This window comes from Crocodylus siamensis, chromosome 15 (genome assembly GCF_052110815.1).
Source record: "Crocodylus siamensis isolate JL-2025a chromosome 15, ASM5211081v1, whole genome shotgun sequence".
NCBI lineage: Eukaryota > Metazoa > Chordata > Crocodylia > Crocodylidae > Crocodylus > Crocodylus siamensis.
The window spans coordinates 39,456,806-39,600,179 of NC_143409.1; the positions used below are offsets into that span (position 1 = coordinate 39,456,806).

Below are 143,374 nucleotides of genomic sequence, written 5' to 3' on the forward strand. Positions count from 1 at the left end.
ATCAATGTGCTGCTACTGGATGGGTTGTTAAATACACTTGGGAGAGCCAAAAAGAGGGCCATGCCCCCCCACCACTGAGAAAACAAAACCCCCCAGAACAGCCCACGCAATTCTGACCCTGGGTAAATTCCACCCTGATCCCAAATGCAGTGATGAGTCTGCCCCTGAGCAGCACTGCAACATGCTTGAACTAGGCACCTCTAGGTTTTCATTCCAACAGGAGCATCAGCAAACCCCAGTCAAAATCCCTAGCCTTGGCTGCAGCCAACACCCAGTGCTTCTAAAGAGGGTGGGAAAAAAAACAACCTTAACACCTGCAGCAACAAGCACAGAAAAAATTCCTTCCTGGCCCCATGTGGCAACCAGCAAAGCTCAGAAACCTGAGGAAATACAAACTTTCTGTACTCGGTTCTATAGCAGAACTGATGAGAAGAAGCTGGCTGTATTTACTAAGGGTGGGATGCCAAGGTTTTATTAATCCACTGCATAACTTAACACACCTGTTGAAGCAGATGAGAAAGAATTCACTGACTCGAAAGCCAAGGCTTTTCACTATTACAAACAATCAACCCACAAAATCAACTGTTCCTGAAACTGTGGCTGGATGAAGGAACTCATGAAGCATGACCAGCCTGGAAAGCATTGGGGAATTAAGAAAGTGACAAGTGCGTAGCATGTCAAATAGAGCAATCTTGCTAATTTTGCCCAAAAACACCCACTAGAAGCTGCTGTGTCATTGGAGAGAGCTAGGAAAGCTAGTGGGGAACTGCAGCAGGCTCAGGGAATCTGTGCAAGAAATAAACTGAGGTTCATACACATTGTGGCCAAGAGCCCTCCACCTGTCTGAATTGAGGAGTAGAACCAGGGAGCCATCCTACCTTTTAGCCCCAGAGCCTAGTCATTGGGGCATGGGAGGAGGAGAACCCAGGGAGGAAGAGAGCTAGGTTCTCACCACCCCTCAACCCAGAGCGGTATGAGTATGCACCCCTCATTCCCCAAATGTTTTAAGCAACAAGCTATGAGCCACACATTATCCAGAGTATCAGCTCTCTTCTTGAAGCCAGCCACTGGACAGCCAAGAAGGAATCTTTGCAATTCAGCCTTGAGCTGCTGTGGCCTTCTCTGTTCGGCAGCAAGTTGCGAGTTATCAGTGCTTTTGTGAAGCAACATCTGTCAGAGCCGCCTGGCATTTGTTCTTATTCAGTCACAGTTTCCTTTCACAATGTGTCCAAATGCTCCTAGGCCTCTTCATAATCTCATCTGCTATTTCTTCACACCAGTATTTTATCTAAATAACATTCAATGTCTTCTAGGCCTTCAGACAATTGTCATACCACTCTCTGATATGCTTCAGGAGCTGAACAGATGCCCAAAGGATCCTGAGCAGACTTGTACCAGCCAATTGTGTTTTCACTATATAAAGTCTTGACCTTTTGTCATCCAATGGTACAACCCACTATTGGCATCTAAGACAGTGCAAACTGTAGCTCTTGTTAATGTTCTAGTGATGTCTTCAACTGAAGGCAATGGAAACATGTTCCTTTCAATGTTGCATTGTTCAAATCTCTAAGATTTGAGCATATTCTTATACCATTTCGCTCTGGTTTGTTTACAGTCACTACAGAATTGATCTACTCTCAGGTTCTTACACTTTAGTTATAGCTTGCAATGGTTCCATGTGATGCAATTCTTTTTAACCATATCCCTTAGTGCTATGGGGATTTTACAAGGCACATATATTACAGGTTATACTTGCGAGCTTATCTTTGTTGTGTATTCATCAGGCAAGCACCCTAAGCCATCAGATACATTCTGTATTCTATGTATCTGTTCCCTATCATCTCTGGCTTATCTCTTTATCAAATTGTCTCTGAACACTGAATGCAAACCACCTGGTGAGCCCAGTATGACTTGTGAGTCCAATTCCACCACTAAAAGTCTGGTATTTCTTTAGCTGTTACATTCTCAAGCTGAACAGTATAAATTCCCGCTACTGCTTCTTCATATGACTCAGGAAGAAATAAAGCTGTTTGCATCTCAGCAGTATAACAACCAGTTTCTGTGCCCTGGCTGACAGCAGTGGCCAGGCCACTGAGGGTGGTGGCTTGGCCAGTAGTGGCATGACTACTGTTCTAGCACCCACTCTCAGTGGGTGCCCAGGGCTGTTGTCTCTAGGTTTCTGATGCATTTCCTTCAAACACTAATTTCCCTTAAGGAAATGCTGGTCCATTTCCTCAGTCCTCTGTTAGCATTTTCAGTTCCTACCTGACACGCCTACACTGACAAAATACCAGACACTTTAATGGACATTACATACTGCAACAGGTACTGTAAACTACTTACATATGCATGTAACCAGTCTGGGCTCCAGGGCTGTCAGCCAAACTTGGCTCTAATTTATTTCAGAGCCTTCTCCTGTTCCCCCCCACTCCCACCATACAACACACTTGGGAAACCTGGTTTCCTACTACCCAAATTGCTACCTTCACTGCACAAATAACCAAGAATTAATTGCACAGGACTGTCAAGGCCGTCTACATTGACACTGCTGTTCTAAGCAGGGCTCCTGTGGCTTCAGAACTGCAGGACCAACTGAGAGCCATATGGAGGCTCACATCCTACCTAAAGGGGTACACACAATTCCTCTATCCTATAAGCCAAGGGTATCAAACTCATGCAGGCCCTTGGGACAGATCTATTTTGCAGGGCTCCTTCTGGGCTTGATCCAGACCCAAGATCTGGACCCAACATCAGTAAGGCAAGCAAAGGTGGCAACAAAGAGGTTAATGCAACCATTGTTTGCTCCCAGCTGTCCTCTGCTGCCCACAGTGTTCCCAGCTGATGGGAATCTGGCAGTGGGCCCTGACCCTGCTCACACCACCCCCAAATTCTGGGTCCCTCTAGGAGCTCCAAGGGGTGGGTGAAACAGCTCCACACACCTGATCCAACCCACAGTTTGGACACCCCCTATTATAATCTGCATTGTTATTTGGCACATGTCAGTATTTTGCTCGGTGTAGTACAAAGCACAGGAAACTCCTAATGTAAGAGACAAATATTATGTTAAGAACAAGCTGGGGGACCCAGGGACTGATGGGCCTCATTTCCTGCCATCATTATAGGAATGCCTTTGTCTCTCCAGATTTAAGCCTGAGCTAAGCTCCCAAGTAAAGAGGGAAAGTTTAAAAAGTGCTAAAATCTACACACATGGCTGTCTTGGATATGACTCATCTCATGAACCACCCTACTGCACCTTTGTTCTTATTCCTGAGACAAAATAAATGCATGGAAAGTTGCAGAACTAGCCTTCCACTTCAGTGGTCTCATTTGAAAACCACTGAAGTCAACAGAAAAATCCCATAAGGCTTCAGTGGGATTGGGACAGCCCCAGAAAAATGATCAGAAGACCCATTTGTGCAGGGAGTCAGTACAGGCACTCCTCGACTTACAATGTTTCAAGTTGCAACATTTTGCACTTACAAGGTTTATAAATTGACACCCTGTTTCAACTTTCTGGCATCAGTTTCAACTTTACAATGCTTGCTGCGACAGGACACCATGCCAGTGAACATGTTCACTGCATCACCCATCTCGCTGGAGAATATCCGTCCAAACTTCCTTGGACGCTTTCTTTAAGAAAGCAGACAAGACTCCAGAAAAACCTGCAGCCAAGACTCCTGAGAAGACTCCAGCCAAGAACCCTTCAAAAAGTCCAACCAAGAGCCCATAAAAAGTCCAGCAAACTCACCTCAAAGAAGTCCTTCCAAATCAATATGATTGCTATTTACAATATAATACATTAATGTAGCTATATTGCTCATCTATAATTGATTGAGTACAAAATTCTGGGTTATTTTTGGTAAAAATAGGGTATTGGGCCTTGGTTCAGGAACGAATTGCCCATTTATAACATTGTTTGCTATGGGAAAATCAGTTCTGAGTTACAACATTTTGACTTAAGACAGTTTTCAGGAACCAATTGTGTTGTGAGTCCAAGGACTGCTTGTAACAGGGAACTTAACAAGTTCCTCAGCATAACTGATGGAAGGCGCTTCCCAGAGGAAGGACTCTGCCCACTGTGACTGCTTTTGAAGGACCTGAACACAGCATGAACTACACTGTGCCATCTGACGATTGGCCTGGCCATGGCAGCATCGGGGAGACACAACCTGCAGGAAGCAATGGATCTTGGTTTGAAAAAAACTTAAGACAAAACTCTAAACCTTGCACAGGTTTGAGGAACTCAAAGACAGGCAATAAAAAATGAGAGCTTTCCCACTGCTGTTACCTAGACTTCATTCCTAACAGGCACCCCCCAGTTGTGCTCTCAATAAAGGGCACGTCCCACCTGGAGTGCCCAACAATCACTGCCTTCTACAACCTCTCTTCCTGCCAAGGCTTGGAACCACAAACCCTGCGCAAAGGTTTTATAAGATTACCAGGTGACATGGTCCCCAGTATCAGTTATTTACAAGAATCTCATGTTGGCATCTGAGTTAATCTGAACGAGCGCAGAGATCAAAGTGACAACCACCCATGAGGCACCAATGCCTGAGCATTTCTGATAAAACCACTGCAATGAGCATAGGAAGTTTAAGCAGCATCCTTCAGTATTGTGCAGAAATAACATAATGCAGCCTGGCTGTTTGGCCTGGTCAAAGCAAATAGTTCAGAGGAGATGGTGACACCAGAATATTGGCCTTCAAGAGGTACAGTTATTACTTTAGGGCAGAAATCACACCAGGAAACTATACTGAGACTGACTGGGAATTAATCAAATCATGGGAAACTGTACCCTGACAGCACCACTGTGGGAGCACTGAAAGTGAACGCTTAGGTACTTTTCAGAAAAAACACACCCCAAAATCCCACAAATCCAGAGCTAAGCTTAACATCCTGAGCAGAGATCTGGGAAAACGTGGGATAATCTACTCTGTCTGCACTGCAATTTTGTGTGAATCTAAAACAGGTGAGAGGCATGGAGGAGGAGATGGGGGTGACAAGTAGCTATGGAGCCAATGAACTGAAGCAGGTGGAGGTCACAGTTACTGCCACTGTCACTGGTTGTGGCTCCACAGATGCTGCCCTCCAGCTCCCAGATGACTGTCCATGGTGAGGGTGTATCTGAGCCCATGTCTTCTGTCCATACAGAGGGCAGCTATGACTGCCAATTTGGTCTTATCGTGACTCTTGTCAAATCTCTTTTTTGGCTTCCCATCAGCCACTGCATCAGATTTACAAGTTAGAGCTGCACATCATTATGCCCTGAGGATCTTCGTATCCCCACGCTGCTCACCCATGTTCCCATGCACAGCAGGTTGCCTGTGACCATCATAATGACAGGAACACACATCTTTGTGTGTGTTGGTGCTGCAGTGCCAAGGTGACCTGGGTCCAGTGGGATGACAAACACCTCCCTCCTCATGCTGGAGTTTTGCAGCTAATTTGCCCCATGTCTCCAGACATCTGTGGGCATGGTCAATGATCCAGAAGTGGCATAAGTACAGCACTTAGCCTTCACAATGGGCTTGGTGAGCTACTTGCCTGTCTTTCCAACTTTGCTAGCTCATCAGGCTCCAGTAGAAACCTTTCCTTCAAACCTTCATGCCAGCCTTCATAAGAGGGTTAGGACAAGAGACCAGGGGAGACCCATGGGAACCATGCAAGGGAATTATGGGAGTTGCACAGGGAACTATAGGAGTTTGACCTCTTCTCCCTCAATTCTCCTAGTGTCCCAGAATGCAATTTGAAATTTCCCAGGAACAACTTTTCTTGAATTAGCCCATTACCTTAGCTGAGCAACTTGCCAGGAACTCATTCCTCCTTTGCTCACCTCACCAGTTCATCCAAATTGTCCTGCTTTCTATGTGTCTGGGGTAGGAGACTGACAACCCACATGCAGAATCCCAGTGCCATGGATGTATGAGGGACCCCTTCCTTCCTCCTCTGTGATGTGACACCTCAGCGCTGTCACTGATGGAGACAGACCTCTGGCAGGGGTTGCCAATACCTCAGAGGGATTTTTATTCTCTAGTTGCCACAGGCTAGTGTGTCCCCACTGTTTCCAGGAACAGAGGGGACAGAGAGTCAGGGGACTTTCCCATGGGTGGCAGAGGGGATGAAGCTGCAGCCTTTGTCCTATAAATGCTTGGGACCAAATGAAAGCTCTTCCATCACCAAGGCCTCATGGAAGTGGAGAGGCAACCCACTTTTGTGGCATTCACACTGCCCACCCAGGGATTCCCATTCAGAAACTGAAGCCAGTGTTTCTGCTGCCTCCACATGAATGCCCACTGAGTCCTTCCACTTTCCCTTCCCCTTCCAAAGGAGGTACCTCCTCCAGCCCACCTTGGTGGGGTTTCCTGGGGGACCCACCATGTGACCGTCTGAGGGTGGGGGGACCCTGCTCTGGCCCCCAACTTCCCCCTTGCTGCCTGCCATGTTCTCTCATTCTGATCTCTCTCCCTCCCATGGCTTCTTCAGTGCTCACCTGGTCAGCAAGATCGTGCTTTCCTTGGTTCTCATCTAATAATCTCTCTTGCAAGAGGATTTTCAGGAGTTCCCTGGTAAGCAGCTCCTTCATGTCCTCCAGGATGGCTCGGAGGGATGGGCTGAAGGCCATTGGGACAGAGTTTATGGCAGCATCCTCTGGAGACTCCAGGTGTGAAGGGCCTGAGATACTCTTCTTTCCCATGAAGTGACCTGCAATCACATAATGCACCTCTTTACATGATGGAGGGGGCAGACATTCAGGAGACCCTTGCTCTGCCAGCAGGATCCAAGGTAGGAGTCAATAGCACCATGCCATGAATGAGACTGTAATGTCACTCTCTCCTCACTGCCGTGGGATTCCTTGGAAACCAGATCTGGTAGCACCATCCCACCATTGGCTGAGGAGAGATAGTGAAAAGGAAGCTAATGGTGGCCGGAGGTGTTTCCCTAGATGCCAAAAATCTGCAGGATTAAAGCTGCACCCAGGCATTTTGGAAGGAGTGAATTTCCTATTTCAGAACAAGTGAGTCTGAAATATCTGGCCCTTCAGAGGCTGATGCAGGTGATGGAGTCCCCTGTCAGAGCACCAGCACAGAGAGAGACAGAGACTTGCTCTGTGGTTGTTGCTGCTTGGTTTCCAGATTATTTATTTTTCCTCCTGCTAACCACTTCACCATGGGTGAGCTCCCAGTAACACAGGACATGGGTCTCACCCCTGAGCTGATACAAGCATCACTCGTACAATACAGAGTCCCACTGGAAAGCAATCAGCCTGCTCCCCAAAGAACAAGTGATGGTGGTGTTACTTGAAGGGAGCTCAGGTTCCTGGAAGAGCCTATTGTCCTCCACCTGAGCCTGCCTGGACTCCCTTCTCAACTAGAGGAAAATTCAAGTCTTCAGCCCCCTCGAGCCCGCTCATGCTTCTGATCTGTAAGAAAATTCACAGTTGCTTTCCTGACATCCACCTTCCCCTCATACTCTCCCTCCCTTGCTTGCTCAGCTTCAGATAGCACTATTAATAAAATAAGTTTCACAGTCTTCTCAAAGGTGCCAGAACAACACATTTTAAAGGCACACACGGCTCAGGATATTTCGGCCTTGGCAGGTAGTCCTGCTGTTCCTCTGCTTTCCCCTGGAGCTGTGGGGGTGGAAAGGACCTCCAGTCACCGCATCCAGTCCAGCTGCAGGATGCACTTGTATCTAAACCATCCTAGACAGCCATCTATCCACCCTCTTCTTGTGAACCTCCCATGAAGGAGATTTCACATCTTCCCAGAGCAGCTTGCTCCATCATCTCACAGTTCTTGCAGCTGGGAAGCTTCTCCATGAGATCTGATCTCAGTCTGCTTTGCTGCATTTAACCCATTGCCATGTGCCCTACCTCTGTGAGCAGTTGTCCTCCCTCTTCTTCCTGGCAGCCTTTCAAATATTTGAAAACCGCTATCATGATCTGTCACCACACCTCCAGTTTTTTCCCCAGACTGAAGCCTGCTCCCCTCAGTCATTAGCCTTGGGGCTCTCTGGAGTCAGTGCTGGCACTGGTAGCTGCACCTTTTCTTAGCTAAGATTACTTGCTTCATAAGCCAGTATGTCCCAGTTCTAGGCAGCTTTACATGCTGCGTGTTGGCACACTGTACTGGGAGGGTGTTGGCTGAGAAGTCAGCAATATTGGCCCTTTCCTTTTAGCTGAGTGACTGCCAGAAAGCAGCTGGCCATTCTTCCCATGGCCAGCTGCTTTCCAGCTCTACCCTGCAAGATCCAAGGAACTTTGGGCCAGATCTATAAACTTCTTTAGGCATCTAAGTCCTATCAAAATCAATGAGCTTTTAGGCATTTAAATACCTCCTTGGGTCTGGCCCTTCCCTTCCCTCAGGCCTCCTCCCACCTCCTGCTTGCTGCCTCAGCCCCCCTCTGCCTCACATTCTCCTTTTCTCCTGCTTGAATTAATTGTATTGGCAAGACAAAACACCTGAGCACCCTGCAGGCAGCAAATTGCATGGCCGGGTTGCTCCACAGCCTGGGGACCCTCCCAGGTGGGGGATGCCAGGACCAGTTTGTTCTCTGAGTGCCCCAGATCAGAGACCCCTCAAACCAGAAGAGCATTTGCTGGAAATGAAATATGGTCCACTCAGACTCAGGCTCCTGGACTCAGTGAAATCCCAGCAAACAGCATGGCAGCCTCTGGCTGAAGGCATGGGTAAAGCACAGGCATGTTGGTTCATGGAAGGGACTCACTTCTGTGTCTGTCTCCCTGCATCTCAGCTGGTCTCTAGCCTCCCAGCACTGAGACAGTGAGCACAGACATCTCCCTCTCCCCTCTGGGTGCTGCCAGTTGGCCTCTAGAGCAGTGGCTCTTAACCTTTTTTTTACCAGGACCCATTTGTAAACATCGATGGCCAGTCCTGACCCAGTGCCCCTCACTCCTGACCCACTTCCCCCCACCCCTAAGCCCCAACCCCCCGATGTGTGGGTGTGGAGGGGGGGAGCTCCAAGCAGCCCCTCACAGGCTGGAGCTCTGCCAGCCTGCAAGGGAAAAGCCACCGTTTCCCACATTTTTCTCCTTTAAAGGAGAATCCATTTTTAAAATTTGTTAATCCATTTTTAAAGTTTGTTCACGACCCTTTCATATATTCTTGTGACCCACTTCTGGGCCACAACCCATGGGCTGAGAAACACTGCCCTAGAGAGCCTCGACTGTATGAAGCAGCCCCTGGCAGGCAAGGTTCTTCGGGTAGATGTGATATCTTTTATTAGACCAACTAAATAGCTATTGCATCTACCCAAAGAACCTCACCTGCCTATGTCCCTAGACCAACGCGGCTAAAACCAAAAATCAAGCAGCACCTTCCTTTCCTGTGCTATGTGGATATTCAAGCTGACTCTCAACTCCACGCATTGCCCAGGTGCACTTGTTAGAGGCAAGGATCAATCCCTGCCCCACAGAAACCACAACCCCACAGATTGCTCATCTCAGCCAGGTTCCCAACTCATCCTGGAGCATCACAAAACCTCCCTTCAGCCCCCTTCCTCTCCCACTGCATCCTTTTGCTCCCCACACAGCTGTGGCCAGAACAAACATTTGCACAACAAAGACGCTGCCCTTGGTTTCTCACCCAGATGCTCCTCCCTCATCCCCTCCCAATTCCACTCTTAATTGCAAAGAGATTACATTTTCCACAGGTCCCTGTTCTCGGTTTCAATCCCCAGCTCTCCAAAGCCAGGCTACAGCAGCTCTGAGATGGTCTAAGATCAGGTGCAGCATCGGAGCAGAGCACCTCTGGGTGGGTATGGACTGACACAAACTCCCTCTCTGCCTCCGTCCAGCCCCTCTTGGCACACGTCTTTGCCCCCTCATACAGCTACCAGCCACCTTCCCTGCCCCTTGCATCAGGACAGTTACATGATGCCGTAGCTTTGTATTAACCTAAGACTTCAGTGAAAGCCCCTGGCTTTTGAAGCAGACTGGGATGTTTTCTCAATGAATTAAAAGTTCCCTTAAAAGTCCAAATGTGGCCAGGGAGCAGACAGGAGAGGAGGGAGGATAGGAGAGCTGTGCTCTTCTCATAGTTTCATAGTTTGTAGGGTCGGAAGGGACCTGAGCAGATCATCTAGTCCGACCCCCTGCCATGGCATTTACCAGATAAAACTGCGGAGACAGACGAGCGCCAGCTATCCTGAGGGAAACTTCGGTGGGAAGCAGCTACTAGATGGTTCGATTAGTCTTTCGCCCCTATACCCAGGTCGGACGACCGATTTGCACGTCAGGACCGCTACGGACCTCCACCAGAGTTTCCTCTGGCTTCGCCCTGCCCAGGCATAGTTCACCATCTTTCGGGTCCGAGCACGTACGCTCATGCTCCACCTCCCTGACGGGGCGGGCGAGACGGGGCGGTGGTGCGCCCTCCGCAAACGGTGGCCTCGGGATCTCACCTCATCAGGGTTCTCCAAGAACCCTTCACTCATTCTTTTTTTTTTTTTTGGAAAATGTTTCGTCTTCCGGGTCAAATTAGCCAAATCAGTTCTGAATCCTCTCAATTGAGCAACACTCAATTGTTCAAACCCCATATGTGGCGCTACAAGCAGCAAGTATGCTCCACCCCAGATTTTTCAGTCTGGGGCTTCAGATACTCCCAGATCCATTGGCAAACATCCTAGGTGCAGGCTCAAGCCCAGAGGCTTGGTCACTCACTCCCCCTCACTTCAGATGCAATTCAACCCCTGTGGTGGGATAGGGAGTGAGGGCTGATCCCCCCTGAAGAGTCCTTCAGAGATCTGGTAAGCTGCATCCAGGGCAGAAAAATGGGACGGGGGGGGGCACAGAAGGGAAGAGGCTGAAACACCTGCCGGGGGAAGCTGCAGCAATGAATTGCACCCACTCAGCTCCCTCCCCATGACAGGAGTGCAGCAGTACCCCCCAGAGAAAGCAGCAAGTACCTGTTGCCCAGAGGTTGCCTCTGGGATTGACTTTGATCTTGGCAGCTTTATTCCAGTGCTCGGTGAAGTCCACGCGGACGGAGGAGGTGAAGGAGATGAAGGAGAAGAGGAGCAAGTAGCCCAGCACCCCCATCTGCAGGAGCCTGCTCGCTGGCACTGCTGACATGGCTCCCACACCAGGGAGCTGCCTGATGCTACTATGCCCACAGCGCAGGGGGAAAGCTGGTGAGTGCCCCTGCTTCCCAAGTGCTCCAGTTACTCCTGCCCCTTTGTGTTCGTCTCTGGCTCCCTCTTCCCTGCCTGCCTTCCTCTGCTTAAATAATCCAACTTTGGGGTGGAGACTGGCAGATGAATAATACAAGCCACAGTCCTTACGCACAGCAGGCTCTCCGTGTCATGTCTTTCAGCTTTAACCCTTTCCCTGCCAAGGGGCTTCCATAGACCACATTGAGATGGGTGCATCAGGCAGGGCAGCATCACAAGCCAGGTTGATCTAGGTGTACATCTTGGAAAATGTTGTTCTCTATGCGTGCCTCTCCCAGCTGTGCAGGGCCCCTCCCTGTCTGGGACATGCCATGCTTTTCAGTCCCATTAATTTTGTTGGTGTGAGGAGGAAAACACACCAGAGATGTGATCCCCACAGTGCCCACAAACATGGTACACCCATTCCTTGCCCCTTTAGCTATGCCCAGGTGTAAAGCTAACTGCTCACACTGCTCAGGACATGGCAGCAAGTGCAAGACAAGAACTGTTACATGGCAGGACTTGTTCCTGGTACCAGCTGCCAGGACATAAAAGCACAGGATCTATTTTTGCCAGGCTGGATCTCCAATAGGATAATAAAGTGATGTGAAAGGCTCGGTCTTAACCCACTCTAGTCAATAGAGAAACTGCCATTCAGTATCACAGGCCTTGGATCCACTTGACGTGGAATACCAGATTCTTGCCCTCTCCCAATCCCCTGGAGAAAGGCAGTAACATCTGCTAAGCAAACTTCCCACCATCCCTGCATGTAACCTCTACACTGGCCACTGCAGCTCTGTAGGAATTGGAGAAACAGTAAGCAAAGCTTCTGGACACTGAGAGAACTATCAGCTTGCCCCAAATGTCTACATAGAGGAACTCAGTCAGAGCTCTCCTTAGTCCTGCGACAGCCTGAAAGCACATTTAAGGTGCTTATGAATGGCTCTTCATTTCTGCCCCAGTCCCTCTCCCCTCCTCCATTCCTGCACACACACACCCCTGCATGGATGGGTGTACTCATGCCCCCATGTACATACACACTGAATAAGTGTGGCTGGACTGCAAATCTAGGATTTTGCCTAGATCTACTGATCCCCCTAGCTCTTGCAGTAGGACCCCCACCCCTCCACCCCCAACCTGAGCACGAGTCTTGAGTATGCAGCAATGACAGGGTGTTAGGGCGAGGGGACAGTTAGTGGTACCAAGACTGGGGGGGTTCCCAAAATCCAGCCCCCCAAAGTGCCTCCATTTTGAGATGGACCAGTTGGTGCAATGGTTTGTTTTGACTGCTGCTAGGAAAGAACTATAGCCTGGGCCCATGTTCAGCCAGTCACCAGCATCCAAAGCTGGCTGCATAGTGCTAGCAGATAACCACTGCTGGGTAGTGACTCCGTGCTTCTGCAGCTGGCCTCTCTCTTTAGCAAGAGAAGTATGTGCAAGGACAGCCAAGCACTCCAGCCAGGTGCCTCCAGTTTGGCTTGCTGGTGCCCACCCCCCAAAGGGTTTCCTGCTACAACCTACACTCCTCCCTCCAGGTCCCCTGCCTGGTGCTATCTCTTTCAACAGCTGTTGGTCCTGTATTCAAGTGCTTGATGACTTGCTGGAGCCAGGGGCCTGACATTTATATCACCAGCGCACTGCAGCCTCAAGGTCCTGCATGTGAGCTGGCAGAGGCCTATGTAGCCACTACTGTTTCCTGGGCAGAGGGTACGCACTGAAAGTCTGCTGCTGCTGAGGTAGATGTCATATCCCCTCCTTTCTTTGATGCTGGCATGTCTCAAGAGGCCTAAAAACCACTGGTATTTGGCAGCAAAAAGGAGCTGACATCTCCCCCAGCAATGGTGAACCACCACCCACATGCTGCTGCTTCTGCTCTGCCCTCCCTAGTGTCAGACCCACTTCAGGGAAAGTGTAGGGTATGGGGGTACCCTCCAGCAGCAGACTGTTCCTTGGGGGAAACAGACTGTTAGCTCCCTGGCCCAGTCGTCCCTGTATTGGGTTACTGTCTGGTGCATTGTGAGGGTCCAACTTTGCCAGGTCAGGAGCCCTTTGGCGCCAGCCTCTCAGTTGTCTTAACTCATGGCTTCAACTTGCCAGTTACATTGGTGTGGGGTTAATGCCTGCTGGGCCTGTGGGGGGGCTTTGCTTACATCTTATGGAGCGCTTTGGAGCTGTTGTGTCAGGGGATCCCAAGATACAGACCCCACATCATGACCTGCTTTTTCTTTTCAAAGCGCTATAAAATGCAGGCAGGTTTTCCTGAAAATTGCTGGGTTATATCAAAGTCTGCAGCAGCCGATAAATATCAACCTAAAATGATTAATCCTCCTTAACCCCAAGTTACCTGCTTTTATTCTGGGAAACTGAGAGTCTGCCACTTAAACCAGTTGCTTAAACTGTTGTGGGTGATGGAAACACATTGCCTCAGTGGGTGAGGCCAGGTGAGTGAACTATAACACTCCCCACCCTCCCAGCTCTCCCTGGGGCTGGAGCAAAACATTTCAGCTCCTGCATCTCTGGCTCTGGAATTTGCTCCTCTTTGGTTGATGATGTTTCTCTTGAGATTCGTGCTGGTGCTTTCTAGCCCAGGGGTGCGGTGTTTCAGCTCCTTGTGTGTTCCTTGGCTTCCCCATAAGCAGGGACGCTTCCATTATTCCTTTGTGCATTGCTACTGTCACAAAAATAAGAGTCAAGAATCCCCAAGCAACTAGCGATTTTGGGAGCTCAACCAGAGACACACAGGGGTTCAAATTTCACTGGCAATTCAGGCCCCTCCCAGTGTCTACAGTTTGGTCTCCCCAAACCCATTCTCATGGTGGGAAAAGTGATTACAATGGGGAAGAGGATAGAAAACAGAATGGGGGACAAGGGAGTCTGAAGGGGGAGAGAGGCAAGACCAATGCAGAGGCAGCAGAGCTGAGGGAGATAAAAGAGACGATAAGCAGATGACAGACGGAAGAAAGCAGGAATGAAAGACTAAGACTGAGAAATCAGGGGAGCAGTGGGGGTGGGACCCAGTTGTACTAATGGAATGAATGTGTAATGAAAGTGGCAATTACTAATCAATATCATTGGATGACAATTAGTAGCTGAGGAGCAGGAAAAAGAGATCATTCCTGCAGTGATAACCCATTAGCATCACAATCACCCAGCAAAGTCCGTCACTAATTAAGACAGCAATAAAGCCGTGTCATGGTTGTGGAGCAAACAGGGTACAAAGTGTAGTTTCTGCTGGAGGAATGGTGTCTAGGCCTGGCTGCAGGGGAGAAGCAGACTCTGCGGGGAATGGCCCTGTAGCGAATCCATGGATATCTGGTGCTGGCATAAGGTGTAGGCTTGTGCTCAGAGCAGGACAAGAGCAGGGAAACCATCACTGTCGAGTGCTATTGGCCTGGTACCCAATGCTGGTAAGTCCACAGTGGGTTAAAGACTTCAGTCACTACACAGAAGAATAGGCAGGGATGCTGGCATGGAAGCAGGGCCTTGGGGTATGGTATGGAGTGGCGTACCACAGAAAGGAGCCAGCTCAGGTGTTATGGCAGAGGAGGGACCAGCATTGTCGTAGTGATTCTGAATCAGTGGCTTGCTGCCCAGCCCTATGGGATTTTATCTCCCTCTTAGTCTGGAGTCCCATGTGCCAGTGGCACAGGGCTGAACATGTCAGCAGGTTGCCAGCCCCTGGAGCAGAGATGCTTTACACAGCAGGCTGGCACCTGCCCAGGGAACTGATCTGTCAGTGAGAAGTCACCTTACAACAAGCGGGGGCCGAGCAGGAGGTCTGGTGACAGAGAGCACCAGGTTACAACAGGGCAAGAGCTGCTCTCCACAGGGAACCTTATCAGTCACCAACTCAAGGTGAGGAAAACTGAAGATGGAGGGGAAGTGCCCACCTACCAGGATATAGAAGATCCCCACCCAGGAAAGAGAGAGCCAGAGGCAGGAGTGCTGCACATGTTGGTCTATGATCAGTAAAAAGCAAGCAATGGTGCACTGCAAGCCCCTGGGCAAAGCTAGTCTGCCTGCTCATACTATCACATGCCCTGAAAAATTAAACTGTAGCCCAGAATGCCCCGTGAGGGGAGCTCTAGAAAAGGGTGCACCTAATTGACTGGGGAAGTCTCAGGGGTCTGAACTGGTCCCAGAGGCTGAGGAACGTAGTGGCGGGGAGAGGAGGGGTTGCTGTGAGGACAGAGTGGGTGGACCTGATCATAAGGGTGGAGGGAACAGGCAAGAGCCCTCCCCAAAAACAGCTCTCCTGCATTTGTTGCCCCACTAGACCATGCCAGTGAGAAATGAAACCCAGGTGTCCCAATTCCCAAACCCTACCCTGCAGCCATGAAGCTCCACTCCTCTCTGAGCTGGAAAGGGAACTCAAAAGCCTGGCTCCTGGTCACTACCCAACCATCCCATCCCTTCCCCTTTCACACTCATGAAAAGCTGGAGCTTCAGACTCCAGAAATGAAGTTTCCAGAGGTGGGGGAAATGCCTGACCCTGTACAGAACCACCACAGGGAACTCATTGCCAGCGCCCTTCTCCCATTACAGAACCAAAACAACGATGTCCTGCAGAGATTTCTCCCCCCAGGTCTCCTCTCCTGGCTGGGAGCGCAGGGATGAGTAGAACAAAAGCCTTGGGGCCACAGCTCTGGGGAGTTTCTAGATGTACTCAGCACTGCCCCCTGGTCAGTCACCTCAAGCCAACTTGCCATGGTCTCTGCCTTGTACAACACCATGGTGGCAGTCTGCTGGCCCCTCACCGTACCAGGATGTGTGTGGTACCCTCCACCTGGGAGCCTTTTCTGTGTGTTGGCAGAGGCTGAGGCCAAGTGATGAGCTGTGACATCCTTAGAGCAGGCTCAGAGGAGCAGAGCTAAGGTCATGGGTTGCAGCAGGCGGACACCTTGCCTAGACTGCATTTCTAGGTTTACAAGAATGGGCATTTTGCCTCAAATGCTCCTGCAGCACAGGGGCCCCTTGCCCAGGGCAGGCCTGAGCTTTGCCTCCTGCTGTTCCACAACCCAGTCCTCTGTGCAGGACCAGAAATAAGCAGCCAGTTGTGAGGGAGGGGGCCTCTGTGGGCAAAGGGTCTCTGTGGGATTAAAGCAAATATATGCAAGCTCTGGCTTCAACCTGGGATTAAGTGCTACCAATTACAGGCAGGTCAGGGAAAGCCAGAGTTCATCATTCACTGGGCAATTACTGCATGCACCAAAGTGTGACGTGGGTTTAAGTGCTGCCCCTTGAGGGAAGCAGAATGCCTCAGAGAGATTACTGGGAGGAGAGCAAGATCCTCGCAGAACAACGAAGGCACATTACCAGTTGCAGCAAGTCTCTGCCCCCCTGGAATTTTAAGCAGGGAGCATGGGTTCATTTTCATTCCCTCAAACCAGATGGAGGACAATACAATCAGAGCATGCCTCCACCCTCCCAGAGCATGTGGCTTATGCCGGTTCCTCTCTGAGATGAAGCTGCCACAGCCCCACATTTCTTGCCATGATCTTGGCTTGCCAGGGAAGCTCCAGAACGCCGGCAGGAGGTGTGTACGGTGCATTGTTCAGCATTAGCCCTGAGCAGAGGAATAGAAAAGCTGCTGGGGAGGGGTGGGGAGGGATCAGCAGCTACAGAATTAGAGACTGGGGAAATTAAGTCATGGCAGGTAGCATGGCTTTATGGAAAACAGCTCTTGTCATACAAACCTGGTCCCATGCCGCAATGAGATCACCACTTTGGCTGATAACAGTAACCACAGAGATGCAATCAGCACTGACTGACGGCAGACGTTGACTGGGGACTACACAACACAAGTGCTCTGTCTGTAAAGTGGTCGTTCAGTTGGCGAGGGGCTAATTGATCTAAACAAGCCATCAGCAATCATCACTAGATGGGGGGACTTCAGCGGGTTGCTGCACTGAGTGGCAAATGCTATTGGCCATTTTCTATCGGTGATCTGGAGCCAAAGGTGAAATCAGCAGTTAACATTTACAGGGGACAAGCCCAGGCAGCGCAGTGAAGGGTGACGAGAATGAGGCACTCATGCAGCGCAGCCTGGGTCACTTGGGACGCTGGGCATCTCCAGACAATGAAGTGCCACCTTATGCACCTGGGGTAGAGGCAGCCATAGCAACTGCATCCACATCAAATGATGCTGGCCTAACCGTTATGTCCGCCTAGTCCTGTAACCCTCCAAGTGCAGCCAGACCAATGCAGCTTTAACCCCATCTCATTCAAGGTTAAAGTTCCAGTGATTTAGCCCATTTATATTACTATCGGAACAGGCGGATATAACAGTTACATGAAAAAGGGTGAAATACACCCATCAGCAACAACTCCTCTTCCCCTTTTCAAGCAGTTCAAAGGCACCTTTGTCCCTAATCTAAGAAGGCATGAAGGTTGTGCCTGTGACTTAGGCCTGCATCTGGGAAAGCAAGGTCTCTGCAAAGGGTGGAGGGTCTTCATGGACAAGCATTGCCACAGGGCTGGCTGGAGAAAGAGGAAGCAGTGAGCAGGGGAAGGGGAAGGGGGTGGCCCCACGCAGCATTGGCGAGACCGGTCCTAAGCACTGCCTGAGCCGAGAGGTGGTTCTAGGTAGGTAGACCGCGGCAGCTCGCTGCTCCGTCCGCCTGTTACTGGGGAGGAGGAGTGCGAACCAACTCCAAGGGTAAACATTTCCAGTGGTTCCACACTCCCGGGACAAAGATCCCCAGGAAGATGTAGACACTACCATGCTCAGCTCAGTGGTGCAAGCCCTCACTTCCCTGTGCCCTACTGCACTATGGAGCGAACAGTCCAGAGATAGGTATCCTGGGCATGGAGAGGGTCCCAGGTGGCAGCACAGAGCAGGTGGTAGCTTTCACCCAGGACGGGAGTATGACAGGTGCTCTACCCCCTCTGTCTGAGGTGTGGGATCCTCACCTTCCCAATGGAGTGCTCTAACTGGAAGGTGTCAGGCCCCTTACATCCTGTGCGTGTGCATCTTGGAGGAAAAAGGGGAGCATGCAACCCCCTTCAGATCCACTTGGTGGGAGGGGATGCTAGGTCCAGGTGGTTGTAAAGCCCACCTCACTTTTCCCTGTACCCTGGGAAGTGCAGGACTCTGCCTTGTATTGCTCCTGTGCAACACTGAGGAAGGAATACAATGGGCTGCTGAGGCCAGGTGCTGGGTGCTTATGTGAGAACTGGTCTGGTATGTACACTCAGGTCCACATTAGGATGTGGCTGGCCCATGTGGCTCTCCCAGTGAGGTCATAGGTCATGTACTGGCTTTAGCAAGGGAGCTTCACCCAGCCTGGCTCCAACACCCACTACTCCCTACTTACAACAGCTCCAGCAGCTCTCCAGTGCTTCCAATACAGCACGTGCCACGACAGTGGCAGGCCCAGCCTGGCCCGAGAACATTCATGTTTCACAAGTCCAGCTGCTGCCAGTGTTTTCCTGAGGCAGCAAGTGACAGACTGGGAACTATGATTTTCTTCAGCTAAGTCTGAATAAAGTGTCCTGGGCCAAAGGCCAGGCACTTCAATAGCTTCAGGGCACTCTCTGTGCTAGATGACAAGGACCTGCCACCAGAGGCCTGAGAACTTAAGTTCACCAAAATCCTTCCAGATAGAAATGACCAGACAACCTCAGCATGGGAAGGGCTTCCAGTTCCCTCTGTAACAACACCGGGCAGCCCAGTTACTCCAGCTTTCACCATCTTCCTCGTGAGTGACTTTCCTGGTTGGCACCTCTGAAGGAAAAAACTTCTGCTGCCTGAAGTGAGTTTTGAAGAGTATCCAGCAACCTGGCTTCAGTGAAGACTGAGGGAAGCCTGAAGGTCCTGCTCTGGGGTTTTCTCCTCCCATCTGGAGCCTAAGCTGCTTTCCAGCAGGGATGATAATGGTCCCCAACTCCAAGGCAGTCCTGGGACATAGTTCAGGCCTCTCATCTCACAGCTCCTCCCTTTTGCCCAGGAATGCACTGTTCTCCTGCACCAGTAAATTCAGGGCCCATCAAAAGCCCTGGGAATCAGACCTAGAGCTGGACAGGTGCGTGCTGATCCACTGGTCCAGTGAGGAGGCTGTGAAGGGAATTCTCCTTCCTCAGCCAGAACTTCTTGCTTGTCATGGCACTATGTTTGTCATATGCCTTTCTCTACTTGGCCCAGCAGGGAAAGCAGCTTCTCTTTCTGTGCCACAGCTGATGCTGATGCCTGCCCAGTGTAAACCCAGCTCCTGCCTGGGTCTATAACATTGGCATCGGGGCTCCAGGCAGGAGCTTCCACTGTGCTAGAAGGGTGGCAGCAGCAGCTGTGGACACTGCTGGCAGGTTCTGCATCCAAGCTCCTGAACCTACCGGCAGCACCCACAGCTGACGCTGCTGCCAGCTGTGGACCAGGACAGGCAGAAGCCCTGTCCAGGTCCACAGCTGATGCCTGATACTGCTGTGAGGAAGCAGTGTTGCCAGCCCACCTGGCACCACAAGGCAGCTGGAGTTGCTGGTTGCCCTCAGGCCCAATCGAATCTGTTGGCAGGCCGGATCCAGCCCGTGAGTTGTATTTTGCCCACCTCTGCACTACAGAAAATTCTTTCCAGCCACCCTCTTCCACCCTTGTCCCGCATACTAACATAATGCCCTCTGGAAACTTTGGGAATGGTGTAGCAGAGACAGGGGCACAGGAGCTGCTGGCTGCAGTATCCCAACACGCTGACAGTGACATCGTTGGGGCCCTGCACAAGATGAGATACTGAGACAACCCTGAAGGAAAGCACACTGGCAACTGAAGTAGGGGATGCCTGGCACTCAAGGCATAACTCAACTAAGCCAGCTCAGGCACCACTAGTAGAGAAGACAGGGTGCTATGGACTCAGAGGCCAGCTCAGGTCAGACTGCCTTGCTGCCTCACCCCATACAGCAAGTGTCATCCTGACTAGAGAAGTGCCTTCTTGGGCCTGTGGCCCTGGCACTGGAAGCCATTGGTTGGGTGTAGCTGAGGTTCAATGAACAGGAAGTTTTTACAGAAGTGATTAAATGGGGGCCATGTAGGCACAGTGGAATAGAAAGCAGGCCAAACAAGTCCCTCCAGACAGCAATGAATCCTGGGACAGCAGCAGGAGGACTGCACACACAAGCCCAGTGATGCTTATGCATAGAGGCACATTAAACTTGTGCATTTGTAGCATTGTTGCTATTAATCCCTCAAAAGCAGGACTGCTCCTGTGTACTATGAAATGGGGGAGATGTGGCATGTGATACAAGGCAGCTAGGATCTGGAACCAACTTCCAAGAGAAGTGGTACTGGCCCCTACCCTGGGGGGCTTTAAGAGGAGGCTAGATGAACACCTTGCTGGGGTCGTTTGACCCCAGTACTCTTTCCTGCCATGGCAGGGGGTCGGACTCGATGATCTGCTCAGGTCCCTTCCGACCCTACTAACTATGAAACTATGAAGGGCAGCAGAGGAGCACAAACAATAGTCCCAGGGAATTTATCCAAGCCTGACAAGGCCTTTGCTTGATTTTCAGTGACTGGCAGTAGCACAGAACTACTGGCACAGCTACCATGCTTTAATAGTCACCCAGGCATTTACAAAAAAAGATAGTCATGCCCCTGGAGAGATAACAGAAGACAAGATTTAATGGAATTGGGAACCGTGGTGTGGTTGTGAGACCCATCAGTGGCTGTGTGAGAGTATCTCCAGAGACTCATACTCTGAAGCCCCAATGTGAGGCCCGGGAGTGCAAGCAGGATTCTACCGCTAACTGGAGCAATAAAAATATTCCCCTAGGAAACCCACACACACAAACAAGCACTCCTGGCTAATGCTCAACTAAAAAGAAGTTTTGAACAAAGCAAGCAATAAGTACAGCTCCTAAAGCCTGAAGAGAGCAGTCTAGCAGTAGGCTGCAAAACCTCCATCCTTGGAAGCTTTTAAGAGCAGTTTAGACAAACATTTGCCCTGGCTGGTTTGGACAGGGATGATCTTGCTGCGGAGGGCTGGACTAGATGGCCTTCTGAGGCCCCTTCAACCTTCTTTTCCTGTGACCTCCTATGACAAGCCATTACATTCCAGCACATTGCCCCCGCAGAGCAAGTGGCAGCTCCTGGTACCAGTGCCCAGCATGGGCCGGGATGATGCTTTCCACCCCCTGTTCTCTACCGAGCCAAAGCCAGGTCAGATTTAAAGTCTTGTCATGTGCCTCAGGGCTTGTTCTGATGCATTTTCCTCTTGTTTACAAAGATGAAATCCCCCTGTTACATCTGTGCTTCCATCAACAATACCCTTTGGTCAAAACAGATAAAATTTGAAAGCTCGTGAGCCCAGTTTTCAATTCTTTTCTCATTTTAATTTAAGCAGGAAATTGAGCTGAGGTTTCCCATTTACTAGACTTCATTTTCCTGCCTCCAGGATGCAGTGCAGACACCACAACTTCTCCACAAAGAAATGTACATTAATCTCCATCTCCCCCCAAGGGCTGGGTGTGTCCCCAAGCAGAAATCCAAGTCAGCCCAGGCCAAAACTGAAAATCAGCCATGAGCACAAGTCTGACTCTGTTTTGGTGGCTGCAGGTTCAGGTTAAGCAAACTGGAAACCTATTTCTTCCACATGCCCTCAGCTTCTATCTAACTCCTGAAAGAGTGTCAGCCTGTACATTCAGTGGTGGGTTTCTGCAGGATTATCAGGCAAGGGAGACATCAGCAATTAGGAAGAGGAATAAGAGGAAAGAGATGATTCCAACCCATTAGCTTAAAAAAAAAAAAGCAAGATTTCAAGAACAATATGGAACAGCAAGATACAAGAAACTATTTCTAATTAATTGTTTTTCAGCCCGGCCATTGCTTCTGGCCTTCAGATGATGCAAAAGCTGAGAAAGTATTAAAAGCTCCCTTGAACAGAAACTGGGATACTAATCAGCTCACACATGCAAGCCCTGAGGTCAATGCTGAATATTTTCCAGCAGTTGATCCAGATATAACAGAATGTAATGCTTATCAATATTATTATTACATAAATGCTGACTTTGCCTCCATCTCTGAAGATGAAAAAAAAAAAGAGCAGTCCCAGTCCCAAAGAGTTTACAATCACTGAGCCACAGAACATTCATTTAATCAGCTTATTCACTAAACAAGTCCTCCTTATCCTTCTCTTTGCTACAGAAATACCTTTTGCTTATTCAGATCTCTTGCTGGAGTCAGAAATGAGCATATGGAAATCAGCACGCCTCTATGAACAACTGGCAGCATCCCAACAACACAGTGGACTTGTGCTTTTTCACCCAGGCGCAATGCTGAATGTGCCTTGAATGGCGGATGCAATTGTCTTGCAATTAGGCCCTGAAACCATCACAAAAACTCTACATTCTGGATTCTGCTTGTCAGTAACCTCAGCAGAGCCAGGAGCATTCTTTGGCTCAATAGATTTTCTTCTTCCCGTCGCACTTGTGAAACAGGCTTTTCAGCACCCGCATACTTTGTAAACAAATCCCATTCCTTTCATTGGCACAAACAATCCCATCTTCCCTAAGCCATGCTGAGCCACCTAGATCCCAGGGCTCGCATAGAAAGGCTATTGCACAGGAAAGATATTTTAGTCACTCTTACTGAAGTGAAAACTAGAAATAAACTTACAAAAGCAAACTATGCACACAAACCATCTAAAACTGGGACATCAACTTCACTAGGTTGTGGGCTGGATGTGGATGGCGAAGTTTGTCATGGGCCAGATCCAGACCCAGGTATAAGGTCTACCACAGTGGTGGTGCCAGTGGCACAGAGTCCAAGGCAGCAAGTCCAGGAGTGGCAGTAGCAAGCCAAACTCACCACTGATGGCCATGCCCAGATGGTCCAAAGGGCTTCTCATTCAGCAACAGGCTATGCCCCTCAACTTCTGGTGGCCCACCAGTAGCCCAGTGGACCACATAGAGGGCCACATGTTTGATACACCTGAACTAAAAGAACAGGATAAATGCCACACAGACCATGAGTATTAGCTCTCTAGCTGCATGAGATGTCCAGGCTTGGGCTGGGCAACATTTAGCAATTCAGCAGCAAGAATTCTGTGGCAGCTTCTTTTTACATTAAAGCACTGGCTGGTTAACAAATTTATTAGCTGCCAACATCATCAATGCATTCAGCCCATCTCTGCAGAAGCTCAACTGTACTTACCTGCTGCCTCTCCTTGCGTTTTTCAACCTGCTCCTGTATAACCCCTCACCACTGCACTGAGAGACCTGTCAGGGTAGATGCTGGTGCTTTTGGCAGCTCAGGTTTTTGGCACACTGGTGATGTGAAGGCACTCTAGGACTAAGGTGTCGGAACACTGGCTGGATGCCTGCACTGCAGTAAAACAACTGTCCTCAGGATATTTTGCAGTTAACACCCATTACTAGGAATGGAGCTAGTCACCACTCCGAGGTCTTGTTTCCCAGTCTCCAGGCAACTTGAAGGTATTGCTGCATTATTTGCATTCTGTTCGGATTTCAAGGTTTTCTTTTGCAACCATGTGACTATAAATACGGGGTCAGATTTTCAGCACAGAACAAGGGGCCAACAGAGGTCTGGATATAGCCCTCAATTACAGTGCGGTAGCTTCTACTCTGGGGTAAGAGTGGGAGGAATCTATCATTTTGGACAACAAACTAGGTTCTAAGTGACAATAAACCAGTGAAGGAGCAGAGCCCAGGCAGGCTTTGCTCTCTCTCTCGCATCTCTTCTGTTCCCATTCATTTCATTTTTCTATCCCCTCCAAGTTTTGATCACTTCTTGCTATTGTGCCCTGAACACACAACTCCTGGTTGCCCTGTCCCCTTGGAACTACCTTGCATTAAGGGTGCTAGCCAGGTGTCTCTCACTGCTGGGATTGTCTGGGCTTAAGTGTTTTGTTATTTTCTTCTACTTAGTTCCCTTTCACTTCACACCAGGCTCACTGACATCCACCCTGCTCAAGCCAAGACCTACCCCCACCTTCACTTTCTCAACAGATGCTGCTCAGTGGTGGTTCAGTTGTACCCACTGCTGACACCTGCTGGCAATTAACAGGTAACTATGGCAGAGCAAACAAACCCACAACTGGCAAGAAGGCCAGGTCTCCCACCTAGCAAGGGATACTCAGGAGTTAGTCTGAAGTTAGGAGGAAGGCAGAGCAGGGTGGCACCTTACAGACTGTCAGTAACTTTGAGAGGCAGGAGCTTTCACAGGCTACAGTATTCTCATCATATGCCATGTAGGGACTCTCACAGCATTTAATGAAGTAGGCTATGTCCCATGAATGCTCTTGCCACTATCAGCAAGTTAGTGTATAACAGTGGAGGCCAACCTATTTGGCAGGCATGTCATAAAGTAACCCCTATGCCCTCAAGTGCCACTCTGATCTCTATCCCCTGCTCAATCTGTTGCTTTGCTTTCTGCTTCCTGCCCTATCTGTTGCAGCATCCCCTGCTCCCTCCCTGATCGGCTGTGTGCCAAAGGCTATTTATGCCATTTATGGCACATGGGCCACAGGCTGGCCACCACTGATTTATAGGGGCCACCCCTGCCCCACCTTCTATTTAGCAAGGGTATTCAACAAAGGTACATCATGTCCTACCAGAACAAGTGACATTTCTCTTCCCTGCAACCAGCTTCTAGAAAATGCTCCTTGAGATCCCATCATTACAATCCAATGTTGCCACAAAATCCTTGGCAAAACTCTCAGCTTTTTTTTTTTTTTTTTTTTTTTTAAAAGTGTTCCCAGTGTTGTCACTGAGTTAATATGTAACAAGCACTGGCACCTCTGAAAAAGTGTGAAGGTGAGAGGGGCTCAGAGAACTGCATCATCAACACTTTCACAGGGTTCTCATGAAAACACTGTATTGATTAGCAGAATTTAAAAGAACTTGTGCTCATATGGAAGAATAAGGCAAGAAGAATTTGTGCATAAAAACAGCTCAGGCTGGAGGTAATGCAGGATTATTACAAAATGTGGGGCAGAAGAACCTACCTGAAGGTGCTAAATTCAAACCCAAAGGAGGAAGAGGCCCCCAAAAAAACCAAGATTTGCTCAGGTTTGGTTCTCAGGTCTTTACCCTGTCCCCATTTGAAATCAGCCACCTCCTTGCTGTCAGGGCAATGAGCTTTCTAGTTTGTCCCACTCAATGTCATGTTCTCCTTGCTTTAGCTCAGTCTCTTAGCCAAAACCACATATGGCAACTCCATTCCCATGGGTACCAACAGCAGCAGTAGAAGGCAAAGCAGAGAATGAGGGTGTAGTTCTCTTCAAAGAGAAAAGAAAAGAAACCAGAGTGCATGGAGAAGGTCACCTGCCCCCATATGAAGATCAGTATTATATACAGCTTTTGGCCTCTGGGTACCTCCTCTGTTCCCTGCTCTCTCAAAAATTAGCTTGTCTTCAGCCTGGCAAGAAAAACAGATCTGAGAGGATTTACTGGATTTATGTACTCAAGATGCATCCAAGACTGCTTACAGAGCACTAAAGTCCTAGCATGGGGAGGGCAATCAGGGTTCTATGGGGCTCAAAAGAGGCTTGGAGCTTTCAGTATGTTTCTACTGAGCTATACAAAATCTTACCAGAGGGCTAGCTAAGTTCCCAACTTCTGGAAAAATCAGCCAACCACGCTTCGCTAGGGGGGAAGGTCTGATCCCACTGGGCTCCAGGTGACAGCTTGCCCACATCTTGCATTAACAGGAGATGCTGTGCTACACCTGCCTGGAAGCAGTGCATGAGAAAGGCTTGATTTAGTGAGAGGTATGTACAAAGGAAGACGGTTACATTAATCCACTGCTGTTTCCTCTTTCCCTTTGCCATAGGAGGCTTGCGTGCACAGATGCCATCAGTCTGCATCTAAATGAGACTTGTCTAACTGCTGGCAGCTGAAACCTTTGTGAAAGATGAGAAATGAGGGCCTTGGATAACATAGGTCTCTAATGAGGAACTGGTAAAGTCCAACTTGCTGCAGTCTCTCAAAGATCATCAAAGGAAAAGCTGCTAAGATAATGTGAGAGATTTGGATTTCTGAGAGGACAGGGAGAAAATGCTATTGACAGATGCATAAATCCATCTTAGCAGGATGGCTCAAGATTGGGGAACAAGCTACGAGCAGGCTGGTTAGAAGCAGCAAGCAGACATACAACACTAAGGCAGCAGTGTTGCCCAGCTCATGCTAACTGTCAGCCTAGAGGCAGCCATGGCCTCAGCCTGGCAGAAGCAAACTTGTGAAACAGCAGAACTTCCTCACATGTTGATCCACCGGTGTACAGGTAAAAGACACATATGGGTCAACCAGAGTAGAAAGCATGAGCACAAGGTAGGGGACTACATAACCAGCACACCACGGCAGGTAAGCATCTCACACCATACCTGTGCAAGGAGGATTAGTACTCAAACAGGGAACCCTGTGGGGGAAAAAAGCTGACAGAAAGTGACAGGTGCTGGGGCTTTGTCACTGCCCAAGTCGGTCCTGCACCCTGAGACCCAGCATGATGTTAAGGGGGCACTGTGCAACTCCAAATATCATCTTTATGGATGAGCCATACAGCACGGCTCTAGCATTCCCAACCACTCAAATCACAAAGCATGTTGGCCAACAAGAAGAAATTTGCCCTTGAGATGTGGGCATAGTTTCCCCTCTTCCCTAAATTCTCTCCTATAGCCATGAATGGCTACTTCCTGTCCATCCCAATCTCTTGGTCACAGAGCACTAAGGACACTGTTCAGCAGCCACTGCCTTTCTCCACAGTGTTGGCTCCATTTCAGTAGAGAGGAAGTAGCTGCTAGCTATGCTGTCTGTCTGAAGTGCTTTGGGGCTCCCAAAGCACACATTATTTCAATAGGATGCAAGAAAATAAAACATTAGGCAAAGCAATGAACAGTTTATATCTCCCCCCACTCCAGCCCCCTGAAAAAGGAACGAGAGATACAGCTGCTATCTTACTGCAACACATAAAGAGAGGAGAATTTAATTTGCAAGACTTCCTTACATACCGGTATTTAAAGAACAAGTGCTAGGGCTTTCCAATGAAGCGTTCCAATTTAAAGAACAAGTGAGGTGTTCCAACGAGGCCTCAGAACCTGCTTTTTTTTATAAGAATGTGTCTGGGGTAGTGCACAAAGCCTTTTATTCCAGTTCTCGGGGACGGGAGACTCTTACTTTTACAGGTCACCAGCTATATACCAGATTACAGAACAGAAGAGGTTGCACTCACCAGAGTAACAGCCTTGACTTTTGAGAGCAAGCTTGTGTAGGCACTTCAGAAATGAAGCTCAGCTTCAAAATACAAGCATTAACCACTTTGGCTTAGATTTTTAATATAAAAACAATGTACAAAAAGGCTAAAATGTGACAAACCACTGGAAATACTGTGATTAACATTCTTCCTTACACAGAAAACCCCCCCTAAAAACAACCCCCCCACCCCCCAAAATGGTAAGAAGCATTGAAATGTACATTTTCTCCCCACCCCAAACATACACACACACACACCAGATTGTTATATACTCAAAATGCTTGGTTACAAAAAGGCATGGCATCTTCGCTAGGAACTTCAGTGCAACAGGGCTATTCTCGATGGACCAGCACAAATAAACCCAGTAGAAAGAGAACTGCATACTGCAAAAGAAACCAGCAGAAGAGTCAGAATGTGCATTCAGATTCTGCAGGAACAGTAACAAATGTGCACAAAACAGACACTAAATACAGGTGAGCTCAAACCAACAAGACCGTTTTCAGCAAGGAGAGTAATGAAAGGACAGACATACCTTAAATTTGGGGTAGTCGTTCATTAAGATTGTCACAATTCCAATGTAGGGCACAAATCTAAGGAAGAAAAGAATTTGCTCACTGAACACATTTTTTAGGCTAAGTTTGCCCCTGTACATACATAACAAGCATCTAGGAGTTCTCCATCAACCCCCTGATTATGTCCAAGTGGCCAGCCCCAGGCTGCTTTGGCAGATGGAGCAAGAAACCCTGCAGCAGGCAGTGATAACTAGCCAAGCTGTTCTAAAGAAGACTTCCTTCTACTCCTCATTGGGCAGACAGGACAAAGCTCTGAAATACCCTGTTATCTAGGGCTGTGCGAAATTTTGGCAGCCGTTTCATTTTGGAGGTATTTCAGCCTGTTTTGACACCCAAAACATTGAATGTAAAATGAAACAGAAGGCTCTGAAACATCTCTGAAACAAAACCATCCAAAAGATTTTGGAGTTTCAGAGCTGGGCTTGCAGAGAAACAGAAACCAAGGAGGGGGCGGGAACTGCTCTGATACCGACATCTGTAGCTGGCCAGTGTCTGCAATCTGTCCCTGAGGTCCCTTCCAATCCAGTGCTCTGGGGAAGGGACAGCAGCCTGCTGTCAGCCCGCATGCAGATCTGGGGGCCTGCACCCCCTGGAAGGAGTCTGGCACAGACCTGCAGTCTTCCCAGGCGGTGCAGGCCCCCAGATCTGTGCATGGGATGACAGCAGGCTGCTGCTGCTAGCAAGTGATACAAGTTTTGCTTTGGACAGTTTGAGGTGCAGCGTCACAGAAACCCCTGCACCTATCTCCTTGGAACTTGGCAGGCTTCATGCCCTCAGAAGGGGCTACTGTCCCTGCAATTTTCATCTGAATTGGGCAAGAAATGATAAAGTTATAGGCATTTTAGTGATTCTCTATTGTAGCCTGTGGCTAAATAACCAAAACAGCGTTGAAACTCCGAAACAGATTCAGACTAATCGAAACAGAACAGCAATCCAAAACAAGTCAATGTCCCTCTGAAACGGCCAAATCCACAACAGAATAGAAACACAACTGTTTCGCACAGCCCTACCTTCACCCATCTCATTCCCAAAGGACTCCCATGGAGTCCTTTACACCTGCACCAGGACAAATCTTTTTTTAATCCTATGAGCTTTCCACCTCACTGACATCCCGGGGCAGTAAATGTCACAGGTTAATTAGGTACTGTGTTTTACAAGGCATTTCAGTGCCAGGTTTGCCATCTTGCAATTCATTCAACATATCTCCATGCTCCTGTATCCAGAAAGCATGAAGATACAATATCCGAGAAGCAACTTTGCAACTTCCCCTAATGGTCTCATCATGAACCTATAATCACTCCTCTGGGATAACTCTTCCCAATCTCAATTCACAATATGGGCTTTTCCGGGTTTCCAACCTTTATGTCTGCATTGGAAGCATCTGAGATCTACTGCACAAATGGGCCAGTAATCCAGGGCAGACAAACCACTGACCATAAAGTAAAAACACTTTAATGCATTTAATTCTTAAATCCATCCCATAAGTACCTTAACAGGTTTGATTTTCTGAATGTTGCTATATAAGAAGCCTGGACCTTCATTAAGCTGCCCACTTGTACATAATCCTTGCTTTAAAACAGCAATTCTCAACCTTTTTAGGTTCAAGGCACCTGTCCTTAGACTCAAGGCATCCCCTGGAAAATACTAGCTCCTAGTTTTTGCCTGCTTTTTCAACTATGGAAAAATAATAAAGCAGTTTTTCTGTTGCAAAGAACTCAGAAAGACCACACCAGGTCAGAATGTTTTTAACACTAGGGATTCCTAACTGAAATCTCTGGGTTTATGTTGTGAACCATGTTTGCCCACTTAACAGTGCTAACGTTGTGTGGCATCCCACTGCATCCTTGAAAGGATCTGCAGGCACACCAGGGTGTTGAAGAGAATCACTGCTTTAAGTGGTGTTTTAGAACCAAATTGGAAACTAGTCCCCATCAAGCACAGTACTTTGCCACTATTTCTATTTTTCCCATCCATTCAGATTAGTCAAAACTCATGTCAGCAGGACAGATGCAACCAAATAATGTCATCTGTAAGCTGTCACTTCATTGCTTATCACTTACATAGTTATGTACATATGTTCCTGGATAATACAGTTCCTAGAAGAAACAGTTCAAAACAAAACATTGGTGTGGTGCCCATCAAATTAGTTCTACCTGAAACAAACAGGTTTGTGAGGGCAAGTGACAATTAGCACTCTTTTTGCAGAATCAGTTTCAGCTATAAAGGAAAGCACTGCTATGAAATCTCAGGACATCTAGATTCCGCTTAGATTTGATAGCAGAAGCAGAGGCAACATTTGCATGTTTGGTTTTGCCTGCAAAATTGACTTTTCAACCTCACTTCCCAGCTGAGTTCACTCTACAATGTACAGGCCTGAAGATTACTGCGTGCACTAGTAAAGCAATTCAGTGGGAAACATCCAAATTGACTAGATGCTTTATAAAACAAAAGGCATGCTCAGATCATCTCCAGGTTGCAGGTGCAGGGAAAAATCAGAGCCCAGAATATAAGAGGGTCCTTGAATAGCTTGATAATTAGAAATTGTCCTTACAGTATTAGTACAAATAAGGCAAGGGTCTTATTTGTACTAATGCTAGCTTCCAGTCTGCCAGGCAGCAAACAGTACATTCAGGGCAAATTTGGCACTTATGTTTCTGATGAAGACACTATAAACACTAGGAGATAGGAAGTATTACTCCATCATATAGACCTGACAAGGTGAACCACCAAAGTGATATGAACAGATTTGAGTTACAGAGCTTGCCATTTTCAGATCAGGTCACTGTGCCCAAGTCCACAGTACTAAAACATTTAATCTGATCTTCAACAATGCCTGTATAGCCAGTCAAAAGACACCCTGTCTTTTGGATGATTTTCAGTCAAGTGCTACTACTTTACAGGTCACCTCCCTGAGATTTTTTCCTTACAAGCCTCTACTTGATTCCCTAGGGTGCACTAAAAAGTGCTTTCTGGGGTCATTACTGAGAGTGTGGAGTTCACTATTCCCTAGTTTTGCCATGATCTTTGTGGGACTCAATACCTTCAATTAAGGTACAGAGCACAATAAAAATTTCTGAATTTTGGAAGGAAGGACATCTTGGGTGGTTAAACATGGGCATAAATTGTGTAGAGGGGCTGAAGAATCTCCATCTTCAGAGAGCAAGTGCAGGTTAGACAAAGTATTTACCTGGCTTGCTTTAGATGCAGACAATCCTACTTTGAGCAAGGGGTTAAATTAAACTACTAGTTCTCAATCTTTTCAGTCAGGGCAACCCTCCACAACTTCCAAATATAGCAGTATCCCCAGTTCAGAACCACTGTTGTGCTCAGCTTACCTCAGCAGTTCTCATCGAGGTACCAGTCAGCAGTAGAACTGCCCCACACATCTGGGCCCACAGCCAGACCAGGCAAGGCTGTGGCACATGCATGCCCTCCTCCTGCATTAGGATTCTCTGATAACCCTAAAGCAGGCAGGAAAGCTGGTTTGTGCTGCAGCCCTACCCAGTCTGACCCTACACTGTCTCCCAGAAACATCAGCACACAGGACAGGTAGAACTGTCTCACATGCCTCCGTTTCCAGGAGAAGCACAGTGGGTGGCAGACTAGGAAGGGCCGCATCCTGCACCAATTCTCAAAAATGCTTTAGGATTATTGGACAATCCTTATGTAGGAGGAGCATGTGTGCATGCTGCAGCCCTGTACAAGAGGCACCATCCCCATCACAAAATCCCTGAGGGGGTCTTGTGGCACCCTGATTGAGAACCACTGAACTAGATAACCTCCTGAGGTCCCTTCCAACCCTACTTTTCTGTGATCTTTAATTAAATGTTCATTAAGCAGTAGAGTTAAAAAGGTGCTGTTCTAAGCATCCCAAAGAAAAATCCCTTTGCTTCTCAACTTCTGCACTTCCAATGACTTTGCACTTGTGCCATAATTTCACTATTTCTCAAGTCACTGGAGCCTTTCCAGGCAGGCAAGACCTGAGTTTCTAATGTAAAAAAAACCTTGTCCATCCTTCATTATGCTTTGTAAAGCAGTGGAAGAATACAAACCCATGGCAGATCAACTTTAAGCAGACTCTGTATGATCTTGTGGAAAGCTCATTCCCCTATACCAGGGAGACCTTGAAATGCAAGCTCTTCAGTCAAGCCCAGCTAAGAAGTGACCTGCCTTTGTTATAAAGATTCCCACAGAACATCCTGAAATACTATTTCTATTAAAGTCCCAGAAAACTCAACAGGGAAGGTATAATCATAGACTGAAACAGTCCACATTTGCCTCTAATAGATGACTTCACTCACCCTCTTGCTCTCCCAACAACATCTTTTTTCTCTAACCAATGTTGCCCTTGTTTGTACAGTCCTCTGTCATCAACAGCGTTGTTGTCTCCTTTTGTCAAAAACTTGATGTCTCCACTTTGCCTGGCAAGGAAAGTAGTACATGAATCACAAAACTCATACTACACGAAGTTCTAACCAAGCAAAGAATAACATTGGAATGGTTAAAGCAAACATGAGCAGTCACATTGACTGGAAAGTCCAGTCAATGGAGATTACCCACTCTCTTCCCATAATCTTCTGAAGACCAGAACAAGCTCCTGGTCCCAGCCAAATCCAACATGTGGATGCATTTTTGGCAGCAAGTGGTAGAACATATTACTCATAACAGGAGCACTTCTTATTCCCTTTGCTTCTACCCTTTCTGTCTCAATTTTCACATGCATCTTTCATACTTCTACAGTGATGCATGTTTCTGAGTAGTAGCCCACAGACAATATCACCAACTGGGGTTCAGCCTGCTCCTGTCACCCATGGAATGGATGTATAGAATGGAAGTAGCTCTTGTGCTTTGGTTCAGTATTTCACAAGCTTCTCAAGCTGTAGGGTCTACCCACAGGAGCAATGCCTTTAATCAATTACCTTCAGAAAAAGCACAAGGAGGACCTTCAGAGCCTGCATCATCTCCACCACACTTGAACCCAAGATCATTCAGTTTATACGCATGAAGAACCAAGATGGAGAGCAGTACCAGCAACACTAGAGCTGCAGCTGGCAATGAGCTTCTTGAGGGTTTAGTTATTTTTAAGTGTCCTAAGTATGTGTGCCATTGGAATAGATGAGAATATAGAAAACCTACCTCAGCAAACTTGCAGCTGGAACTCAGTAACAGGGGAAGACATCAAAAGCAGTGTACAATGTTGTTCTACTCTGAAAAGTGATTATGTAAGAGTAGCATCTGAACAAACCTGAACCTTTTAATTGGTACCAATCCAGGCAGGTGATTAAGAGGGTCAAAAGCTGAGTCATCCCATGGCACCCAGGCAAGGAAAAAGATTCTGTTCTGGCTCCGCATCACTGGAATTGCTAACTAAATTCCAGTTGCAGACTCTTTATTCCTGGCGATGAAGAATGAACCTATGTGGGCTCTCCAAGCCCAGATGACTCTGAAGAACAGGCAGGAAGAAAGTATTTTCACTGAAAAAAAATTGTTCTGGAGTCAGAGAGGTCACTAGGGAACCCACAGAGGCATTTACACTGTCCTTTTCTGAATAGAACTGCACATTCTGACTTTCCAGTAGACTACAGTTTAATAGTGAACCAGAAAGGAAATTGGAAGGGAAGAAACTAGAGAATTTCACTGCTGGATAGGGAAAAGCTGGGAGTTTCGGTACCCCGGGAGGAATGGCCAGCAATAAATAGCTGAGAAACTCTTTAAGATTCTAGGATAAAATACTAACAATTTGCTAGTAACAAAGGAAGAAACATAGTCTTCACTGGTTCAGCTGTCTGCTCTGGTTCAAAGGGATCATGTTTTTCAGGGTTAACTCTACTGCCAAAGGATTAAAAGTTAACTTTAAATGAAACCCATACTTCTGGAGAAGGTCTGGGATTCCATAAAACCCAGGGTCTGGATTAGAAACAATTCATCCTCAAACAACACAAGGCTCGCCTCAGCCTTTAAAAATGTTTAGTCTTGGGATAAAGCCAAGCATAGTGAGTTTAAGAAGACTGAGAATGAAAAAACAAAGGGTTAGTACAGAATCCATCCCTCAGCCTAGGCTTTTAAGTTGATACCTGCACCAGCTGAGAGGATAATCTTACAGGATTTTCCTTTTCTAGTAACTTAACAGGAAGTGCAAAAATCCAGCTCAGACATCAGGACACAGTAACAAAAAGACAAAATATTAAAACAGCATTTTACACAGGAGAGTTTTGCAGAACAGCTAAGTCTTAAAACGTCATACATGAGATATAAGAATCCTCAAAATTCCCATCTCCCCCAATCTTGTTTTTAAATTCAAAGGGTTAAAGTGAAAATCTACTCTGAAAAGCTACTAAATTCCAGGCTAGAAATCCTTTCTTGTAGTGCAAGGTTGCTGTATTAAATTAATAAGAGCAACAGAGATGTGTTTTATTAACTTAGTACATCTGGAGATGAGAGTTAAAAGCTAGACACACAGAATACCTGGTCCAATTCCAGCTGACTTCCTGCCCCTGGGGCAGGGGGCTGGACCCAATGATCTCACAAGGTCCCTTCCAGCCATAATGTCTATGAAATCTAGTTGCCTGAAACCAACATTGAACAAGACAGAGGTCATACTGGCAAGGAGGGAAGCACTGCACATAACTCATCATACCTGCAAAAATCACTCCCCACTGAAGGAGCCAACTCTCCAGCTATTAAGATAATTCATGGCTTTGGGCACAGGGGGTGATTCTAAACTATGCTACTTCTAAGTACCCACAATGCTATGGGTACTAGAAGTATTGTGGGGCTAGCTAACGGTGAAAGTGTTTTCATATTCTAGCAAGGTAATTGGGCCACAGTAATCCTGAACATGAGATTTCTATACTCTCTTATGGAGGAATGAACTTCTCAGTCCTGGTAAAGCTCCAGTTAATTGAGAATTCAGTAGTCACCTATTCAGCAACTCAGGCACCTACTCAGTTAGTAGGAGCTCAACATCCCTGTGCATCATTCTGTTGTGACTCATGGAACAAAGATTCAGTAATTTAGTTCTCACCCAGTTCCCTTCATAGCACTGGCCCAAGTTCCCCAAAGAACAGCCTTGCCTCCAGGCACAGCTCCAGTCATGTTCTACTGGAACAGTGGAAGAGGAAGCCCCATGAGTAGTTTTCTTGGCTACTGTTCCTCAGTGCTGGCTCTCTGTCTACAAACTAAGCAGAATCACCAAGAGCCTCCCTCCCTTCAGAACAAAATACAAAACTTGCTTTTGGCTAAAGGTTTTAAGTACAAGTTATACATAAAGTTAATCAGGCATTTGTAAGGCAGATTTTAGCCCCTCTCAGAAAATGGGGGGAAAAATGGTAATATAAAGGAAAAATTAAAACCCTAAATTAACACACTAAACACATGAAGTGCCTTTCACCCTTAAGGACCTTTTCACTCAACAGATATAGGAGTAATTTCCCTTGCCACTCTTATACAAATTACATCTGGGGAAGAACACAGCAGCAGTGTAAAAGCATAGCTACATTACTCTACAGTTTGGGACAGAAAATTAACACTGCTACACGAATGTTGTGGGAGGTATTATGGGTAGTACAACTCTGCATGGTTTGTCAGGACACCCGAGATGACTCCCCAGCCGGTGGTAAAGATCTGTCAGTGATTTTTATTTCAAGTTGTCAGGACCTAGTGGAAAGTGATCTGGGCAAAGGTCCCTTCCAGCTCCCTGACACCCTGCCAGAACACTTGTTAAGCACCTTTACCATGGCTTCCTGCAGTACTGGATTTCCCCTGGGGGTTTCCCTTCTGAGACCATACCATCTTGTGGGATAAGCAAAGCTGCAGATATCTGTAATACAACCACCTGGGTTTTAGACATACTTTTCGTGAATTTTCAATACTCGATGAACTATTGGAATTTCCCTTCCTTCTATCCTAAAGACGACAATTTCTCCCACCCTGATGGGATCTTCAATTCGGTTGGTTAAAAACAAGAGATCTCCTCTGTGAAATGCTGGTTCCATGCTGCCACTGAAAAACACAACAAACAACATTTGGATGTTTACCAATCAGCATTTGAAAGTTTCATTCTTCCAAGTAAACCCCAGGACACCCTTAGCAAGAGGCCTTGAGGCAAGCACAGGAAATTGGTATCTCATCTATGTTATATGCCATTATTTTATCCCTGCACTGTCACTGGTTCAGCTTGGCAGCAGGGCACACTGGCAGCTGCAGTGTTAACACCAAATCAATCAAGGATCTCTCGTCTCAGCAATGAAGACGATGGTGGCCAACAGCAATTTCACTGGACCAGTACCCACCACTGCTAGAGCTGCAGCAGTGATAGTACAACAGTGGGAAGCTTTACAATGGTCAGTAAAGACCCAGTCACTGTGAACACAACTTGCGCTCACAACAGAAGTTGCTTTCAAGTTCCATCCGCCTGCTCCAGATGGGCTCAGCTAAAGGTCTGTTACTGTGAGTCACCACTTCACCTCTAACAATTTCATTCCAGGTACTGCTATTCAAATTATTTTCTCTCTGCCTTGTAAATGGCAGTGTTACAAAATCCTTGACCTTTTTCATTTCAAATAAATAATACAATCCAAAAGGAAACAATGAACCGTAAGCACTATGCACACTTCTATTATGCCTGGAGAGACAGAACTGAACTGCTATTCAGAAGGTACCCTTTTGGCCTCTCACCTTATTCTCAGTGAAAGATGTAAAGCACCTCTCACTAGCAGTCCAGTATCTCAGCAGTTAGAGAGAAGTTTTCTCAGTTCACTTTTAAACCGTGTGATGCTGAATAATACTACAGGAAGGCAAACTCCAAAGCCAGTATAAACAGAGAACAGAATCTGTGAAGACAGTCTCCACATATTCTGTGTAGACCTTGTCCATGATAGCTACCATTATTCCAGGAATGTCAGCAAGATGAAGCTTATTCAGTTGCAAATGAAACATTGACACCCGTGTCACCTCCAGTGACCTGAACTCACACAGGCTTGATGATGTGTTACAGAAGTTACTGTAGAGTCAGCCACAATTCTAAACCAAATCTGTGGCAGAGAGGGATGCAGGATTTCAAGGACAATATTACAGCTTAGAGGGCTAGAAAACAGGTGTGGAACAATGGTTGTTTCCCTGTGAAGCTTCTTATATAAGGAAGCAGCATAACACAATTATATCAAGAACTCAAATGTTCCCCCAGGCCTGTTTCTGTTCACTGCTCTACAGAATAATCACAGGTTTCCCCTATAATAGGTTTCCCATTAATTAGACATTGCTTTCCTGCCACTACATGCTTTCAACTTTATTTCCATCATCAGCTCTTTACAACCTTAAAATATATTCACAGCCAAAGCCCAAGTAAAACAGGTAACGGTAACAGAAATAATGTATACAGATTTTCTGTTAGATGGTGGAAAACAGCAACTTGACTAGTCACGGATGATCCTGCCTTGAGCACGGGCCTGGAGCAGATGATCTCATGAGCTCCCTTCTAGCCCTACCTTCCTATGATCCTGTGAACCTCAATGGAAGCTGTCTCTGTTAAACTAAATGCACTACAGTGGAAACCCAAAGTGGCAAAAAATAATGGGGCTTGTGACATTAGCATCAACTCTTCTTTTCCACTCTCCCCGGTGTTTCTTTCACGGGCATCTTCATGGTTACTTCTATACTGTGCCTTTGCTATGAGATGCCTGCACCAAACTCATCCATGAAGCTACTGCACAAACTCAGACAAACACTTGGATGAAATGGTTTAGTGATAGATGTTCCTGCTCTGAGTAAGAACTAGATGACCTCCTAAGGTCTCTTCCTGCCCTGTTTTTCCAAGATTCTTTCAAGCCTGCACTGTTCAACATCTTCGCCAGCAACTTGGACAAAGGGATAAAAAGCACCGTTCAAGTTTGCTGATGACACTAAGATGTGGGGGATGTGGGCACGCCAGAAGGGAGAAATAGGCTACAATCAGACCTAGACAGGTTACAAGGGTGGGCAGATGAGAATAGGATGGGATTCAACACCAACAAGTGATACACCTGGAGAAGAACAACCAGCACCATACCTACAGGCTGGGGAACTCCCTTCTTGTCAGTACAGAAGCGGAAAAGGATCTTGGAGTCATCATTGACTCCAAGATGAACATGGGCCAGCAGTGTGGGGACGCGGTCAGGAAGGCCAACTGCACCTCGTCATGCATCCACAGATACATCTCAAGCAGGTCCAAGGAGGTGATCCTCCCCTTCTATGCGGCACTGGTCAGGCCCCAGCTGGAGTACTGCGTCCAGTTCTGGGCGCCGCACTTCAGGAGGGATGTGGACAGCATGGAGAGGGTCCAGAGGAGGGCCACCCGTGTGATCTGGGGGCAGCAGGGAAGGCCTTATGAGGAAAGGCCACGGGACCTGAACCTGTTCAGCCTCCACAAGAGAAGGCTGAGGGGGGAACTAGTGGCCTGTTCTAAACTAGTCAGGGGGGACCAGCAGGCACTGGGGAAGTCCCTGTTCCCCCCAGCACTGCCAGGAGTGACCAGAAATAACGGTCACAAGCTGGCAGAGGGTAGATTTAGACTAGATATCAGGAGGTGCTACTTCACACAGTCAGGGCAGCTAGGATCTGGATCTAACTTCCAAGAGAAGTAGTGCTGGCTCCTACCCTGGGGGTCTTTAAGAGGAGGCTAGATAAACACCGTGCTGGGGTTGTTTGACCCCAGTACTCTTTCCTGCCATGGCAGGGGGTCAGACTAGATGATCTACTCAGGTCCCTTCCGACCCTAGAAACTATGAAACCCAGCCAGATCTTTCCTGGTCTGGTGGATGAAGAGTTTGGCCACAGCCAGAAGGAGGTTGGCCAGGAATTCCCAAGATTTGGTGGGGCCACAGACAGGAAGTTGCATAAAAGAAAAGGTGCCAGGAGTGGTATAGCCAGGACCTCAGCAAGAGATTCCCGAGGTAGAGAAGGGGGCTGCAGCTTGGTGCAGCCTAGGTAGGTATGTGCCAGGGTCTCCCTCTGTTGACAGAAAAGGCATGTGTCAGGGGTATCTGTGAATCACTCCAGATATAATACGCCTTTGGTGATGGCTGCAGGGAGCAGTCACCAGCTAAGGTCCCTGATGCCTTGTGAGATCAGGGTTCAGGGACAGACTTATGTGTAGCACTGTGGAAATTGTGGGCCTAGGCCCACCAAGAAAAGCTACAAGCCTCCCTGAATTAGGGGGCCACTGGGAGCGCAACTACTAGTTATGAGGGATGAATGAGACAGGGACGGGAGCACGGGGCAGAGGTTCATAAGAAGTCCCCAAGAGAGACAAAGCAGAGCACAGGTGCCAGAGCCCACTGGCCACTGAGCGAGTCCCTGCAGCCTGTGGGTGTCGACCAGTGCATCTGCCTGGAGATGGCCAGGGTGATGGTCAGGATGGCCCCAGTTGACCCGGGTCTCCCAGCCAGAGCTTCCTTCCTGCTTGAGTAGATGGGCAGCTCGGACAGAGCCAGGAGGCAGCTGACTGCGAGGTCCCAGCAGCTGGTGGGGGCAAGGAGGGGGGACATGTGAAAGAAGAGCATGCGGAGAACTGCAGCCAGAGGCAGGAGCAGGCGGCCAGAGAGGCGGCAGTGGGGCTGCAACAAGCAAGCACCAGCGTCTCTTCCTGAGGACAAAAGAGGCTGGTCAGGCACTTCCGTGCAGGGGAGGCAGCTGGCACAGGAGCCGCCTGCAGAGGTCTCTGGAGAGTCGACAATGGAGCTTCCAGACAGGCTTGTCAAGCACCAGCGGCCGGTGCAGACCCGCTCGGGCCTCCTCCCGCCGTCGACGGCCCGGAGCCCGCCAAGACCCCCGTCCCGCGGCCGCGCGGCAGGCAGGGTCTCGCCCCCGGGGCTCGCTGGGGCCGCCCCCGCCCGGCCCCCGGCGCGGCGGTACCTGAGCACCACGACGATGGGGCTCTCACTGCCCGTCACCACCATGAGCCCCTTCCAGATCATCAGCGCCGACGACACGATCATGCCGAAGTTCAGTACCTGGTAGTACAGCTGCGGGGGGGTGGGGGAGAGGTCAGAGCAGAGCGGGCCGGGCCGGGGAGCCCCGGGCGGCCGTTAGGGGTGGGAGGGAGGGGGGCGGGCGCGTGCAGCGTCACCTGCCGCTTGTTCATGCGCCGCACGTCGTCCAGAAAATCCAGGGACAGCATCGCGGACACCGCCGGCGCCGGCCGCAGCACCGCGCGACTGCGACTTCCGCTTCCGGTTCCGCCCAAGCCCCGCCTAGCCCCACCCACGTGCGCAGCTCCTCCAGTGTCGTCACCGCCTGGCTCTGGCCCCGCCCACTCGCCTCGCAACAAGCGCACGCGGTCTCTGACACGCCCCTCATTGGCCGGTCATAGCGCACGTGACCCGGCCGCGGGGCCAGGGGAGGGATGGGGGTGCCGTGGCCGGCGCCGTCGTCCCCGTCCCCTGTCCCCAGTGCCGCCGGGCGGGGCTCTCCAGCATCCTCGGGAGCACCTGGTCACGTCCCCCGCCCTGGCGCCAGGGCCCGACGGAGCCCCGGGCGCTGGCTGCCTCGCCCGGGGGACTGGTTGCCTGCTCTCCTGCTCGCTGGTGCCCGTGTCAGGATGTTTTGAAGCCCCCCTCCGGGCACGGGGTGCTGCTGCAGCCAAGGCTGGCGGCTGTGATTGGGCCGAGCCAGTGCTGCTGCTGCTGGGAGCGAAGCGGGAGGGTCCTGGCTAGAGGGTCTTGGCAGACCGCCCACCAGGTCGGCGAGGAGTGTGACCGCCTGGCGAGATTGGTGCGGCCTGGGCAGCCTCCACCTGGGAGCTGGTGCTGGAGTTTTAGATTATGTTTGGACAGGATGGTTTGCATAGGGCTGGTCCTGCCTCAGGCAGGGGTCGGACTAAATGGCCTCTGGAGGTCTCCTTCCAGCCCCACCTCTGTGAGTCTGAGGCCACAGCAGTGTCCATGCAAAGGTGGCCAAACAGGTTTTCAGCCCTCCAGTGTGGGGTCCTGGCAACTATCCAGCCCTGGCAGTGAAGGGGAGGCTGATTTACCACTTCCCCAGCTGGTGCTGCAGCCTGCATGAAACTCCCCAGCAGTGGCTATGCTGGTCCTGGGCTCAGTGTCTTGCAGGCTAGGTCCAATCCCCAGAGCTGGGGGCTTCTGCGATGTTCTGGTGGGAGGGCAGGGAAAGAGTTGCACTTCCACTGCAACAAAGCAGTGGGGAAAAGTGACAACAGCAGTGGCCAGATCCTAGCTCCAGCCCATCTCAGACCCCAGCTGGGTCATTCTAGCCCATTGCCGGAAAATGTGGCCCGCCACTGAGCTAGGTAGCTTAAAGCCAGCTCAGGTAGATCTCCACCCTGTGACAGCTGCAGGAGCCACTGCCCTGTAGACACAGGAGGTAAAGAAAGGCTAATGCTCAAGTATCCCTTCCCGTACCCCTTAGGAAGCTCTCCTTATGCTTGCCAGCACTTCAGCCTTAATGGGTTTCATGGGGAATACAGTATAACCTAACAAACCCCCATGGCACCAGGAGATAAGTTCATTATGAGCGAGAGACTGCTTATAATAGTCAATTTGCTGTATCATGATGATGAAAAAATGGGTTTCTGCTATTTGGAGTGTTAAAAGCAGCAGTTTGCTATGAACAGGGTTTGCTAGAATGAGTCTAGTTTTTATCATTCCTATTGTGGGCTAGGAACCTTTTTTCCACAGGCCAGCATTGAGAACTTATTGCCTGCACCATCAAGGCTGCTACTACCCAGAAATGAATGGGCAGTTTCAGTGTCCTGGGAAGAGATAATGTTGAGCACTGGAGGAAGTGCTGAACACTGGAAAGCATAGTTGCTAAGTGCTACAGGATGCTTCTGGCACCTCCAAGTCAGTGCACAGGGTCTTGCCCTGCTGGCCCCACTGTAGTTAGACAACTGCTGACCGCATAGCTGAGTGTTCACCTCTCAAAAGAGGAACCAGAAGCAGAAGACTGTCCAACTCCAATTCAGGCTTTTGCAGTCCCAAGATCAGGCAGTAAAATGACCAATTTCTCTGTTTCCACCTCTGGTGACTAAAAGATGTGCTATGACAATATAAAGGGACTGCTAATACAGAAGAGACTTCTGGTGATGTGGAACACAACACAAAGCAGGACTTCATGGACAGCCTTCACCTTTGCTACCTCCCTGTCTTGCAGTGCCAGGTAACAAGGGATTCAGATCATACATCGGCAGATGTCTGCCTCCCTCACTCCAACAAAGAGGGCAGGCTACTACTATCAGGTTGTTTCCTAGTGATCTGAACAGTTTTATGCTCATCTCAGATCTAACCCAATAATAGCAAAGAGTATCATTAGCATCAACACAAATCAATGCACTCAAGAAATTAGGTTTGTTTGATTGAGGAAAATATCCGATGTCTGTTCTGCAAACAAGAATTGCCAGCTCCCAAACATGTTGATGAATGAGTCAAAATCTAGCAAATCTTATATCAAAGTCATCAGACAAGTTTCCCAGAACAACAGGGAAGAATTTAAGTCCAGCCTCAGTTCAGGTCAGGTTGTTGCACATAGATTTCTCCTGGTGGTCCCTTGTGTTTTGGATGCAGTCTCCAGACCAGCAGGTGAGGTCACAAGTATGAGGGGATTGTTTCCAGACTGATTCCATTCTTCAAGAATCTCCAAAAAGTGCAAGCAATCACTGAGGATTTCCAATTTGATGAATGTGAGAGCTTGAAAATACAATACATAGCTGAAAATGGGGGCACATGCCATTCATGCTTCCAACCCTCATTTTCTATGATCTAGCTAGATGAGGGTTCATCAATCTATTATCTCACTATTTCAGCTCACTATGCTCCAATGTATGGCCCTTTACAGTGGCCAAATGCAGTATCTCTGTTCCTGCAACCTAAATGTCCTCAAAAGACTAAAGGGTCAGCCTTTTGAACCTTGGACAGCATGTTTTACCTTTCCATTAAATGACATTCTTATGGACATACAAGTTTTGGTAGCAAGGCCACTGTATGCATTTTTTCTATAAGCATAGCATCTCACCTGAGGGATTACCTTCAAAGTATTCCCAAAATAACCTGTGGCTTCATTTAAATCAGGTTATTCACCTTCTGGTATTTTATCCAAAATCACATTCAGAGAGGTGACACAATGTAAACTCTCAATGTCTTTAGGGCATGCTTATTTTATGTAGACAGAAGTAGGCCATTTAGAAAATCTCCTGGAGTCCAGATCATTCATAGCCCAGGGGACAGAGTTGAAGGACATACTATTTCCATACCAGGGCTCTGTTAACTGGCTGCTCACCTGTCATGTGTTGTTTGGTCAAGGGAACTCCCACCAGTAAGTGTCAGAAATAACCCAGCTAGAGCATGGGAAACCTCTGCAGCCTTACTAAAAAAAAATGTAATTCTGGTGGTGGTGTACTAACCAGGATGGTCCAGAGAAGTAAGGTTTGTTTGGTAGCATCTTTTCCTGTACCAGCTATATAATTGAGAGGGATGCTAGATAAGCTTTCAACATTTGCTGGGCTAGAGCACAATCCTCAGATCATACATTTGCCCAACTCTGCCCTGGAAGCAGTCAGATTTGACTCTAATTTTGATGAGATTATATTACAATCCCTATTTTGGTAAACTCTTAGGCTCCCCCCGCAGCCATCTGGATCATTGCTTGCAAGTCACCAACAATGGGAAATCTGTATGGACAAGAACTCAGAAAAGAAACTTACTCTGCCATAAATGAGAGGCCCTGTTCATGTGCATCCTATACCCTCCCCTGCTTCTCCCCAGTACTACAGAGACTGATAGAATAAGAATTCCATTTGGCAAAGGAGCTGAAGATGCTGTGTTGACTCAACCTTATCGGCCCTGCTCAAAGGCAGGAGGACTCGTGGGCATAGGCATGACCCTAGTGTATTCTGGGGACCAGAAGAATGTGGGCTTGAGTGACTCGGATACATGTGCACCTATTGTAGGATATACATGGTCAATGCAACTCCAAGAACCGCACAGTTACTATTTTCTGCTGAGACATGTCTTTCCAGCTCAGTCATAAGTTACCAGGCAGAACCTACTTGGTGAAATTTTGCTTTGTGCTACATAAGATACCTGACTAGATGGTTACAAGAGACTCTTCTGCTAATTCAGTGCCCCTTTTGCAAACAGGCCAATTATTATCTATGAGAAGACTAAATTTAATAGGAACAAGGGAAAACAGCTACAGCTTTTATAACTAAAAGGCAGGATGCTGTCTTGTTCTTCAGCATTGTCTGCAGCATTGCCCTACCTACAGTCCAATAACAGCTCCACACACTGTGTAACTTCACTCAAAACAGCCCATATCATGAACACACTGTTGCCTGCCTGTTCCAGCCTTCCAGCCCATTACACTGTCTTGGTCCCTCAGCCCTCTGCTGCTACTGTGCTGTGCATTGCAGCCCTTTAGTGGCCTGGTAAGTGGACTCCCTGGTGTTCTGCGGGGGCTATCTGCTGCACTCTGTTAGCAACCCTAACCTCTTCAGTGGATAGTTTGCAACTAACTCCTACTTCTAGCTTTAATAGTCCCTGGTGTAGGTGAAACTTGAAGTGGGAATCTCCATAGTCTTAAAGAACCATCCAGCCGATACTACTACAGCACCTGAGTAACGGGGAAAGGCAACCCCTTTACTTGAATCCCATTGTCTTGCTGAATGCTGAAACACAGGACCTTAAAAGGATAAGACTAGAGTGATGGCATGAGGGAGGAGGGTCAGCTTCAATCAGGCCCAGATCTTACAACAGTAAAAACTAGAACTCAAGTGGGAATACAGAAAAAATACAGAGAAGCAGTGATGGGATCTCTATGCTAGCAACACTGGACACTATATTAGATAGCACCAATACAGGAATTATGAGACATCTGAAAGGAACAGGTGGACCAATATCACACTTCTCTGAGCACAGTGCAAAGTTACAGAGAAGGAAACCAGTTAAGCTGTGTAAAAAGAAAGCTCAGGAGAACTGGGTCTTATCCTCTGCTCTGCCACAGGACTGCTTGTACACATCAGTTCCCTTCTCTGTTTCTCAGTTTCCTTATCTGCAAAATGGGTGTAATGATACTGACTGCCTTTGCAAAATGCTTTGGGAACTAGAGTTGAAAAGCAATTATATGAAACCTATGTATCATCATTGTTGCTTGCTTTGATTTGAGGACAATGACTATGTCCAGTAAAAGGGGAAAAGTATAAAGAGTGCCATAAAAGACAAGATTTTGCAATAAATGCAGCCATCAATATTACTGGTTAAAATACAGCAGGGAGTATTATTGAGAACCAAGGATTTCATACTCCCAAGCAATTTATCTGTAGGAACTACACCAAGGAATATAAAAGGAGGAACTAAATCCAACTTTATGTTTAAAATGGACACTGGAGAGCCAATCATTGCAATTGGTGAAACACATGCAGACAAAACAAGGAAAAGCATTCCAAGAATGGAGACCTAAGACACCAACTAGAATTTGTTCTGAAATCAAAAAAAAAAAAGACTGCCCTAGGGAAGACTCTGTAAGAACTTCTAAGGAAGTGGGTTAATCCAAAATTGGTTCCCATGTATCAGAAGGGCTCCTCCATCTGCTATTATTCTATAGGAAAGGGATTTCCTTGCACTAGGAAAAACACTTCAGAAAGGAGAGCATCACCTAGAAAACTAATCCCCCTTCTTAAGAGCTGATTTTTAGATTACAGAAGAGGAATGAAAGTTTGGGGAGAAGACAGTGCACTGATTGTAAGAGATTTATTTTGCTCTGAAAATTAACATATACCTCAAATTGCAATTTAATTAATTATATGTTAAGTGTAAAATATACTTCAAAAGGAAGGAATAGAGGGACTTAACTTCACAGTAAGGACCAGAACCTGTTGTGGGGGACCATAAAGTAGGAGGCTTCAGGCAAGAAGGCCTCAGACTTCAAGAAGGATGTGGATGAGTAGAAAAAGTGAAGTGCAGAGTAACAAACATGATTAGAGGCCTGGGAAACACAACTTACAAGGGTGTTATTTAGTCTGGAAAAGACTGAGGGGCGATTTGATAACAGTCTTCAAATACCTGCAGGGTGATTATAGAGACTATGGAGATGGGCTTTTTCCTGGGAATGTAGGGGATGGCTGGGAACAATGGACTCATGTTGGAAATTAGGAGGAAACTTCTGACTATGAAGATGGTCACACATTGGAACAGGCTATCTAGAGAGGTCTGTAGAATCTCCATTCCTGGATAGACACTTGGCTGGGATGGTTTAGGCAGGAATGATCCTGCCTTGAGCAGGGGGCTGAACTAGATGACCTTCCGGCCCTATTTTCCTGTGATCCTAAGAGGTCATTCACTAGCTGTTCTCTGTGAGCTCTCCCAGAAGCACTGTGTTTCTGACCACCTCCTTGAAGCAGCCTGTATGCACTAGTGTGCTCTAATAAGAAGGAGCACTATGTGCCCTGGGGCCTTGTGCTGAGAGACAGCTAATGTGGCCACCACTGTCATGGTCCTGGCAAAAGAAAAAGAGGATGGAATAAGAAAGTCCACAGAGCATAGAAGAAGATAGTTCTAAGGCTGTGCTCTTGCAGCTGCCTGACTCACAGCCTAGCACTGTTACCCACCATACTTTTCCTCTTTTTCAAAATACTAATCATGATGCTGGAGATGGTCCTTCATCCTCAGCCCCCTCAAAGTCTCCTGCTTCCATTTAAGTGGAGCTACCACATTTATTAATGAGATGGCAGAAGAGGGGCTGCACAAGGGGAATGAGAGCGCAATATAAAATGGACACTGCCTAAAGTTACACAGGAATACAGCAAGGCCCGTAAGTGGAATCATCAGGCCAGCATTGGGAATGTTCCTCAGGGACAGATATATTCTGAAGAAAATCCAGCAGAAAGCTGTACACTGATCCAGGAGTTTAGTCATCAGACTCCAGAACTGAAGCCGATAGCAATTTGAAGAAAAGGCTGCTTCTTAGGACAGGAAATCTCCTTGCAATATACAAACTGAGGAACAAATGAGGACATTAAGCAGACTGAAAGGATTTTCTCCAAGGGAGATTGTTTCCTGGGATCTTCAGCTTGCAGAGCCACTGGCAGAAATCATCCGACCAAGTGCAAAGAAAAAATGTGAACTGCTACTCGGAGATGGACACAAGCTGGGTTTGTAAATGGCACAAGATGCTTCTTAATCAAAGGATTCTTGCTGACTTGGATCCACTGAGCATCATTTGAGGGTATCTCAAATGGGTATATCCCAGAGAGTTAATTACCTGCACATGTAGATGAGTGTCAAGTACGCTATCCTATATGTACCTGACCTGCCTTTATATTGGCCTTGAATATAGTTATGTGGCAATATCAGATTTACGTAATTCTCCCACCAACAGAGATCCAAAAGCAGAGGTACAGTTCACTTTTTCAAAGGCTGCCTCATCTTTATATTGGTTCTAGTCTCAGCTGGCCCAGGCAGTGAGGAACCTTTCATCAGCTCAGTTCTTATGATGTTATCTTACAGGTGCATCCTGGATATTTATTATAAGCAGCATTTACATATTGGGCTCCTATCTACTCATAGAAGAAAGCAAAGTCATTCCACTCCTGAAGCTATGAGAGTACTTGGGACATTTTCATGACCTGTTGCACAAACTAATCGGGACTTCATGGAACTTCTGGTTCTTGCAGTCACATTTGTTAAAATCTTCAGTCCAGTGTCCAGGCATCATCAAAAGCCAAGACTGGGACATAAGCTTCTGGGATGAAAAATCAAGCAATAGAGAGCATATCTAGAAATGCCTGAAAGCAGTGGCTCTTCATACTTTTGCACTGGCTTTCCAATGTTGCCTGGAAAAGAATGGAAGCCCATCCATGCATTGTTGGATGCTTTTATTTGAAATATTTTGAAGTAAACATTATAGCAAGGCACAAATGCCACTGCAGATTAAATAGATATGTGATGGCTTGGGAGTGACCCCTGCTATTGGTACTCTACATCGGCTACCTTGTAAAACATTCCCTAGGCTAAAGTACACAGTATCAAAAAATACAAAGAGTCCAAACTGTTTGTATCAAAACACATTGAGACAAGAAAGTGAGCAATTCAAATGCAATAAGATAAATAGTTTTTAAATTATTTAAACATTGTCATAGTAAACAATAACGAGCAAGATTCTGGCTCAACATAAAAACTGTATAGAAGTAATTACATTACACAAAGCAAGTGAAGAGAATGCATGAGGAAACAGTGTGGAAGCGGGGGAAGGGGAAGAGTCAATATGACTACATGGAAATAAAAAGTCTCCAAAGTAATTTATAAAATTGAGTAAAGGTGGGAGATCTACTATCAAAGGAGCTAGAGCAATCTGAAGCATTACAGTACAGTGGTCTCTCAAATATACCAGCACCGCTGTGGGAACCACTCTCTTCCTTGCCTGATCAAACATGTAGAACTCTCTATGCCACACGAGTTGCCGCTGCTAGTAGTTGTGGGTGATCGAGTTTGCTAGGTTATGCATAGAAGAATGGGGCCACACACCATGGTGTCATCAGATAGACTGGTCTCACTATAATTGCAGTATCTGCTTCCTAAATAGGGAGCTAACAAACAAAAGTAGATTAAGTACATTTTTCTTACAGAGAGATTTTAGTTGACAGGATTGGAAGTGTATAGTCGAGTCCACTCCAGCTGATACAGCCACGGGCAGGTTTCATTCGTCTATTCTGTGGATTTCAGTCATTGGGGGCTAGTCCTGTACTGATAAGTAACCCCAATGCAGAAAGGCAAATGTATCATATGCTGCAGTATGTACTTGTGCAACTTCATCCTGGTTTGGAGCGGAGGTAAACTACACAGGTGACAGATGCAGCTTATTTTGGCTCTACCAGTCTTCAGTAGGGTTTGTTGCAATGCAACTAAACTGATGCTTGACCACCAAAGACTTTGAAATAACAGCAAATCCCCAGAATAGACAAGGCCTTTGTCAATTTGTGATGTGTGACCTTCAGCTCAGATCATTTAAAATATTTAAAGGAATCAGGGATATTTCTATTAATTTTTTTTAATTGATCCTGGTTGCACAAAATCTTGTCCAGGCAGATTTCAATTTAGAAAACACCAGTTCAGTCACATCTGCAGGGATACAAGAATACCTCTAGGGAAAAATCAACCAGCACAATGCAGGCTAAGGAAAACCTCCAGCTCACATCTGCTGCATGATGGAGGTGGCTTTAGCACAAAATTGTACAGTCCTGATGAGATAATTTGCTTGATGTATGGTTGTTTGGATCACATTATAAAATGGAAGAGGACTTTAAAATCATAAATACTGGAAGGAAATTAAAAAAAAAAAAGAAAGGCAAGGCTAAGGGAGGTCAGGCTGAGGCAGTGCACACTCAATGGAAGAGAGCTTGATTGAGGAAAGGAAACGGGTTGCAGAAAGTGCTCCTTGATCCTTAAGAGTTGGACAAGTTCCAGCGGGGGATCCTTGCCCTGCTTTCCCTTTTCACTTCTCTGATCTGGCAGAGATTTAGTGCTATGGAGGTGGAGGCAGGTTTTTTTTTTTTTTTTTTTTTTTTATTTCCCTTACAAATAAAAGTTAATGGAAAGCACAGTCCATCCCAAGAAATCAACAGGATATTTCAAAGATTTGCCCTATTCCCACCCAACATTCCACGTAAAAACTGTCCTTTTAAATCTTAAGAGACTTTGAATGATTGTTCTGAGAACTGCTATTGGGATCCTCCGTGCCACACAGCTGACTGTGTCCACAAAGTGTTGATTCAGTCTCACACACTTTGCATTTCAAACTATGTTCTTCCTCCACTGTAGTGTTCATCTCACCATTATACTCTTCATGTCCATTCTCATTCATCTCTATATCTAACTTCTCTCTTTCCTCCTCCTCCTCTTGCTGCTGCTCCTCCTCCTCTTCCTCCTCCTCCTCTTCTTCTTCCTCCTCTTCCTCTGGATCTTTTACTTTATGAACAATGAAGAGGTGTCTGTTCAGAGAGATGCTAGATGTATAACACAAGCCACAGAGCAAGCACTGGTAAGTGGAGCTGTCTGTCTTGTGCTGAGGTATGTGTTCCTGAAATTCAGTATTGGTGTCTGTTGCAAATCCACATTTAGCACATTTCCAATGTGCCTTCAGTTTTTTGGCTGGTGGAGCTTCAGATCTTGCAGTGGTTTCCATCTGCCCCAGTTCACCTGCAGACATTCTCTTTGGAGATTTTGCCTTAAAGAAAAAAAAATAAAGCACAACTTTAGGAATACAGTCAATGTACAAGCAAGTGCCTTCAGCTTGCTGAATCTATGCAGTTTTATGAGGTGCATAACACATGTAGGAGTGCTTCAGGGAAAGCACACACTGTAACTCAGTATTTCACACCTCCTGTTTAGAAGGAGTTAAATAATGCTGTCTTTGGAGACCTTTCCTTCACTACCTTTCCTAACAGCACTAAATCCCTCAGGTTTCACTGTTCATCATTCACAGCATGAGAATGTCCAATCCTGGTTATGCTGGACAGCATCCCATTTGTCCAGCAAATCAGTTCCTTAATATCCTTTACTGTGGCTGCAGAAACTATTCTTTCTGCATCTCTACATAATGTCATTTCCTCCAGCCTCCTATAACATCAAACCTGATGGGACAGCCTCTTGGGACAGCCTAGGAAAGGGCATCAGGGCTTTTACTGAGAAAAATCCATTCTTGAAGAGCTCACAATGTCATGGTTCAGGCAAGGGTTGGGGAAGCGAGGTTGTTTCTTAGGACCCTTTGGAACTGAACTCCATTAAGGCACACAGGTAGCAGTGAGCAGAAATTATCTGTATTTGTCTGCCCTTGGCACACTCCTGAATCAGGCTCCGGAGTCATTCCTATGCCTAGAACAGCTAAACCTGCTTTCAGGACCATGAAGGCCAACTTAACATCTGACTTTCCACTAGCTAAAGGGTAAGAAGTTATCAACGGTCGTTTTAGCGGTGTAGCCACACTGTAGGTCCTGGAAGAAGGAATGTTTCAAGAATCAGAAGGCTGGGATCAAGCAGACTGGGGAGATACTGGATGAGATTACTTTGGATCAAATGAGCATCCCAAACTATTCCTAACACTGAGTGGTTGGAAGAGAACCTGCAGTAAATAAAGACAAGGAAACAGATTGTCCCACTATGTAATAAAATACTGGATTCCAATCAGGATGGAAGAGTCTCTTCATGTTACACCTATTGATATGTTCACAGATAACAAGGCAGGTTCCAAGTATACCAAAGACTGCGTGGTGGGTGCCTATGACACCTCTCTTCGTTCCTTCACCTTGTATGTAGGAATGATCTAGGAGTCCAGTAAATGGGAAAACAGTGAAGACTCATGTTCTGCATACTCTTTCAGAATTCCAGCCAGTGCCATGCACCATATGAGGCAGCATGACAGAAAGTGAATTTCAGGTTTTGAAAGAACTGGGACAACCCTTACACACAGGCACAGACCAGTCACTAGAGAGAAGCTACTTCCAAAATAAACTGGCTCTTGTGCTGGCAGAGGGGGTTGGGGAGGTGACAGGAAGATGATTAAAGTAGATAGAGTGGTCCTAGCAGGCACAAAAGTATCAAAGAAAAGGTCAAAGAAGGTTTACAACAGATTACAGAAACCATTGCTGGGAGCTTCCTATCTATTAGGGCAGACATCAGCTGTCGTCCAGCAAGATCATGTAATACTGTTGAGGCAAAGAGAAACAACAGGACTTGTGCTTCTTTATTTTGACACTCAGCATAGAAGCAAAGAATGGAGATGAATACTGAAAGAGTGTTCACAGAGTCTGTAAAACGAGGCAGCTAAGTGCTTAGAAGTAGGAATGGTACAATTTACATAAAGATGAAGCCCAGATAAATAGGGAAGGAAAAGCAGGCAGTGTGATGCACATGAGGGGACAGGGTTCCAAATATGTGGGGTGGAAGAGAAGCTATAAAGATGAAAGTGGAAGACGGAACCAATACGAAGCAGTAGAAGGGCAGGCTTCTGAAGAGATAAAAGTAGAGAAGGGAGATGTCAGAACAGAGATGAAGTTGGGAGTAAAGTTCTGGCAGAATCTGAAGAGGGGCAAAGAAGGATTTGAAGTTGCTAATGAAAACCAAGGGTTTTGAAACAGTAAATAACATGAACATGTTTGATGGCACATTGGATGGATGGTGGGCAAGAGGCAGGAAGAACACAGAGGAACCCGCGATAGCTGAAGAAAGATCAAGGCATGAATGAGGATTTTGGTGGCTGAAAGAAGTAACAAGGGTGGCTTTCAGCAAGACTGTAAACCATGAAACAATCCCATCTGATGAATACCTGGACTGGGGAGGGAAAGAAGCAGAAGATGACAGACTGATGGAAAAAGGCAGAGGTTTAGTTATACTGAATGCCTACTACACTCATTCTTTTCCTCATTCCTGTGATCTTCAGGGGAAAATGAACTGGGAAAAGGTCACCCAAAATATTAGCCAGAGGCAGCAAACTAAGGCCAGTGAGCAGGGACTTGAATGCAATATCATCAGTCCCTCAAGGCTTTTCAGCTGCTACTCTGGATATCCTCTTCTGCAGATGGGCTTTTTACTACATGTGTGTCCTGCTTTCCTCACAAACTCTACACTAACTCGCATCATCCACCATCCCACCCCTCCCTTCTCTTTGATGTTTCTTTCTTCATCCCCTTATTGGTCCTTTCAGCTAATCAACTCCCATTCACAAAATTAATAAAAAGAAATCAATAAAATATTCATGGAACTCACATGCCATTTGGAGGCCTGCAGTCTATTCAGTCTGCTGATATCTTACAACCATTCTACCCAACCTTTGGTCTGTCTTGTCTGTTTAGATTTTAAGCTCTGTATGGTAGGGACCAATCTCATTCTACGTGTATATAATACATAGTAAAATAGGGAATGAATCCTGGTTTTTCCCCTTAGGTAATGACATAACACAAATAATTAATTCGTAATGAATTTAAGCTGCAGTCATTTCTAAAGTGGGACTAAAAACAAAAATGAAAAAGCAAATGTCGGTATCTGTAGGGTTTGGAAAAGTATGTTAATTGTCCCCAACTTGTGTTCATTTTTAAAAGCAGCTAAAAAGATTTTAACAAACTCAGTAGAAAAAACAATTGCCTTTTGGCAAAGTCCCAACAGAAAAAGTATCAGCCCTAAAGGCGCATCTGATTTTTCATGTACAACATGATGGAACAGGATTACACTTTCCCTCCTAACTCTTAAGTTTCAGTTTAGGCACAGTACTTACAGCTATTTTCTGACCCATTCTGCATTCTAGACAACATACCTACATTTACCTGTCACTGTGTCCTGGCATCTAAGGAAGTCACTCTACATAATCCCCCTAAATATAGACACATATCCAACACACTTATTTTTCAGTAAAAATAATATGTTAATTACTTCTGTTGAGTTTCTCTCTGGAGCTTTTGCTTTGGACATCTGGGATAGGTCTGGATTTTTAATGCCATGCATGAGGCTGATGTGATTCTCCAGCATGAATGGCTGAGGAAATGTTTGATTTTCATCTGTGCAGTACCTTAAAAATACAAAAAAAGGAAGTCAGTTATTAATAAAGTGAAAGCATAAGTGTCAACTTACACATAGGCAGCTTATCGATAGTACAGAAGGCTTGGAGAATCAGAAATGTGATTGGCTGCAGAATCTAGGGAATTAAAACATCTGCTAGATCAGCAAAGAAAATGCAGTAATGCTACGTTTACTGGCATCACATTATTTACTATCCCTGGCAAAATAGTAAGCAACTGGACAAAGCCCCAAGTGTGAAAGGTACTGTATAGAAAAAGACAGATAAATGTATTGCTTATTATTATTATTACAGTAGCAACTACTGATTCAGCTGAGACCAGGTCCTGTTGTGTTACACATAGGACCTGTTTACAGGAATTGGTGCTCTGACAGATTTAAAAGGCTTGCATAAGAAGATGCAGGAAATCTATGGCAGATGCAGATTCGTTACCCATGAATGCCAGCTTAGTTGTACTCTGATTCTAGCTCATATTATATATAAAGATTCTATAATAATATGCAAGCAGCTTTGATCACAGTGATCCATTAATGATGAATAATGCTAACTACACATTTATTTCTAAATGTTGTTTTCAAATCTACCCTGTGCAAGGGAGTGTATACACATCTACACACATCTGAATTTGGAAGCTGTCTGTAGTCTTCAGGGAAGATTTGAATATCTAAAAGGAATTGTGAGCAAAAGGACATCCCTAGACTTCATTCCCTAACACAGGCTTTTCAAACCAATATTAAATATGAAGTCTCAAGTTTGTGGGTATTCATTCAGCAATATATTTGAATGAAATATTATTATTCCTCCTCTAGGGCTGTTATGTTTAGTATCAGCTGCATTTTAGCAAAACCAACAAAGACAGCTTCTACCAAAATTAAACTCCTAGTTCGGATAATTTGCATCCAAACGTTTTAAAAGAATCTGACAGGACATTCTCTGATCTGTTGATGTTAATTTTTGATGTGGCTTGGAAAAGTTAGCCTAACACTGATCGTGGACAAAATAATGAAATGGCCAATACAAGATAACAATGAACAGAAATACCATCCATGTCAGCCAACACGTTTTCGTGGAAAAAGAGTTTTGTCAAACAAACTGTTTTGTCAAACAGTATTCTTTGACAAAAGTAAAATGCCAGTTGATAAAGGTAACTGTGTTGATATATTTTGACTTCTGTGAAGTCAGTGAATTTGACTTTTGTGAAGTCAGCACATTGTTCTGTTTAAAGCAGAATAGATTGTACAAAACCAACAAGGTATGTGTTAAATCAGGAGCTGGCTGCAGGCCAGATTGACCCAGTCTGAGTCAGAGGTAGGCCAGTGCCGGCAGGTAAGCACCAGGACCCAAACATTACCATCACTTTTCCCAGCAGCAGCAGCACAGGGGGAGAGTTCACAGCCAGTGTCCCATCAGTGACAGGGAAAAGCAGCTGCTGCCAAAGCCTCCAACCACTGTAGGAAAGGCCATCAGCTACAGACATGTTCCCCATGACACTGTGGAGAAAAGTGCCAGGCTCTTTCCCTGTGCAACTGCTGAGAAAAGCAGTGCCAGATGAAGCTGGGTCCTAACACCATATTGGGTCAATCCAGTTGCTAGAGCCCCACATCCATGGATCAGTTCCTGTCCATGGACCACAGCTGCCAACCACTGTATTAAATTGACTTCAGACTGGTTAACTTGTAGGTCTGAAGACATAATAATTAAGGAGAAAGTAGTAACAAATGGGAGGCCCTTAGAGGCTTTCATTTTGCACAATGCTACTTAATACCACAGACCTAGAAAAAAATAAACAATGATTGCAATTAAACTAGCAGATGAGACAAGGATGATTGAGATGGTAAATAATTATGAGAGGTCATGCACCCTTATTTATCTGGCCTGTTAAACTTAGCAGCATGCATTCTGACAGTCAAATGCAAACCCATACATTAGGAACAAGGAACTGTATATAGGCTTTAATTCCAGGAGGTGGACAGTATGTTGGAAAGCAGTAACTGAACAGGACTTTGGGGTCAGAGTGAACATCTAAGGGAACTGACCATGATCTCCAAGTAACATGAAGAGACAAAAAAAAAAGATCAAGCACAATACTTGGACCTATACTAAAAGGGAATATTAAGCAAAAGCGAAGATAAACTACTTTCACTTATGGGCTTAATGAGACTACAGCTTGAACCGCAAGTCCACACTTTAGAAAGGCTTTTGAAAAATTGGATTTTCCTTAATATAGCCAAAAGATTTGTCATCTGGAAAACAGATTTTTTTTTTTTTTTAAGGAAATCTTTTTGTCAGATCAGCCAAATCAATTCCAAATCCGTGCGAGTCATTTGAGAACCACATGTAACCCTACTACCGGCAAGCATCCTCTACCCCTGCTTGGGGCTTCAGATACTTCCAAATTGTACAGCAACAGACAAAAGGGACTGGTCTAGTTCATTAACCAAAGAGAAGATTAAGAGGCAGCTAAGATCACAGTTCACATTTACTTACAGCGAGAAGAAACCTGATACTAGAGGGTTTTTTAATTTAGCAGACAGGGGTACAGGAAAAAATCTGCAAGCTAAAAGTTGAACCCGGCAAAGTATGAACTGGAAATAAGCAACACATTTTAAGAGTGGGAATAATTAACCACTGGAGGAAGTTACTAAGGCATGAGGTAAATTTCCCGCAAGGAGCCCTGACATTCAGTCTGTGTCTTTCTAAAAGAGATGCTCTAATTTAACCACAAATTGTTGGACAGGACTCATAGCCAAGGGAAAGTCTATGGCCTGTGCTATGTAGGAAACTCAGCCCTCATAATCAGAATGGGCTTCAAATTATTATTTTTTAAATGCCTTGCATTTACATAGTGCTCATTCATTTCTGGGTCCCACGGTGTTCTAGAAAGGTGGCAGGGAGGTAGGTGAAGCAGCTTTGTTTTACACACAGTATGGCCAAGCACATAGATAGAGTGAACCCTTTCCAAGAGCCAGAGTGGCTAAGTGGATGCATGTTGAGTCTGTTGTATCACAGAGTGACATCCCATTCCCTGCTTTACCAGATGTAGCGTTCTTCAATATCTCTTGATCCTCTGACCCTGATTACAAAACCAGGGAAATGGTACCTGCCTCCTTCATAAACACTGGGGCCTTGTCCAGTACTTGCAGTGAAGTGCACAGAAAGCACCAACAGTGGAAGAGGCAAAAACTGAACTCATGTGCTCCTATTTACCCAACCAGCATTGCTTCCTGTAATGCAAAGGACTCTAACGAGGAAAACAGAAGATCTCTTTTGTGTGTGTACATTTTGGAGATGAATTTGACAGGAAGCAATGCAAGAGACCCAATGGAATTTGGGAGCATCAAACTTTCAGTAATCTCATGATCTTTTACTCATCTCTGCTTTTTTAATTTTCAATTTATTCTGAATTTATTCTGAATTATTAGCTTATAGAATGTGTAAATCAATATTCAAAAGTGTTTCTCAGATTTTCTGGTTTGGAGGCAGAAGACTCTTTCTTAGCAAAAAACAAACAAACCCAAAAAATGTCCAGAAGATTTCCAAGTAAATATCTTTTTGTCCTCTTCCCTGTTAGAACACTAATTTTTCCATTACTAAAAGTTCCCAAACTTTTTGAACCCAGTCAGTGATTTTAGGGGTCTCACTTCTCTTCTAGGCTTTCACAATTTTAATTCTTGTGGCCACCAGAAGGTGAGTGATAAATTCCCTATGACACTTCTATGTTTCAGAGTTCTCGTGGAGATTCAGTAGGAACACTAGAGATTTATCTGATAACTGACTTCCTGTTATTTCCCTCACCATGTCTCCAACCTTCTTCCAAAACAGTTTAATTCTGGGACGTGTCCACCACATGTGGTACAAAACTCCCCACTAATTACATTCACTCCAAAATTTCTTGCCCTTATACCATAAATGCATTTAATTTTAAGTGGGGTGAGATACCATCAATAGAGAATTTAAAATATTTTTCTTTTATTTTTGTGCAAATGGATGTGAGGACTGTTGCTGCAGATGATCCTGTTCTTCAGCACTAATTTCTGGTCCAATGTCATTAGCCCACTTCATAATAAACAGTGTTTTGTCTTTTATATGGGTATTTAAAATTGCTTTATAAAACAGACACAAGACCTGTATGCTTCATAGGCGTGACCAAAATTTTCTCCAATTCTGTCAGATTTCTACTGAGGTTTACCATTCCTGGGAGTGTATTTAAAATTGTCTCTATTGCAGGTATTGGAAAAATGGAATGTTAACTTCACTTGTAGCACATTTCATTTCTTCAAAAGAGCTAAATATATGTACTTTGAATAATTGTACAAAATATATAATACTGAGTGTAAAAGTATCTAAGGCTTTTTTTTGAAAAAAACCCTGCCAATTGACACAATCAAGCTTTTTCAGCATCTAATGATAAAAATGTGGGGTTCATTAGTTAATTCTGCATGAAAAATCAGATCTAAGACTCTATGGATGTTATCAGTCAACTGTCTATTCATTATGAACGCTGTTTGGTCTTTATTAATATATTTAGGGAGTATTTTCTTACTCTAAACAGTTTAAAATGTTTGCATTGTAATTAATAAAGATGTAAGTCTATACAAGACACAGATACATAGACCCTTATTTAGTTCTGGGATTACACTAATACGTGCTTCTCTCCAAGTACAAGGAGTCTTTTTCTCCTTCAGTATCTCATTAAAAGCTGCTGATAATGAGTGCACTAACTTCTTTCTAAAATATTTGTAAAAAACTCTGGAGGAAACCCATCCAGGCTTGGAGATTTACAATTTCTGAGAGACTTAATTACATCCAGTATCTCTTCTGGTTTAATATCCTCTTCTAAAACTCCTTGATCTTCAGGTTCTAGTCTAGGCAAATTTCCTTTAATTAAGTATTCCTGTAGTTAAGGTAGGATCCAGTATTTGGCAAAGGAGGGTGCAGAAGCAGCGATCTGGGCTGCAGGGGTGGTGGGGCTCCTGCCTCTCTCAGCTTCTCCCCACCCTAACTTCTCCAACCACCCTCTGGTGTGGGCAGACCAGGGGGAGCCTTCCAGTCCCAAAAGCAGGTATGAATCCCACACTTCCCTTCCACAGTCACAGCCACATCTCCCCCGCCCCCCCCCCCCCAATCCCTTTCCCACCTCCTCCTGTTCTTGGTTTCCCCACTGTCCAAGAGGCAAGGAAAGCTTCAGAGCCACTTCTGTCTGTTCCAGTTGGGCTCAGCTGGGAATGTGACAGGACAGCCAGAGCAACTATGGATAGGGGGTAGGTTTCCTCACCCTGGCCAGTCCCTCTGGAGCAGGTGCAGTTGTCACTGATGCCAGCTGTCCCAGCTGAACTCAACACTTATGCAGCCAGATTGGAGCAGGAAGGACTTACTCTGAATATTCCCCCACCCTGGATACAGTGGGGAAAGGAGCAGGGGGAGGAGAGGTGGAAAGCAGTGGAAGGGACATGCTTCTTTGTCTTTACTCCTACTTCCCAACATACCCACCCTAATTCCTCCCCCACCCCTCCCAACAGCTTTAACCACAAAATTATTACCAATGCTCTGCGTCTTCCCAGCCTCTTCCTCCCTCCTAGTGTTCTCAAACAATCCCTGCTAAAGTGCCCTTACTCCCTCCCCCATCCCTAAAATATGAGATTTGTCATTTCCTCCAGAAAAATCAGTGGTTAAACTGACTTTCTGGTATGGTGAACTCCTTGAAGATCGTCTGATCATCACTTCGGGTGAAACTGTGGCAATGTTTTATGGACTTAAAGGATTAGTTCTAGGGGAGAGAGGAAGCCAGAAAACAAGTCAGTCCCTCAGTGCACATCCCATCTCAAATTATGAGGAAGAGAAGTTTTTGTCAAGCCAGGTGTAAGATGTGCCAGGTGATAACTTTTTCACAACTTAATTTAGGATACTTGGAAAAGACAGACACTCTCCAAGTAAGACTTATATATAATTGTATTTTGAGACAGGACCAGGATTAGCTTGAGAATGAAACCTATACAATGCTCATTTGAACCTGTAACCAGTTTTTTCGGTTGTAGGTATAGCATGATCTTACACTCTCAGATTGACCTTTGGATCCATTTCTGTATGATGTCCAGAAAATAAATAGAACGTGGATCCACTGGATCCTTACATCCTAATAAAGGTGACTGTACTTGCCAGTTCCCATTTATCACACATTCCTATGTGAATTATTTTCCCAAATTGGTCTAAGACACTCTATTTGGAAAAACAATTGATCCAGAAAGAAAACACACTTAGGCAAACCAGATGCCCATAATTCTTCAGGTCATTGTATATGAATTTATCACAAAATAATGCACTGCTGGCTAGTGTTCCACCCTCTCTGCAAGGCTCTAAATCACACTACAGTCCAAACAAAAGAAAAATTTACAAGTTTCAGTTGAAAAACCATAGGAGGTTTATTCATATCAGGAGTCCTTACCAGCATTGGGGTCTTATTTCTCATCTGTTTACTGAACTTCGTTACTGCCCACTATGCAGGCTGAAGAAATATGGTATATAGTACACAAGGGACTTGACTTCTTTTAAAATAGGTTTCTAGTGAATTTAGTACAAGGAAAAGGAACAGAACACCCCTCAGGGCTGTTTGTATTTAGCCCCATTACTAATGTTTTGGATATCTCACTGCAAGCATCCCCCGGATACACGAATGTCTCTCAATACTAGAGGGACTCTGCTTTGAAGTGTGATGGGAGTTCAGTGACTCTACCCATTCAGTTCTTGATGTATGTGCTGTGACTGCAAACAAGGATCCTAGTGTGATGATGGTAGTTTTGTAACATGCATACTTTTACCCCTAGACTGAGCCCCTATTCCCAGCTACAACCAGCCATCAATGGCAATGACTTTCATTCACTACTAAGCTACCTAGCTAGATTAAAAATATTCAAAATCCCATTTCCAATCTGTTGAGCTTCTCTTCCCTAAAAAACACCCACTGAGCCCAATTCGTTCATTTAAACGCATGTAAATTGGATGCGAGACAAACTGCTCTGCTTTGCAGCACTCTGCAGACTTCATACCAATCTTTTTCAGGTGTATGAGACTGTAACGGAGGATGGAGTGTCCTGTGCCACTGGCCATTCTACAGGCATGCATGGCTGCACTCTCAAATACACCTTCAAAACTCAGACGCAAACCTCACTTCAAGTCTCCAAGGGTCAAGACTTATCTTTGGGGGTGCACCAATACATCAGTCCCATATTGGATCAGCACCAATATAGGGAAAATTGACAGCATTGGAAATTGTTTTTTCTTGCCTGATGTGGCTGATAATGTGGCCAATAAATGCCCCATGCATCCGCACAGCCATAGTATGCAAAGAGCCACGAGCACAGCCCAGTGGCTTGAAGACCAGCATTGGGCTGGTAAGTCTGGTGTGGGGGAAGGGGTGGGGAGAGGGAAGGGGCATGGAGGGGGATGCAGATCAAGGCCCCCATGATGAAGGAGGGAGTGGGAAAGGGCAGGCGTTGCACAGCCTGGGTGGGGTAAAACACGGGATGGAGCTGTGAGCGGCCTGTCTGGGGGGACACAGCAGGGGGGAGGGCATGGGGTCCATGTGCTCCTGGATCTGTGCACGAGGTGAGGGCGGGCTGGGGCCAGGGCAGTCCCGGTTCTTCCCAGTGGGCGTGTTGGGCCAGGCTGCACTGGGGGTGGGTGGTGGCAGCAGAGCTAGGAGTTGCAGGGGGGCTATGGTGAATTTTGGGATGACTGCAGCCCCCCCACCACCACCTCTGCCCACACCGGGTGCAGTCCCCAGCCCAACACCCCCACCAGAAAGAGCCTGGCGCTGCCTCAGTCCCAGTCCATGGTGGCAACCTGCACTTGCCTCACACACAGATCTAGGGGCATGCACCCTCAGCGCCCTCCCAGGGTGCGTGCAGGACAGGAGCTGCCCCCACTGTCACCCCTCCAGATGAGCTGCTCGCAGCTCCATCCTGCACCCACCCCTCCCAGGCTGAGCGGCACCTGCCCCAACCCCACTCCCTCCCTCACCACGGGGGCCTTGATCTGCCATCCCCATCCCTTCCCCCACACCAAACTTACCAGCCTGACACTGGTCTCCAGCCTGCCAGGCTGCATATTGGAATTAGTCTGTTATCAGCCGATATGGCTCCTTAAAAACCATCCATCAGCATTTACCCAAAAAATCCCTATCAGTGCACCCTTTCTTATCTTAGCCAACAAGTCACTTGCATCTAGTACATTCCTCCTCTTAACTGTCTCCCAAAGCAATTTTATATCCTGGGGTAAACAGGATCCATTATAAGGAGCTTTTAAACTTGATAGAGAAGATAATCTCCAGAAAGAAGCAATGGGTACTCACCAGCACGTGTAAACTTTCTTTGCTGTATCATGATTATTGCGAATGTGCTTGCGCAGACTGTTGGAGGCATTGAATGAACTCTCACACTGCCGACAGGGATATCTCTTCATAGACTAACAGAGGAACAGAAACATCTTTTAACAACAGAAGCTAGCTAACTCCTCTAGCTTATAGCCAAAGAAAAACTCCCTTCTCTGAACTACCTATGCATAGCTCAAAAGGACAGCACTAAGGTTTTTGGGCCTCTAAATTAAGCCAGCCTAAAAGTGGGCTGTCCTCACTGTTCTTATTATCTATTTAAAAATCAGTAGTAGTTCAAGAAAAATCTTGGTTTTTATAAAAAAGGAACTGTGTTAGTAACTTATCCTGCTATTGCTAACTCACCCCTGTTTTCTTTTCTTCTTGGTGACTGGGAAAAACTTCTCCTTGCTGCTAAGGACAGAAGGAGATTTAATTACATATTCCTCCTTGAAAAGAGAAGACAGCCCTCCATACTGAGAAAGGAAGATCTGGTGCCACTAGGGCTAAGGACAGAAATTACACATAAACCAGTATAAGTGATTGGAAACCAGTTCAAATCTGTAACACAACAGAAGTTCAGTGCACGTAAACCACTTTCAAAATGGCCAAAACCAGTTTAAGATAAGTTTGATCCTACATCTATCAAGTGTTAACTGATTTAGGTTAAATAGGTTATTGAACTTCTGTCCCAAATCCCTTCCAGATTAAAGTTAACTCACTGCCCCCAGCATCCTAGGATACTTTAGCACGTTCCTGACAAACCTCATTGCACAGGCTGGGTGGACTAGCCTTGGTCCAAGCTATCTGCTCCAGCCAAGCAGGAAGGCATGCTCTAGCACCCCCTGGCTTCTGGCCTGAGCCACTGAAGACACATGGCTCCATATCTGGAATCAAAAGTGAACATGTGTTCACTTGCTTCTCAGTTCAATCTCCGCATCATAGACTAACCTGCAAAGATTGAATTGATGCAACCTTGGGCTTTTTGACTGTCTGTACTTAGCCTAGAAGACCTTCAGAGCTAAGCAATGATTCCCTACAAGCTCATACAGCTCTCTTGAAGGCAACAGAGATTTTTGTGGCACTGTTGAGAGGAGAATGCCACTTGTTCCTATCTCCTCCTTTCTCACAGCAGTGGATGAGCCCCTTACCTTCACCTAAGAAAAGGTAGGGACCAGGAAAATGAAGTCCAGTTACTCTTACCCAACAGCAGTACAATGAGAGGTAGGATGGCCAGAACAGCGTCAGCATCACACCATTGTTCATTCCAGCCTATGCCCAGTGGGCATGCCTACATGTGTTATTAATTTGAAGTAGGCTTACTGCACAGTAAAAACTCTGCACAGTAAGCCTACTCAGGAGTACAACTACACACGCTCCCTCTTGGGAGCAGATCTGCTCTCAATGGGAGCAGCCTGGTACAGGGCTGTTCCTGCCCTGCTCTGCCTCTCTGCAGCAGCCAGGGGGAGCTCCAGGTTCCCCCTGGGTGCTAGCACAGGGGATGGAAGAGAGCATGGGGCTGGTCCCCATGTGCACAAAGCCAGGAGAGCTCTGCCAGCTGCTCTGCTGGGGAGTGTCCTGATGTGCACAGGGCCAAGAGACAGCTGCTTCTGCAGAGCTCTCCCACCCCTTACACATGGGAACAAGCCTTGTGCCCTGTGAGGCTTCTCTGTGCAGCCTGGGGCTGCCCAAGGGGTTACCTGCCCAGCCTAGAGCAGGTCCCAGACAGTTCCCAGAAGCAGGACAGTTCCCAGCCAACTCCAGGCTGGGCGTGGAACTTCTCAGGCAGCCCAGAGCTGGCTGGGACCTGCCCCAGAACAGAATAGTTCTTGGCCAGCCCTGTTTTATGCAGGGAACTCCTCATGCAGCCTGAAGCTGGCTGGGACCTGCCCCAGCCAGCTCCAGACTAGGTGAGGAAGCAGGGAGCTCTCAAGTCACAACGCTGCTCTGCACCCAGCACCTGTGGATAGCTGGGAGCTAAGCAATGCCAGCATGGGTAGGGGAGGTGGGGGAGGGCAGCAGGGGGAGAGGGGCAGAGAGCTACCGTGTCCCAGTACTGCTGAGCTCCCAGCTCCTCCAGGGAATTGGGAGCTGAGTGGTCCCAGGATCAGGGGAGGTCCCCATCCCCTGTGGTCCCCTATTGTAGGAGCTGACCAGATGCAAATTTGTTTCTGGCCAGCATCTACACATGTGCAGTTAGTTTACTACCTGTATTTACAGGTAGTAAACTAACTGCACAGTAGATTAATTTACTGCACAGTATGTGTCTGCACGTGTAGATGGTGACACTAGGTGTCTCCCTAGGCATTTCAGCTTTCTAACTGGCATCCTCAGTTTGGCAAATTCATTTGGGATCATACCCCTGACCCTGTACTTAGCTTGCATTTATCAGAATTAAACTTCATCACACACATTTACCTATTTCTAAAGAGCAGTAATCCTTAACAGCTGATAAACTGCCTAGTTCCATCCTCAGTGGGTGTGTCTACATGAGTTGCTTTATGGTGCAGTAACATAGTTTACTGAATAGTAAGTGCGTGCATCTACCTGTGCACATGCTTACTGCGCAGTAAACTTTGCTAATCGTGAGTAAATCTGCTACCTGCACACGCAAGTAACAAAATTTACTTGAGATTAGTTACTGCACAGTAGCACTTGTACAGACGCCTGACCAGGAACAAATCTGCTCCCAGTCAACTGACCAGCAGGGGGTAGGAGATTGCTGCCTGCCCCTAGGAGCTGCCTGCTCCTGGGGCAAACTCTGCCATGAGAGCCTGAGAGGGGACTATGTACCTCTGCTACAAGATTGTGATTGGGGAGCAGGGGCTGGGAGATCCTGATCTCCCAGTCATCACAATTGGGGAGCAGGGGGTTGGGAGGTCCTTATCACCCACTGCCAGCTTGGCAGTTATGGGATCGGCATTGGGAGATCCTTATCTCCTAGCCCGAGCTCTGTAGTCACTGGGCTCAGGCTGGGAAATAAGGCTCTCTCAGTACCAGCCCTGTGAGGAGAGCTGGGACTGGGAGCTACCTGCTGGCAGAGGCTGGGGAGCCTGTTCCCTGCCCAGCTCTGTGATAATGGAGCTGGGTGAGGAAGGGGCTGGAAAGCCTGTGATCACAGAGCTGGGCAGGGAACAGGCTCCCCAGCCCCCTGTCCACAATCATGGAACTGAGCAGGGAACAGTCCCACAGCCCCCACCAGCAAGGAGCTCCCAGAGCCAGCTCTGTGTTAGTCACTAACTGCACAGTTGAGCTAGCCAGGGAATAGGCTTACAGAGCTAAGTGGGGAATAGACTCTCCAGCCCCCAAAATTATGGAGCGGGGGCTGGGCACTGTCCCAGTCATGAGCAAGTCCCAGCCCCATGCCCCAACCGGGCAATCAAGGCACAGGGCTTGAAAAGAGCTGCAGGGGTGGGGCAGGTCCCAGCCCCCTATATACCCCATCCACTGGTGGGACAGCTTGTAGGTGAGCCCCTGGCTGGCCAAGGAAGCCCTGCCCAACCTAGGGCTCACTGCTAGCTGCCACACTGGTGAATCAAGGCAGGGGGCTGGAACCTGCCCCTCCCCTGCAGTTCTTCCCAAGTCCCCTGCTCTGCTGGGGCTAGGAGCTCCCTGCCGGGCAGGAAGACATTGTCCCTGCCCCAGCAGCAAGCAGCACTCCCAGGACAGGGAACACTGTCATTAGCTGCAAATCTATTCTCGCTTCCCTGCACGTGTAGATGCGTGCCTGGAAGTGTTTACTTGCAAGTAGTTTACTCATGAGTAAAATGCTCCAGATCTAATGCATGTGTAGACAAACCCAGTATGTATCTAATGGGACAATCCAGCACTCTCGCCCCTTCCTCTATATTTATCAAAAGGACAATCCAGTGCTCCCATCTTTCTTCTCTTGAATTTCTCAGATAGGATGATCCATATCTCCATGACCTCTTCTCACAGGGCTTCAGTGAAGATTGACTTAGCACACTACTAAATCTTGATGCTAAGGGTATAAGTAGTAGGGCTTCCACAAAATTAGATCCTTATTTTCTCAATGACCGTTAGCCCTGCTAAGCCCAATCAGTGCAAAAAAGTATTAATCAATGCAACCCAAGATTTTAGGCACATGCAAGTCAGAATATTTGGATTTATGATTCCTGCTGCAATGTTTCCTCTGAGTCTTGCACACATTCATTATGATGAAATCCCTCAGTATTACACAGACAACAGCAGACAATGCCAGGTACAAGAGTGCAACAGAACATAGAGGGATTGCATTTCCCTTCATTATTTTAAACATGTAAATGAACAGAGGTCATTCTCCACCTTAACTAACATCATTCAAAACAGCTTTATAGACTCAGGTTGCTGCCTGTCCTAAATTGAGTGGGTCTGTGGAGCAGAATTGCTTTCATTATAGCTAAACTGCAATACTAGGTGAATACTGCTGGCAGCTATTGAGGGAAACTGCAAACCTAATCCATAGTTTCTACAGTCGGAAGAGACCTGAGCAGATCATCTAGTCCAACCCCCTGCCATGACAGGAAAGAATACTGGGGTCAAACAACCCCAGCAAGATGTTCATCCAACCTCCTCTTAAAAACCCCCAGGGTAGGAGCCAGCACCACTTCTCTTGGAAGTTGGTTCCAGACCCTAGCCGCCCTGACTGTGAAGTAGCGCCTCCTGATATCTGACCTAAACCTACCCTCTGCCAGCTTGTGACCGTTATTCCTGGTCACTCCTGGCGGTGCTTGGGGGAACAGTGACTCCCCCAATGCCTGCTGATCCCCCCTGACTAGTTTATAACAGGCCACAAGATCCCCCCTCAGCCTTCTCTTTTGGAGGCTGAACAGATTCAGGTCCCATAGCATCTCCTCATAGGGCCTGCCCTGCTGTCCCCTGATCATGCGAGTGGCTCTCCTCTGGACCCTCTCCATGCTGTCAACATCCCTCTTGAAGTGTGGCACCCAGAACTGGATGCAGTACTCCAGCTGCGGCCTGACCAGTGCCGCATAGAGGGGGAGGATCACCTCTCTGGACCTGCTCGAGATGCATCTGTGGATGCATGACAAGGTGCAGTTGGCCTTCCTGACTGCCTCCCCACACTGCCGGCCCATGTTCATCTTGGAGCCAATGATGACCCCCAGATCCTTTTCCGTCTCCGTGCTGACAAGAGGGGAGTTCCCTAACCTGTAGGTATGGTGCCGGTTGTTCCTCTTGAGGTGCATCACCTTGCACTTGTCTGTGTTGAAACCCATCCTATTCTCATCCGCCCACCCTTGTAACCCGTCTAGGTCTGATTGTAGCCTGTTGCATCCTTCCAGTGTGCCCACGTCCCCCCCACATCTTAGTGTCATCAGCAAATTTGAACAGGGTGCTTTTTACCCCCTCGTCCAAATCACTGATGAAGATGTTGAACAGTGTGGGCCCAAGGACCGAGCCCTGTGGGGCCCCACTGCCCACGTCCCTCCAGGTTGAGAAGGACCCATCCACCACCACCCTCTGGGTGCGGCCCTCCAGCCAGTTGGCGACCCATTTGACTGTGTGGGTGTCTACACCACAGCCCCCCAGTTTCTTAATGAGAACGGGGTGTGAGACAGTATCAAAAGCCTGCCGGAAGTCCAGGAAGATTATATCCACTGCTACCCCTGCATCTAATGATCTGGTGATCCGATCGTAAAAGGCCACCAGGTTGGTCTGACAGGACCTGCCACTGATGAACCCGTGTTGGTTGCCCCTAAGCATTCAGTTCCCAGCTGGTCCCTCCGGGACCCTCCGGGATGTGTGCCAGCATAATTTTCTCAAACAGCTTGCCTAGGATCGAGGTAAGACTAACTGGCCTATAGTTTCCTGGGTCCTCCTTCCTGCCTTTTTTGAAGATGGGAACCACACTGGCCCTCTTCCAGTCCTCCTTTAGAACTCGAGGGTGGAGATCATCCGGACCGGCTGACCTGAACACGTCCAACCCCTCCAGAAGCTCTCTAACTAAATCCTCGCTAACCCGTGGCCTGAGGGGGGCCCAGCAGGGAGGTGGCTGTTCTGGTCCCTACTTAGGAATCCAACAGCACTCAACACAAAAATCTGGAACCACACCCAATGAGTCTGTCAAACTAGTGAACTCAGGAGAAGCAAGCTCTCTTTTCACCTACCAAAGTCTATGGAAGAGGAAATTGGACATGACATGTAGTGGGGGAAGGAGCAGAGAAGGTGACTTACCAAAGTATAGATCATCCTTTTCAAGACCAAACATGTTTGCAACCAGTCATGAAGGGTCTTGTTTCTGGCTTTACTCACACTTCCTCACAGACCTCATGAATTCTTGCTGCATTGCTATTTCCCCACAATATTAATGATCACTAGATTCTATCACTAAAATTTATAAAAAAGGAAGAAACATGACAATTCCATCTAGAGCTTACCTTTCCATGGCTTTTCTTCATATGGGACACATAGGCTTCCCGATCAGGGATCCACTGTGAACATTCCCTACAAGTCCAACCAGTTTTTCTCAACTTGGGCTTTGATTCTGGGTTGTGTTGCCTTCTTGTGTCCTTCCTTGGCAAGGAGGCATGGGAAGTACCATTGGCTATTGTCTGTTCCTTTGGTGGTGTACGAACTTGGTTGCTGGATGTTGTCTCAGATTTCTGTCGAAGATTAGAGAGCTCCTCTGGATTTTGGGGGACTCCATGAACACTCTGAGTTGGAATAATAAAAAATGAGCATCAGCTGTCAAATATAATTCAAGCAACATGTCACTCCTCTCCCTCTCCCTCCCCCTCCCTCCCCCCAACACATATTTGAAAAGGCTAGAAAGCTTTCCTGGGCAAAAAATATTTAAAAAAATATATAAGGTTCCCACCATAAAATGTCTGTATTACAATGGCATTTCCTTAGTGGTACAGGCATAACATTTTCAGTGAGTGTTTGGGATCACTGGTTGAAAAGGGAAGAGAAATGTACATTTCCAGTATTTCGGAAGCATGGTTTTTGGCTCTGGTGCTACCATATATACTCAAATATAAGACAACCTCCCAATCACTGGATTCTAGATTTGGAAAAATTATAATTTTTTAAATAATTTTACAGGTATGGAATCTAATCATTAGAGGTTTGCCTTGAATTTGACCCTTCCCAGGCCAGGCAGCCCTTTTGCTCTCTGCTTCCCCTCACCTTTTTCCCTTGGCAAACCTTTCCCAGTCCTTACTGTCAAATCCAGCTATCCCTGAGCGCACAGAGAGAATCAAATTTGAAAATAATAACCTTTTTTTTTTAAAATAATATATTTCATGTTCCAGATCATATTAGCCAAATCAGTTCCAGATCAGATCAATTGAGCAGAAATCAATCATTCCAAAAATCATATCAATTGAGCAAGTGGAACTCAATCATTCTAAATACCATGTACAGAGCCACAACCCGCGAACGATCTCCATCCCAAACCTCTCATTCTGCACATTCAGATACTCCCAAATCCACTGGCAGGCATCTTACATGCAGGCCCAAGTCTAGAGGTCTTGGGGTTCAGATGCCCCTAAATATTACAGGCAAGCATCCTCCATCCTAGAATCTTTGGTCCAGGACTTCAGATACTCCCTACACTTGATAATATCCCACAAGAGGCCAAAAAGCAATTTGAAAACAATAACCATTTTTTAAGGAATTTTTTTGTGTCCAAAGTCAAATCAGCCAAATCAATTCCAAATCTGTGTGAGTCATTCAAGAACCATATGTGGCCCTGCTGCTAGGAAGCATCCTCCATCCCAGCCTGGAGCTTCAGATGTTTCCAAATCCTTTGGCAGGCATCCTACATGCAGGCCCAAGCCTAAAGGCAATGGGGTTCAGATGTCCCTGAGTTTCACTTGCCCTCAGCTGTATGGCCACAGAAGCAAGCTAGGGAGAAGTCTCCCATTTCCATAAAGTCAGCATATAGCCAAGATCTTCCCAATGAAAGAGAAAGTAGAACGTTAACTATGCCTTACCTTGGTCAGGGTACTACCCCCTGCCACATTTATAGTTTTCCCCAGCCAGTAGGAAAACCACGTTGGTGGTCATGGTATTTCCACTGCCAGATAAGTAAGACAATAACCTTGAAATTAAACATGACTATAGCAATGAACATACAGTGCCCATACACTTAGTTGTATGGACCCCACCAGAATCAATGGCATTTCAAGCCATGGTGACCCTCAGCACTGCTCAGTAGGTATGTGTATTCCACATACTCCCTATAAAGGATCCACATGCTAATTACCACTTCACTTGTGACTAGAACTAGGAGTTCTTGTCATGAGTCCTGGGACACTCCAAAAATTTACATGCAGATAAGGTGCAGGTCAACCTGCTCCAGCTTCACCTCATGGAGGGCAGGACTACACTAATCACATGTGCCCAGCTAAGAGAGGGTGTGACAGAGGGATTCTGGGTGAGCTATTTGGGGCCCTGTTTCAATGTCTTCCAGGCCTTTAAGGCTGGTGAAAAAACAGGAACATTGGAAATGGGAAAGAAAGATGCAGGTTAGCTGTGGGAGTGAAGAGAGGAAGTCAAAACATATGCAATGTAGTGGCTCACCATGACTTGGAAAAAAGTCAATGATAAGGGAGACTGCGCTAAATGAGCAATATCATAATCTTACTCAGATTGGCTTTATGAATCTATTTTTGTAGAAGGTTCCTACATTTGCCCAATATGGGCCATGTATTTTATAGTCATGTGTTGGCTGTATTTAATCACCTTTATAACTGGTTTCCATGGTTAAGCACATGTTTCTTTTGGCAGCAGCTTAATGATAGCCAATGTATTTAGTGACATTTCCTTGTACGTGATTTTAAGACAATGGGCTTTTTTCCCCCCATGCTAATGGGGGCGGGGCACCTCTCCTTGTATTTAGGTAAATACAGTATTCTATTTCAATATACTTTAGCGTAATGGTTTAAAAAGACAAAGTTTGCTGCCACAGCTGGGAACTCCACAACTGGAGAGACTTCTCTTTTCAGAGTTCAAAATAAATGCAATAATGTTCTCTGCACACTGAACAAACCAAAGGCAGAAACCAAGTCGCTGCTGGATGCATGCTGCCAGGCTTCCAAGATAGTCCATAGAATTACAACACAATTGGACCCAATGTCCCAGAACAGCAAACAAACTACTTTCATAATCAAAATGGAGGACAAAGAAAATAACCTACAGCTTAAAAGCTGTGGTAAAAAGAAGGCCAAATAAAACAAGTCACTTGCCAATAAGTCCCAAAGACAGCCCCACAGGGACTGTAATAGTATCTATGCACACAGGGATAATTCAGATGCTTAAATTTTCCCAGGAATTATTAAGAGTAAAGGCTGTAATAAAGAAAGGAGACAGGAATTTTTCCTTTATGTTTTCATAATAAGACACAAAACATGACCTCTAAAACAGGCTTGCTCCTCACTTGAGAAGGCCGAGCCTCTTGCTTGTTTCAGATGGTGTGCGTGATGGACAAACTCCACACCCTTGGAGATACTGTCTATATTCATCTCCCTGTTTGAAGATCTCAAAGCAGTTTACAGGCATAAATAAATCAATCCTCACCAAGCTGTTAGGGAAGTCCCTGTCCTCAGATCAGTTTTAACAGAAGGAAATTGAGGCGCAGAGAAGTGAAGCAACTTTGACAGTAGAGTGAACAGCAGAACCTAGATCTCTTAACTCCCAAGCTTGTGCTTCAACAACTCAAACACACACAAATACTATCAAAATGGATCCCACTGTCTGATCAGCAGTACCACCTCTCCTAGAAAACTGTCTTCTAGAATAGATTACCTTATCTTGAACACAGGAACAGACCATGCAGCTTCTATATTGATCTCAGGGGGTTCTGCTTTGATAGGCAAAAACAGTGTGTTTTTCACTCATGTCAGTTTAACACAACTAAAAACCCTGGTCAATTCAATTCTAAAGTTTCACTGAAGGTTGGTAAAGCCATTAATGACAAAACATGCCCCAGTGTGTAAAACTAAAGACCTGTGGACGTTTGAGTATTATTTGCAAGCTCTGCTACACACATCAGCTGGGCTGGAATTTTTAAAGAAGCCAATGGGAGATGGGTGCCTTTTGAAAATCTCAGCCTTAGTTTTTCTGACATTTCTATTTTCCCAACTGAAAACTGGGGAGACTAATATTTATCTACCTCCAAGGGCCACTTTAAGTGCTAACTCAGTGCCAAACAAAGGTTTCTGAGATTTTCAAATGAATGCCAAATCATAACTACTGAAAGTTTATTCATTCTTTGCCTTCTGAGACATGGCTCTAAACTCGAACAAGGAAAAATGACTTCAAAATTAATCCTATGGCAGTACACTTTTATTATAAATAAAAGCAGAAGTAAGTGAACACTTTGTTCACAATTTCACAACCTGTTATACTGGAAAATACGGGAATGTTCAAGATGACCTTCCATTTGGGCACTGCTGGTTTTGCACATTGTGATGTGCTAACATTCCCACACTAGAGTAATAGCAAAATATAAGATGCAAGTACATATTTCTTAGTGTAATTTAACTTCCATAAACAACAGGGAAGACCAGGGGTGGATCAAAAGGGTGGGGAGGGGAGAGGTGCAGTTACACCCACTATTGATTCCTACTATAGTGACATTTTAAAATCAGCTGTGTGCGAAAGGCACGTACTTCCATTCAAGCAGTGCTGCAGCAGTCTATTGACTTCATAGCTCGTTATCAGCTCTAGATAAAACCTTAACTCATGTGAGGTGATATTAACACAGGTGTAGAAATGACTGACAGTGAAGTACTGGAAGCACTATCAAGACTCTCAAGAAGACTAGATTTTGTATTATGAATCTGAATAAGTGATGGGCATTTAACTATAGTGACTACAGGACTAATGACAAAATAGCTTTTGATAATTTTTTTGCTTAGTTTGTTGCATTTTTTAAATTTTATATGTAATCTAGCAAATTAGTGCACAATCCAAAAAGTTATATTTATTTTTGCTTTGATCTTAAACTGAATAATATACTGCCATCCCCTTAGCCTATTAGTAAAGCATCCAGTTTCTCTTTAACTGAACAAAAATGTGCTGTGCCATGTGGAATGATATATCAAAACATTTGCACTCACTTCTCAAAATCCTACATTTGTCCATGGTGAAGGCTACCTGGAAAGCTATAGGGTATTGGCATAAAGGACTGTTCGTTACAAATAGTGGCTGTGAGAGTACTGGGATGTCAGTGACAATATGACTTCACAGGATCCCTCAATAGAATGAGTGGTGTGTACATTTAGAATGATTTTTTAAAACAATGTCAGGTCAGGTTTTAGGATTCAGTTGCAAGAAGATCAAAGATCCAAAGCCTGTAGCAAGGTAATTTTCTGAACACCACCATTATTCCTATTTAAGCATCTAAAATGGGAGTAATCAAACCTCCTATTTCCCAGTGTAACAGAAGGCTTCTGTGAGCAGATTAAAAAAATACAGTGAAAGCTTCTAGGGATGGAAATACCTTTGTGCTGACTCATAAATTTTTGTCAAAAAAATATCTTTTCTGTAAAAAATCTTCAGTTTATTGAAAAAAAATCTTCAGTGCACAGTCAATAAAAATGCTTACTTCAGGTTTTTCAAAGAAAGCCCTGAAATTTGGAGGGGAAAACAAAAGGATTTTTTTCCTTGAGCTTGTAACGGCAAAACAGTAAAATTAAATTCCCTTCTCCCTTCCCCTCCCTACCACCTCCCCTACTCTACCTACTGTACAGATTAGGAAGGAATTTATACCAATACTGCAAAATTAACAAGAAGCAACAGAAGACATCCACTTACATGCATACCAGATAAGTGATTGTTTCACAAAATATGCTGCCAGTCTCAGGTTGTTGCCAGCTGCTTCCGGTATAACAAAACTCCCTTTTTCTGCAGACTGGATGTATAAACCACTTGAACACCTTTAAGCCCACTGTCTACTTCGTAACTTAACTGTACCCTGGTTAAACTGCATAGTAAGTGGAACTGTAGGCATCTACTTTGTAACTAATTGTACTTGGCTTTGCTGCTCCAGAAAGAGTGAAGGGGAAGCATCTGACTCAAGGTTGTTGTTAGAAGCCTTGAAAATGAGAGAAGCCAGTCAGTTTTGCAGCTGCTAATACCACAGCCCCATAGGACTCTGTACTTAATAAGCATGGACAGCACTGTGGTATGAGCAACCCCCAAACTGATTACCTCTCCTCATTTTCAAGGTTATTCATAGCCCTGAAATATCCTAGCAAAGCCAGCATGAGGAACTTAAGTCCTGTTTATATTAAGTCTGAATAATTGCATATTCCAGCTAAGTGCAGGGACCATTTTCAGTCTGGAGACTGTGTACACTGTTAAAGAGAATACATTATTTGAGGAAACAAATCTCCGGTTCTATGCACATATTTATTTTAATATAAAGTACAAGGGAAATAATCACAATAAATAAGAAATACTAGTAGGAGCAGAACTGTTTCTAAGTAGACTATGTTTCACAGTTTTCATTCTGCCCTCAGCTTTCCTCTTCCAGTTATATATGCAGCAATGAAAATATTTGCATTCTGTTTCCCTCAATACAAACAGCTGCCAATCAAAAACCCCCATGTTTTAGGGCTGTTGTTTTTTAAACGGCTTTTGTCAAAAAATTGAGTAAACTACAGATGAGGTGATCGCTTCCTTGTTCCCTGGGAAATGTCACCAGAGCTGAAATCTGTTTCATGGTAGTATGTTTTTGTAATAAAACAATATTTATTATTACAGCATTATGAAACTTGTGTAGTTCCACTTTATTTTTCATCAGCTGCCCCTGGCAAGAAACAAAGCCTCCAACATATCTTTTGCCACCAGGGCTGCGTACAAATGCACAAGGCAAGCAGGGTTCTGTGTTATCATTAAGTCAACTTCTACCACCTACCTTGACATGCTGCATTAACTGCTGTTTCTGCATATACACCAACTGACACTGTGGACACTTAAATACTCCCACCAACAGTTTGTTGGCATTCTGCTGGAAGTGCTCCTGCAGCAATCGTTTCTTGTTGAAGACAGTCTCACATGAGCATTTGTAGATCACCCTAGAACAATGCAATTAAACCAAATCAAAATTGCAAGACACTGGTTACAAGAAATCTCACTAAGTTAGCCTTGAGAACAGCAGTTACTTCCCAGTAAATGGAGTTCTTCCAATGTATTACCTATACATAGCCACATTCCTGGGCGATGCTCCCAACATGCTGTACAGAGCACAGAACCATTTGAAGGAACTAGGTAGAGAAATGGAATGTCTCAGGCATAGACTTGAGCTTTCTAAAACATAAGTTCCTTTAAGCCCCTTATCCACATGCCTAGGTAGATAGGGTAGGCACAGATCGGCAGAAGAAAAATATTCAGAGAACCCCCCCCAACACACATGCACTTTCAGCGCTGGTTGGAGGGAAGATTACAGAGTAGTGCACACAGGAAAATCTCTCCGGTCTCTTTCTGCAGCATTTGCACTTAGCGTAACTTGTTGCCTATCTTGGGAATGAAAAACACGGCAGCTGCAGTGCAGCCTCCTCTCAGTAGATGACACATTCATCCATGCTAGATTTCTTTCTACAGCTCAGTTCACTCCTAGACCGGAGAAAGGGCCCAGGAAGGAAAATCCCCAGTTTGGGCCAGGGGAGCAGGATCCAATAGGAACTAGGCCACTACTAGCAACAAAAGCATCAGTAGTTTTAACTCCTCCTCATGAGGGATATGTAAAGGCAGACCTTCTAGGGAGGAAAGAGTCCTTGCAGCAGGCAAGGGAAAGTTCCACTCAAACAGTGGCAGACAGATTGTTTGCAATTTGCCAAACAGAGTGAGTCAATATGTAATGGTAGTGTGGGGTGACATTGCCCAGATGGTCCAGGAGATGCGAACGGCAAGTATTCTTGTGAATGATATTGGACCAACTGTATGGCTGGAATACACATAGGCAAGCTTTTCAATATCACAACTTCCTTAGGCCTCTGTGTAATGGTACTTACTGAGTAGTCTTGTGAGACTCTGTTGGGTGCTGGCTAGTGATGTGAGCAGCAGTGGTGTCTGCAGACTTGAAGGCCATTGGACAAAAAGAACACTTGTGGAAGACTTCGCAGTGTTTCTCATGAATGTGCACTTTCAGCATTGCAAGCGTTGTGAAGACAACTCCACAGTGGATACACCTGGAGGGCAGAGGAAAAGAATTGGAATTAGAAGACTAATACAAGGCACAGCTCCTCCGTGGCTCCCAAAAGCAAACACAGTTATAAACCACAGGATTCAGGATTAGCTCAGTTCCCATCTAATGCGTTTATTAATGACTTGCAAAAAGTCTGTAAGTGGTGCGTTACTGGAGTTCACAGATGAGACACAAGCTAGAGAATGTCGAATGCCACTGACAGAGATAAACAACAGAAAAGTAGCCTGGGGAGTGTCAGCATGCTTATTTATAAACCACGCCAGTTGCACGTATGTTGCCATTTAGTTTTAATCATATTAATATAATTTAGTGAATTCCATTACTGTATTTACAGGTAGGTTATGAATTGCTACATTTGTCACTGCCAAGGCTCATGTAACCAACCTTTTTCCAAAAAACCTTTGCTGCTACTCTTAAGGAAGACTATTCCCAATCTTTTTGCACATGTAACCTTGCTTCTGAGCTAATAATCCCTTCTTCCAGTTGGCTCAAAACTGCAATGCTACCACTGACTTTCAGTAAGGTTGTTGTTGCCCTACTCATAACGGGTAGGGAGGGGGCACACCCCTTAGTTTAGGAACTGCTGAATTTGGGTGCTAATAAACTACTGAATATTACTGGTGTAGGGCATGTCCAGTGTGAAGAGCAAGAGAGAGCAAATGTATAGGCCAGCAGGCACTATGCAAGTTAAAGAGCTGCAGTTAAATGTTGAGTCAGGTGCATATCAGAGATAAGGAAGACTCCCTTTTTAACAAACCAGACTTTCTTGTAACATTAAATCTTTCTTGACATCTGGCAAGGATCACTGAGAAACTGGCTTAGTCTGGTTCTTAAAGGTCTCAGAAACAAAGATGTTTCTGAAAATTTCCAGCCTTTTATCTTGCAACACCTCCCCAGTAAAAGTTAGCCCCTCCCAGAGAGGCTTTCAGAAGGGAAAATGGGGTCTTGATGCACCACTACTGTGTTTTGTAATGCCAAGAGGAAAACAATAGGGAGGCTTTCCAGGAACATGCGTCTTGTATCTGCTCCTCTCTATTGGGTTAGAGCTATATTATTAGTATTATGTTAACTACGTCTATTTGGGTTGTCTATAAACAGTCTCCTCATCATTTAATAAATCACTTAATAAAGACATAAATTTGATTGGGGTTCAATTGGTTAACTGTTCAGTAATTAGTTAATATCCATCTTGCATCAAGAGGTTAAAAACATGAGCAAGAAACAATACAAGGTTCAGGGCAGAAAAAAGTGCAGCTAATATATTTGTGAAAAAATCATCCCAAACACAGTTTTTCAATAAGTAAAAAAAAAAAATCTGGAAAACTGAAATGCCAAGAGAAATGAAGGGGTGTTCACAATGCCTGCAAACTACACAATGTGATACAGCAACAATGAAGATTAATATGATTTCCAGCTGGGAGGTCACAGCCCCTCAGTATACGTCCCTGGTCAGAATGCCTCTCTAACACTGTACCAGAGATACGAAGACAAATGGCAATGGGTTAGAGATAAGCAACACAAACGAAGACGCAAAGGGAAGGAATGATTTATGGAGAATGGGCAGGCAAGTGCCTGCTGGGAAGAGAAGAGAGGATTCCAAGGGTGGGGTTTAACCTACCCATCTGTAGACATACGGCTTTCTTCTCACTTGAAACTAAAGGAATGAATGCTGGGGACCACTATGCCTCATACTTTTAGCATTTCCCCCACTTGGCCTCTCCTTCCAATTCAGTTTAAAGGGAGCTCAGAAATACTATTCCCATTCAGAGGCCGACTGCTGGCAAGTGACAGTTTCAACTTAATCAGTCCTTCATTTTTTTTCCAAACTACTCTTTGCTTATCCAAACACACGAGCACGTTACATTGTATATCAGTCAAGACTGCAGTATGCATTATAACACCTAGCCCAAAGCCTCAAAAACAATGAGATGAAAAGTTAAGCTATCTATCAAATACACGCCCTCTCCTCCTCACCTCATACCATTGGCACAAATGCTGTCACAGGCTTGATGCCAGTCCTCCAGCAATTTGGAGATGTTCCCAACTCCTATCTTCACAAACAAAACATCCAAGTAGTCCATCATCCCAACCTGTTTCCCTGTTCTAGGAAACAAGTTTATGGCTTAAGGTTGTTTGCGAAGTATGTTCTGTGTAGGTCAATGCTAATTAATAGTGTCTCAGTGTATTTCGCAGCTTTGTTGCTTGCAGAAACAATCTCTGACATTATAGCTGCTCTTTTCATGAAACAGGAGCTTCATGTTTGGGGAGGATGGTAAAAAGATTACATTGAGATGGTGCTGGGGACCTGCTGTCAACCCCCAGGGTAAGATGTGGAAAGAACTGATATACAAACTTGCAGGTCTGATAGTACATGCTTTCAGTTAATCTATCTAATCAGAGATGGTACCATATAACTAGAAAATAGCAGATGTAGTACCACATTTAAGACTGAAACAAAGGACAACTCTACAGGTCCAATAGTTCAAGCTCAGTAGTACATAGTACTTTGGAACAAATTTGGAAGGAAAGAATTCTTAAAAGTTGTGCAGAAAAATGGAAAATAGTATAAAATACAACAAGTTTAGCAAAGGTAGCTCTTGCTGATTCACTTGAGATCTTGACAAGCGATTTCTAGACCAAGTAAACACAGTAGGTCTTATATTCCAGACTTCAGGAAAGCGTTTGATATAATGTCACATGAGAAATTATTAGTTAAACTGGAGAAGATGGAGATTGGTAGAGGAACTGTAAAGTGGAGGAAGTATTAGGTAAAGGGGAGAAAGCAGTGGGTTGTCAAGATCAGTCATGGGATCAATCCTGTACTATACTTTCATGAATGACCTTGGCACAAAAACTGGAGTCTACTGATGAAATTTGCATGCGTCTAAATTCAGAGGTATCATTAGTACAGAGGAGAAGCAGGATATTATACAGGAAGAACTGGATGACCTTGCAAACTGGACCAACAGAAGTGAGATGGAGTTCCACAGCACAAAACATAAGGTCATGTTCTAGGAGACCAGTAACAAATCTTAAACTGGGACCTCACATGGAAGCAACTAAGAAAAAGAAGGATTTGGGTGTAATACCTGATTGCAGGAGAACTGTCACAATGAATTTCCAAGAGATGGCAGAAGGCACTGATAAGACCTCATTTGAAATACTATGTCTAATTGTGGTCAAGCATATTTAAGAAAAATTAATCCAAATGCATAGGTACAGAGAAGGTCTACCAGTATTAGCTGGAAAAGAGAATCTATTATTTGAGGAGATGCTAGAAGAGCTTGGATTTGTCAGCAAAATGAATGCGGAACAGGGATATGCCTGGTTACTATAAATCTAGTGGGTGATAAATAAAAGGGAAGGAAAAGATAGTTAAGGTTAGCACAGCGGCAAGTGGTTATAAAGTATCTATGAGTAAATTTGGCCTGGAAATCAGGAGAGGGTTTCTAACCCACAGAACAGTCAGGTTCTGGAACAGCTTCTCAATAACAGCAGCAGGGTAAAAAAAAATTTTAATGCTCAGAAGATGGAGCTTGCTTGTTTTATGGATGTGGGTGCCCGTGATAGCTGGAAACTACAACTGATGATGGGAGAGGTCCCTTCCCATCCTTAATTCATGAAAATAGCCCACTCAGGAGCTTGTGAAACTGTCTCTTGTTCTGTCAAATACACTCCTTTCCAGTAAAACAGGAAGGCTGCTGGTGTACGACAGCCCTCAGGCTGCTGGCTTCTACAGCTAGTACTTTTCTCACTGAACAGCTGTCTTTTGTCTCTTTGTGCTCCTGTTGCTCTGTACCCATCTATTGTCTTTTGTATGTAAGCTCAATGGAGACAGAAAATGGGGAGGGTTATGTGTGTGGTGTGTAGAGCGCCTAGCACAGCCCTGGTTTAAGACTCGGGTTCTCAGGCACCATAGAAATAATACATAACAATAACCATCCTTTGCTATAGTTCCCAATACAAAAGAGGAGACAGTGGCACTGACAGATCTATTAGGGTCTCTCTTTGCCTTTAGCCAGCTAGACACTTCCACAAAAACCTGTTTTCTGTCGAAGGTCCCTCACTATAATACAAACACAAACTTGGAATCAGAGGCTCCTCTAGCTGAAGAGTACCAAAGCCAAGGAGTGGGGGTATCCACAGTGTGGGGCTATAGCATACTGTGGCAGCTCCCATGTTGGGGATAGGGAATGGCAGGAAACCAGGCAGCGAGGGAATTCTGATGAAATTTTGGTTCAGTGCAACAAAACTCACATCAGATGAAGCACAACAGCTCCAGGATGCCTTCTCTTCTTTGCTCCTGTACTTCCCACTGATGGATGGGCAGCACACGCTGAGAAACAGGAATACTAACAACTGAATTCTTGCCAAATGGGGGAGAAGCAGGAGCACTCTACACCAAGGGTGTCACACATGTGGCCTACAGGCCAGATCTGGAGCATGGAACCCCTCTATCAAGCCTACTGGGCTACCAGTGGACTACCAAAAGTTGCAGGGTAGGGCCACAGTGAATGGGCCACTGCAGAATCTGGGGCTCTTGGTCCCTGCTTGACATGGCAATTGGCAGCACTAAGTCAAATGAGGGCTGATACAGCCTCAGATGCTCCCCCACCATTTCGCCTGTCACCACCACCAAAGTGGTCCTACCTTCTCAGCCAATGGCCTGCCATTGGCATGCGCTGCATGCCAGAGACAGAGACAGAACCAGAGGTGTCACCACCATGCACACTGCTGTCATAGCACAAGGCACATGGCAGCAGCAGAAGCAGTCTCTACCATGAGGCATGCAGCAGAAGCTGGGGCTGTTGCTGCTGCTGCTGCCACCACTGCATGCACAGGGCAGGAGCCTGAGCTGCAGCCACCAAACCACTCCATGCCCCAGACTGGATACAACCCACAAAAAGCCCCAGGATCCAGATCTGGCCCAGAGCAGGAGGTGAGTTTGACACTCCTGCTCTACACCAACATTAAAGCTGTGGTGCCTGATTTCATGCAGCTCACTCCATCGCTGCCCTTCTATCTCAGGCAGCTGAGAACTTAAATAATGATCTTGCCATTTATGAAAGTAGCTGTCGTTTTATGAAGATCCTCCTTTGACACAAATACTGATGAATGATAAAACCTCTTCACCCTTGAATATGAGAGTCCCTGATGATGCAAAACAAAGGCATTACAATAGGGCCTATGACAGAAGGCAGAGTTGTACTGCTCTTGTGCAGTGAAAGTATTCCAAAATGCTAAAAAGGAGAACTGAAAGAGTGAAGTAACGTGCAACGTGTTAACCAGATTTGTTCAAGTTTGCAATCACATGAAAGATGCTAACAACTTTCTTTTTACCTAATTTAAGAAACATATGACTACCTTTACTGAAATCTAAGATGAGCATGAATTGAGGACGACTCCCCAATAATTAAATTCAATAAATTTAGTAAATTATAAATTTGTTATAATTTTCCATGTATAGAACCTAATTATTATTATAATTATCTTTAACTCATCCCTCCCACTGCTGCAGGGGGGCAGGCAGTGGGGAAGCAGGTAGTGTGGGGAGGCCAAGCAGCTTAACCCCACTCATGCCTGCCACCCTGAAGCCTCTGCTCCCCGTCCCCCCCAGCCTCTGGATCCCTCTTTTACCCCAGCCTTTGCTCCCTGCTGCCTGTCTCCTTAGCTTTGCTCCACACTGGCAGTCTCTGCCCCATTCTAGCCTGGGGAATGGAGTGCAGCCCCTACAGCAGCTGTGCAGGCTGCATGCTGCTGCTGTAGACTGAGCTGGGGCCATACTCATTGCCCTAGACTGCAGTGTGCAGGGAGCAAGAGTAAGTGGGGAGGGGGATAGGGATGGAGGGGATGTGAAGAGGGGCAGGTGGGGGAGCAAAGGCTGCATGGTGAGGGGTAGAAATGGGGAAAAGAGGTTACAGGAGGGAGGGCAGGGTTCAGAGGCTGGAGACAGGCAGCAGCTGCAACTATGGCCCCAATCCCAGGTGGGGGTGGGGGTGAGGGTGGAGCCCAAGCCACAGCAGCCCCTTGCCCAGCCCTCCCCCACACATCGTCCGTGTACTCAATTCTAAGACAAAGGGCTTCCCCCACATTTTAAATGGTTAAAAATATAAATATCCTCTTAGAATTGAGTAAATATGGTATCTCAGTGCCCTGTATATTCTGTGATTCTGTGGCCATGACACTTGCAATGCAGTTCACCCTTTGACATAAACCTATGGTTTAGAATCTCAGCTTAAATGTAAAAAAATGTCCCTAGCCCTCCTGGCTTCAAGAATTTCTAGTGTTGTCTGCGGGAAATCAGTAGAATGGTATCTGCCTTAATTTGCAGATAGCCCAAAACAATGGCTCTGAGGGTAGGAACTGCCCCCCATTGATCTTAATAAGTTCTTAACTCTGAAAATGGGAAGAGGGCATGCTGCTGAAAAATAAGAGTGTGGGGACAGTGTAAAATATACTGAATTGCATACCAAAACAAGCAATAGAAGAATGGAATGAATGTGCTATTTATTTTTACAGTTAGCTCAATAAAAAAATATCTGTTTTATAGATCTGTTGGATAGCTGTGTAGAATTTTAAGACTGCTGCAGAATTTATGGATCTTGTCACAGAAGTTAAGTCCATCTTGCCATAGAAAACATGTATTTTGCTAGAGACCCTAAATCTTACAAAGCAAAATTATTTCCAGTGTTCCTCAAGCACAAAGGGGCTAAAAAACAGTCAGAAGTCTGCTAGTCTCCTAGTGGGGAGGGACGTTTCAGAAGGAGGGTCCTAAGAAGTCTCCTAGCGAGGGGGGACCTTTGAGCTGACACAGATGATGTATTTTTGGTTCCAACATGAACCACTCACCGCACAAATATGAAAGCAAACTGGGGGTTTGGCTGTGCTGTCAGTTGGGCGATTTGGTTAGCTAGCTTAAGCTAGGGCTGACGCAGGAGCAGGCAAAATATGGCCCGTAGGCTGGATCTAGCCTGCCAGTTGCTTTCATCTCGCCCACAGCACGCACCAATGAATTGTGCCCTGCCCAGCCCTTCTGCCCAGGAGGGTGGGAGTGAGGCATCCACACATATACAAACCCCCCTCAACATACCCTATTGCATCTTGCTCCCACCCTGGTGGGCTGAAGGGCCCAGCCCCACCAGCACACGGCTTCCAGGTGGGTCTGCTGCTACCCCTGCTTTAGCCGCCCCCGTGGGAACCTGCTTGGCTTCCCCAGAGTCCAGCTTGCTCCAGGCAGCAGGTAGGGAAACAGCGAGGGCAGGGGCTGGGGCCGGGGCCGGGGCCGGGGCAGTGGAGCTGCAGCTGGGAGGAAGTGCGGAGAGCAGTGCAGAGCCCACGCCCAGGGCGGTGGCAGAAACACAGAACTTGGCTGGGCAGGGTGTGGGTGAGAGGGAGGGTAGGGGTTGTGGGGACCCCCTCCACACTCTCCTACATGGCACACAGACCCTGGTGCTGGCAGCAGGAGTGGTGGGGGTGCTCAGGGTGCTCATGCCCAGCACAGGCGCTGGCACCCAGTGGGGCGTGGCTTCAACCAATGCTGTGTGCGAGGTCAAGGAGCACAGCCTGCCCAGCTACCTCTCATGGGGGCTCCACGCTGCGTGCCTGAAGCTCCCACACTTGCACCAGGGGAAGCCCTGTGCTGGAGCCGGCTGCCTTCCCCACTCCAGTCCCTTGTGGAGTCCCGCATGGGGCTTCTCCTGGTACAAGTGCAGGAGTTGCAGGCATGTGGTGCAGAGCCCTCATGATACAGGCAGCAGGCTGTGCTCCTCCCCTACCCGTACTGGCTGGAGCCGCACCCCACTGGGCACCAGTACCTGTGCTGGGCAGCACCCTGAGCACCCCTGCCTGCTGCTGCTGCCAACAGCAGGGATTGTGTACCATATGGGGCTGCTCCCCCACACACAATATACAAGAGTAAGACTCTATTTTTGAGTTATTATGCAATCCCCTCTATATACAGTACACAAACACAAATCATGACAAAAATATTTTTTGTAATAAAATTAAAATACATCATAGTAGGTGTTTGACTTCTAGAGTATGATTTGGTTTTTTTCTGGTTTTAAGATGGCAACCCCCACTCCCAAAAGGAGTATTCGGGGGTGCAGCAGTGGTGGCAAGGGAAGGGACTTCTGGTGGCAAAGATCAGGAGCTAGGCGGTGGAATTTCTGGTCCCAATATGGTTACGGGGGGGGGGGGCAATGGTCAAGGGCCAAGGCTAACCGTGTGGCCTTCCACAGCTCACCAAAACTCGTTAAGCAGCCCTCCAGCTGAACTAATTGCCCGTCCTTGAGATATGCCATGAGATTCAGGGAATTGCATTCAGCTCACTGTTAAAACACTTCATTGCACCATATGTTCCTTCAGTAGTGTTGGGAAATTTAAGCCTGTGCAGGAGTGACAGGCCTAAAACTTTAAATCTATTCTCCCTAGTGTTCAGGGCCAATATTTTCAAAACTCACTCATGATTTTGGTAGACCAAATTGAGGTTCATAAAAATTGGCACCCATCTCTTCATTTAAGTGAGTTCAAAATCATTTCTGCTCTTGGGAACACCTTATAACAACACTCTGGATTTAAAATAATATCATTCTCTTTTTAAATGTTTATAAACCATGCTTGAATCTGTTTCACTGTTCAGAAACTTTCCTTAAGTTGAAGTGTCTGGGCAATTATGAGGCCAAATACATATGCTTTATCCCATTCTCAAACTGTGGTGGGAAGGAGAGATTTCTATGTTATCATTATAGTTAAAAAGAATCTTTTGATGTAGTCTTTGACTCAAAATCTTGTAAACCAACACAGTCTGCCCAATTTTCTGTCACAACTAGTCAAAAATCTGTCTTCTCCTCCAAGAGAAGAGGGAAATTGAACAGCACAAACCTGAATCCAACTTTGCGAGAGTAATGGAGGCAGTTCTCCTTGACATGGGTTTGGAAATAGGCTGATCGGCACACTGCCCCACACTCTGGGCAGCAGTAAGGGGACTTGTGAGCATGGATTCTCTGATGAGCACAGTAACTGCACTGGTTAGGCAGCATCATCTGGCACACTTGACATGTCTGAAGAAAGAGAGAGAAATCATGTTAACCAATTCAATTTGCTTCAGTGTCCTAATTTCACCCTAGTCATTCAGGTTAGAAGGGATGTCCGACCCCCAACATCATCACGGGCTTAACTCTACTCTGCATATCTCTGTACCACTATCTTTCACTTGACCTAGTTATGAGCCTTCAAAAATTACATGCCAGGCCTGTGCCATTTGTTTTGGATCATCTTGTATAGCATGCAACTATAGATGGTACATACATGCAAGGCCAATTATTTACATGCTGAAGGAGCTGCTTCCCCAGAATCTCCAGACCTCACTGTGTCCAGTGTGCTCTCTCATGCCACTGGAGGGAAAAAGGCTGCTTGCATGTATGTGCAGAAGTTAGGTTTGCAGGTAAAACTCCATGTGGCTGGCACATACATTTTCTATATGAACATCATGGTTTCAGTGTCAATGGTTCCCCAAACCCCTATTCCAACCCTAGCCATGCTAACTCCTCTTTTTTTTCCCCTAATGGCCATGGAGTAGCTACCGACCATCTACTGAAGAGCAATTCAGAGAAAATCCAGAGCAGGTATAGAGCTGTGTTGACATCTTCCCTGCTAGAGCAGAGGCACTGTTCTACAATGTTGAGTGGCTCTGAACAGATCCCAGGCTTTAGAGGTGAAAGGTACCTTACTAGACAATGAAGAATATTCTGATGGAGTTTGACAAACTGATCCTAATCCCAGAATTCATACCTTCTACCTTTGAAAAGCCTAAGAAACCTCTTTTTAAAAATGACATGGTAAAGAAGGATCTTATTTACATTTGCAGAAGCTAAAGCCTAAGTAAAAGTTGTACACATGATCTTAACACTACCTTCTAGTGGATATGTGAAGATTTGCAATTACAAGATTACATACTACTCCTACAACGTAACACACAATATATTTTTCTTGTCTCCTTAAATACCTGTATACTGTGTTGTAGTTTTGTACGCTATGCTACATGCATGCCAAAGTCTATTTATGTGAAACAAACCACACTTACAGAGCAAACCACATACAAAATATAAAGCTGCAATAGGAAAAAATGAGTTGGCACAGGCCACTTAGTTTGATTGCTATTAGTGTCATACCTAACAGCCTCCCACCTTCTACCGTAGTAAGGAAAACCTCTACTGCCATTTGAAAAAAAAAAAATATGGGTAGGGAATAAATTATTAAAAACATACAGAAAACACTAGAATGAACTGAAGATAGAGACTGTAGCTATGGACTGTCCATGCCACAAAACAAAGGTCTGATTCTAGTGTGTGTTATAATTGTGCTGTTCAAGTATCTAACCCAGGTAGGAAGTAATAAAGTAACACCTAGAAAATACTGAGCAAAGCTCAGAGCAAGCAAGTGGGCTCTTGTGGCAAGTGAATAGGAAAGACCTCTGGGATCCTACAATTTGCTCTGATCAGAGGAACAATCACATTTTAGGTCTGGATAATAAAGTGAGCTCTGAAGACAAGGGACAGATTCAGATTCTAAATGGCTTCTGACCACCTATATGAGAAACAATGCAAAATGGTGTAATTGAATACAGACTCCTGTTATGCAAGAAGTAGAGAAAGAAAGTTCTGCTTCCAGCTTCTTTTAAGGATGAAGACATACACCTGTACGGAGTTTTATTTAATGATGAACAGAGCATTATTAGAGTTTACAGTGGTGGCCTTAACATTTTCCATTATACCTGCTTGTTTCATTTACTCGTAACTGCAAGAAACTTTAACTGTTGGGGCTAAAATGCTCTATGCTCCGTCTTGGCCTCAATTAGGTTGTTTTGCAAAGTCTGTGCAAAAATGATGCACAGTTGTTCTCTGGTATGTTAAAAATAGTCACTTAAAGAGTTCCAGCACCTCCATAATTTGGAGACCGAACTCTATAGCTGCAGTTGGCAAGAGGATCGTCCAGCAGTGTTCTGAGCACTCTGGCTCAGATCCAGTAAAACACTTACATGCATGCAGAAGTGGTCCCAATGAAATGAATGGGACTATTCACATGCTTAACTTTAAGCATACAGTGGGGGCTTAAGTGTTCTGCTGGATCAGTGCCAGTGCATCCAGCCCCTTGTAAAATTAAGCCCCCCAATTACCTTTTGCCCAACAGAGAAAAATATGCTTTCTGAGTGTTCTGCTCAAATTGCATATATTCCCACGTCTGCTCTTCCCTCTTACGCTGTACCTATGAACAGGTAAAACTGCTCCTGCTTGTTATCAAAAATTTCCATTAACCTACAGGACAGTGAAGTGGAAAGCATGAGAGCAAGAGGGTCCAAGAAGTTCCACAAGGTGATCAGGAACAGAACCCCCGATTGTAACATAGCATGCATAAGTTTCATTTACATAGCCGCAACACTTCTCAGGGACAAAAAAAAGGCCACTCTACATGTTTAGAGATGCAGAGAAAGAATCCTACTTCAACCAGGATCCCATAACGGGAGCTTCACAGGAAGGTGTGCTAAAGAACCAGAAGCGAGCTAGATAAGCTAGAGTGTGAATTTGCTGTCAGCTACTCTGCAGTAAACAGACGCCTATCTGTGTGCATGCCCTTACCCCACACAAACCCAATCCAATGGAGAATTACCATACCTGTGTACTGTACCCTACCCAACTCTACCGGTATAAATTATAGCAGTTAGCTGTTTAGATGTTATCATCTCTATCCTCATGTGGCCATTTGAACAAGGCAAATAGGTTACTGCTTTCTCTCCACACCCACTGGCAAAACCCAATAATAGCCATTTGCTGTTATCTACCCCAGGATAGCTGCATGCCTATCCATTCCTAATCCCAGGGTATGTGTTCATTTTTCAGTATCTTCAATACAGGAAAAGACTATACACATTGGGCATTAAAGGAAGGTAGCTAACCTGCAGTAAGTTCACATACTATCTTACTCTACACTGCCTTCTCACCTTACATGCATCAATCATGTCAATACGTCCTGGAAAAAAGGATGGTTTAATGAACATGGCACTGGACTGGGACCCTGCAGTTTAACATCCAATTTAGACACAGGCTTTCTGTATAGTCATAGAATCCATGAGTTGGAAGGGACCTAGACAGACATCTAGTCCGACCCCCTGCCACAGGCAGGAAGGAGCACTGGGGGCGGGAGGGGTCATAAGACCCCAGCCAGGTGCCTATCCAGTCTCCTCTTGAAGATCTCCAGGGAAGGTGAGAGCACCACCTCTCTGGGAAGCCTATTCCAGGCTCTGGCCACCCTTACAGTGAAGTAGTTCTTCCTAATATCTAACCTAAACCTCTCCTCCCTCAGCTTGTGGCCATTGTTCCTGGTGACTCCAAGGGGGGCCCTGGTGAACAGACTTTCCCCAAATCCCTGCTGGTGGCCCCTGATAAGGTTGTAGGCAGCCACAAGATCCCCCCTCAGTCTCCTCTTGCGGAGACTGAAGAGATTCAGGTCCCTCAGCCTCTCCTCATAGGGCTGGCCATGGAGGCCATCAACCATACGAGTGGCCTCTTCTATAACCTTAAGAAGTTTCTCTACCTTGGTACACCATATGTGAATTAGGGACAACAAGTCTCTTCATCACTTGTGTATGGTGAGGTGTTCAAACATTACAAAATTGAAGGCCATAAGTTTTTAAGATAGATCAACTGATCCACCATATTTGATATTCTGTAATTAGTCCCCTATTAGCCATTTAGTAAGGATCAGTGTTAAGCTAGCCAACTGCCTTCATCGTTCTCTTAACCTTTTAAAAACTGAACCAACATTGTTTTTTATTTTAATTTTTCTTCTGAACCTGCTCCCCAGTTCTCCAGGAGTTAAGAAAAGATTATCCTCAATGGACAAGAGTTGGCCAGCACCTTGCTTTTAAACTTCGCTGGCTGGATTTTCAAAACTACTCAGCAACCGCAACCATAGCCAAATATTCAGACCTCTTCCAGCTCCCATTTAAGCACATAAATGAAGAATCCAGATTTTAAGCATGCACAGCACCCAAACACTGCTATCATGTTCACTGAAATTTTGAGTGCTGAGGTCTTTTGATGAAAACCTAGCCATTTACTGGATGCTCAAATGAAAGCTAGCCCCTTGGGGCTGGGTGGGGGCATGGTGGGTACATGAGAGCTTAAATGGGCCTGCCAAGAAGTAAGTATAGAATTGGAATAGAATAATAAAAAATAAGAATAATTCATACAAGTTTATATTTAGCTCCAGCATAAATGTTGTAGAGAATAGTAAAGTGCCATTAATGACAGATATCTTTATATAGAGCTAATTTTATTTAGAATCTTGAAGTGTATCATGACTTTAAAAACGCTTCTTTGCCAGTTTGAAATTATTATTAAATATGCAATGAAATAGCTGGGCTGATTGATTTTCTGTTAATAATTTTTTAGAATAATGTATGTGGGCACATACAGCACTGGGACATTGTCACATGGTGTGTTACCGTAGAACATCTAGGAGTTCTTTCTTTTAATTTTTAGTTGTGTATGATCCTTTTGTCTAGGAACAAAAAAGTAGACTGATCTACTGTAAGCCAGGCTTAGTTACAAGTGTGATTGTCAACTGCGGTGGTAAGCACAGCTGGGGTATTTCATCATCGTTACATGGCACGGGCATATATCAACTAAATTTGCTCTGAATACAATACACAAATGTTTACTGGAATATTTCCACTGAGGTTTACCAGAAAGTCTTCCTTTGCATTATCACTGACAACTGTATTAACTTGCTTAGTTATAGCTCTATGCTAGTGGTACTCAATCTTTTGGCCCTGCAGGCCAGATGAGTAGTGCAGGTCTGTCTGCAGGCCTGATTGGGCCTTGGTACCCAGCACCACCCATTCCTGCCCCCTGCACATCAGGATTGGGTCCCAGGAGCCAGGCACTGCACAGTCCCACCCTCCTGGGTATCTGACACTGCCTTCTCCTATCAGGATAGGGTCTCAGGGGCCCTATTCTTTTCCTTGGGTGCCAAGATTGAGTCTCGGGGTCCCAGCCATGTCCCCTGCACACTAGGATTAGTTCCTGGGGGCCAGGGCCACCCTCTCCTGCCCCATGCATGCCAGGGGTGGGTCCCCGAGGCCTGGTGCTATCCCCTTCTGCTCCCCCCCACCCCAAAATGATTGGCCCCTGGGGCTTGGTGCCACCCTCATCCTGACCTACATACTAGGATCAGGCACCAGGTCCAGTGCACAGGGCATGGGGCTCCCCCATGGGTTCAGAGATTTGGCAGTGGGGGAACCATACCACCACTCCCTCACTGCCAAATTTCCACACCCATAAGGAGCCCCGCATGCCAGATGACATGGCATCATGGGCCAGAGGCTGAACACCCCTGCTGTATCCCACCATTGGGATTCTTCTCTTTCCTATTTTTTTAAACAACTTCTTATTCTTGTTAATCCTATTTGTTAAAGTTATTTAACTGATATCCTTATTTTGCCTCACCAATTACCTGCTTTTCTTATTTTTTAATTCATACTCAGAATCACCAACTTCCTTTTTCTCCAGTTCTTATTTGGTGAGCTTTTACTTCGTATTGTTGCTTTCACAACTAAAAACTTTTTTTTTAACCAAATCATTATTCTTCCATAATTGAGGAGCTGTGGTTTGCAGAACATCTAGTAAGGCTTTCTTAAGCAACTTAAACAACTTTCTTAAACAACATTTTTGTTTATATCTAAATCTTGGTCCGTATAATTTTGGTTTTGAGAAACAGGCCTTTTTAAGGAACCATATATGTATGTTACTGACTGGGAGGTTATTATGATTACAGAAAACAAAATGTAACCAGGTCACGATCACTTGCACCAAGGCAACCATTAACTTGATTAGTTCTTATCTACCCATCAGAATGAGGTCTAATATTGAATCACTCCATGTTTGCTGCAATGCTTTGTTAGAAATAATTATGTATAATTTGTAGACAATCCTTTGTTCTTGTATTACGAAAGACCATTCTTTATATTTTAACCATCATTTGCTGTCTCAGAACTAAGCATACCCAAACTTTCAAATTAACCATGCATGGAAATTTGTTCAAGTTTTCTTACTAGTTATTAATGACTGTTGCTAAACTCCTTGTCTCCTCATTGCACACGTTACTGAGTAGCCTTGCCTATTATTAAGGTTGCCCAAGTTCCCCATAATAGGACCATGTTTTCAGTTACTTAGATGTTAGTTCAGTTTTAAACCATTTGGACTGATATTTTTTGTGCCAGAAGTCTAGCTGAAGTTGCCTGTTTTTTGTTTCAAACAAGCCAATATAGAAGAATGAGACTGGGGAAAAATAGCCCTCAGTAAAAATTCCTGAGAGTTTGTTCCTGTGAAAAGTTCTAGTTCCCCCTTTGCTTTTGGGGAAGGATTTGATATTTGAGACAAGGTGGCCCATACATCTTAGAATGTGTCTGTTGTTGTCCTGTGAAAATATGCCCAAATATAATCCAGTTATACAAGCTGGAGGGGAAGATGAGGGAAAGTAGAAATATCTTAGATTTTAACAGCTAAACTACCACAAGCCTATTATCTATACTAGTCTGGGCCTAAGAAAGGCTTTCCTTCCAATTGCAACTATGACTTTCTGCAGACCAGGCAAGAAAATTGCGAGCTTGGAGACTGAGGACATGTCTGCACAATGATGCCAACATTCAGGTTACACAGGCAGTGGAGGCCAGTAACGATTTACCATTCTGAAGAAGATGACTTGTATCTGGTTAGAGCTCTCTTGGAGATGTCAGAGTAGAGCAACAACTTTCAGGACTGTTTTCTGAGGAAGAAAAGCTCTTCCTGGTTGAGAGTTCAGAACTACCTAATGCAGGAGTTTCTTGGATTAGCAAGTAAGCATGATTTCCAATTCTGAGTTCCAGTTTCTCAAAAAGAAGCACGTATGCCACCTCCTGGGACTTGCAATGCTGCCTTTAAGAGCCTGTCATCTGAAGTAGGACGTGTGTAAAATGTTATGAATAAAGCAAAGATAAAGTTCTAGTTTAACCCTAACTAAGAACACATCTAACGAGAGCACTAAGTCTTCAAAGAGGCTAAAGCAGCATGGAGAAGTTCATGGTACATCTCCTGCCCAGATTCAAGAAAGAGAAGCAGCTGTAGATGTGTAGGCCAAACCCCCTTTTATAATCTTGCCTTCAATGTCCAAGAACAGGGTAAAGAGGCAGGAGGAGATACAAGCCCACTCTTGTGGGCACTACTACAAAATGCTCAGCTAGAAGCAGCATAGACGTGGATGCCATTCAAAAAAGAATTGCCTTGTCTTCATGAATGATGGGCACTATGTAAGGCACACAGTGGACAGGATGAAGGAGTCCCAAGCACTATCCATTCTATGGAGAAAACAGCCTGTGATTACGTCAATACATACTGTATTGTTATATGCTCAAAGGGCCAGAAGACAGGCTGCAAAAGCAACTTCAACAGGTATTCTCTAACTTTTGAATGTATGACTTTACAACCTTTACACTATTCCTTTAACACACATTTAGTGTGTGTAACCTTCAGAACGGGTTAATAAAACCCATTCAAAACTCTGAGAAGAGGAACTGCTGGTGAGGGGGGGAAAAGGATTTTCGTTAAGCAAAGTTTTCAGCAGTCATTCTTCAAACAGTTTCCCTCTTTCTCACTACTCAATGTAAGTGCATTTGGCATCAAGCAGATGTTTAAAAATCTCAGCTTTCTTTTTTTTTCTCTAGCCCTCATGATTGAAGAGAAAATCTTGAGAAAGTAAATCAAACATAACCAATGGAGTTTTGCCTGCCTGACATTTTATTTGAAAAGATAGCAAACAGATTCTAGGCTGGCACTTCGAATTTTAGAAGGCGGTGGAAGGGTCAGTGCTGTACACTAGTTATGATGGTGTGAAAGTATCTGTGGGTGGAGAAACAGAGATTATGTGCTATTATAGATGGACTGTGTCATATACATTAGACATATGACAACTTCACCTATTTCCCAATGTGTCCAGTGTATAGATCTTCTTGGTTTTTGTAACCAAAGGCTGCTGTTACACCTAACTGCTGCAGCACGTAGGTAAGCCTAGAGCAGTAGTTCTCAGCCTTAGACTGAAGGCACTACTCGGAAAACGACAGTTCTTCGTTTTCACTCATTTTTTAATGTGGAAAAATAAAAGAGCACTTCTTCTATTGCAAATCAGGAAGACCACAACTGGTTGCAAGTTTTTAACACTATTCTCATCTCAAAATCTCTGGGTTTATCTTGTGAATCGCATTTGCCTACCTAATAGTGCTAACACTGCATGGTACCCTGCAACACTCCTGAAAGGATCTCAAGGCAACCCATAGTGCCATGCCACCCTGGATGAGAACCACTGAACTAGAGCTTGTCAAGCCAAGTGGCCTTTGGGGATGGACCCGTGTCAAAATGGGGAGTATTTGTTTTGAAGCCTCCAAAACTGTGTTAACATATATCCCAGCACAAATTTGCAGCACAGTAGAAAAAGAAGAAATGGAGAATATTTTAAAATATAGTAGACAATCTGTTTCAGGAGGTCTCCCTTTGTCATTATGAGTTACCACTGTTAGCTGCCTAACACTCCCCAATCCAGGTATTTCAAATGCAAGTCCATAGAGTCAAACCCACTTTGCCCTGTTGTGGTCACTTCTTTGCAATAGAATTAATTGCTCCATTTTTTTTCTATAAATCAAAAAAAAAGTAGTAGTAGTAGTAAAAGCTAAGAGCTGGCTTTTTCCAAGGCATTCCTTGAGTCTGATAAGTGTGTCCTGAGTCTAAAAAAGTCTAGAACTACTACTCTAAGTCCTACTTTAAGTTGCAGGTAGGACATCTATTTCTCAGCTACTATGCATCTTTGGCTGCCATGACTAATTTTCTTCTTTTAAATGCTAGACCGGAATCTAGAACAAACAATCCTTTCAATTTCCTGTTAAATTTTTAATACTGATGGAACTATTTATCTCTATCAGAATGAATGGTCATTTTTCTCACATTTTATTTTCTGAATGGATGTTTCTGGATTTAAGTAACACTAAAAGTTTCTGGCTTCCATGTCAAGGTAACCAGGACAATAAGCAGAGCATAAATAATACATGATGTTTACATGGGTCTGCAGACTGACAAAATAATATCTCCACCAGTATAATTTATCCGTTCATTTGACTAGATTAGTTAACTCTGAAGTCTCATCTAAAATATTATCATTTCAAAACTGATCACTTCACCAGAAACATTAGGTAATATATGGGCAAAACATGGCATGGACACGAACACAGATATGTTGGAGGAAACATTGGGGGGAAGCATAATATCAGAGGGGATAATCTGGCTTAGTATAACATAGGGGGAAGAAACCAAACCAAGTGTGAGCTGAGAATCAGTTGCAGAGCCAAGACGTACCTCCTCCTCCTAAGTTTTCTTTCATGATGGTCACATAACATGGTGTTTCCGCACCTCCTCAGCCCTTCTTGGGAATGCACATACCCCCTGCAATCAGACTAAACAGCCATTTCCTAGACAGCCGATCATGTGGAATCAAGGTTCTTGGCTCTTGAAAATTTGTTTTAAGGATCTAAGTATATTCTCAGATTTTTTAAAATAAATTCAACATTTATATAGCTTACATTAATACATGGTTTTAAAGGACTTTGTGGGTGTTTATACAGGATTAGTCCCTTTTCACAGGCAAACACACCATCTCAAACAATGAGCGCCATTCCCTTAAGTCTGCACTACTAGATGTAGGTTTTACTTCTTACTTTGCTAGAAGAAAATTTCTTGCAGCCTCTAAAATCCTCAGTTGCTTTAACTGCAAGATGGAGAAAAATTATACTTCCCCACCTCTTAAGGTCAGGTTAAGTGACCTTCCTCATTCTGTGAAGAACAAAGATATAATATCAGTGAAGGAAACAAAACTCCTGACTTTTAAAGTAGGCCAATTATGTGTGCTCCAAGGTTTGTCCTAGTGCTACAATATGTACAATGAGGAAGGATAATGTGGTAAGTAAACACCACACTAACCCTCTGCATAAAAATAAATGCCACCCTAGAGACATAAGCCAGGTCTACGCAGCAGACTTACCATGCCCAACCACAGCACCCTCAAACATGCTGTATGTCTCCACACAATGCCACCTGGACCAGAAGCAACTTAGCTGCACCAGCACAGCAGCACTGAGGCCAGGCTTATTAGCATTGCTAAAACTCCCTGTCAATTAACTTGCCTTCAAAACCTTCCAGATTTGCCTATGCTGCTCCCAACCCAGGTAGCAGCACATGTGGAGCTGTGGGGCATGGCAAGCCTGCAGTCCAGATATGGTGCCAGTTTTTTCTTCTTTTGTATACCTCCTTTGTACAAGAAATAAAAATTGCCTAACACTCCCCAATGCCATTTTCCCCCACCAGTACTGGCCCAGGTGATCATGAATTTTCAAAAGTATCTGGCTGCAGTATGGCAGGGTCTTTAGTTAGTGTGCATCAGGAACAACGTCAGGGGGAGATGCTAACTTGTATGACATTGAGATTTTCCACATATTCCCTTACCTACTCTTTAATCCAGAAATATTTTTTCCTCAAGTTTTCATTGCTTCCTATAAGTCCATCATGCTTTTTCTTTTAGACAGATCTAGAAAAAGCAATACAGTAGCTCTGTCATTTCAGAATCATTCATTTTAGCCCTATCTATGTATTAGTTTCCCCAGAGAAACAAAACAAACAAACAAACAAACAAAATCGCACTGAGGTATAAGGAAAGTCAAAAGACATTATTTAAAAAAGAAAGCTCACAAACCATGGCCATGTGGTTGCAAAAGCATTTGCAGATCAGGAAATTCATGGTTAAAGCACAGTTGTACTGAGAAAAGTGGCTGTGTAAAAACAGCATCATGGGCTTCCTACAGCATCATGGGCTTCCTGTTTCAGTGAAACAAAATGGTGTTAAAATGACTCTGTCAAATTCGGTCATCTTACAAACAAGACCATGTCTTTTCCTAACTGCCAGTTCTGCACAGAGCTTTGGATTAAAAAGTCAAACCAAGTGCTTTGCTTCTCTCACATTATTACCACCGAAAGATTCCTGCTGGCCAGCTTCCTCCCTCAGATAGCATCTCCAACCTCATAAAACGTGGCCTTTATTAACACAACTGAAACCCAGGGAAAAAAAATTGGCCAAAAAAATATTACTATGACAATTAGGAAAGAAGCCAACATCAGTGAAATATACATATCCAAGGAACACACAGCATCACATTTAAAAGACCTACTGAACTTTAAAAGGATTTTAAAAATTAGCATTGACCCTGGCACTGGCTCATCCTCTACTGCAGTGGTCTCCAAAGTGGGGTGCACAAAACAATCCATTGGGGTGTGGAAAGAAAATATTAGAATTTCTATTTAGATGTATATTTATATAAATATACATATATTGGGGGTGCGTGCTCAAAAATTTTTTACTGATAGGGGTGCGCAATCAAAAAAGTTTCAAGACCACTGTTCTACTGAAATGTACCCCACACATCACACTACTGACTCTCTGACAGCATAGTTTCTACACAGAAGTTACAGGTGTATACTATTTACAAAGTGAGGGATCTGAGCTGTAGAAGAAATGGAAAAGGAACTTTTAGTGCAGCTTTTCATGATGTATATAGTAAGGTAGGAAACAAGCAAATAATAGGGGTGATGGGGTGGAACAACAAAAAAGGGGAAAGAGTCTGATGCTTTCATAATGTAAATGTACTACAAGAGCATCTGTTACTGCCATGTCTGATTTCATATGCATGGCACTTGTAGTAAAGAAAACCTTCAAGTGATCCCAAAAACCACAAGTGCACCACCACCTTGGGGATAAGTCTTATCCTCATCACATAGGAGCCAAAGAACAGTTGGAACTTCTTGTCACCAGGAAGGAATCAGTCTCACGTATTTTTTGGTCTATGGAAGGAATATTTTCTGTTCAAATGATCACCAGTGAATTATTACTTGAAGTTGACATTTAACTTGACATTACATTTCAGTTACTGCCTCAATGAGATGAATTGAGGCAATCTGCACCCTGTAGAGTAGCTGTTTCAGGCCTTCTTTAGATAAGGAGACATCACTGCACTAGCTAGGTTCAGTTCATATATTTGGGGGGGGGAAAAAAAGGAGAAAAGCCTGAACTGTTCCTAGAAATGGTTAAGGTTTCTGTCAGTGGTTCTCAACCTCATTAGACTCAAGGCACCCCTTGACAGATTCAAGACACCCTTGGAAAATGCCAACTCTTCATTTTTCATTCTTTCTGTAAAAAAAACAAAAAACAAAAAACAAAAAAACCCCAGCTACTAGAGAAATTCTTTTGTTGCAAAGAATCCAGAAAGACCACAGCAGGAAATAATGAGCATGGAGGAAGAGGGAGGGGATTCTTACTTTAAAAAAAAAAAGTCCCCAGTCCACCCCTGCATCTATCCCTGTTATCACTGGTTCCCTGCTCCTTGTCTACTATGCTTCTACATGTTCCCTGCCTTTCTTACCTTTGAACTCCACTGCTCTCCCCTGCACACAAATCTCTATGCTCCTCCATCTTCCTCGCAGCACTTCTCATTCAAACCCAACTACCTTTTTCCCTCTCTACCTCAAGCATGTCACTTCTCCCAATACTTTCCAACTTCCTTTGCTCAAAAGTAACCCTCTGTTCACATAAATTGTTTTAAAGGCATGCGAATATAACTTTTTAGTTTGGGGCTCAATAATGTATTAACTGAGAGCTATGGTTATGCAAGTCCCTGGGAGTGATGTGAAAGCCCGCCGCGTCCCCATGCCCCCGAAGGCCCCCCAGCAACCCCCAGCAGCCACGGAGCACCCCACCGACCACCGGCACAGCCAGAGATAAGCGGAGCCTGTGGAGGGGGGAGCTAGTGTAGATCAGCTGCAGGGGCGCGGCTGAGGAGCCGAGGAAGGTCTCGCCCCGCCCCGGCTCCTACTTCGCCTAGCCCCCCAGGGAGGCACGTGACTGGAGTCTCATGGACAGGCCACGCAAACAGGCATGCTTGTCTGCCCAGCGCGTGAGTTAGCGTGGAAGTTTGTGCAGGAGGGTCCGAGGCCGTGCAAGTGAGCCCTAGGGAAGCTTGTTCTATCAGTAGCCAGCCTCTCAATGGCACGATGCAGATGGGCACATGCTGCACCCCAAGGGTCCCCTCGGAGTCTGTGCCTCCCCCACCCCCCCCGGCACCTCAGAGGCCTCCACCCAGACAGAGCCCCTGGTTCTGGGCTCCATGCAGATGGAGCCCCTGGCTCTCAGCTGTGGGGGCTGCCTGGCAGGTTTCCAGGCTCCTGCGACCGGTAGCATGGCTACCTCCGCTCACAGGGTTTGCTCCACCTTGGAGTCTCTGGGGTGTCAGATCGAGCAGCTCCAGGCCGCAGTCCAGAGACTGCGTGCCATCAGGGATGGCGAGCAGGAGATAGACTCCTACTGCCAGGCCCTTCACCCCCTGGAGGCAGAGGGTAGACCAAGGTCACCTTCCAGGACAAGGGAGGACTCAGGGATCTCCCATATTGTCCAGCCATGGGGTTGGACTAAGGTGGTCAAGGGCCCCAAGGCCCGCCACACCAATGTCCCCTCCTCTCTGGGGCTTAGCACCAGGTACAAATTGGCCCTCCTGCTAAACCAAAAGGATTACAATCTCGCAGGGATAACGGAGACCTGGTGGGACTCCACCTATGACTGGGCCACAGGTATAGATGGCTATACCTTGTACAGGAGGGATCATGTGGGCAAAAAGGGCAGGGGGGTAGCTTTCTATGTCAAGGAAACCTACGCATCCCTGCAAGCTGACACTGGCACCCAGAGGGGATGATTAGAGACTCTCTGGGTTAAAATCCATGGTGAGCAAGGCACAGGGGACACAATGATGGGGGTCTACTACAGACCTCCCAGTCAGGATCAAGAGCTTGATCTGGAATTTGCCAGGGAACTAGCTGAGGCTGCACGCTACCAGTGCATGGTTGTCATGGCAGATTTCAACTACCCTGACATCTCATGGGAAGAGCACTCGGCCACATCCAAATGGTCACAAAGCTTCCTCGTGTGTGGATGAGCTCTGACTCAAGAAGACTATGGACCAACGAGAGGCAAAGCGCTGCTCGACCTGGTACTGGCAACAGGGGATGACTTAATCAGCAAGCTAACAATTGAAGGGAAGCTGGGAGACAATGACCATGAGCTGATCACCTTCACCATCTGACGTAAAACTGGCAAGTCAGTCAGCAAAGCAGAAGTCCTCGACTTCAGAAAAGCTGACTTTGACAAGCTCACCAGAGCACCCCATGGGATGACGAGGTCGAACGGTCACAAACTCCTGCAAGACCGTTTCAGGCTGGACATAAGGAAGAATTTCTTTACTGTCCGAGCCCCCAAGGTCTGGAACAGTCTGCCAGCGGAGGTGGTTCAAGCGCCTACACTGAACACCTTCAAGAGTAAATTGGATGCTTATCTTGCTGGGATCCTATGACCCCAGCTGACTTCCTGCCCTTTGGGCAGGGGGCTGGACTCGATGATCTCCCGAGGTCCCTTCCAGCCCTAATGTCTATGAAATCTATGAAACTGACAACCAACTACCAGGAAAAAGCCAACCTGCTCAACAGGTATTTTGTGTCAGTTTTTCACCAGCCCCAAGGGATGGCCCGGTCCAATACAGTATGGGACGGCCAGGACAAGGGAGAACTATTACCCCACATCAATGTCGACCACGTGAAGGAACACCTTGAGAGGTTGGACACCTTCAAGTCTGCTGGCTGAGACAGCTTACACCCCAGGGTACTTAAGGAGCTGGAAGCATCATAGCTCGGCCACTGGCAAGGATCTTCGAGAATTTGTGGCACTCAGGCGAAGTGCTTGAGGAATGGCAGAAGGCCAATGTGATGCCTATCTTCAAGAAAGGGAAGAAAGTAGATCTGGGGAACTACAGGCCCATCAGCCTGACCTCAATCCCTGGAAAGATCTTGGAGAAAATCAGAGACCATTCTTGACAAACTGGCTGAAGGCAACTTCTTGAGGGACAGCCAGCACAGGTTTGCTGTGGGTAGATCTTGCCTGACCAATCTCATCTCCTTCTATGACCAGGTGACATAACACCTGGACAAGGGAGAAGAGATTGATGCCATATATCTCAACTTTTAAAAAAGCTTTCAATCTGGTATCCCACAATCGTCTTATAGAAAAACTGGCCAATTGCAGCCTCTGCTACATCACAGTCCACTGGCTGGGGAATTGGCTTCAAGGTCAGACCCAGAGAGTAGTAGTTGACAGAAGTCAATCACTGTGGTGTGCCGTGACCAGCAGGGTCCCCCCTCAAGGCTCCGTCCTTGGGCCCATCCTTTTCAATATCTTCATTAATGATGCAGACATTCATTGGTGTTAGGAGCAGACTGATCAAGTTCACTGATGACATCAAACTTTGGGGTAAAGCATCCACACCCGAGTACAGGATGGTGATCCAGGCTGACCTTGACAGGCTTGGAAGGTGGGCAGACGAAAACTCTGAAAAAATGGCCTTCAACTCTGAAAAATGCAAGGTACTCCACCTTAGGAAGAAAAACCTGCAGCATGCTAATAGGCTTGGCAGTGCTATGCTTGCTGGCACTACAGCCGAAAGGGATTTGGGAGTCATGATTGACCACAAGATGAATATGAGCCACCAATGTGATCTTGCAGCCAGCAAAGCGAGCAAAACTCTGGCTTGCATCCAGAGATGCTTCTCTAGCAAATCCCAGGAAGTCATCCTCCTGCTGTACTCGGCCTTAGTGAGGCTGCAGCTGGAGTACTGTATCCAATTCTGGGCTCTACATTTAAAAAGGATGTGGAGAAGCTTGAGAGACTCCAAAGGAGAGCCATGTGCATGATCAGAGGGCAGGAAAACAGACCTTATGATGAGAGGCTGAGAGCTATGGGACTCTTCAGCCTGGAAAAGCACAGGCTCAGGGGGGACCTGGTGGCTGCCTATAAGTATATAAGGGGCGTACATCAGGATCTGGGGGAACATCTGTTCACCAGAGCACCCCATGGGATAACAAGGTCAAATGGTCACAAACTTTTCCAAGACCGTTTCAGGCTGGACATAAGGAAGAACTTCTTTACAGTCCAAGCCCCCAAGCCCTGGGAAAGACTGCCGCCAGAGGTGGGGCAAGCACCTACTCTGGATTCCTTTAAGAGTCAATTGGACATTGATCTTAATGGGATCCTGTGACCCCAGCTGACTTCCTGACCCTGGGGCGGGGGGCTGGACTCAATGATCTTCAGAGGTCTCTTCCAGCCCTAATGTCTATGAAATCTATGAAGTCTTGCCACCATTAAAAATCCAGAAAAGTCCGGAGTTAGCTGCTTGAGTTAACATTTGAGGTTTGACAGTTAAAGGAAATTCAAAGTGGGGCTCCAATATAGAATGTTAGGTGTGCCTAAATCGAGGCATTGATACTGCACCGTTCAAAATGCTTTAGCAGCCTTAACTTTCTGGTTTCTGGAGCTGTAACATCATCATTCCAACAGAACCCCCTACCTTCATCACTGATGTTAACTTCTCCCATGTCTGCTCCAATTCCCCTCCCCATTAACTGCCTATTGAACTCAGCCCTTCTCACCTGGACACCCAAGACAACTCTCTCTCTAGAAGAAATGGCCACTCGACCACCTTCACGAAACTATTTTCTTCTCTGACTTCTCAATTTTCACCTTCCTGCTCCAATCCCCAACCTATCCTCTTTAGTTTTGCTCAGTGTCTGCCCCTTCCTGACTTCCAGTCCATTTATGCCCATGTCTTTGTGCCACTCTCAGTATATTCCTCTCTGGAGATCCTTCCACTCACTCTCACTCTTTTCCATCCTACATGTTTTTGTCGGTCCATACTGCAGTCTTCCAACATAGATTAATTCTGAGCTTCCACTTTGCTTCTGTTTCTCTGTAGGTCTCTGAGGAAACTGCTGCAACTGTATAAGATTCTTCTTCAGCTTTGATATATTCTTCATCAGTGTTGCTATTTCTGCAACCTCACTGGCTCTTGCATCCAAGCCCACATCTGGTAACATCCCACTCATGCAAAATCTTCCCTATTTCTTCAAAAGAAGAACCTGGCATGACCTCCTGCCATTCCCCTCTACTGCATCTCCTGATTCCCTTCCTTTTTTGTCAGGCAGACCATTCAAACTTCCTCTACACAGCTCATTTCTCCCCACCCATCACCTCCCTCTATTCATCTCCTCCCTCATCCTATTGCTCTCCTCTGACCTGAGGACATAGATCTGCCCACTCCTTTCCCTTTCTCTACTCACAGAAAGTGCTGCAAGCACTGACTCAAGTTTTGCTCCTCCAACAGATTTTCAGTTTAACAGCCCTTTCTCCCCTTATTTCAATGAACTGGAGAAAAAGCTCCTTTTGTAACAGACCTCAGAAAGTACCAACTGTCTTGGTTGGGTAAGGGACAGGAGCCAATTCCAATGGTCACTCCTGAGTTTTTGCTGAAGTTCAGTCTTGTTATTTTCTAACGCAGGGGCCAGCAACCCACAGCAGATATGCCAGCATGGCACACAAAGGCATTTTGCTTGGCACACGTGCTTTGGGGTGGACAGCACGGAAGGGGCCAAGGCTGCACTGGCATAACAAGGATCGGGGCCCTCACAGTTCCCCCACCATCTGCCTGGAGGTGCACATGTACCTGCCACTAGCAACATGCTGGGCTGAGGCTCCACAGACCTCAGTGCAGCAGCTTCCAGCCTCTTCACTGCCTGCTGTACTTCATTTTGCTAAGCCAAACACACCAAGCTCTTCTGGCCTTCTCTCATGAAACAGGCTTTCTATTCCCCTGAGCATCCAAGGAACACTCCTCTGTACCTGTTCCAGTCTGATTTTTTCCTCCTTAAATATGGGTGATCAAGACTGTGTACCATAGTCCAGTGAAAGTCTCACAAGTGTTAAGTACAAAGGCACCAATGTGTCTCTGTCTTTATTGGAACGACCTCTTCAGATACATTTGCCTTTTTATGGACTACATCATTTTAGTGGCCTCTAGTGATTTTGCGATCAAGTAAAAGAGTCCAGTTTCTTCCTCCTCATTTCCAACTGATGAGCTCCCATTGTATAGCAGGAATTCTTGTTATTAGATCTTCAGTGCATAACAATGCATTTTATAGTATTGAATTTCATCCTATTTCTATTACTCCAGTCCTCAGGGTCAACGAGTTCTTCCTGTACAAGAGCCGAAGATTAGTCATAAGACCAATATTTGAGGCATTTCACGAGCAACGTTCCTGCAGCCTGTATGACCCTTTCAGTACAATCCACTGTCATCTCCCTTTCTTTCTCACTGTATAATTCCTCTACTAATTTCTCCAGTTTAATTTACAATTATTATGTAACGCCACATACTTTCCCAAACTGCAGACAGATCAGATCTACTGTGTACCCCCAACACAAAAATTCAGGCACTGAAAAACATTAGGTGAATCTGGATTGATTTAGCTTTGCTAAAAACATGGTGCAGTTTGTCCCGTTTTCCTTTTAACCCCATGTCTTTAATCGTCCTTTCCTTCAAAACTTGTTCTAAAACTTTGCACACTATGGAGGTCAGACAAAAAGATCTGTAACACTACGGACCATTTCTGTGCCTTTCTTAAAAATATACAGCATGTTAGGTCTTCTCCAGTCATGCAGGACTGTAACCAACTTAATAGATTTTGTTAATAAATCCTTCCTATCAGATTTGCAATTTCATGGGCCATTTGTTTCAGTATTGTGGGATGAAGAACTTTATTCTCTCTCCTGAAAGCAGAACTCTTCAAGTCATCAATCCACAAGCCTATAGAAGATGACACCTGACCCCAAGAAGTGTCCAAATGGGACAAGTTTCCTGCCTCTTTTAAGATGATATTAATGCAGGAATGGCTAAGCAATGGCATGCATGCCACCAAGTGGCACAGGCAACCACTGAATTTGGCATGTAGCAGATGAGGTAGGGAGCAAGGCTTGCTAAAAAGATGGGCCACCACTGTAATACAGGATTTTCAACAAAAACAGGAATCGTCTATTAGACCTTCCAGCATAAACAAACTTAACCTTATTGTTGAGATTCCCCCCACCTCCAAATATTCACGTGACAGGCAAAAAAGATAATGCAACCAAAATGGTTACTGCAAGAAAGCAAAGGTGCAGTGAGCAAATCTGTATTTAGTACTAAAGGAGGTGAGGGCACTAACTTACACAGGAGAATCAGCGCCCTTCCAGGTAAGGTTGAGGAGCCATTTCTGTTTAGAAGAATCATCCTTTAAGTGCTGTGTCCTCTGACAGGCTACTCAAATTACCCTGAAATATGGCATGTTTCATGAAAGGGCAAGGTATAGTTAGTGATCCAAATCTGGGGTCACTTGACCTAAGGGATCGCAAAATTTAAAATAATTTTTTATCTTGACTGGCAAATTCTACCTAGTCAAGCCATGGCTCTGATAAAGCCCCAAAAGGTCTCAGTCACTTGACATTTACTCCAACTAGTGCACAGAAGCTCCTCGAAGAAGCTAGTAAGTATGTTGAACAAGGTATCCAATAAGAGTTAAGCTTTGGAAGTACATGAAGCCACACTGTGCACGTACAGGCGAAGTATCCAAGAAGATTATTAATCAAATAATTTTCAAATACCCTGCACATCTCATAGTGATGAGTTTTGGTTACTGAACCAAACCTACATTCCAGACATTCTAAGATCAGAACCCATCTCTGGAAGAAATCTAAAAATGACATTGTAGGCACTTTACTACAATCAGTCCTTTCTTTATTGGGGGAGAGAGGAGGGGAGGAACGGTGGTAAATGTAACCAAAGTACAGTGTGTGTTGTATGTGCAGCCAGGGGCAGAGTTGGGGGGGGGGGGGTTGGTCGTGGACCCAGGGGCTGAGTGGGTGGGTGTGGGTGTTTTCATAGGATGCACACCCCACCATACACATGCACCCATACTCCCCTTGCACTGCCATACACTGACCCCCACATCCACACCCCCTTACACAGCCCAGGCACCCTCCCCCCACACACAGGTCCCCACAAGTCACATACCCACCCATACCCACATGCTGCCTCACCCCACATACCCACACACCCACACCCCCCACAAACCTATACCCACCCCCCACAATATACAAAACTAAGACTTCATTTTAAGCTATTGCACAATTCCCTCCATGTACACTACACAAACGCATGTAAATCAGGACAACAATATTTTTTGAAATCAGATTAATGAATGCTGTAGATGTTTCGTTTTTAAAATATAATTTGGTATTTTTCTGGGTCCAAGATGGCACAACCCCTTGCTGAAAGGAGTACTTCTGGGGGCAAGGGGAGGGACTTTTGGTGGCAAAGATCAGGTGTTAGGGGGTGGGACATCCAGTCACAAGATGGTAGAGGGGTACCTGCCAAGGGGTGGAGCTACCCATACAGCCTTTGACAACTTGCCAAAACTTGGTAAGTGGCCCTCCGCCCAAAATAATTGCCCACCTCTTGTTTACACGGCCAACCCCAAAGGGTGTGTGGTGGGGGGCAGGTAAGCTCTCCCTGAAATGCTCCATCATTCATGACAGGCCACTGGCTAGTCATATAATAATACAGCTGGAAGAGTTGTCATAAGTTATTTAGTCTACAACACTGCTCAAGGTACTTCATCTTCATCTAAACTGCACTTAAAGACTTCCCAGGACAGAGGTTTCAGAAGCTCCCTAGGTAACATGTTAACCACCCTCATGGTTAGAAAGTTCTCCCTGATATCCAACCTATATTTTCCTTGCTTCAGTTTGAGCCCAGGATTTCTTGTTCGATTTTTAATACGAAAATCAGCTGGTTATCATCACCAACCTCTTTACAGTAACTGAAGAGGTATCAAGTTGGCCTTCAGTCTTTTCTTCTCTATGCTAAATAAGCCCAGTGCTTCCAAGCTTTCTTCTATATTTTCTAGACTTCGTATCATTTTAGTTGCTTTCTTCTAGGTGCTCCACTTGGTTCACGTCTTTCTTGAAGTTAGGTGCCCACAGTGTACCACCTAAGGCTCTACCATTGCTGGACAGAGCAGAAGACTCTTCCTACAGTTTCTCTCTAGCCCTACTGTTTGTACAACCCAGTAGGCAATTAGATCTTTTTTTTGCAGGAATATTCCACTGTTGCCTCAGATTCAGCTTGCAGTCCACTCTAGCCTGTAGTTTTCTAGGACACTGCAGGCTAGCCAGTTGTTCCCATTTTGTATTCAAGTATTTGATTGCTCTTTCCTAAGCACAGCAGTTTGCACTTGTCCTTATTGAATTTCATCCAATTTTTTTCAAACCATTTCTCCAATATATTGAGTTCACTTTGAATCCTAATCCTGTTCTCTTAAGTGTCTGCTAACTATCCACCTTAGTGTCACCCAAAAAATTCAGGAGATGTTGAATTTTAAAAAAGAAAATAAATTGTATGTCTGAATGCTTAACAGGAGCAAAGATGAGTTGGAGGGAACCTAGAGCGGGGTTTAAGGCTGTACCAAGGGAAGGGAGTAAAGGGAGGGAGATTAAAGAGGACTACAGTCAAGGGTAAATAATGTTGGAAGGGGGTGACATGGACACGGGCAATATGCTGAGTTGGGTGGAATAAGGATATGGGCACTTATCAGTCCTGCACTTTCCTCTCCTGGGTATGTGCTGAGACCAGAGAGGGTCCTGCCACCCTCCCTGTGATGCTGCATGGAACAAAGACTTTGTCCGTCTCCAGCCATGTGTGGGGGACATGGTGAGGGGGCTTTCTTTGTAAGCGTCTCTTTGTTCCTACCAACATTGAGAGCTAGGATCAAGGGAAGCCCTGACCTAAGTATGGAGCTGAAAGCAGATATGTAGAAAGCATATACCAAAAACATAGTGCTAAGACTGGGGTAAGAAGTCTTTAAGAATGGGCATGCTGGATGCATACCTCAAGCTTTCAAGCACTGGGAATAGAGGATTAGAATATGCACCAAGATGCCCGAGGCAGTTTATAAGCTTTGAAGATAATGCTCCAAGCCATATTCATCTAGCTGAGAACGTTACACCAAGATGAACAGGCCACTTTACATTTCTCTACTCCGCCTATACTACAGGAAAAGGTATACAGCTCCTTCCCTCTAATCTTCATCCATACTCCCTAAAAAAATTTCTTCTCCAGTTTTAGCCTGTGAAGGGCATCTAGATATAGCAAAGTAATGAGCAAAGATTAATTTTGGACAACATTAGAGCAAAGATCCAGTTCCGGTACAGACAGAGTTGAGAGGACTTTTCTGGTTCAAAGCTATTCTTCCAAGGACTCTCAAATCCACATGCTTATTTGGATTGTCTTGAAATGTACTGAGCTTCACGGGGTCACAAGTAAAAGTTCAGGGATTCTCATTTTGGGTTTTCTAGGCAAGAGGTTCCCAAGACACAGATGCCTCAAAGAGGTCAGCTACTGCATTTCTTGAAATTCACAGGCTCTGTGAATGTTTTCACATACATCTACCTTCTAAAGTGCTAATGGCTAAATGGGACAGGAGTGGAGGGTACCTTTCAAATGGTGGTGGGTGGGCAGAGACTTATATTGTGGAGGAGAGGGATGGAGAAGACAGACATATTAGTCTTCGTTCATGTGTTGAACATTATTGTATAAAAAAACCCACCAAAGGTGTTGGAGCTTAGGCCTGTCTGAGATGTTGCTCCTGGGCTGTTAGCAACCACATATTTCAAACAGTTGGAAGCATGGTCACTATCCCCTTTCCACCATAACCAAGCAGTACAGAGAGAGGACGCAAGCAGTCACACAGCACTTATACAGCCTAGCCTGGGAGTCTGAAAACCTGGGCCATATTCACAGCCATACCACTGGCCTCCTGGGTAATGGTGGAAGAATTCATTTTACTTCTCCATGCTTCAGCATCCTTCATTTCTACAAAAGGGGATAATACTACTTCCTTCCTTGGCAAACTGCTTTGTGATCCTATGATAAAAAGCCTTTATCTGGCCCCAGAAACATCTCACACACATAACAACTATGGTATAATCATATTGGTACGAGCATACCTGTGTGACCTCTAACTCCTACCAATATCATTTCTTTTCATCAAAGAACCTAGGACATTCACTGACAAAGAAGCTTTTTTAAAATCCAGTACAGCTTATTGGATTTTGATTCTTCCTTAATATCTTGAGCACTTTCAGAATGTTGATTCCACCAAAACAATGTCACACTTTAGTGTTCTAGAAATATGAGTTACACAATCAGTCCAACTTACCAGTCTCCTCTGTAAGCAGTATCCCAACACAACCTCAGTGCACATGCTCTGGCTTTGGCTTTTCACAGGGCTACTTGGGGTTGTCACCTTAACTCCCCATTTCCTGATCTTCAGAACACTGGGTTTTGCTGAACTTGACATTAGTAGAAGGCACAAGATACTACAGGACAATCTTAACTGCAGGTTAACAAAATCTTTTTGTCAGTAAATTCTTATCCACTTTCAGCAAGCTCTATAGATTTCTCCTGGCTTCCATGAATGTTCTTTCTTCCGTAAACAGGAATTTTCCCCCACTTAGTGACAGTTTCATCATTTTAATTGAGTAAAGCCATCACGAGGTGTCATTACCGAAGAAGCAGCTCTAGCTACACAGTGTATTAAAAGTAACTTAAAATATGCATTCAAGGGCCAGCTGCTAAGGCCACCAAACCTTCATTGGGTGCGTAGATGCAACTTTATCTTTAAAGGAGTGCTTATACGGTCTCCTGGAATGCAGAGACTGAAAAGGATTTGGGGTAAAACAGCAGAGAACCAACTGAACATGAGTTCCCAATACAATGCTGTAGTTGAGAAAATGAACATGAGCGAACTTTCAGGTTATACCATGGAACTATCAGATAGGACTAGGAAGCTAGCATTAGTAAGACCATTACTAAAATACTGCATCCAGTTGCAGTGCCCATGCTTCAAAAAGAAAAAGTTGAAAAATTGGAAAAAGGTTCAGGAAAGAGGTACAAGAATGCTGAAGAACATGATATACCATGAGAGGCTTAAGTTGCTCAATCTATTCAGTTTACCTCAGAAAAAAAGCTATGAGGTGACATGAAGATGAGCTACTGGCACCGAACATAGAAATGATATTTCTGATAATAGCTGGTAGAAGCCAGGAGCAAGTTGTTTGTGGATGCTCTCACACGTAAGGCTTTTAAATCAAGACCAGGCATCTTTCTTAAAGATGCGCTATTTCTCAAACAAAAGGGATGCGTCTATGGCAAAGTTTAGTTCTTTGCCCAGGGTCCTACAGGAAGCCAGGATAAACAACTAAAACAATCCCTTTTGCTCTTAAAATCTCTGACTAATCTAAGACCAGTGGATCAGGTAATCCATTCCTTGCTTGTGGTACAGCTCTAACAAGGAGAAATACTACAGCAAATAAAGTGGGTCAGATAAAGTTTAAAATTCCAGAGTAGCGCTCCCAATAGTTTTCCTATCTGGAGTATTGTTAGATGAAAAACTAAGGAAAAATGGTCTGATCTGGAACAAACAGCTGTCTTGTCTAGGGCAGAGACAGACCAGACCACGCCATGACAGCCTGAAGTCCTGATTTATGGATCCAATTAAGAGAATTACACCTGGGGTCTCCCAGCATTTACAATTCAGATACATCCTATTAGTAGCTAAAAATATATGGAAAGCTTTGCCTTCTTTAAATTGCCTGCTGTTTGACTACTGGTTGTTTAAGAATATTTGATAAGGATGTTATATGACAGACCATCCCCTCAAAAAGTCTGAGGGGCGGTCTTGCTGTGCAACAATGGAATGCCCCCTCTTTGGTTTCTGTGGGTAGGGCAGGCCAAGGAGTTTTAGGATTGCAGAGTCTCTGCTTTCAAAGGAACAAATTCCTCAGAGCTAGAGATCAGTTATCATGCAGAAGTGGGCCAGAGCACTGTGGAGACAGCAGCAGTTTCTTCAACTGGGTGAGAAGCCTTTTACTTGAGTCCTTTGCTAAGGAGCAGACTGTGTGCACCAACATGCCAGGCTCCTGCTTTAATATCCCACCAGAAGCCTCTGGCAGGTCTGGGCCCGATTACAAGCGGGGCAAAAAAGAGCCTGCCACAATACTTCAGGATGCTGCATTTCTGGCCTTTTGACCTCTCTTCTTTCATTGATGCCTCACCAGGCCAACTATATAACCCAGGCCTCAGAGTTCAAAGTGCTACACAAATGAAACCTATTTCAAAACCTTATGAAAAGCTTAAGTTAAACATGGTCACATGACTCCCTCAACAGACTTTAACTTTAAAACCCTCTTTAATTAAACAGCCGCCCTTCTGCTGTTCACTGACACAGTTCTGGCATACTTCTTTCTGAGCAACTACTGATCTCCAGCTCTCAGGAATTCCTCCTTTACAAACTGAGAATCCGTGCAAGTCCAACACTCCTCTGCCTACCCCGAGCCTCTTCTCTCTGCAAAGCAGCAGTAAGGGCTAATCGCTCAGTGTTTCTTGTACTGACAAAATCAAAACTAAGGACTATGATGCTTAAGCGCAAGCTCCTCAAAGGCACATAGAGGGTGCATCTACATGAGAAGCTAAAGGCGCAATAAACCAATTCTACTGCACATTAGCATGGCAAGCAAAACCCGCATTAACGCGCTATTATGCACAGTACAATCTGTCTACTGTGCATTACCATCACAAAAAAGCGTGCACTGGTGCTAATGTGCAGCAGCACTGATTAAGGCACGTTAAGTTAGTACTTGTAATTACAGGTACTAACTAAACTTAATGTGCTGTAATTACAGCCCATTAACGAATGTGTAGATGTGCCCAGAGAGATCACCACCCTCTGTCCCTAGTGCTACAGTGCTTTGGTGCTTGCAGCCCAACATTTTAATGCAAGTTGCTTCCTAGTTCGCTCTCCACCATCACTGCTAAATCTGGCTCCAATACAATAACAAGAACATAAATAATTCACTTCCTACCTTGATGCTTAATTTATTTTTCAAAGGGTAATTCCTTTAATGCATAAACACATAACCAATATGTCAAAGAAATTACTTACCAGTCCCTCATTATCTTCTGAAGTTCTCTGGTAATGTGCTGCTAGAGCAACATAATCTGGTGCCTGCTTGTTACATTCAAGACACTTCAGTCCCTGACGGATTAGCCGCAACGGGTCCGTATAGAGAGGCATGGCTGGTTGAACGTTGGTAGATGTTCCCGTACCACTTCCCAGTGTAGCACTGGATTTACATGAAGATGATGACAAGTGCAAAGTCTGAGGAGCCAAACACACCGAAGAGCTTGTAGGAGAGGGTGAAAACATTTGGTCTATGGAAATTGGTTTCATTAACAGCTGAGAACACTGCATGATAAACCCTTTACTCTTGTGATCTCTTGCATGTTTAAGCAAACTACACTTATTAAAGAAGAGCAGCACTGTCGAACACTGAGTGCACATTACTTCAATGTGGACACTTCGCCTACTATAATGTTGAGTTAGGCTTTTCTCTAAGGCAAATGAATCCCCACATTCTAGGCAACAATACCCAGATGTAGGTAAATGAATACTGCTGTCAGATGGTGGGCTGAGGTTTGGAGTATATATTGGCACAGGATTGGCACTATGTAGTACTTTATTAAATGCCTCCACGATTACAGGAGCAGCTTTCTTTACCTGATGAACCAGTGGCACTGTCATTTGCGTTAGCTGAGGCTGGTTTCGTCTTTGCACAGATGATTTTGCTGCAACGGAAGCAGCAACGCTGTGTGGGACTAAATTGAGATTTGCCAAATGTATTGCCTTGGGAAGAAGGCTGGAAGTGGTCGAGTTAGATGGCTGTATTGCAATGCCCTGCTGTTGCTGTTGCCTCTTACCGGGCTGCTGACTGACAGCACCTATTTTTATGGCACCACTGCTACAGTTGGACACCGGAGACAAAGATGCAGTGGATGCGCTGTTTGCGGCAATATCTACTTTCATGCCATCAACCAGGGGGCTTGCTACATTTGACACTTGAATAGTCACAGCAGCTCCATTTTTTGTGGAAGTCTTGTTTGCCTCATTTTCTATAACAGCACTGGTATCAGGCGAAGGAAAGCATTTAATAAATTCTTCAGTAGCTAAGCTTTCTGCAGGTGATTCTTCAGAAGATTTGCCAAGATCATCACTTTCTGGCAAAATCCGAGTAACAGTTCTTTTAATTTCACCAGAGGATGTCTTAATAGTCTTTATCCTAACTTTGGGAATGGCTGGCGGAGAGCCAGCTGCCATGGAAGGAGAGCCTTTTCCACTGCTATCACTGCACACACTCCGAGGACTTTCAGGCTGCTTGTTGGTCTTTCTCACCACCTCAAGGGGGCTTCTTGGACTCTTTGGTGACTTGGGCATTTTGGGACTGCCCTTAATACCATCTTTAAAAGAACCAGAAGGTTCTTTTGTAAGACTTGCTTGATCGTCTTTTGGGATACATGCAACTTTTTTGGCCTGCAGAGCTACTAATGCAGCAACACAAGAGGACAACTTTGAGTGGGTTGGCTTTAGACGCTGGCGAGGTGGGACTGAGGAAGAGATGTTCACGTCAGGTATAGACACTTTGCTTTCCCCCAAGTTATTGTTGTGGAGATTTCCAAATGTCAAACCTTCTCCAAGGAAGCTGTTGGTATCCACCAGATCTTTACTGGACTCTACGAACTTCTCTGTTGTTTTCTCCTGCTCTCTTCTGTTCATATCCAGCCGACTTTCCTGGTGGCAGTGAATTTCCATCTTTTGTTCCTTTTTGCAATATTGATCAAACATACTTAACTCTGGCTCTGGTAACGTCCGAAAATGATCTAAAGCAGAAGCCCCAGTTGGAATATACATTTGAGGTGCTGAGAAATATAGAGTTTGGGCATGTTTTGGTTTATCGCTAATATTGTTCTCTTTGAATGAGTCCTCCGGTTCTGGACTAGAGATAGGGCTGAACTGACTGAATGTTGGTAAAGGCTCTGACTTTGACTGGTCCAGTTTTTCTGGGTAGTTTCTTGAGCTATCACCATTGATAAAGGCCGAATCAAATTTCCCATAATGGTGCACTAAATTGTGAGGCTCTGAGGGCAAATCAGATGCACGGAATCCATTGTGTAACAGACCGGGTCCAAGGTGATTCCCCTCCTTTTCTGCTTCAAAGGACTCCTGACGACTTGTGTTCTTCACAATAACACTCACAACAGGCGCATCAGGAGCTGGCACCGAGTGGGACAAGGACACATTTTCATCTATACATATTCCAGATGGCTTCAGGTGATTTTCATTGTCCTCACCAGTTGACTGAATGGTCTCCTTGGCATCAAGGCTAGTTGGGTCTGGGATGTCAAAAGCAGCCAAAAGGTCATCAAAGTCCGGGGTTTTCATGTCCCCCATGATGAAATCTAAAATTAAACGCAAAACATGTTATCATATTTCTTATTTTTTCCACATTGAAAAACCTTTACTTGGATAAAATATTGGATGACCTCAAAAGGAAAATAAAAGATAGGGTTCTGGCCAGTACATGGAGGGCAGGACAGGAACTTTCAGCATGCTGTAACTTTAATTATGTAATTAAATGTTCAGAAATTTCTTAGGTTAGTTGCAGAAAACAAACTCAGAGGTTTTTCATAGATTTCATAGACATTACGGCTAGAAGGGACCACGGAAGATCATCAACCCCAGCCCCCTGCCCAAAGGGCAGGAAGTCAGCTGGGGTCACAGGATGCCAGCAAGATAAGCATCCAATTTTCTCTTGAAGGTGTTCAATGTAGGCATTTAAACCACCTCCGATGACAGGCTATTCCAGACCTTGGGGCTCGGTACCCTAGCTGGCCTTCCTTCCTCAATGACCCGGGAAGTTACTCCTAAAAGGTCATGAACACACAGTCAGTCCTATAAGACAGGTCCACTGCTCTGCACCCTTTATACCAAGGGTGGACAAAATACAGCCTGCAGAATCTGGCCTGCCAGCTTTTTTTTGTTGGAAAAGTGTGCATATTCCAGGTCAAATTAGCCAAATCAGTTCTGAAACCTTTGTACTGAGCAAAAAAAATCAATCGTTCAAACACCGTATATGGCACTACAACTGGCAAGTATCCTCCACCCTAGACTTTTCAGCCTGGGGCTTTAGATACTCCCAAATCCATTGGCGGGCATCCTACGTGCAGGCCCAAGCCTGGAGGCTTAGGGTTTGAATGCTCCTGAATCTCACTTGTCCTTAATCAAAGGCCACAGGAGCAAGCTAGGGAGGAGTCCCCCATTTCCGTAAAGTAGGTGTGTAGCCAAGATCCTCCCCCTGGAAGCTGGCCAGTGGGAAAACTAATTACAAGACTCTCATAGGGCATCCTATCCACAATGCATTGGACAGTGGTGCACCCTCCACTACACAATGCCATTTAAATCCATCTCATTTCAGGTAACAGACCAGTGCAGTGGACTACACTTGATCTTAGCCCACAAGCAGCCTGCTCCTGCTTCTGCCCTTGCTGTGACATGCTACACTGTGCCACGCTACACCGTGCCATGCTGGGTCAAGTGGGGAAGGGAGTTGCAGCTAGGTGGCTCCTGATCCAGTCCACTAGGTTCTGGTTCCACCTCTTGGCCACCTTTCTCCCACTCTGCCCACCGGGCACAATGATCAGTCACTTGGGGGCAGGCAGAGCAAGAAGAAGGCAGCCAGCAGCCTGCACACCGGGGCAGGAGCCACCTGGCTGAAGCTGCCCCAGCCAAAGTGGCACAGCAGGGCCAGGAGCAGGAGGACAATCCACTGCTGGAGGCAAGAGGAGCTACAACACCAGGAGTAGCCCAGCCAGCAAGCTGTGAACACTGGCCAGGGTGGGGCCGGCAGATGCAGGCTGGAGCCAGCAGGGCTCAGCCCCATACAGAGCACCAAGGACCTTACTGCCCACGTGAGCTCTGCTGCACACGCCCACCGCCCCCTCCCTCACCTCAGCCCCAGCTGGCTCCCAAGACATAGCACCTAGGCAGCACCCTGCACACACACACCCCACCACCAGGCAGGGGTTTGGCAGGAGTGGATCACCCATCCTGCTCCCAAACATTGCTCCCCACCCACCTGCAGCCCCACCTCACATAGGGAGTTTCAGTGAGTTGTTGCACAGGGGGTGGGGGGGGAGACCAGATGCTGACCTTGCCCACAATAGCTCATCAAAATGCCTTGTGGCCCCTGGGCCCACCCCTGCTTTACACTGTGCAGCCAGCAGAACCCAGCTGCAGGTGCTGTTTCCCATTGTAAAGAAGTCCTCAGAAGAGATGAGGCTGGGTCCTACATCTTCAGGGTGCATCAGGAATGACTGACTAGACTACACTGTGCTCTGGCTACTCACTAGGCACATGGAGAGCTGTTAGGCTGACAGGGGCAGAAACCTGGGAAGCTGGGACTGGTTGTTGGTTCAGCTTCTCTCCTTTCTTGCACTGCTCTGGTAGCTGTGAGGAGGAGGAAGAGAAAGAGGGCAGCCCTTCTTTCCTAGGTGCTCCCCTAGATTCAGGCAGGGCCAGCTGAATCCCTGTCCTACTGGGCAGCTGCAGCAATGCCACCAACCTCCAACTTCAGAAGGAGAGAGGTCAGTACAAACACTGCAGTTCCAAAGTCACAAGGCCAGGCTCAGACTCAGGGAGCACATCTGTCATGAGTCAAACAGCATATTCTTCCCAATACAAACTTCCCTCCCAGATCACAGATGCACACTGCCACCAGGCTAGTTCAAGAAAAGAAACTAGTGTGAGATCTAACTGACAGAAACATTGCCTGAAAAGGTTACAGTGTAGCCAAACCTGGAGTATTTAAATCCACCTGGGGGGGGACGGGAAAAAAACAGAAACCATCAACTAACCCATAAGAAACTGCACTGAAAAATGAGCTCCCTGGTGCCCTGCCCAGAGCAACTTAAATAATACAAGTCTTTAGTAAATATTTTAGTATGTTGTTCAGCACCTCTACCAGCCAAGCAGGGTTTATTTTAAACAGGGGACCCATCCTGTAGTCCTTAATTACGAAATGAGAGATTTGCCTGAGCACATCTAGAAGGGATCATGATAAAGTCAGAATCAAAAATCAAATACTTCTGACCAGTTCCTGGGATATATCATCGTTCTGCAAGGGAAGTCAGGATTATGCAGGCACTGGCTTCTGCTTCATGCTGCAGTTATACCCAAGCTTTTGATTATGATTTTCACCCAATTTTCCTCTCCAATAAACACAGGAGGTAAAAAAAAAAACCACTTGGTGTGAACATTTGTGTTTACTATGATAACCATTTAGATTTTGTTTTCCTTTTAGCTGTAAATATATTCATGAAAATATTTTAAAATATTACAACTTATTTTGATATTAAAAAAAAAAAATTGTCACGTTTTTCCAAATACCTCTCACTTACAATAAGCAAGTTTGTGTGACTCCAGAATTGGATGTATATGGAAAACCACAACACTTATATGGAGGTTGTTTGGCAGGGACCGGTTGTTGTTTGTTTTAATTTAAACAAAGAAGTTTTTTCATCACCAGTGACTGCAACTTTGTCATAGGAGCCAGCACTCAATATTTTAACAGTCAAAACTTGCACATAAAAACCCCTTCCTTTCCAGACGGCTGGTAAGAGGGGACAAGTTAAGTGAACTGACAACCAGACACTCCATTTCATCACCCCCAAAAAATGGGATGTACTGACTCGTCTTGGCACTCCTTTCACTTCAAGCTACCACTTCTTAGGGCTAAATTTAGTCCGTTCTGATTAATCATGTTTATGGTGATAATAGTTAAAATCTAATCAAAATGGGATCTTCTGGACTTCGTACTGCCACAGAGAAGCAGTCACTGCCCCAGAAAATTTACAATGTAAATAGACTAGCATCAAGGAAAGGGATACAACATGCCAGCAGAGTGATACATCAGTAACAAGTGTCACCTTAATACCACAATTCCTCCCCCCCACAGTCCCCACTCCACACTTCCTAACCAGATGATCCTCAAGAAAACATACAAAATATAGGACCTGTCTGTCTCTAAGCAAAAGTTAACTATAGCCAGGGCACAAGTCATTGTGGATACTTTGGTTTACAAATTGCTCATTTTGGTTTTAGATTAGGCCTGTTCTAACTGACTTCAGCAAAACAAAAATGAAAGTGTCCGGAAAGTGGTTTGCACCAGGATTAAAAACAGGCCCTTAGTTAAACCAGTACAGTGCTCTGTTCAAACCAGGCCCTGGAAGCTCAACTATTCCATATGCTCAAGATCACTGCCACTCCATGATGAGTTTCAAATACCATGTGGACAACAGCAACGGGTGAGGAACATGGACCCAAGACTTCCCCATTACTTGGGGATGGAGAAGCCTGTACCAGTTGGGCATGAGGATAAGGCATCCTTCATCTCCAGAAATTTCTGCCAGATAAGTCATCATGCAACAAAGATGTTTCAGTCCATACAGCATAAATGCCCAAGTCTCTATACACAGTAAATAAAGCACAATGTTACCTAAAGCCATTTTCTAAAGCACCTAAAGAGCTTTTGAAAAATTCCACACCTCTCTAGTACCTATTTGCAGATTTAGGCATCCAATACTTTTAAAATCTGGTCCTACAGGGCTGCAGCGAGAAAAGCTTTGAGAGAAGAAATCTAGTGTTTTGCAGGAAAGTGTGTGTGCATCTTTAAGTCCAACAGCAGCCTAATTCTTACTCTGTATGAGTACAAAGAGAAGACATGTCTCTCCTTTACCAAGACTGCAGTAATTCTTAATAAGCTTGGGTCTCATATAAGGTTACATTTTCTCAGAGCAAAAAAGAATTGGGCTCTGAGAACCTGGTAAAACCTAGCAAACACCTTGCCAACTGAAGAGATTTTAAAATGACGACATCTATTTAAAATTTTGGTTAAGTGACAAACATTTCTTTGTGTTCTTAAACACTGAACAGAAAATAGTTTTAACTCAGTGTGCTAAGTCAAGGCTGTCCAACTTATCAAGAGCTGGGGGCTGCACGCCTCATAGACCACACCAGTGGGGACCATGGTGTGTGCACATGGGCAGAGAGGCATCCCCTGGTGCACCACACATGGTGGTGCCCCACCTCAACTTCAGCTGCCCAGTTAGGGGGATTCCTTCTGCACAGGTGCTCCAGGCCCTCAGCTGCCCCAGCACTGTGGGCTGTGCCACACTGCACCATACCACACTTTGTCACACCGCACCACACCACACTTTGTCACCACATCCCCTAGGGCCAGGACATGCAACAGAAGCCAGAGGAGGGAGAGCTCCAGCTGCTGCTGCTGCAGCCAGAGCAAGGAGAGTGATAGCTGGGTGGGAACCCAGAGGCCACATGTTAACCCCTTGCAGGCCACATGCAGCCCACAAGCTGCAAGTTGGACAGCCCTGTGTTAGATAGACTTCATCTATGGCACTGCAATTTCAACCAAGCGGCAGACCACTTCGAGGTGAAGCATTTTCCCCTCAGAAGCAGAGAGGAGAGAGCAAAGGAAGAAAAAGGAGAGAAATCCCAGCCAACAGCCTACTCTCACCTGCAGAAAGACTTGCAACTTCTGCTGACAGATCTGTGGCCGAGCAATTGGACTCTTAAGTCACCTCAAGATCCACCAGTGAGCCATGGTAGAGGCCACTGAGGGATTGCTGATGGTGATGGATTCCATCACTACTTTCTGTATATGCCAGTTTGCAAGCAAAAAATGAAAAAGTAATCTTGCCATTCATATAATGCAAGTCCTAACCACTGAACTTAGCGTAAAAAAAAAACAACTAGGGACCAGATACATTTTTTTAAGTACCCCTGAAAGCTTGCTAAGAACTTTTTTCCAACTACTCAGTTGGTCTAATAAAAGAGATCACATCTACTCAAAGAACCTGGCCTGCCCATGTCCTTAGACCAACATTGCTACAACCAAAAACCCAGTAAAAGTACCCCTTAAACAAACACACACACACATAAAATTAAACAAAATGCACAAGTCATCAGATGAGCCAGTAGGCATCAGCTACTTACAACGCAACAAAATCAGCCCATTTCATGAACCAAGAAAGGGAGGGTATTGTACAAGAAAGCACTGGGGACCATACGTGGCTCAAACTCTCTAGAGCACTACAGTCCAAAGAGCGGAGAGCCACCAGGGCTGCAAGTTTCACAGGACCCTTTTGCTCCATCTCAGCTCCAAGGAACTTCGAGTTGCTGAAGAACTACTGCTGGATCAATGCCCTACCTGCACGCCTTGCAGAGACCATTTTTTCCTGTAGGCTTCCAAAACTTGCAATGGCTCCTGTAGACTTCAGAGCAACACAGATGAGCTGCCACAGAGAGAAACTTCAAGGCTGCCACCTAATATTATTACACATGAAAACACAACTATACCAAGCCCTGGAAACACTGAGAAGTCTGAACAAAAAGACCCCTCCAGTTCATATACGATGGAAAAATATTGACCAACAGCAACTCTGTATGGCAGTTCTCTAGCCAGCGTTTTTTGGGGGTTTTGGTTGCCTTTTTTTTTGGAGGGGATGTGGGTGGAAAAGGGAGGCAGACAAGGATTGTTTGCCAATGAAATACTTTCAGAGGCTGGGAGGTCAGGAGCACGGACTGAAGGAGCGTATGCCAACTGGCAGTAGAAGATAAAGCCGTGTTTGTGGAGGGAGGCATTCATCTACTCTAGGGAGTATCACGAGGGAGTGGATTTGGGCAGGTTAAAGGGGCAAGAAAGCCAGCTAGCTGAGGCAGGGTCAAATTAGAGGCTCCAAAAGAGACACAACCTTCAGACTTCAACGTGTTAACAAGCACTAAAGTACCAGCGGTGCACGCAATGGAAGAACAGGGAGGGCAAGTCCGTGCCAATTTAATTTCTAGAGCTTAGCACGAAAGGGGCCTGGTCATAAACTTTGTAAATCCAGCCAGGGCACTTGGACAGCCCTGCTCTGGCAGACTGCACAGAGGTGTGGAAGTCCAGGCACCTCTTACTCTGCCAGCCGCCTGCTGCATACCTCCAAGCCAGTCACAGCAGTGCTCTGTGCTGCGGTTCCCCTGGGTAAGGAGCAGACCCTGCCCCCTGACCCACCTACACAGCTAGTTTCAAAGGTCAAGGCAGGTATGATCATGTAGTCTACGGCCCTGCATATGCAGGCCTACACCTCAAAAGTGGATGAAAGTCCTTTGGAAAACTATGTAACCCCCTTCAAGACTTGGCAAGTCAGGGGCGGCTCCAACATTTGACTCCCCTTGCCGCTCGCAAACCGCAGCTGATTTCACCCTCGTGCTTGTTGAACTTCAGCATGCGTCCCTCGAACCTTTCCGAGCTCTTTGCGCGCGGGCCTGACGCACCCCTCTCCCCCCGCTCGGTGAGACCCCCTTTCCCTGCGAAAGGCCCACCCGTCCACCCTCCTCTCTGCCGGGACGGGGCAGCTGGGGCAACGTTTCGTGCCCCCGTCGCTCGATGCCGCCCGCGCCACCTCCTCCCAGCTCTGCCCGCCCTACCAGGGCCGCTTCGCCTCCTGGCGCCTACCTGCCCTGCAGGTCCCCGGGGCGACAGCCGCGCTGACAGCTCCGGGGCCACAGCCCCGCCGTGACAGCGCCCGGCCCCCTCGCTCGCGGGACGGGGGGCGCAGGCTGCTCAGCCCCCTGCCGCCCTGCCCTGCCGGGAATACGCCGTGCTGGCGGCCTGTCCCCGCCCGTGCATCGCAGCCCGTCGGCAGGGCGCGGGGAGCTGCCTGCGAGCCCGGGGCGGCGGACGCGGCCCCGCGTGTCCGTGCGCCCGGGGGGGGCGAGCGGCACTTACCGGCGAGGCAGCTGCTCCGCGGGCCGCGCCGCCCGGGCCCTGCGCAGGCCTCACCCAGCGCCGGGCAGCGACGGCCGCAACATGGCGGCGGCGGCGGCGGGCGGCGCCGGGGGCGGGGCGGGGCCGGGCCTGGGCTCAGCCGCCTCAGCCGCTCCCGGCCCGGCCCCGCGCTCCCGCCCGCCGCCCCGGAGCAGGACCCGCCACGCGCCGCAGCCCGCGCCCCGGCCTGCCCAGGCCACGGGCCACGCGCGGCGCCTGCTGCGGGGCGGCCCCCACCCGCCTGCGTGCCGGGCCCGTCTTCGCCCGCACCCGGCTGCCCGCCGCGCTGGCCCCGGCCCCGACCCACAGCCTGGGCCGGGCCGCGAGCCTGGGCTGGCCCGGGGGGCAGCGCCGCGCCGCGCCACTCACCCGGCCCCGCGGCGGCGGCGGGTGAGTTTGACAGCCCTGGTCCGCACTGGTGCCCGTCAGCGCGGTCACAGCCTGGCCCCCTCGGAAAACGCCAGCCCGCAGCTGTCACTTGTTTTTTTTCTGTCTACAGAAAAATAATAGGAGCAATTCGTCATTGCAAAGAGCTCAGGGCAGGATGCTGGAAGACCATGAATCCCTATTTGAAAGCTCTGGGGTTGTCTCCTCAACCGTGCGCGCCAACACGGGGCTGCAGCCCGCAGCACTGCTAAGGGGACGCCCGGGCCCTCCAGGGTGCGTGGCACCCGGTTGAGGATCACCCTCTGCAAGGCACCGCCCGGCCTCCCTTCTGCCTGACTTGAGGTTAACACAACAAACCGCCTTTTTGTCTTCCTAGAAAAACACAGCCCCTGAGGCAATGATGGCTGAGCTTTGTTGGAAGACTAACCAGCTCCCCTGGTTAGTCAGCAGCGTCTGTAGAGATCGGCCTGTTCTGGTGAAGGGCTACATCTAAGATTCCAAGATTATCTTTACAGACGTGTCTAAACTTAGTTCCCTTTCCAATGCAAATAGTTCCCAGTTAAGGACAAAATCCATCCAATTCTGTCCCTAGGCTCATTCAGTTCCCCTACCTCAAGATGAAGGGTCACTTGGAACGAGGAGGTGCCTATCTCAGTATTTTGTACAGATCTTTTTTGAAGATTATTACTCTGGTTTCTTATGTCTTTCTGACAGCAGGAATGTTTTTAAATCTTCCCAATACTTGAAAAAAGAAATACAAAGCAGTCTTTTTCTCTCTCCTTCCAGTTTGCTTTTAGATGCATCCCTTGCTCCACAGCAACTCATGTAATTTCTTTTTCCATGAAACAGTGGCATCATGGACATGTTCATCATGAAGCTGTAATCTGAGCTCTTGCTAGTATGAGTGTTTGCCCTCCCACGCTCTTTGGGTTGGGATGCAACAATGTATAAATAAAGTGATTGTGCTAGAGAGAGAAGAGAAAGCAATTTGCATCTGCTTGGCATGCAAATAGTGATGTGGGTAGGGTGGAAGAGTTTGTCAATGGGAGGCAGCGCTACTATTTTTAATTTTAAAAAATCATTGCTGGGTTTATTATAATGAAACAGAAGCTGATTTTCATAGATCACAAGTGTCTGGAGAGGCAGGACATACCAGTGGTTCAAGCAGGAGCCTGGGCTGTGGGAAACCTGGTTCAATTTTTTCTCCACCACAGTTATACTGGACACATCTTCATGCGCCTCTTTTAAGTGGGCTTAGCCTAAAATCACCAGTATTAAGGCACAGTAAGAGAGCATGTCCACATATGCGCATCCTTAATGCATCTTAAAATGGTGACTTAAGGCTATGTGAGCCTAAATTTGATACCCGCATAAAGCAGGTATCAAATTTAGGCACAAATAGCTAAGTCTCATTAGTACATGTGTAGATGTACTAATGCACTTTAACACAGTGTGTATCAATGGATACACACTGGGTAATGTGCATTAGCACGTTTGCACATGCCAATGTAACTTAGCGATTCACGACTAAATTAAATGTGCCTTAATGCGCATTAGTGTGTCCATGTGTAGACATGTGCCTAAATTCTCTTAATATGCCTTAAGCAAAGGTGCATTAAGTTTAGGTGTGCATAAATACGTGTGTAGATAGGCCTACTATGCAGTAGCTTTCTACACAGTAAATCTAGGCTGGAGTAAATGCATGTGTAGACACACCCATTGTGAACCTGGGCAGGGGTCTTAGTCTTTCTTTGCCTCAGTTTCCCTATGTGTAGAATGAGGGTAATACTAATAACTTTTCCCTTAGCCTTTTGGCTCAGACCAAGTGTAGCCCCTGTTCTGTCAGGGGAGATGCCATGATCACCAGGCCAAGCTCACTTAAATGGCATTGTGTTGTCAAGGGTGGGGACTTGTCCAATGCACTGCCGGCAGGTCCCCCTTCAAGAGTCTACTATAGCCTCCCAATGGGAGGATCTCAGCTTCATGCTTTATTTATGTGGAGATGGTGGATTTCTCCTTAACTTGCTCCTTTGGCCTTTTGGCTATGAGCAAGCAAGACTTGGGGACATCTGAACTCCAATGGGCTTGGGGCCTGCACGTAGGCCTAGAAAGTGGGGATGATTCTGCTAAAGGTTTATATGAAACAGAAAAGTAAGCAGTAATGTAATTGCAGATATCAGCCCACCTTGTTTTGTAGGTGCTGCTGTCTGGATAATTAGCCAGTAGATGTGGTAGAATGCTTTAGCCATGGTGCTAAACTAAATATTCATTCTCTTGCAATAAAAGGCTCCTATTTAGCTTTGTACAGAGCAGTACATAGCTGTGCATCTTTTTTAATATGCCTTCCCCTATGTTCTTGTCTACCATTTTGGTTCAGATCATACAGAACAGTGTGTACCAGGAGATGTGATCGTCCATTAACAAATAAAACAAAAGGCAACTTTCCCATTAAGAGCTATTCCATTAAAAATGGAAGATGGTACATTTTTTAATGGCATATTCTAGTGAGAGCAGGCTGGGCCAGTCCTATCAAGGGAGACTTTCTACAGAGTTATAACTATCATCTAAGTCCCAAACTGGAGATTTCCCATAAAGAACTTTCATCCATTAGTTTCTGAAGTTCCCAGGTCTATCCTGGGATAAGAGCTGCCACTCATTGAAATACTGGTTGTTATATGAAGACAGATCTTGGGAGTCAGCTGCTTTGTTTTAAGTGATTTTATTTTCTTCTGTCTTCCTAAGGGGGAGTCCTCTCCTCTGGAAAAAAGATCATGTTCTCTCCATCTCCCAGGCAGTAGTTACCCTTGCTAAGGTCTTAGTTTAATAAAGGTCTTGATCTTCCCAACCTCCTCAAACCTTCCCAAAGGTTAAGCAGGACTTGTGGTTGCTCTGGTAGAGGTGCAACCAGACTTGGCCAACCTACAGGTCATCTGCTAAGGGAGAACTTTCCTCAGGTTTGAGCCTTTTCCTTCCCTGGCCTTATAAGAGGAGTTATATCAACCTCCAAGGTATTCTTAGAAGCTTAACACATGAAACACAAACCTCTATGTATTCAAAAGTTAGGCAATACTCAAATGAAGATTGCTGGTGGAACCTGAACTTTATCACCTTTGTGTGAAGGTACTATGGTTATTTCTCTGTAAAAAACCTGTTTTCTACAGGATACCCACACAGAGTGGACAGTGAATAAGGCAGGGTTTTGTAGTTGATGAAGTTAAGGACACAGAAGGAAAAAGAAATGCCCTCAAGGCTAAGCAAAGCTAAATAAAATGAATTGTGTTACATAAAATATGTTGTTTTATTTTTCTTAGTGGGTAAACTTGAAATAATTAATTCAAACTTCTAGGTGCAAAGCATGGGTTATGTGTAATAGAGTCCCAAAATTAGGAGTAGGATTTTTGCTTTCAGTGAAAATGTGTTGATAATGCCAGTTTCACAGTACTGGCACTACCGACACAATGAACAGCTGAAATGTACTTCTTTTAAAAAATACGAAAACTAAAATGATATAGAAAAGCTCATTTCAAGGATACAGTTACAATAAGAAAATGATATTTCAAAAGCCATGGAACTTCTAAACATAAGACTGTAAGACCTGAACTCTGGGTTCAGCCCTTTAAAATGTAAGATCTGTCTACACTGCACAGTTAACCTGGGTTGACCCTGTCTCTATTCCAGCACCACCCTTGTGGCACGCATGACACACAGATTGGCCACTCCTGGGCTACATAATACCTGGCAGTGGCCTGGGTGGTGGAAGCACTTTGCTTGGATGTAGGTGGTGTAGGTTCAAAACTCCTCAGGCTAAACACGAAGGGAAACTGGATCTCTTTCTCCCTAGGCAAGTGCCTTGGCTATTGAGCTAGAAGCTGGGGCTCTCTTCTGTGGTATTTTTTCCCCTGAAGCACATGCGGTGACAGAACAGGTGAACCTTTACACTGGAAAATTAAATTGATAAATTCAGCTTGTCAGAGCACTGCTTCCCTACGCGGAGTATCACTCTATTGTTCATGTTCCCGGCGATCTCAAAGTGGATTGCTCATTTCATTCACAAACATGTCTATGTCAGAAATAATTATAAAGAGGTCGCATCACAGCAGTCATACTGTCGTAGTCAGTCGACTCCCTCGGTCCTCTCCGTCATGAGATACCTGGAAAAATAGCTGTGCTTGTGTAATCCTGCAGGAGGTGGGGGGGGGAATAACTGCAAATTGAGAAGTTCTCAGAGGAAACCTGTTCTGTCAAAAGCTCCCATTCATGCCTGCCTGGGGGGCTCCAGCTCTTGTGCCTCTGTGGATCAGAGCTGGGGTAGTGAGACACTGTCTCTCAAGGAACAAGGCCACAAACCACATCAGGTATAGCCCTAGCCTTTAGTAGCCTATGTCAGGTTTGGACTGCAAAACAAAGAAGGCTGGCTCCCCTTCCCAATGGAGCTCCTCATGCAATACAAAGAGCTCTATAAATTGGAATATCAATAATGTTGATCAAGAAAGTGAGAAGCCTCATGCTTTTCAAGAGAGAATAACCACCACCAGTATCACAACCATGGGTGGGCCAGAAGGCTACAAGGCCAGGTCCTGCTTAAAGGGTTGGGTGTGGGACCTTAATGGAGCTAGGGGGAGTTCTCACCTTCCCATTCTCCCTCCCCCTTCCATCCCCACACCTTCCCTACAGTGGCTTTGGCAGTGGGGAGGACAGCCCAGAAGCAGTTGCACATCAGGCCTGTGCAAGTCAGCAGTGATCCGACCTGGCTTCAGATCCAGCCGCTTCAGATGGCCGCGATCCGATCCAATCTTGGGACCGGGTTTCTGCCTCGGTCCAGCCAAAGCTTCGGAGCCACCTCGGAGATCCAGCCATAGGGTAGAATGGGGAATCAATGAAATAGCTATAACGTTGTTGTTTTTTGTCTGGTTTGGATTAAACTTGCAGAAATGGTAGCCTCTGCTGAGTTCATGAAATCTGCCAAGTTTAAAGAAGATCGGTGCAGGGGGTTGGGAGGAACTGTACCCCAAATTCTTGGAAGCCAAACTCACGTCAGGGCTGTTTTCACCACAGAGGGGTGAAAACTGCAGGGCTGGTAGCTCTTGCTGAGGCCACAAAGTCTGCTAGGTTTCAAGGAGATCAGTGCAAGGGTTTGGGGGGAACTGCACCTCGAGCTGCGGACAAGCAAAACTCATGCCATGGGTGACACTGCATGTGCTAAGGTGCAGCAGGGTGACAGCTGCAGGGATGGTGGCCCCTGCTGTGGCCACGATGCCTGCCAGCTGTTTAGGAGATGGGTGCAGGGGTGTTGTGGGGCCCTGCACCCCTAGCTGCTGAGGGACAAAGCTGGTGCCAAGACTGTTTGTGTCTTGTGGTAGTTGATTGTCTACCTTGATTCTTTCCTCTCCTTAGCCTGGTTTTGTAGGTGCTAATTGATGCTCGTTAAGTCTTTATGTAGGAGCTAGGTCCTGTGTATTGAGCTGGTCCCTGAGTGAATCACGACTGATTGTTGGTAACTGGGAACACAGCAGCTCAGCAGCCAGGCCTGCAGCAGTGCCCCCCTCCCCACCCCAAGACAGACACCGTCGGTCCCTCAAGCACCCAGGGCACCAGTTTTGTCTGTCAGCAGCTTGAGGGACGGTTTTCCCCAAACCCCTGCACCGATCTTCTTGAAACTCGGCAGGTTTTGTGGCCTCAGCAAGAGCTACCAGTCCTGCAGTTTTCACCGCCCCCCTCCCCCCCCCCGTGTTGTAACACATAGATTTGACAGTTTTGCTTTCACGAATTTGGGGTGCCGTTCCCCCCAAACCCTGCACCAAACTTCTTGAAACTTATCAGATTTCATGCTCTCTGCAGAGTCTACCATCCCTGAAAATTTCATCCAAATCGGACAAAAAACAACACAGCTATAGCTATTTTGTTGTTTCCCCAGTGTACCCTATGGCCGGCCCCACCTGCCGGTCCCCGCGGCGGCCGCAGCTGCCCCGGCCCGAAGCGCTGCCCCAAGCCGGCGCGGCCCGGCTGCACACGGTTCCCCGTGTGATGGCATTACACAGTGCAGGAGCAGCAGCCAAAGATTTGCTGCTGTAGGGGGAGTTGTCATTTCCTTTTCTTGCCACTGAAAATCAGCATGTAAATAGTTGCTTTATATGTATCAGCAGCAAAAAAGAAGGGTGACATCCCCTTGCCTGCAGCAGCCCCCTTGGCCACAGCACCTGCCCTCTACGTTGCTGCCGCCCAGGGATACTAGTCAGTTAGGCCTCTGACCTTTCATCACCATCAATAGCTAGTGTCTAAGGGTCTGAAAGCTTGGTAACACCCAAAGCTATTCAATAAGGAACACATAAGGCATACATTAAAACATTGCCCCAGTTAAACTAATATTTCAGTAAATTAAAAACCAAACATTTGGCAAAACTCTGATCAGCATGGTTAGACCAAAGAAACAATAAGCAAAATCTAGTTCGTTACCCCCACCTGGAGCTAGAGTATTCAGACTGAAAACACAGAGTGGTTACAGTGGTAGTTTACCTCTATAGCTCTGTCAGATTAAGAGCATGTGATGCCATGCAGCCTTGCCCATGAATACTATTCCACCCCCTACAGCTGGAACAGCAGCTGCAGAAGTGTCACACAGGTCAGCTCATCTGAGTAAGCCTGGGTCTGTCATTCTTCCTCAGCTCTGAAGCAGCCTGGGCTAACTGTGTAGGCTGGCAGAGATCAATTCTGTAGCAGGCACATGGTGTGTAGGCATCCCCATGCCTCTGCTCAGCTGCCGACTCCTTTGTGGGGCTGGCATGGTGCCTTCCATTGGCTGTCACCCACAGAGAGATTTTCACCCTATGTGAATTGTTAAAATGTCCTGCCACTGAAATAACACACTTGCGTCGCCACTATGACAAGCCTATGTTTTAGCCCTGGGGCCTGGCTGCCTTGCTGAGTGGGCAAACCAAATCTTTACCGTCATCTGTCATTTTGCAAGATAGGCCTCCTTTGCTTGCCCACCTGGAGAGGTTGCAAAGTTGCTAGGAAATGCCAGCATTTAGATTGCCTTGTCTAAATATATTATGACGCAGTCTTTAATTGCCTGATTGCTCCATCTTCCTTCTTCAGGTCCCTACCTTACTCAGTGCACAGAACGGATAGTTGAATGAGGCATGGGCCTGTGGCACAACCCAGGACACCTCGGACCAAGTTTTGAGAGCACAAGTGCTCATGACCAGAGCTGCTGGAATATTTTAGATGAGGGGTTTGGATCTGGTCCACAGAATGGGGCTTTGGCCGCATTTAGCTGCAGGAGGCTTTGCCTGCTCTGCAGCTGGGCAGTGGAGAAGCAGCAGTGTGGAAAAGTGGTGAAGAGAGTGGTTAAGACATAGAACAGGCCCATCTTCAACTTGAACAGGATCATTCCTGGCTGCCACCAGAAACCCTTTTTAGACCAAACAATATTCCACTGAAGCAGGAAGAAAGAAATTCTAACCTGGTGGGTGGACACTGGCCAGGGGTACCCATGCACAAGTTCCTGCTGCCAAGCCAAGCGGGGTATGCCAGATCTCCCTGGCTAGGCTGTGGATGAGTATGGTCTGGAAGGCAAGTCTCCCAATTCCATGCAACAGCCCCTCCCCTCTGGCTAGAGAGGATCTCTCACACTGGATGTCACCAGAGCTCCCTGGACCCCAGGAAACCTTCCCAAACCATTTCTACTATCATGAAACCATTTGAAAGGTTTTGTTTTCATTCCAATGTGGAAGAAAAATCAAACTGTGAAATGGAGTTGTCATCTTTTGGAGAGAAGCATTCTTCTCATATCCCAACAAAAGGGAGGAGGGAGAGGAGGATCCACGCAGTGAACCAAAGACTGTGGCGCTGGTGTCATCGGGAAGGCTTCGGCTTCCATGACCACAGCCCGCTCTTTGGCGAGAGAGGCAGCGAGCTGCTGGGAAGAGATGGCCTCCACCTCTCTCCCCTGGGGAGGAGGCTCTTCTCAACCAGGCTGGCTGACCTGCTCCACCGGGCTTTAAACTAAGCCCGCTGGGGGATGGGGGGACTACTGCCTCTGCTGGCCCACTGAGTGACCCTTGCAAAGCCAGTGGACCAAAGCACTTAAGGGAGCCCACCCCTGCCTCAGCCCTGGCACAATCTGTGGGCAAGGCGAGAGCCCCCAAGAGGACACTTGCCCGCCTGTACACTAATGCCAGGAGCCTGGGCAACAAGCAGGACGAGCTCGTCCTCCTGCTCAGTGCAAAGAAATACGATGTCATTGGGATAACAGAGACCCGGTGGGACTCCACCCATGACTGGACCACGGGTATAGAGGGCTATACCCTGTACAGGAGGGATCGTGTTGACAAAAGGGTGTAGCTCTCTATGTGAAGGAAAGCTACATGTCCCTGCAAGCTGATGTTGGCGACCGGCATGGACAGCTAGAGACCCTCTGGGTAAAAATTCGTGGGGAATACGGCACAGGGGACACAACGGTGGGAGTCTACTACAGACCTCCCACTCAAAGTCCTGAGCTTGACCAGGAGTTCGCCCAGGAACTGACTGAGGCCGCTTGCTCCAGGAGCTTGGTTGTCATGGGTGACTTCAATTACCTGGACATCTCATGGGAAGATCACTCAGCAAAATCCAAGCGGTCGCAAAGCTTTCTCTCGTGCATGGATGACCTCTACCTGACTCAAGAAGTCTATGGGCCAACGAGAGGCAAAGCGCTGCTCGACCTGGTACTGGCTACAGGGGACGACCTAATCGGTGACCTAGTGATCGATGGGAAGCTGGGTGACAGTGACCACGAGCTGATCACCTTCACCATCCGCCGTAAAGCCGGCAAGTCAGTCTGCAACACAGAAGTCCTTGACTTCAGAAAAGCCAACTTTGACAAGCTCAAAAGGCTAGTCGGTCAGGCCCTCAGGGACCATGACCCCAGGGAGATGGGAGTTCAAGAAGAGTGGTTGCTTCTCAAGGAAGCGATCCTCAGTGCACAAGCTAAATCTATTCCAACACGGAGGAAAGGCAGCAAGAAGGCACAGCAGCCCCCCTGGCTCTCCAGGGACGTAGCGGACCTCCTGTGGCTTAAAAGGAAAGCCTACAAAGGATGGAGGATGGGATTCACCTCCAAGGAGGATTACTCCGCGCTGGTCCAGTCCTGCAGGGAGCAAACCAGGAAAGCCAAGACTGCAACTGAACTCCAACTAGCTTCAGGCATCAAGGACAACAAAAAGTCCTTTTTCAGATATGTGGGGAGCTGGAGGAAAAGCAAGGGCAACGCTGGACCCCTGCTAAACCAGATGGGGCAACTGGCAACTGACGCCCAGGAAAAAGCCAACCTATTAAATAGGTACTTTGCGTCGTCTTTCATCAGTCCCATGGGACGCCCATGCCTGCTATGGGACAAGGAGATCCGGGTGATGTGGATCCCCTACCCTCCATAAATGCTGACCTCGTGAAGGAACATCTTGAGAAGCTGGATACCTTCAAGTCAGCCGGCCCTGACAATCTGCACCCCAGGGTACTCAAGGAGCTGGTGAGCATCATAGCCCAGCCCCTGGCACAGATCTTTGAAAACTCCTGGCGCTCTGGTGTAGTGCCCAAAGACTGGAAGAAGGCCAATGTGGTGCTGATCTTCAAGAAAGGGAGGAGAGTGGATCCGGCTAACTACAGGCCCATTAGCCTGACTTCTATCCTGGGGAAGATCTTAGAAAAGTTTATTAAGGAGGCCATCCTTGAGGGACTGGCCCAGGCTAACATTCTAAGGGACAGCCAGCACGGGTTTGTTGCGGGTAGGTCTTGTTTGACCAATCTCATTTCCTTCTATGACCAGGTGACCTATCATCTGGACAAGGGAGAAGAGATTGATGTCATATATCTTGACTTCAGAAAAGCTTTTGATCTGGTATTCCATGATCATCTCTTGGCCAAACTGCCCAGTTGTGGCCTTGGCTCCACCACTATCCGCTGGCTGGGAAATTGGCTCCGTGGTCAGACCCAGAGGGTTGTGATTGATGGCAGTCACTCATCGTGATGCCCTGTGACCAGTGGGGTCCCTCAAGGCTCTGTCCTGGGACCCATACTGTTCAACATCTTCATTAACGATGTGGAAACTGAAGTCAGGAGTGGACTGGCCAAGTTTGCCGATGACACCAAACTTTGGGGCAAAGCATCCACACCAGAAGATAGGCGCATGATCCAGGCTGACCTGGACAGGCTCAGCAAATGGGCAGATGAGAACCTCATGGTGTTTAACACCGAAAAATGCAAGGTTCTCCACCTTGGGAGGAAAAACCTGCAGCATCCTTATAGGCTCGGCAGTGCCACGTTGGTTAACACTACAGAAGAAAGAGACTTGGGGGTCATCATTGACCACAAGATGAACATGAGCCTGCAATGCGATGCTGTGGCTAATAAAGCGACCAAAACGCTGGCTTGCGTCCATAGATGCTTCTCGAGCAAATCCCGGGACGTCATTCTCCCCTTGTACTCGGCCTTGGTGAGGCTGCAGCTGGAGTACTGCGTCCAGTTTTGGGCTCCACAATTCAAAAAGGATGTGGAGAAGCTTGACAGAGTCCAGAGGAGAGCCACGCGCATGATCAGAGGTCAGGAAAACAGATCTCATGATGACAGGCTGAGAGCCATGGGACTCTTTAGCCTGGAAAAGCGCAGGCTCAGGGGTGATCTGATGGCCACCAATAAGTTTATCGGGGTGACCACCAGGATCTGGGGGAACGTTTGTTCACCAGAGCGCCCCAAGGGATGACGAGGTCGAATGGTCACAAACTCCTGCAAGACGGTTTCAGGCTGGACATAAGGAAGAATTTCTTTACTGTCCGAGCCCCCAAGGTCTGGAACAGTCTGCCAGCGGAGGTGGTTCAGGCACCTACATTGAACACCTTCAAGAGTAAATTGGATGCTTATCTTGCTGGGATCCTATGACCCCAGCTGACTACCTGCCCTTTGGGCAGGGGGCTGGACTTGATGATCTCCCGAGGTCCCTTCCAGCCCTAATGTCTATGAAAAAATATGAAAAAGTCCGTGGGTGACGCAAGAGCTGAGGACTATTTAAAAAACAGCCAATAGCTGTTGTTGGTTGAATACTGTCATGCTAAGGCAGGGGTGGGCAATTATTTCGGGCGGAGGGCCACTTACTGAGTTTTGGCAAGCCATCGAGGGCTGCAAGACAGGCAGCCCAAGGCAGATAAATATGAATTTTCTAAATTTTTTAGGGGCCCCGCAGGCCAGATAGAATGGCCTGGCAGGCTGCATCTGGCCTGCAGGCCACATGTTGCCCACCCCTGTGCTAAGGCATCTGAAAAAAGGAGACAACTCTGGAAAAAGCTGCTTAATCCACTTTCGCCTCATTTGACATGGATGACATGAGTTAATAACATTTCAGGGAAGTTGTGAAGAGAAATTCGTTAGTGTTTATGAGGTACTCAGGCCCTAGGTTGATGGGTGCCAGAAAACATCCCCTGGACGATTCAGTCATTCTGTATTCAGGATGTGGCTTGGATGCTCTGCTGCAAATATTGTAGAAATGCTGGCGATAGAAGAGGGCCTGGTTGGCTGCCTCATTCTCAGACCCCTCTCCATAGGTATTATTCAGAAATCAGACACAGCCAAGGAGTCTGGGAGAGGTCTGCTGCCTTCAGTGTCTGAGTGCTAAACAATCCAGATTGTGAACTGTGATGCCCTGTAGTGTTACCTAACAACCAGCTCAAACTGACTCCTGCCAGAGCTTCTCCAAGAGACAGCTCCTCATACCATCCTTTTTATTCAGTGAGGAAGAGCAATACCTCATAGTCTCAGTCTAATTAATAGTTTTGGTCCCTGAGCCCCTTAGAAGGGACTGTTCTATGCTCCTGTGATGCCTATCACCAGGGCATCTGTGCTCAAGTTTCACTCAGATGTGTTACCAAGAAAAAATCAACAGCTCATCACTGTTGTAGATTCAGCAGTGGATAAAGCAGCAATGATTTTGCCCTCATCGTCTTGTCTTACATGACTTCCTCCAGAAATGAGTAGCTGCACAGGCCTGCCTACACTGTTCAGCCCATTTCTTCCCCATCTATTACTGTTTCAACCCAGCAGGTTACTTCCCGCTGTCTGAGTGATGCTGTGTGCATAGACAAGCTGCCACAACCTCAGGGCTGATCTTCCTGCATCTGGCATCTTTGCTTCCTTCTGCAGACAAGCTGCAGAGCCTTGCTCTCCTCTTAGACATGTCGCTGTGACCAGAGAGGTGTGGCAAGTGTTGGGAGAGTGGTTTCATTACTGGCACTCAGAACTCCCTCTGGAGAGACAATCAGCTCCATGACACCACACTGGGATGTTGCAGCCTACCAGAGGAAAGAGCATTCAGATTTCACTAAGAAATCACCCATGATTTCACTAGCTTCTGCAAGGAAATGCACCATTGTCCATCAACTGACCGTCTTTCTGGTGCTGCTTTCAGTTCTTAACAATTACTTTCTCTAACTTCTTTTCCTTGGGTTGGTCTCCCCTTAGAGACAGGCACTTGTATTCTCTCCCTCTCCCTCTCCCTCCCCTTCTGTCCTTGGCTCCTATCCAGCACTGGTAAGATCTCCAGCCTCTGTCACTGTAACTGGAAGCCTGGTCAGGAAAAATGAATCTCCTCTTCCTCCTTGGCTGACCCCTTACCTCCAAATTCACCTGCTTCAGGGACTAAAGCTAGACACCCAGCATGCAAGTCAGATTGAAGCTTTTCTTTGAACTGGGCAAACACACCTGGAAAAATGGCCCAGGGTTTTAAGCTGAGAAGCAATTAAATGCATGTTTTTCAGTTCCAAACTTCCCCCTACTCTTGGCGACAGGGCTGTGGAGAAGGGCTCTGGACACTTCAGATTCCACAGAGCTTGGCTCTGGACACTTCAGATTCCACAGAGCTTGGCAAAACTTGCCTTCAATCGCTGCTAAAATATGTGAGTGTTTTGGCTTCCAAAAAACTTCCTCTTTTTTTTTAAATGGGAGAAAATGTCTCATTAGTCCTCTAGCCCATGTAAATTGCTGTTGGCATGGAGAAAATGGAGCAAAGGAGCAGGGCACAGAATCCCAGTAAAAAGAGCAGTGAGGGGAGAAATTATTTTATTCAGACCAAACCACAGAGGTAAAAAAAGGAGAAAAGGAGAAGTGAGTAAGTGATAAAGGCTGAAGGGTGGAAGGGGAGTCTTTCCACTGAAAGAAAATTGCAGGACTTATTATGATGAAATCCCTTTCCCAGTAAAAATGGTGGGGAACGTGCAGATGAACGCAGGGAAGACTGCTAATGGGATCAGCTTTGGATAACAGTGTCTTCCTGGATAACTAAATGTAGGTATCGGGATGTTTTCCCCTTCCTTCTTTATACTGCCTGATACTTGCTGTGCCACTGTTTATGCTATCCCATCACCCAAGGTACAGCTGGGTTGTGCTCTGCATTACCAGACCAGATATGAAAGTGTAGGAGAAACAAATGTCTGCAGCCTTGAAAGCCCAGTGTATGTGAGAGGTTCATGTTCCCGGACCCATGCAGACACAAAAGGAAAATATGCATGGTGCTTTCACTGCTGGCTTACCAGGTAGACCAAGAGATTTGCCTCAACCTGTCTACTTACAAAACTCTAGGCAGCTCAGGTTGGGGCTCCGGAAATGAGTATGCGCTGCTCGCTTTTAAAGTAATGCAGCTGTTGTGTTCAAGAAGCTCCTTCTCTCACCCTTCTGACAGGCCAGAAGGAAGGGAGCAGAAAACTGTGTGCCCCTCTCAAGTGACCACTGGGTGAGAGGCCTCTATCCAAAATGACCCAGAGTGTTGCTCGCAGTATCACAGAGGCCAAGAGCTAGCAGGCTGCCAAAAGGGCTATATGTAACTAAATAAATATATAGTCCAGGACTGTATATACATGCATACATATGTGTACACATATAATGCAGAAGATAGAGTGACACCTTAGAGACTGTTTGGTTCAGAGAGGTATGAGCTTTCATTGACAACAACCTACTTCATCTGATGATACGAGAGGACTTTCACAGCATCGGACAAACAGGTTGTTTCCTATGAAAGCTCACGCCTCTCTGACTTCTACCTGACTTCAGATTAACTTGGCTAACCACCTCTCTGCTTGCATATATAAAGTCCTTTTGGCCTGCTAGCTCTTTTATACAAGTACATGCACAGGAGCAGATTTGGGGAAGTAGATGCACCAAACTCTTTCAGCCCACGTGCAGAACCCTTTTAGGTCACTGATTCATCAGTGCAGCTGCAGCCTGCGTTGGTGCAGCTCAGGGTCATAGGAGGTGAGTACTGCTGCTGCTCATCCTGCCTCCTCCTTTTCCCTCCTGAGAAATTCAGTAGCAGACAAGGTCATGGGTGGGTGAGTGGTGGTGGCAGTCACCTCCTGAGTTGCAGAGCCATGCCAGCACAGGCTCTCTCCTTCCCCTGGGTCTGCCCATGTACACATCTATCTATCTATCTTGGTTATAATACACAGGATACATTTTATGAGCCTCTTGCTTCAGGGCATGAATCAACTGCTGAAAACCACTAAGAAACTTTCCCCATAGGCAAAGCAATTTTTTTGCAAAGAGTTAAAAAAAGATCAAAACAGGGCAAAGGCTTTTTAACACCCTGGATTCCTATTTGAAATGTCTAGTTTTTATTATGTGAATCATGTGTAGATGTTTGCATAACTAACAATGCTGATATTGTGCTCCACTTTGTACCACTCTTAAAAGGATCTCATGGGACCCTAGTTGAGAATCACTGCTCTAGAAAAATACTTGTGGATAATTTGTCATTGCCAAAACAAATGGCTTGATTCAAGATCCAATTTATTACAGATTGGAAAACAGCAGCTGAGGGGAAAGCATCATTGTGCAGCTCTCAGCACTTGCGCTGCCCTTGCAAGAGGTATTTACTATCCTTTCTTCTATTCCTGGCCCTCAGTTAAGTTGCAAAATGGGGTCCCAATAAAGTCTGACCACTGATTTGTTTTCTCTGGTCTAGGATTTTAATGAAGTGTCTGATCCAGCACCTGGTGAACTGTCTCTCACAGCATGAGTGAAGAGCATCTAGTGCATTTGGCAGGGAACAGCTTTAGGTCTGTGATTATTTATTTGGCTATTGCTCCCACCATCTAAGGCATTACAGATTCAGGTCAACACAGGGAGTACCCTGCCCCTTGGGAAGGATCCAAGGGGGTGCAATGGTATGGTTGCATCTCCCTTAACTGCTGATTTGCTTCTGAGAGCTCTGGTCTCTGCTGCCCTGATGTATGCATAGCAAACTCTCTGAACCCCCCTTTTCACCACCCTGGATCCATCCATTACTCTGTGTCATTATTTTCCCCTCTCCTTTCCCCTACTCTGGAGGCAGAAGTTTTTGATGTTTTGTTAGGCAGGGTTGTGTGTTACACTGGCAAGCTGGTCAAGGAAGCATGGTGTACAGTTTGCTCTGAAGACTGTGTCTCCTGGGACTCCATTTCCTTCAAATTCCCGGGCAGACTAGGCTCTGGTGCCTGAGCACAGGCACCTGCCTCCTGAGGGGGGCATCTCCATTGCTGAAGCTGGGTCATGACCTCACTCCTCTCCAGGGGCTTCTATGGAGTTTTGGCTCCTGTTCTACATCACAAAAGAGGTTAGGTGGCTGTCTAGCACCTATCTACTCACACTGCACATCCAAAGAAGCCTTCATCTAGATAGCAAGGGATTGTTTCAGGCCAAAATGGAGGTGGCTAATGAATTTAGGCACCAAAACAGTTTTGCAGCTGTTGGAGGAGACTGATCTGAATTGTTTCTTGTGACTTAGGTGCCTAAATTCCCTCTAAGTTCTGCTGACCATGGACAGGTAGCAGTAGAAAATGTACCTGTCTCCTAGCAAACTTGCCTCCTTGCTAGTTAATTTCACTGTTAAAATTCTGCATCTTATTTCTAATCTAAACTCTGCACGGTTCAGCTTCCAGCTCTTGATTCTCATTACAGCCTTAGCTGCTAGATTAAAGAGCCCTTGAGCTGACAGTGATGCCTTATTTATTTGATTGAGTATGGTAGGTTTGATGACGTACAAAACAAAAAAAAAAGATGCCATCTCTGTTGCAGTCAGATTCAATTCCAAGGCTTTCCAGTGCAGTAGCTGGTTTCCAAACGCAGGAGCAGACATGAGATGGTATGAGATCAGAAAAAAGCAAGAGCTTTTTGATAGTAAGATATAGTAGGCTTTGGCATTGTCTCACTAGAGAGGGCAAAACCCCCATTGCTCAAGTTGCTCATAATCTGTTGGACAAAGCATTAAAAGTGACTTCAGGGATCAGTCCTGGGCTGACATTTTGCACCTCAGACTTCTGTGACTCCCTGTGATGGGACATACTCCCTCCACTGTCCTTCAGTCCAGGTTTGGATTTATCTTGGCTCTCCACCAACTTCTCTTCCTTTTATTCATACAACCCCTTTCCATCAGAAATGCTACTTGGGAAGCAAAGGCATTAAAATGGCATGGGCTGCCAAGTCCTTTATATCCCCGTGTTCCTTGCACTATGGTTTCCCTTGTGCCTTGTGTCTGGGTCTTTTGCCTACCTGCCCTTTCACCTCACTTCAGAGAAATTAATGATCATGAGAGGAAATAAAGAGATGGGGAAAGGAGGTGCATCAGCTATGAAGCAGAGGTACAGAGAGGAGATGCTGGCACATGTGTTAGCCCTTAGCTGTTCCTGAGGCAGGTCAATGCTGTGAGCACTTCCTCTTTGCTTTGATGATGAGGGTCTTCTCTTGTAAGGCTGCCTGCTCCTCTAGGACACAGGGAGGAGAGGGTGGATGTCTCTCTCAATGTCCCTTTTCTCTAGATTCTTTCCTGTGGACATGTGGCTCTCATGAATTATGCTGGGCTACCACTAATAGTGCTTCTGCTTTCCAAGTGAATGACATGTTCTTTACGGATATGTTTTGCAAATGTAGAGAGTGAGGCACACACATCCCTCTGAAATTCTGTGGGATTTGGGCCCCCCACTCCTGAGGGAGTCCCTCAGAAACCTAAACCTACAGTGAGTGATTTACAGTGAGACCTGAGCTCCTTAAGCACCTAAGACACTTATGATCATGACTGCAGGCTCTCAGATCACTTACTTTTTGACTGACCTGTCAAAAAGTACTGGCTCTGGGAGGCTGTGGCATTGACTCACCCTGTTTAATTAAATCACCTCTGATTTATTTCAGTAGCAGGAGTCCAAGCTTGCATTTTCTACCTCTGATGCTGTGATATACTGCAGGTCTCTGGCAGGTAGGTTGTGGCCCTGACCCAGGTCTGGGGAACACTTCTATACAAGCTTTGAACCAGGGCATTTCAATCATCATACTAAGGCAAGGGGTGACTCCACGAGGTGACCGCTAGCAGCATGGGCGACTCGTGCTTCCCAAGTCTGGGAGGGCATCAGCAGGGCACAACTGGGGAGGGATCCCCCAACGGCCAGCCAGCAACTGAGGGGGAGTCCCCCAGCGGCCAGTTGTACTTCCACATGTGATACTTTTGCCACTGATGTACTGCCGGTGGAGCCAATTTCAGGAGGGGGAACTAGTGCTCTCCATGCCCCCTACCAGCCAGAGTTCTCACTTTCGGGGGGGCACCAGTGCTTTCAGGGGGGGCTTATGGCCCCTGTGACCCCCTATGCATTGCCTGTGGCTACTAGATAAATGCAAGATGGACTCCAATGAATTTCAGAAGTACCTGAAGTATCCCCTCAGTGGATCCAGTTTCCCAGCATCACAGAGATTATTCACCGGAACAGATGATCTCTAAACTTGGTACATATTGTCAGTGGTTACATTTTAGGTCTCCAAGGAGATCCTCTGAAAAAATAGAGAGAATGGAAGTATCTGAGTTTCTTGGCAGCCAAAGGTCTTCAGGGAACAGTAAACCATGATGAGCTCTACTGAGGATGAGACAAGTTTTCTCATGCACAGGCCAAGAGCCTCTGAGGACTGTGAAATCAGAGGGAGTCACCCATTGCAGGGGAAGGTGAGAAGCCCTGACACAGTTCTTTATCCTTTGTCTTTCCCCTTCTGTAACCTAGGTCTCACCAGAACACAACAGGCTCTGAACAGAAAACCAGAGGACTATAGCTAAACATGAACTCTTTCAATCAATGCCTCTTTGTGTCTAACAATCTCTGCATAGGTCTAAATGAACATATTTACCAGCCTCTGCAAAGCGACTGATTTGCATGATATGGGGAGGATTCTTTCTCTCTGCTTTAGGCATAAAGCTGCTGCTTCCTTTTTTTTTCCCCTGGAAGTCAGGAAGGATGTCTCCTCATCACCCCATGCAATGCTCACAGTAGACACACTGGCAAATGGGACAGGGTTCTGGCATCTGGTGCTGTTCTACACCAGCATCCTTGACAAGGTTTGTCAGGACCAGAAAGAGCACTAGGCAAAATGTCTGTAAATCAGAGGGGTTATGTCCACAGGGCTGGCTGAGCAGAGAGGCCCTGTCTTGCCATGATAAAAAAGACACAACAAAAGGCAGTGAAGATACAAAGCTTAAACAGGTCATTTTGCAGGCCACATCCAGGAGGCAGTAAAAGAACTCCCCTGACTTTCAGAGATTTTGAGAGAGAGAATCAGCCAGTGGTCGGAGGGCGGAGGAAACATCAGACTGCCAGACCAAACAGCACCCACAACTACAGCCCAGCCCGGACCAATGAGCGAAGTGAATAAACAGGTAAGAGATAGGGGCCAGGGTAACGCTGGGACTAGGGGGTCAGTACACACACCCACAGGAGGCCTCAGATGCCTCTACACAAACGCTCGTAGTATGGGCAACAAGCAGGAGGAACTCACCCTCCTGCTGGCTGACACCAGCCCGGACATAGCGAGGATTATGGAAACGTGGTGGGACGCAACGCATGATTGGGCAGTGAATGTCAAGGGCTATAGGCTGTATAGGAGGGACAGGATAGGAAGGAGAGGTGGGGGTGTGGCGCTCTATATTAAGGAGGAATACACATCCTCGTTAATCAGCAAGGAGTCAGGGGAGAGGCACTCTGAAGTGCTTTGGGTTAGAGTACAAGGCAGTTGAGGGGAAAGGGACTTAACGGTGGGAGTCTACTACAGACCTCCCAACCAGGGAGAAGAGCTTGACCAGGAATTCTTGGGTCAGCTCACAGAGGTAGTGAAGGCTAAGGATGTGGTAGTCATGGGGGACCTGAACTTCCCGGACATCTGCTGGGAAGAGCAGTCAGCCAGGTCTTGAACGCTCATGTAGGTTCTTGGTCAGAGTGCAGGACCTCCATCTAACCCAGGAGGTGCACAGCCCCACCAGGGGAGACGCCTTGTTGGACCTGGTGCTGGCCATGGAAGATGACCTGGTGAGGGGGCTGCGGGTGCTCGACCACCTGGGCGACAGCAATCATCGCCTGCTGGAATTCACCATCCAGCGCAAGGTGGCAAAGGCCTGCAGTAAGGCAGCGGCCCTAGATTTTAGGAGGGCAGACTTCAACGAGCTAAGGAGGATAGTTGGTGAAGCGCTGAAGTCCTGGAGGGGAGGGGAGCCAGGTGTCCAAGGACAGTGGTCGCTCCTTAAGGAGACGATCCTCCATGCCCAAAGGAAGGTAATCCCAACGAGGATCAAAGGGAGCAGGAGAGCACACAAGCCTCCGTGGCTCACCAAAAGCATCTGGGAATGTCTCCTTGCTAAAAAGGAGGCTTACACCCAATGGAAAGGAGGGGTCATCACCAGGGAGGACTATTCTGTAGTTGCTCGGGGATGTAGGGGAGTAGTTAGGAAGGCCAAGGCAGAGATGGAACTGGGGCTAGCTTCCCAGATTAAGGACAATAAGTCCTTTTTGAAATATGTAGGGGGTAAAAAGAAGGTCCCGGGTAATGTGGGGCCCTTGCAGGACGCGATGGGAAAGTTGGTTGTCACACAAGACGGCAAAGCTAACATGTTTAACAATTTCTTTGTTTCCGTCTTCCTAGGTCGGGACCAGAACAGCCACCTCCCTGCTGGGCCCCCCTCGGGCCCTGGGGGAGGCACACCTGGGCCACGGGTTAGCGAGGATTTAGTCAGGGAGCTTCTGGAGGGGTTGGATGTATTCAAGTCAGCCGGCCCGGATGATCTCCACCCTTGAGTTCTAGAGGAACTGGACGAGGTCATTGCAAGTCCCCTGGCACAGCTTTACAGACACTTGTGGTGCTCTGGTGAGGTACCGGGGGACTGGAAGAGGGCCAACATGGTTCCCATCTTCAAAAAAGGCAGGAAAGAGGACCCGGGAAACTATAGGCCGGTTAGTCTTACCTCGATCCTAGGCAAGCTGTTCGAGAAAATTATGCTGGCACACATCCAGGAGGGGCCAGCAGGGGACTGCATGCTTAGGGGCAACCAACACAGGTTCATCAGTGGCAGGTCCTGTCAGACCAACCTGATGGCCTTTTACGATCAGATCACCAGATCATTAGATGCAGGGGTAGCAGTGGACATAGTCTTCCTGGACTTCCTGAAGGCTTTTGACACTGCCTCTCACCCCGTTCTCATTAAGAAACTGGGGGGCTGTAGTGTAGACACTGACACAGTCAAATGGGTCGCCAACTGGCTGGAGGGCCGCACCCAGAGGGTGGTGGTGGATGGGTCCTTCTCAACCTGGAAGGACGTGGGCAGTGGGGTCCCACGGGGCTCGGTCCTCGGGCCCGCACTGTTCAACATCTTCATCAGCGATTTGGATGAGGGGGTAAAAAGCACCCTGTTCAAATTTGCTGATGACACTAAGATGTGGGGGGACGTGGGCACACTGGAAGGATGCAACAGGCTACAATCAGACCTAGACAGGTTACAAGGGTGGGCGGACAAGAATAGGATGGGTTTCAACACAGACAAGTGCAAGGTGATGCACCTAGGGAGGAATAACCGGCACCATACCTACCGGTTGGGGAACTCCCCTCTTGTCAGCATGGAGGCGGAAAAGGATCTGGGGGTCATCGTTGACTCCAAGATGAACATGGGCCGGCAGCGTGGGGATGCAGTCAGGAAGGCCAACCGCACCTTGGCCTGCATCCACAGATGCATCTCGAGCAGGTCCAGAGAGGTGATCCCCATCTATGCGGCACTGGTCAGGCCTCAGCTGGAGTACTGCATCCAGTTCTGGGCGCCGCACTTCAAGAGGGATGTGGACAGCATGGAGAGGGTCCAGAGGAGGCCACTCGTATGATCAGGGGACAACAGGGCAGGCCCTATGAGGAGAGGCTATGGGACCTGAACCTGTTCAGCCTCCACAAGAGAAGGCTGAGGGGGGATCTTGTGGCCTGTTATAAACCAGTCAGGGGGGATCAGCAGCCACTAGGGGAGTCACTGTTCCCCCAAGAACCGCCAGGAGTGACCAGGAATAACGGTCACAAGCTGGCAGAGGGTAGGTTTAGGTTAGATATCAGGAGGCGCTACTTCACGGTCAGGGCGGCTAGGGTCTGGAACCAACTTCCAAGCAAAGTGGTGCAGGCCCCTACCCTGGGGGTGTTTAAGAGGAGGTTGGATGAACATCTTGCTGGGGTCGTTTGACCCCAGTACTCTTTCCTGGGATGGCAGGGGGTCGGACTAGATGATCTGCTCAGGTCCCTTCTGACCCTAGAAACTATGAAACTATGGTCTTCCCACTGGCTTGGGGGCCTCAGGGTAGCAGAGTTTTCCTTAAGAAACTGCTGTTAGGGAGTACTGCATGTGAGCCTGTCTGTTAACCTGGGGGCAGCTGACACAATGGGATCTGGAGTGAAGCCTGGCATTTTCATAGGCCTTAAAGGAGGGCCACAGCATCCAGCCCTTTGCTATGCTCAAGGTCCCCTATGCTACGCTAAGGTTGAGTGCCAAGGATATGGCCATGCCATTCCTAGACCGCAGCCACCTCCTAACTCATTACGTGCTTTTCTGTATTGCTTAATATTGATTATAAAATATTAAATCAGATAAATACCTTTGGCCTTTCAGGATGATAAGAAAATACATTTCTCTACCTCCTCAAATGCCGTCACTTTCACTGGAAATGCTAATGGAATTATGTAAAAGGTTATTTCAGCTTTCACTTGAGTCTAAAGACGTGCGGCACAACTGTGATGCCCTTTGTTTATGCCTTTTTAATGACTGCTTT

At 46.3% G+C, this 143,374-nt stretch overlaps 3 protein-coding genes across 5 annotated transcripts in view; all 3 read right to left on the reverse strand.

Moving 5' to 3' along the window:
• NMB (neuromedin B) overlaps window positions 1-11,204 on the reverse strand; it is a 13,247-nt gene extending 2,043 nt beyond the window's left edge. For both annotated transcript variants that reach the window (XM_090029211.1, XM_090029210.1), the window contains exons 1-2: window positions 10,927-11,204; window positions 6,491-6,702 (exon numbers count right to left, since the gene is read on the reverse strand). In XM_090029211.1, coding sequence (XP_089885337.1) covers window positions 6,491-6,702; window positions 10,927-11,092 — 378 coding nt within the window. In that variant the 5' untranslated portion in view covers window positions 11,093-11,204. The remainder of the gene's footprint in view (window positions 1-6,490; window positions 6,703-10,926) is intronic.
• Window positions 11,205-27,239: 16,035 nt separating this feature from the next.
• SEC11A (SEC11 homolog A, signal peptidase complex subunit) lies at window positions 27,240-40,183 on the reverse strand. The gene is made up of 6 exons (XM_090029120.1): window positions 40,040-40,183; window positions 39,826-39,935; window positions 35,788-35,937; window positions 32,238-32,357; window positions 27,897-27,954; window positions 27,240-27,747 (listed from the first exon to the last, which is right to left on the reverse strand). Exons 1-6 carry the CDS (start codon window positions 40,088-40,090, stop codon window positions 27,697-27,699), a joined length of 540 nt encoding a protein of 179 aa, XP_089885246.1. The 5' UTR covers window positions 40,091-40,183; the 3' UTR covers window positions 27,240-27,696.
• A 7,596-nt stretch (window positions 40,184-47,779) lies between these two features.
• ZNF592 (zinc finger protein 592) lies at window positions 47,780-120,991 on the reverse strand. Of its 2 annotated transcripts, none has more exons than XM_090028687.1 (9): window positions 120,858-120,991; window positions 111,119-113,469; window positions 84,912-85,090; window positions 75,835-76,011; window positions 74,739-74,898; window positions 68,248-68,523; window positions 61,832-61,944; window positions 53,340-53,475; window positions 47,780-50,142 (listed from the first exon to the last, which is right to left on the reverse strand). In XM_090028687.1, the coding sequence occupies exons 2-9, from the start codon at window positions 113,459-113,461 to the stop codon at window positions 49,597-49,599; spliced, it is 3,930 nt and encodes a 1,309-aa protein (XP_089884813.1). In that variant the 5' UTR covers window positions 113,462-113,469; window positions 120,858-120,991; the 3' UTR covers window positions 47,780-49,596. The 2 variants fall into 2 exon arrangements, with proteins under 2 accessions (XP_089884813.1, XP_089884814.1); XM_090028688.1 differs by lacking the exon at window positions 120,858-120,991 and adding an exon at window positions 120,585-120,809.
• Between the last annotated feature and the right edge of the window lie 22,383 nt (window positions 120,992-143,374).

Excerpts from the sequence above, each read along its gene's own strand:
- ZNF592 (XM_090028687.1), bottom strand. The coding sequence starts at position 113,461 with ATGGGGGACATGAAAACCCCGGACTTTGATGACCTTTTGGCTGCTTTT. Across the intron at positions 76,012-84,911 it reads TCTCGCAAAGTTGGATTCAG|GTGTATCCACTGTGGAGTTG; the intron begins GTTTGTGCTGTT and ends TCTGCCCTCCAG. Across the intron at positions 61,945-68,247 it reads TGAAGAAAAGCCATGGAAAG|TCTATGAAGAGATATCCCTG; the intron begins GTAAGCTCTAGA and ends TTCCTCTGTTAG.
- SEC11A (XM_090029120.1), bottom strand. The coding sequence starts at position 40,090 with ATGCTGTCCCTGGATTTTCTGGACGACGTGCGGCGCATGAACAAGCGG. Across the intron at positions 32,358-35,787 it reads GTATTGAAAATTCACGAAAA|GCAAAGTGGAGACATCAAGT; the intron begins GTATGTCTAAAA and ends TTTCCTTGCCAG. Across the intron at positions 27,955-32,237 it reads GTTGTTGGGAGAGCAAGAGG|ATTTGTGCCCTACATTGGAA; the intron begins GTGAGTGAAGTC and ends TTTCTTCCTTAG.